Source organism: Rhea pennata, chromosome 7 (genome assembly GCF_028389875.1).
Source record: "Rhea pennata isolate bPtePen1 chromosome 7, bPtePen1.pri, whole genome shotgun sequence".
NCBI lineage: Eukaryota > Metazoa > Chordata > Aves > Rheiformes > Rheidae > Rhea > Rhea pennata.
In genome coordinates this window covers 19316300-19460478 of record NC_084669.1, presented here as the reverse complement: position 1 = coordinate 19460478, position 144179 = coordinate 19316300, and the positions used below count along the sequence as shown (strand labels likewise).

The 144179-nt window shown below is 39.7% G+C and overlaps 4 protein-coding genes across 6 annotated transcripts; 1 reads left to right on the top strand and 3 right to left on the bottom strand.

The window, feature by feature from the left end:
• Nucleotides 1-59454: 59454 nt before the first annotated feature.
• CH25H (cholesterol 25-hydroxylase) lies at nt 59455-63775 on the bottom strand. The gene is made up of 2 exons (XM_062580234.1): nt 63668-63775; nt 59455-61001 (listed from the first exon to the last, which is right to left on the bottom strand). The coding sequence occupies exon 2, from the start codon at nt 60846-60848 to the stop codon at nt 60024-60026; it is 825 nt and encodes a 274-aa protein (XP_062436218.1). The 5' UTR covers nt 60849-61001; nt 63668-63775; the 3' UTR covers nt 59455-60023.
• Nucleotides 63776-66659: 2884 nt separating this feature from the next.
• Nucleotides 66660-86497, bottom strand: LIPA (lipase A, lysosomal acid type). Of its 3 annotated transcripts, none has more exons than XM_062580540.1 (9): nt 86348-86497; nt 79313-79433; nt 75253-75451; nt 74772-74881; nt 73968-74104; nt 72343-72489; nt 70705-70776; nt 69463-69534; nt 66660-68630 (listed from the first exon to the last, which is right to left on the bottom strand). In XM_062580540.1, the coding sequence occupies exons 1-9, from the start codon at nt 86414-86416 to the stop codon at nt 68397-68399; spliced, it is 1161 nt and encodes a 386-aa protein (XP_062436524.1). In that variant the 5' UTR covers nt 86417-86497; the 3' UTR covers nt 66660-68396. The 3 variants fall into 3 exon arrangements, with proteins under 3 accessions (XP_062436524.1, XP_062436523.1, XP_062436525.1); XM_062580539.1 differs by lacking the exon at nt 86348-86497 and adding an exon at nt 81029-81161; XM_062580541.1 differs by lacking the exons at nt 69463-69534; nt 86348-86497 and adding an exon at nt 81029-81161.
• A 3174-nt stretch (nt 86498-89671) lies between these two features.
• Nucleotides 89672-94875, top strand: IFIT5 (interferon induced protein with tetratricopeptide repeats 5). The gene is made up of 2 exons (XM_062579580.1): nt 89672-89742; nt 92876-94875. The coding sequence occupies exons 1-2, from the start codon at nt 89738-89740 to the stop codon at nt 94308-94310; spliced, it is 1440 nt and encodes a 479-aa protein (XP_062435564.1). The 5' UTR covers nt 89672-89737; the 3' UTR covers nt 94311-94875.
• A 2796-nt stretch (nt 94876-97671) lies between these two features.
• Nucleotides 97672-135232, bottom strand: SLC16A12 (solute carrier family 16 member 12). Its single transcript, XM_062579581.1, has 7 exons — nt 135189-135232; nt 109615-109832; nt 107508-107611; nt 106094-106237; nt 103373-103964; nt 102028-102287; nt 97672-100816 (listed from the first exon to the last, which is right to left on the bottom strand). The coding sequence occupies exons 2-7, from the start codon at nt 109722-109724 to the stop codon at nt 100554-100556; spliced, it is 1473 nt and encodes a 490-aa protein (XP_062435565.1). The 5' UTR covers nt 109725-109832; nt 135189-135232; the 3' UTR covers nt 97672-100553.
• Nucleotides 135233-144179: the final 8947 nt, after the last annotated feature.

The window sequence follows — 144179 nt, the reverse complement described above, 5'->3', positions numbered from 1 at the left end:
TTCAGATGCTGGAGTCAGTCAGGTTTTGTGCATCTATTTGAAATATAGAGATTTTACCACATTTCCATTGGGCCTTCTATAGCTAAAATTCTGAAGAAGATTTATTTGTTACCACCTTAGCAAAAGGAAGTAGAATTTATGTAATTAGTTCCTTAGTTCCACAAATAGTTGGCAGAAAAATAATATAATGGATGAAATGAATTTCCTTGGAGCCTAGCCAGGCACTTTTTTTTTTTTTTTTTTTTTTTTTAATAAGTGTGAAGTTATTTTATACATGACCAAGTTCACAACCATAACTAGACCTTAGCTATTCTGGCACACTTTCACATATCTCTAAGCAGTACTGTGCAGAGAGCCCCCCTTGGAGTTGGGCTCTGTACAGAACAGTTGGGTGTTTAAAATGCCTTGGCTTTCATGCTAAGGAAAACTCTGCATTCACCAGGATGGAGTCTTTATTCCGCTAGTTTAGATATATAATCTAAAAGATCTCTGTGCATCCATTTCCTTTATTCTGCTGTCATGCTAAAGATCATCTGAGGAATTCTCTCTTTCCTGTTTTGTCCTCACTGCAACAATGCCACGGACATTCAGTTTATTTCTTTAAATGGAAGTCTTTCCTGTTACTGTATCAAGTCCTGAATGCATTTCTTAACTCTGAATTATTAACTCCCTGGAAATGTTAAGAGTTATGATTTCAACATTACAAGAACAATACATTAACATTTTGTGTTAACTGGAGTACTTTGACCTCAGCCATGACAGCTTTGCTGCTTTACCCATTTTCTTGGTATTTATTTACAAAATACAGCCAGACCATTACCAGAAGAATTATTCTAACTGTGACTTGTCTAAAATTGGTTCTTTCCTGGAATAAGTCTTTAAAAAATAATTTTAACATAAGTCTTGATCTGTGTGACTTCAGCACTTTCTGAATCATTTAAATGAATTTCTTCATCACTGTAATCAACTCCTCCACTGCTGGGACACTGCAGGCAGCAAAAAAGGATGTCCACCTACTCTTCTAAAACATAACACCTGCTGTGCCCTACCTGAGCTTCCATCCCCCTAGGGTAATACCTGAACAGCCCACACACCATATCCTGCTATACATCATTATTCTACTGATAACAGACACAGCTTCAGAAGTTACTGCCTTCTTCCTCTGCTCTCACCTATTCATTCCGTTCCTCTGCCCATTCACTAAGCAAGCCTGGATATGTGGAAGTATTAACAAGGTGATACAATGAGTAAAGGAACAATGCAGTTCAGGTGAGACAAGGTATGAGGAGCTCACACATGGCAGCAACACAAAACTTATGACTATGTGGATAATAAATGAAAAAGAAAATAAATGAAATTTAGAAAATCTTAGATTTAAAATTAAAGTTTTCTACTGAAGATCAGTAACAGATGGCCAACCTCTTAGGAAATAGATTCCTTCCCTAAACATACAAATTCAGGCACTATCTTTCAAAGCATGTTTCAAAATATGCACCTTTTAAAATACCTTACCATTAAAATAAATTCTTAATCTAAATGAGGTAATTGGATATCAATTATACTAAACATCTTAATCTAAACAAGATAAGTACTTCTATCACTAACTCAAGGGCATCATTTTATAAATAAAACAAGCAAAATGATCTGTTGCATGTTTGAGCTTGAGCTGAGGCTCTTATAACTTCCTTTCTTATAACTGTATCTTTTCCCTTTTGAAGTTTTCTACACATCTTCTTCCATATTAGCATGATTAAGCCAAACTTTGACATAAACTGTTAAAGTTTATGTCATAAATTTTTCTCAAGGTTTTCTTACGCTGTGATGTATATTATGTCTTTAACTGTTTTGAATGCAGTCTTATATTATTTAATACACTGAAGCCCATTATGTGAGTTAAAGTTAAGTCTACAACAACAGTCTCCTTAGTCAATATATTCCTTCTGGAATAGCAAAGCCAAGCAGCTTATGTGTAGGGATGACGTAATGTAAATTATATGCATACAAAAATACAGAGATTTTAGTAAAGCATTAATATTTATAGAAATACCATTAAAAAATCCAGGCCACTTTCCAAATGGGTAATCAGAGCTACTTGCCACTGTGCAATAGTATAGATGAACAAAACAGTGAAGAAGGTTGACAAGATGTTCTCTAAATCTCACATGTTCATGCATCCTGCGTGTCCACTTTTACTGGTGGGACTCCTGTCACATCAGGGGTTTGACAAGATTGTTGGCACATTGATCATATCACTAAGACCCTACAGATGTAATTGTTCCTTGATTTCACCATCTCTGCCCTGAAGAAGACTATCACGAGCTATCAGATGACACTGACAGACCAGTTTGTTTCTGGTATATCTTGGGGTTCAAAACAGACCTTGGAGTATGACTCTAGACAGGGATCTAATCTGCTAGAGAGAAGTCACTTATCTGAGTCACTTGGTTTTACATCCCTAGAAACTCTAATAATTGTCTCATCAGCTTGGAGGGGAGCTTTGTGTGATCCAAACTGAGCACTTGCTCTTTTGACATCTCTCCCTACACTGGCGGCCAGCCATACTATATTTGCATGAAGTGAGGAGGGGGAAAAAAAGAAATATGAAAAATATATAACAGAAAGCCCACTTAAATGGAAATGAAGGAAATAAGATGTGTCACAACCACAGAAAAATGTAGGGAAGAAAGTGCTAGAGGATTGCCAGCACATAGCTAAAACACTTCCAGGATCTAGCACATGAGTCTGCATGTCTGTTATTTCTTGTTATGCCAGAACAAAAAGCAAGGGGCACATCCAGAATGAAGTTTACAAACCTGACAGGGCATCATGGATACAAACACTTCCACTAATATAACAATGCCAGTCTAATGCATGTCACCTTACCTTTGGATTAGCAGCACTGGTGACAGCAGCTGAGAGAGACAGCAGGCTTCTTTCTGGGTGTCCAAGGTTACATTATCATAGAGTAGACATAGAACAGATTAGCTTGAGACTAAAATAGCAATTTGATGTTTCATGAGAAAGTCTCCCATATATATACACAGTCACTTTCCCTAAGATAAGTATGAAGATTGCTTTGAGCATCCTGGTGTCTGGTGCCTTTCAGCTTACTGAGAGATTTCAGAACCTTAAACCTGTATTCATCAGTGCACTGGAAGAGTACACAGAGCACTACGTTCACTGTAACTGCAGACATCGTAAGGCTTAGTCTGCAATAAGGCCCAAAGGCCCATTCTATCAGTAGAGATGTTTGCCTTGTGGCAGGTATCTGGCAGCTAAACACAGCTAATGTTGGATATCTAGCTATAGTCAAATGAAGTGCATCTTCCTTGCTTACAACAGGCACTAGATGAAGCCTAAACTTATTAAAGGGACAAGTCCCTTGGAAATTAATAGACTGAATTTTTTTTCATGTTTAGATGGCTGGCATAACTCCTTCATTTCAGCAGAATTACTTTTAATTTCCATCACCACTGTAAGTGAGACTAGAATCTTAATAGGATTATGTCTCCTCACCACAGAGCTCCAAATCAGATCTTCGAGACAGCTGATAGCACCTAATGACTGCCAGCCATATTATGCAATGGTTGCAGGAACTTTCAGTTCCATCTGTGTGCAAGAATAAAAATACAGAACTGAAGAAGAATCTGGTCTTAAGATGTGTAGGAAAAAGTCAAAAAAAGGACTATGGGATGTTACATCACGGTAAATCATAGGAAGAGAACTTCCTGCTGCCTAATATGGAAGGGAAAGGAAGAAGAAATACAATAAGTAAAAGTTTGATATTTAATGAAATGTTGACCCTAAATAATTCCAGGACTTAAATTTAAAAGGAAAGGTATATTTGGCCTTGGACAAATTTCAATATTTAGTTTTTATGAATTTTTTTTAAGTTTTCAAAAAAAATAGTTAAACTCACTCTAAGTTTATGTAATAAGCCGAATAAAGATTTTACTGTCTTTCAGAAGGCTAGACTCTGCTTAAACTGCTGTAGTCACTGCACTTAAAGTGGAAGGTAAAAGTTTTGCATGATAAATAATTTTACAGTAACTCCATATAGGATATGGCTGCAAGAATTTAGTTCTCCTCCTTCACTGCAAAATGATGTTGTCAAAAATAATAGCAAAACTGCGTATGTGGCCACATATCTTTCTCTCTACCCTCCACCTTCCTTTTCTTAAATCTCAGCCTATCAGTTTTCTCGGGATGCATTTAAATTTTGTCATGGCCTTTGGCATGCCCAGTGTTGAGGACAGAAATACAGCAGCACATTTGAGCATTTCTGTCTATGTTACTGAGAGGTCATCAATTCAATTCAACCCTAAAGTCTAGTCATATGCCAGCCTTGGACCTTTTTCCTAAAGTGCAGCTAACTAGTCCTCAGTTTTCTTGCCATTCCCCTCTTGGAGAAAAGGAAGTGATGGTCCCTGAAAGCAGAGACTTTACTGCTCAGGCACAGTGCAGCTACCCAGAGAAGCATAGGCGTGCTCAGGAAGGACAGCAGCAAGGAACAGGCTGCTCTGCCAGAATAATTGGTACCAGCTGATTCTAACCATCTTCTTTTTCAGGAGTAATTTAAGAGCACCCAGTGACTGAGCCAAAGACTAGATGAATTGTTCTAGTAACAGAAATAACTTGAATGTGGCCACCTGGAGCTCCTCAGCCCTTCCTCATCTGATATGTGCACATCCTCTCTTGGAAACCACCATGTGCACTTCAGGGTGACAGGCAAGGAGACAGCTCCTGGTTTTGTTCACACAACCTGCTGAGATTCACCCGGGGTGAACCGCAAGAATGATGTTGCCCAGCCTTGAGGGCTGCTGCTTTCCATCTAGCAGTGGTTCGTCCTTGCCAGGAACCCTGTTCTGCAGAGAAACATTCCACTGATCCTTCAGGACTCTCCCTAGAAAGAAGAATTTTCTCAGCCTTTGATTGAGATTCTTTGCTCTCTCTCTCCCATAAGAAAACACGCTTCTACCAAGCCTGCAGCTCTTCCCTCCTAATTAGCAGTAGGGTTCAGAAGTCCTGCCTTCTAGGATACACTACATGTAGCACTTGCATTCCCTGTGTTGTGTTAAGCCTTACCAAGGAAAATATCCTGAGCTCCAAGGACCTTCATAGAGCATTTCTGGATGTTTGCTTTGTTGCTGGAACAGCCTAATACACCTCTTTGCTCTCTCCCACTGCGGGACAGAGCAGTGACACCCTGTGCCTAGCAAATTCATGAGAGAAGTCACTAATGTGTCTCCCAAAAAACATTCCACAAAAGGAGCTTATTCACAGCACTGCAGGGATTTTTCTGGAGAAGAAACAATTAATAGTTTCCAGTGTCTTAACTATTTTGTCTCCTGCCTTCTCAGTGAGGCAGTCAAGATCTTAAGAGGCGTGCATGCAGTGGTAACAACAAGGCTAACACCAGCGAGGTGAAAAAGTGCATGAGAAGATATGTCTGCGGAGCTGCTGAAGTGATGGAGTCAGCTGAAACATAGTGACAGGAAGCACTCTGGAAAGAGAGATGGGGACAAAATGTGTTGAGTAAACAGCAAAAGTTTGCTAGTGAAGCAACCAGCAAAGAAGTTAGTTAAGTTAGCTAAATGACCAATTACATCATGTTTCTAGGGGGTAGCAAACAGATGTACAAACAGCTAGGTCACCGTAAAAAAGAATAGCTATACCACTTATTTGGGACAATTTTAGAAGAGGCAGACTGCCCAGTTGCCCTGACAAAAATCTCTGGGATGCTGTGAGTTCTGGTTTTGCCATCAAGATGCAAAATTTCCATGCATTAAGCAGCAGCACCAGGCATTTTTACCTTGCTCTTGTCATTATGTCAAGGCAGGAGAAGATAACAGATATCAGCCCCAGCTCCACCACTGTTCATTTGGCCTAATATAGCAGCACATCTTCCTCTTCCTTAAAAAGATGCAAGAATGATGATCTCCCCCTGTCCCCTAGGTGACATCTGGTCACCCTAATCAGAAGTCCTCCTTCCTAAGTCCTCCATCTTCCCACTCTAGCACTTCTCTTTTCCTCTCCTGAAGAACAGCTTTTTTAATCGTCTCCACACTCCACAGTACTAGTAATACTAAGATTTCCGTCCCCTAAATATTCCACTTGATGTGGCTGAAAAGGAAAGAGAAGTAAGATTCTGCTAATGGAATCAGTGTGCTAAAAGTCTCATGTACTATCTCTTTTTCTGAAGTTGGTATGACGTACTGGCCACAGTTCCAGGAGTGTTTACATGGAAGTGGTTAGATTTTGGCTTGTTGACTGATTGTGACATGCTTGCTTTGCCTGCTTTCTGTGCTGTATATTCTAGTTTTAAGCAAAAATTTTACTGCTGTACTATGCAGACCTCTTCCTGACCACTACAAAACCAGGCACAGACTATGTCCCCTTATTTCCCTAGTATGAGCTGCCTTAAAGTCAGATGCAAATATGAATATTAAAGCACAGCTCCATAGTGCCATCTCAGCTTTACAGGAAGCTTTTTTTTTTTTAAAAAAAAAAAAAAAAAAAAAAAAAAGACCTTGCATAAGGCTGTTCAAAATGAGGGAACAGCGGCTTTACTTCCTCCCACCGCACATCAAGCAACACTTCTCCTTTCACTAGCTCGCAGCATGTGCCAGCTGCCTGCCTCAGAGCGCCACACACCTGCAGACAAGCCACTGGCAGGGCAGCTCCCGGTAAGCTCTGCATGGGGCTGCTCTCCATGAAAACACTTGCTGTTAGCCTGGAACTAACTGTAGCCTGGCACATGACTACCGTCTGGTGCCTTTGCAGAGTGGCTACCAACAATAAATAAATAAATAAATAAATAATATATTAAAAAAAAAAAAAAATCACACAACACAGACATCACCTCTCCTAAGTCCTTCTAGATTTTCCTGCACTTTGAGCTGCAACTGTCTTCCCACAAGAAACTGGAATACCAGTACCTGTCTGAGAAATTTACAGTTTCAGCTCACAGTAAAATCGCTAAGATTTTCCCAGCAACTGAGAGCAGAAGTAAGCCCAAAACCAATTAAAATTTTTCAAAATTCAGAAGAATCTAAATTCCCAGTTCTTTACATAGGAGATGCTCTATTAAACTCAATACATTCACACTGACACATAAGAAAACTTGCTGCCCATATTGTTTAAATCTATAGCCCGACACATAATTAAATCATAATAATACAAACGTAATCTTTTTGTCCAGCCACTGCTGAGAATATTCTAGTTCCTGATTCCATGTGGAATGGACCAAAGCCAGTGAACTTTAGAGAAGCTGCAATGAGCAATCATTGGGCCTTCACATTTTAGAAATATTTTCGTATCTCGCTCTCTTCAGAAAAATTTTTGGTTTACTTTGTATTTTGCTTTGTTGATCAATGCAGTAATTCATCTTATACATTATTTTTGTCTCATATAAAACTCATATGGACTAAAAAAAGTCCCTGAGTGAAAACAAAAAAGCAAACAGTCCTTACAAAGTTAGTATCATCTGAAATTTTTCCTCTGCTTACTGTTAATAGGGAAATTATTAGAACATTCAGCCAAAGGTCAGGAAACAGCAGGGGCTACTTAGGGAACTTTGCCATACTGAATTAATAGATTCAAATGGAAATATAATTGGAAAATATTTTCTCTATCTCAAATAAAATCACCTTATCAGGAAGTCTCAGCAGAAACAAAAGGATTCTAAACCCTGAAACAGCCAGGCAAGTCTGATCTTGTATACTTGTATACACTGAATTCAATGGGAGTTATTCCAGTAGGTTCCCTGGAAATAGAACAGAACTTATCTATCCTGATAAATTATTAGCAAAAAAAAAAAAAAAAAAAAAAAAAAAAAAAAAAAAAAAAAAAAAAAAGGTAAAAAAACCTGCTTTAGAGAAGAATCATTGTTTTAATAAAATAGCATAAATTTTACTAATTTTCACAAAATAAAAGCCCGTAGAAGAGAATTTTTTGTCTTCCTTCCCTTGTCAAAAGGCTAAAAAAAATCCAGTTTTGCGTAGGTGAGGGTTGCCTCAGCACTGGCACCTTGGAACATAGCCATAGGTTAGGGAAGTCCATGTGCACAGCAGACAATACAGCGAAATGCCTGGGTTTTATTCTGAAGCATAAATCAGAATCACAGCTTACATAAATTCCTAATTCTATTGACTCATATCCAAGTTTTCTCTAGCTCCCAGAAGAACATGAACAGGACCTTAACACAGCCTAAAGTTCACTGAGCCTGAAGTTTTTTATTGCATACCTGAGAGAAGCCACCCCGAATTTTACCTTTAGACCTGAAACTATTGTGCAGCTAGGATCCTTAAAGGGTCTGCAAAAACTAACACAGGTAACAGTGTCAGGATTTGGCATTGGTTGCATTCTTTGATCAAAGTTTGTCTCAGCAAGTTGATTTGGACATAATATTCAATTCTGAACCAGGATTTTTTGTTTGCTTGCTTGCTTGCAAAGATCCCCTTAATGCTGCCTAACTTAGCTGGTAATAACATTCATAGTGTTAAGTACAGGGAGATACAGCTGCCTATTTGCCAAATGAAAATTCATTGGGCATTAGCTATCATTCTGATCCCAAACAGTGAAACTTTTCCTCAATTTCTATTCAGCCTTTCCATAGGCAATGCCCCTGTGGTCTTGACAGGTGCTCTGCATGCTATTCCTTGTCCATGGAGATCTCCATGGATTAGTTGTACATAGAAATGCACATTTATAAGGCAGGCAACTACTGAGCTTATGGCAGAGAAGCAGACACTAAGACAGACTGCTTCCAAAAACTCTATAGAATAGGAAATAATTTATACATACTGCATTGCCTCATCAGTTAACCACCATCAGGGAATGTTCAATCAGTGTTTCACTTTACTAATCTCACACACACAATAAGGAACACATAGGATAGGAATTGTTTACAAAGAAGAGCCAGCAGAGCCCATTCTGATCCAGCATCATCCCCAGGGCTAGGCTAGAGTTATATAAAAGCACTAAGACTGAATTTTTCCACTGTGCCCAAATTAAGTCCAGCCAAATACCAGCAATCAGTTCTTTAATCTCAAAGAAAAACATCAACAGATTAAAGAGAAAACAGACATTTAGAGTGACCAGGCTTACATTGCTCGAAAAAGGGATCAATCCTGTGGCTGCATTCCCAAGCCAAGGCTTGCGGTGATAGAGAACGTGTGCGGAGTGACCTTTAGCTTCTTCATTCCCTGGGAAGAGATTCAGGGAAAAGCCAGCAGATTCTTCTTCAGGACATGCCAACATTCCCTCCTCTTCATAACACCAGAGATTTGAGGCATAGAGAGTGCCTGCTCTCCTGCACAAGCAAACTCCTCAGTATTTAGAAGCCTCTCAAGAAGCAGAGAGATGGAAGACACTGTACCGCTTGTATGGCTGGAGCAACCACTCCTGCAATCCATAGCTGCAAACTACACTTTTCCTGGGCATTTACAACGTGGGACTTCTTAGCTCTTGCCACAGTTAATCAGCCCACGAACACTGCTTCTGCACTTCAGTGGAGAGAGCTATCCAAAGCAGGCTTTACAAGGTCTAGAGAATTCCCCCCGCATCACTTCCTCCTCTCCCCTCTACCCCTCTTTCCTCCCATTGTAAGGCAATAAAACTACAGTTCTGTCACTCTTAACACAAATGTTTATGGAATCACTCTGTGTGTGTGTTTTCTGTCATTTGGTTGCCTCCTTTTCCCAATAGCTTTACACCCTCTGACCAATTTCAAACAAATCTGACAATTGGATAGCAGTCTTAAAGACAGCAGATTCTCCAGGTTGCACAAAAACAGACGAGGAGAGGGGAGATTTTATAGTAAAGAAAGAGCTAGAGAGTGTGAGCTCCACAATATTAGATATCGGAAAATCCAGGCACAAGTCATGGCTCTACAGGAGCCCAAGGTGCTATTAATTCTGCTGCTGGCAGAACACTTGGAATCATGCCTTCGGGAGCATTCGGTCCTTTGGTTATTCATCTGGGGAGAGTGGGTATGTCATCAGAACAGAAAGCCAAAACAAACTACTAATTGCACTGTATCCTCACAGCTGGGGAAACTTACTATCTTTCAGATTGCTATCCCATCATCAGATTTACTTGAAATTGGCCAAAATGTGAAAAGGCAAAAGGTGGTGACTGGGTAACACACAACAGTATTACTCACTAACATAATTCTTTTTAGACATGGATTACCATAATGTAACAAAAGTAATTGGTAAAGGAGGAAGCTAGTCCTGGAACTGTTTACACACGAAACAGCTTCCATAAACATAGACCTTTCTCAGAATCTAAATGTACTTAAGATCATAAAGTTGTCAGAGCTGCACAACTTTCTCATGCCTTTGAAAGTTATTCAAGATTTCAGTGTTTTAAATATTACAGCATTAGAGAAAAGTCACACATTATACAAGAAATGTTTGATTGCACTCTTAAAAATATCTTTCCATTTCTCAAGAAGTAGAGAAAAAATGTAACCAGAAAAAAGTAGAGAAGCATTGCTAATTCACCACACCACTGCCTCATGGCTATATCAACATCTGTGGAAAGATTCATATTACAGTTTTGCAACACAAGTCTCTGGTAGCAATAGCACCATAAAGTAGTCCTGCTCGGGCCTGTCAGTCACTTACTCCTGCTCCTGGCACACTGTCCCCTAACACCGTGACAGATCATATCAAGGAACTGATTTGACTTAAAAAACAGAAACTAAAGTACCCTTTTTCCTTTTTTCCCCCCTGAGTTGGTTTTCACAGAAAATCAATTTCCTGACCTCACTCACAGGATAGCTGGGCAGACGCTTGTACCTGTGCTCCTGGAAGAGCAGGAACAAGCCGCAGGCGCCTGGGAGCAGCACGTGTGGAGTCTGGAGTTGGAGCAGGAATGTCATAGCTGATACTACCTTCTAAGACTTTCTCATTAATATGTACAATCACAGCCTCAGAAGCTGGTTTAAATATATGCAAAAGCCAGCTGCAGGCCTTCTATTCGCTTTGATTGGGAATGTTATGGGCTGATCAAATAAACTGTTGATCCTTTCTAGAAACATTCTGACTGTTCCAAAAAAATGTTGCTGGTTTACAGATGTGTACCCAGAATGTATGTGAGAGGATGCTCTTAAGTCTCCTAGAGGTTCCCATACACGTATTTTTATCAACCTATTCTTTCCCTCTCCTGCTGTCTTATGTCTCTGCTCGTTAACATAGCCCTGTACTGACGCCCTGTATTTTCCATTTCTCTTTTTCCCATTTCATTTACACCCAGATTTTGATCTTATATTTCTTCTTAGGTGTGACCTTATGACATCTTTACCTCAGGCCCTTTCCAGCCCTTGCTTTTGCATCCAACAGATAGTGTGATGATATAATATTGAGGCCAAACCAGAACCTCTTCCTCTGCACTCTGGAGGCTTACCCTTCTCGTGGGTTCATATTGGAACCAAGCACAGCCAACAGAGTGGTTAGCCCTGGAGGAAAGGGATTTTGTGTAGCCATGTGGCCTTTGCTATGGATGCAGCATCATGCTGGTGGCTTGGTGTGTGTGCCAAAGGGTGCTGGAGGAGAACAGAGCCCAAGCCAGGGCTCAGGGTACAAGACAACAGGGGATGCCAGGGACCATCACATATGGGAGAAGACACCTTGCTCATATTTCAGGGCACTTACCACATCCCCAGTAGTGCCACAGGTCCTGATGAGGTGCCACAGAGTTCACAGGAGACCTCCAAGGACTTTCCTGCTCTCTGTGATAGTTTGACTTCCTTGCAGGAGGAGGAAGGATTTACATGGGAAAATTGTGAGGGAGGGAGACCTTCAGCAAGAAAGACTAGGCTACTGGTAATCACAGTCTTTTCAGTTCCCCAATAAATCCAAGAGGTAGCAAGAACTCCAGGAGGTAGCTGCTACCTGGTCAGATAAGGAGCTTGTCCTTTTCACCTCTTTTATTTCCACTTACTTATTCTTATTTCTTTTCTGGGCTCACAGCTGGAAAAAGCTCACACTGATAGTGATACTGGTCCCCTCCCTCAGCCTGGCCTGAACTTCTTTGCCTTGATGCCTGCTCAGCCTCTGGAGCAGTGCCACATCCTTCGTGGTAACTCCTAGCCTGACCTTACAACACTTCCTCATCCCAGATTTCATTTCTGCCCCACTTTCTAGAGCAGGTCCCAGAGCCATTCCTCTCACCACACCTTCCCAGCAGCTTTCTTCCTTCCCCCACATAGAGCTTCGACTGCATGCCACTAGCTTCCATTGCCAGTTGGATTATCTTTTTCAGAAACACATGCAGAGACAAAACAAGCACAGCTCAGCGATAGCTTACTGAGCAGTACATTATGACAAGTATATACCAGGATAGCAGGCTTCCTCTTTAACTGTTTCTCTGTCCAAATGGCCTGGACCCATCTGCCCTTGGCTTGGGTAAGTCCTGCCATGGATGGGTGTAATATTATGTAGCCTGCAAAAAGATACTTCTGGAACCTTCTTTCTCTATAGCATCTCCTCCTGTGGTCCTTGGATTCCATCATCAGCCCATTCTGCTCTCACTAGATGTCCAGATCAAGGACCACTGTTCCACTAAAGCTACAGTGAAAACATGCCCTAGATACTTTCCCCAGACATACTCTGCACAGGATCAGGCCTGATCAGGATCATTCAGTAAGTATCCACCATCTCAGAACCCAGTCCAAGCAAAGAACTGCAGCTCTTATGGTGAATTATTAGAGGGAACAACTGACAAGGGAAAAAAAATGATAGGTTTTATTTTCTCAGGAGTACTGATATCCTCAGTCAAAGCTGGACAGTCACTGGTAGCTAGTCTATAGCCATAGAACATAAACGCAGAGAAGAGACTGGAAGCCAACCTCTTCTGTGATGATGAGTGTGAATCTTTCTGCAGTTGCCATGAATCAGAACCATATGACAAGTGCAATGAGGTCTTCCACACAAGCAAGAAACAGGAGCAAGATGGGGCAAGATGATGTTAAAGGCTGTGTGAGATGTAGTGTAATGGTAATAAGACCCCTGGAGTAGTCACCTCTTCAAGACCTCTACTTAACTCTGCCCTATGGACCCAAACCTTCCAGCACAAGCTCTGCCACAATAGGATCCTGCTCTCTGGTGGACCAATGCCAGGCTGAAAGACACAACTTGCACCCAAGCATCAGCAAGACTTCATTTAGTTTAATCTAGCAGTGTGGTTCTGTACTATGTCTACATTTCATGCAGCCTAATGTTGAAGGAAACCAATGGCGAGCAACATATTTCACTCTGCTGGCAGAAGCTTGACCAGACCAAGACCCATGCCACAGCTGCCGTTGTTGCATTCCTTGGCAGTTCTTGGGTAGGAGGCTGAAGTGGAACATTCCTTGCACAATGCCCAGATGCAAATAATGACTAGTTCTGACACCTCTTAGAAAAGCTACTTCCTGAGACAGTAACTGATCTGAGAAACAACAGGCTGAACCACCAAGGAAACTGCCCCAAAATCCCCACAAGGGAACAGACGGTACACCAGGAAACCTGTGATACAATATATTCATAATTCTTGCCAGCACAAAACCATCACTGCTGTAAATCTTGCTTACTGTACGAAGGAAAATCAGATTCAACCATAACCACACCTTAAAATGTCTCAAAGTTTTTTAAGTAGGAGATCTCTCAGTGCACAGATGTGTTATAATTGCTTGTCAGAGTGTGCCCTCACTGATCTCTGGACATGATATGCAGATCCCGCCACATCCTTTTCCAGCCAAGCAGCCTCAGCAAGCCAATCAACCATTCAGCAAGTCCTCTATCTCCTTCAGGATGTAAGCAGCAGATTAGGTCTTACGTATTTTATGCTGATTCAGCCTGCATTAACAGGCAAAAATTTCAGAAGGAATTCTGTAAGTTCACCAGCTATGTTACTATACATCAGATCGATCACTATCCTTCAGCTGTGACACCTCTATCCTCCACATATACCTCTCAAAGCCATGGAGCCTCATAAATAGGACCTTGCCCCCAAATCTTCCTTTAAAACACACTGTAACACATTCTGAAGGTATTTCTTTACATAACTTCACACCATATTTTACATCAGTAGAAAACACCCTGGCTCTCTCAGGATGCACTGAGATACTCTTCAGAGATATTAGAGTTAAAATAATAAAAAAGAAGGGCACATTTTCTCTTTTTCCCATCAATCACAAAATTAAAGTCTTTTCACCTCACTCCTGTGTCAGACACACTCTACCCCCTCCCAGTCTGGTCTGACTCTTGACTCCTCAGCATTCAAGTCACGTGGCTTCTTCCTCCTTGCCCTTGAGAGATGAGATAAGAGCTCGGGCACAGGGGACCCAGCTCTCAGTTCCTTTGCCTTTGATGAGTCAGAAAGGACCGAGCATGCTCAGAGAGGAGTGACCTTCATAAATTTTTGCTCTTCTATTTTAAGAACCTAGTGCTGAGTAAACTGTAAAGTTTCAAAGTGGCCAAATTTGGGAAATTTTTTGTTAGGAAAGTAACATGCTCTTTACAGACTGAAAGGCTAGCCTCTGGCAATTTTTAAAGCCATGGTTTGATGCAAAGGCATAACAGACCATCTGAAAGAAGAGATCATCAAAATATTTTTTAGCATTACAAACAACCTCATTCTCATCTCCTAATGTAAACCTACTCCTATTATTTGTCTATTGGGGACTATATCCATTGTTTTTATTTAATTCTTAGTTTTATCTTCTTAATCTTATGGCATATTTCATGATTGAGATTAAAATATTTGGAGCAGACTCTGCAGAATGCCTTTCAGGAATAACTGGCTAAGGATTTTTCACTTTTAAAAGTTTACACTAAAAGCAAATCTGTCCATTTTGCAGTGTTGCATAGTTTGGCTTGAGATCATGTTTTCCATGTAAAACTGTATGTGAAGTGCATATGATCTTAGATGTCTTTTCTGAGCAGGCTCCTAAAGGCTTGTCATGTGTTTGCATGAAATGTGTATGTTCTATGTTCCTGACAATATACAGTTGCTTTTGGTGTGGTCTGCAGAGGAGAACTGCGGAAGTTTGGTCTTAGTATAATCTGTGAAAGTTTCATGTCATGCAGCAACCATGACAGTAAATAGTCAACTACACAGTCATTTTTGACACCAAAATATAGATGCTCTAATATCATTTCTTAAATGAAATCTGAAGAAACTTCCAGCTTTCTGCAGAGACAGTTTACAGTACTTAAATAAGGTCAGACAGACTACACTTGACACTAGTGGGAACAGAAAGATGTCTTTGAGAAAAAACAAAAAGGCCACTTAAAAAAAAAGCAGCTAAAAAAGATTCCCATTTGTCTTCTATCTTGTTAATAAAATAAGTGTTCAGAAACATTCACAAAGGGTAACAAGGAATTTCCCTACATTTTAGGAAACGTTATCCATCTATCTTTCCCTTCATATTTAGAATCAAATAAACATTTTGTAAGAGAAGGAAGAATATATATATATATACACACATACATACACACACATTTATATTTATATATAAATTATAAATATATATAAATTTATATATAAATTTATATATAAATATAAATGTGTGTGTGTGTGTATATATATACATATACATATATATATATATATATATATATATATATAAAACCATCCTGCACTGCAGTTACAGTAATGGAGTAAGAGACCATAAATGAAAAGAAACAGCACAGGAGATCTGGAAAACCCAGCCAGGTCTTAGCCAGAGAAAATAACCTAAATTCACAACAAAACAGTGTTTTAACTTCTCCTTGTTTTATTAAATTATTTTCCTAGAACACTTCACCACTCACATAATATAGCTGCGCTCTATTCCAAGTAGGTTGTGCTTTCCTTATCTGAAATAAAACTAATTTTTTCCTAGTTTACTAGGAGTTCTGTTTATACCATATTGAACGTGTGTTTCCTTTTAATAAAGGGGCAAAACTATAGAATGAGCAGTATACAAGGAATAAAAGTGAAAGTGTCCAGACAGTAAACGGGAAGGGGGAAGGAACTGTGAGTTCACGCAGGGGGTTAACAGTGAGCTGACTGTTGACAGAGCAGAAAGACACTCCACACAATGTACAATAGATCTTGCCTTTGCACCCCAAACAGCCATGATATTTCCCAGAATTATGCAGAATTGAGCTAGAGGAGAACCTGAGCGGTTATCTGTTAACACTGTCTGTTTTTAGGCAGAATCACTAGTGCCTATGGAGCCTAACGGATGTCTCTTTAAACTGCTCTTTCTGATAGTGATGACTGAAAAACATCCTGAGATTTCTCTTCCAACTTTTCATGATCCTTATCCTCATAAAGTGTTTTCCTAATGTCTAGCAAAGTCTTCATTATTGCAGCTGAAACTCATTATTTCTTACCCTATCTACTGGAGATATGGAGGAGACCAAAAAAAAAAAAAAAAAAAAAAAAAAAGTTGATTTCCCTCATCTTTGGAGCAGCCTTTTATATATTTGAAGAGCAGCATGTCTCTCCTTGTTTTTTCCATCCTTCCTCATAGGTCTTGTATTCCAGAACCCCGATCACTGTTACTGCTCTCCTCTGTTTTATCTCCTATTAGGCCACATCCTTCTTTAAAGCATACCACTCAAAACCAGACAGCATTGCAGCTGAAGTTTTGCCAGTGTCTTGTGGGAGGTTACTTCATACATCTTGCAAGCTAAACTCCTCGTTTATATAACCCAGGATTTGTCATTTCACAGCAGCACTGTTGACTCACTTTCATGTTTTTACCCACTCAGTCCTTTTTTTTAATCACTTAACCACTTGCTCTCCATCAAAACCTATGACTGACTGTTCCTTATATATGATTTGATTTAAATCACATCACATTTTTACCATTATCAGAAAATTTTATCCATTTCTTCCATTTGTCATGATCATTTTGAGTTCTACTGTCCTTCAACTTACTGGAAATATTACTGGACACAAGACATTCTCTTCAAGCACTAGATTCTTCCACTTTACCCATCCTACAATACTTTAATTTGCATCATGTTTCCCTAATTTGCCTATGTGAACAGCATCAAAAGCCTCACTAAAAATCAAAACATCTGAAACCTACTCCTTCCTCCATACTCAACAGAGTCAGTTACACAAAGTCTTAGAAGCGAAACAGACTAACCTGCTTAGAAAGAGTTTCATATTTTATTGTAACTCAAAGCAAAGCTGATGAGTCTTCAGCTCTTTTTTCTACTTTCCTTCTCACTAACACGGATAAAATAAAAAAGAGGGTCTGAGCATTGCATACAAAGGTAAAAAACCAATACTTAGATCAGAAGAATTTTGCAGATCAAGCCTCTGAAGTAAGCAGTGGAGAAGGAGATATAAGGAAAAAAATTATAGAACTAAACATAATATTATGATCAGCTGTTTGCAGCAATGCAGTAGCTATAGGAAGCTTGTAGATTTCAAAGATAAGAAGTAAATAGCAAATGCTCAGAAGAAAATAGTAGAAAGCCACATCAAAAGTATATAGAAAGTAATAGTGCAATGCTGAAAAAATGCTTCTAAAAATGTAACCTAGAAGAGAGTTTAATAATTGGAAGAAAAGAAAAATTCTATTTTACTTTGTTTACTTATCTCTGTGAAGAAAAAATAAAATGATACTTCCAAATCTGGTTTGAATTCAAATGCCCTGAGGATTTGTGGATACTCAGAAAAAGGGGACCAAATGTGTTTTTCTAAAGAGAGAAAATTATTGTGTAATTAAGTCTTTACTCTGTTCTGAAACCAGTAAGCAATTTGTAATAGGCTGAAAACGATCTGTCTCAACAATTACATGTAGCAGGGCTTCAGTCCTCACAATTAAGTGTGCTAAAGCCAGTCCTCTTCATTCAGACAACTCTCCTGTAGCTTCCTACTATTATGACAATGTTCCATCCATCAGATATCATGAAATTATTTAAAGAAGTTAACCAGTTAAAAGATGGTAGTATGGCTGCATTAGAATTGCAGAATCACTAGGGGACCTCTTGAGGTCACCCACTCCAATTCTCTGCTCAAAGTAGGGCCAGCTTCAAAGCTAGATCACGTTGCCAGGGCTTTGACCAGTCAAATTCTGAAAATCTCCAATTCATATTATTATTCTAATAGTCATCCACTATGGAAAGCCCTTTTTGAGGAGAACCGTTGCAGTTTGTCAGGTCAGTTGGCTTTACCATGTATATTGAAAGTGGTGTAAGTCTTGCTCCTCTTGCATAGGAGGTAGCCAAACTGAATTACGGCAGCATCAGCACTCTATTTATTACATATTTTGTTGTTTATTCCAACAAATCCTCCTAAAAGAAGTGCTGCCACCATGTATCAAGGAGGGTCTGGTAAATATTAGATCAGGAATGGACATAACTGAAATGCTTAAATAGCAATCAGTTAATTCAAGGAGTTGCTTCTCCACACTTGCTCTTGGTGCTTATAGAATCACCTATAAAAACCTTCCAAACAGTATTAGAACTACAGATTCCACATATTTTTTATGTTATTATTTACTTAAGAAATATATCATTTTAGGACAAGTACAGAACAAGGAAGGCAGGATTTTGCATCAGCAAGCCCTTCAAAAAAATCTCAGTTTTAAATAAAAAGCAAGGAGAATTTACCTGCCAAATATTTGTACCGCACAGAGCTATGCAAAGCGTACCCCGGAGGCAAGAATAAATTCTGGAGCACCTTAGTGTTGTAATGGAAAGTATGAATGTTTCCGAATGCTGACAAAAGCTTACGTAGGAGTGTAAAACAATTACATATCACCTAGTGAAAGTCCAAAAGCCTACTTCAGTTTCAATGACCTGATGTCAGCCAGTAAAAACAAGTTTAATATAGGCAGGTCTTCTGGTAACATTCATCCGCAGCTGGAAGCAAGTGTGGGTAGACAACTAATCTCATTATCAAAATCTCCATTCTCCCGTTCGTCTTCAAGAAACGGGAATCCCATGTAAACTGAAAGCAATTGTCCCACATTCTTGCCTGTGCGCTAGGGTATGGAGGGAACCAGTACACTCAGAGCTCTTGGATTTCATTTATTTAAATTCTCTCTTCTCTCGATTCCTATGCAGGAGAGAGAACCTGACATGGCATGAAATTTAGAATCTTGATATATACGTTTCTTGAAAAATATTATGAATTGAAATACCCTTCAACTAATCCTATCACCATTTTCAGCTGACCTATTTTATCTACTTCAGATTTATAGCAAACAGAAACACTTCAAAACCATGAAACAAAGAAAATTACAGAACTAGCTTATACATTCAAAAAAAATCATGATTTTAGTTTAGGCTTCTTTGAAAAACAATCCTAGTCTTAATACTTATTATCTCTGTTTCATTATGATGCTATTTAGCATATTTAAAAACAAATATCCTGAAAATAAAACAAATGGTCTGACACAAAGTAAATAATCTGACTGATGTATTTCCTGGGGAAAAAAAAGAAGAGCTACAGTATGATTCACTCAATCCAATCCCCTTTTGAAGCCAAACTACTTTTTCCCTTTATGTTCTAAATCAATTTGTTCTCAGCACTGAATCTCTCTGCCATTACTGAAGCCAAAAGACTCCCTTCCTGAAATAGCAATGCTGACATTTTCTTTAATACTGAAGCTTTATTTCAAAATGATAGGTGAATTCTCCATCCGCACTCCAAGAAAAGCCAGACTGCAGGTCACAGCTTTTCTGTGAACATGGTGCACATTTCTGTACAGAACCACAAGAACTACCAAGGCCTAGCTCACGGTCACAATCATGCTTATGTTGAGGGCTAACTCTATGGCAATTCAATTTTCCTCAAAAGAATTATTATAATTCTCTGTATCAAGTGATACAGAGAAGGCAGAATTACTGAATGCCTTCTTTGCTTCAGTCTTCACTGCTAAGGGCAGCCCCCAGGAATCCTGTAGCCTGGACGTGAGGGAGAAAGTCTGGAGAAAGAAAGACTTTCCTTTGGTTGACGAGGATGGGGTTAGAGACCTTCTGGGCAGGCTAGACATCTACAAATCCATGGGCCTGGGTGGGATGCACTCACGGGTACTGAGGGAGCTGGCGGATGTTGTTGCCAAGCCGCTCTCCATCGTCTTTGAAAGCTTCTGGAGAACTGGAGAGGTGCCTGAGGACTGGAAGACAGCCAATGTCACTCCAGTCTTCAAGAAGGGCAAGAAGGAGGACCCAGGCAACTACAGGCCAGTCAGCCTCACCTCCATCCCTGGAAAGGTGATGGAACAGCTCATTCTGGATGTCATCTCCAGGCATATGGAGGAAAAGAAGGTGATCAGGAGTAGTCAGCATGGATTCACCAAGGGGAAATCCTGCTTAATCAATCTGATCGCCTTCTACGATGGAATGACTGGCTGGGTAGATGAGGGGAGAGCAGTGGACGTTGTGTACCTTGACTTCAGCAAGGCTTTTGACACTGTCTCCCATAACATCCTCCTAGAGAAGGTCTGGAAGTGTGGGTTAGACAAGTGGACGGTGAGGTGGATTGAGAAGTGGCCAAAAGGCAGAGCTCAGAGGGTCGTCATCAGTGGCACGGAGTCCAGTTGGAGGCCTGTGGCTAGTGGCGTCCCTCAGGGCTCAGGAGTGGGTCCCATCCTGTTCAACTGCTTCATCAACAACCTGGATGAGGGGGCAGAATGCCTCCTCAGCAAGTTTGCTGATGATACCAAGCTGGGAGGAGAGGCCGACACACCCGAGGGCTGGGCTGCCATTCAGAGAGACCTGGACAGGCTGGAGAGCTGGGCAGAGAGGAACCTCGTGAGGTTCAACAAGGGCAAGTGCAGGGTCCTGCACCTAGGGAAAAATAACCCTAGGCACCAGTACAAGCCGGGGGCTGACCTGCTGGAGAGCAGCTCTGCAGAGAAGGACCCGGGAGTGCTGGTGGATGACAGATTGACCATGAGCCATCAATGTGCCCTTGTGGCCAAGAAGGCCAATGGTCTCCTGGGGTGCATTGGGAAGAGTGTTGCCAGCAGGTCAAGGGAGGTGATCCTGCCCCTCTACTCAGCCCTGCTGAGGCCTCATCTCGAGTCCTGTGTCCTGTTCTGGGCTCCCCAGTACAAGAGAGACATGGAGCTTCTGGAGAGAGTCCACTGTAGGGCTACAAAGATGGTCAGAGGGCTGGATCATCTGCCCTACGAGGAACAGCTGTGAGAGCTGGGCCTCTTCAGCCTGGGGAAGAGAAGACTGAGGGGGGATCTTATCAATGTGTCTAAGTACCTAAAGGGAGGGTGTCAAGGGGATGGGGACAAACTCTTTTCAGTTGTCCCATGTGACAGGACAAGAAGCAATGGGCACAAAGTGAACCACAGAAAGTTCTGCCTGAACGTGAGGGGGAATTTCTTCCCTGTGAGAGTGACGGAGCCCTGGCACAGGCTGCCCAGAGAGGTTGTGGAGTCTCCTTCTCAGGAGATCTTCAAGGCCTGCCTGGACGCAACCCTGTCTACCATGCTCGAGGTGACCCTGCTTGAGCAGGGAGGTTGGACTAGACAATCTCCAGAGATCCCTTCCAACTGTACTGATTCTATGAACTACCAAGGCCTAGCTCAAGGTCACAATCATGCTTATGTTGGGGGCTAACTCTATGGCAATTCAAATTTCCCCCAAAGAATTATTATAATTACACTGAGTGCTCTTTTTCCACCCCCATTTATCCTATCTACTCTTAGAAGTGATGTTATGTGATTGATAATAGACAAACAAGAGGGTCTAGAGTCATTTCTAAAAATGCCCAACAATGCCTGCCATAGAGATGTATGATTTGCAACATGGACATGAGTTTACAGTAAACTGCCTGAAGGAACCATGTGGGTATGAAGCAACAGCCTCAAGATTACCCAGAATTTCTGGCTGCTCTGGCCATGGCCAGTTCTAGCAAAATGCAGACACAGGCAGGGCACTAAATCTTTGACCACCAAGTTGAAGGGAGATGCTCACAGGGACAACTTCAGCTACAGAGAAATCCTGTTTGGCTGAATCAAACCACTCTGAAGGGAAGGGTAGAATAGGATTTAAAGTAAATTAAGGAAAAATTCATACAGTGTTAGTGTCTTGGATAAAAATTTAAGGATTATATGCATTTCAGCTGCAGGAGGCGGGAGGAAGGGAATAAAGAGACACCTAGGGATTAATCCTAGATACAGAAGATGACACCTGAGAAGTAGTTTCGGCTCCTGAAAGTAGCATGGACACCGAACACTCCAACTGAGGAAATGGCAGATTGCTAACGCTTCGAGTAAAGAAACGTTTCATTAATAACCTTATTAGAATAAATATTTATGCCAACTACAAAAGATAACTCTCCTGTGTATCTTCCAGTGTCCCTTAGCTCTCACCAAAACAGAAACCTTAAATAGTTCCAAGGCATGAACACTGAAAGAGACAACTTGATGACTCACCATACATCTTGAGATTTCAAACAGAAGGGCATGTTCCCAGAGGAAACATCTGGAAAGATCAAGGACTTTTTACCTTGTTTGGTTCTGGAAAACATAGTCTTTCAAGTCTAGCTTCTTCCCGTAAGCAGACAAAAGTCTTCTCAGTGGAAGACTAATTTTCCCTCAAAATATTGGCTTAATAATATTTGGTGAAGGAAATGGGTATGCATATTATAATGTGTGAGCAACATGGAGAATCTATCAGAGGTAAACATATGCCAGGAAAACTTCTTTATTACTTCCTCCATTATCAGAATTTCTTAATCTTAAAAACAAAGGATATTATTTTTCGTACAGTGAAAAATGAAACCAAATTAATTTCATCTTCTGATAATGAGAACTTACTTGCCAAATTATTCTGGCTCAGGTCAGACTTGATAACATTTAGTTAGTGGTGGAATAAACAACTGAGAGCATTGAAGTCTGCAAAAAAGCAAATGTTCTAGACAAATTTCTCTAATTGTTCACTGTTCAAGTGAAATTTAACTCAGCACGAACTTACTGCTGTTCCCAAATGCTGCTTATATTAGGCTGACCACTCTGCAAGTATTTTCTCTGTGATTATACCCCACATATTTTGCTAATGTTTTTCACAAAAAAGAACCCTAACAATTCGGTTGCCTCTGCTGACCTGGAGCATCAGGAGATATCTACCATTGTCAGAGGGGAACTGGCAGGCACAACAGGCAGGCACACTCACTGCTTCTCTGGTCATATTATTGAGTATCACTGTAAAAAAAGCCTTATTCTTGCATTTAACATGCTCCATAATGGCACTATGGATTTGCAGTACAAGGTAGGGAACACCTGGCAATTCTGAATTGGATTCAAGAGCCCCCTTTTGACAACTCCCTGCATACTGCTCCTCTGGAATCAAATAGGACAGTAGACTGACTTCAGCCTTAAACATCTCTTTTCATCTTTTACACACCATAACATATAAAAATTCCAATTGCTGGACTCAGTTGCTGGACCAAAATCAGGGAACACTCTGCCCAGCTCTCAAATCACTCTTGGTAAAGATTTTTGAAAGGGTCTCTCTGATGGGCCCTTTTGCAGCTTCAGGTGTAAGGAAGGAGGATAAGAAGAAAGCAAGGTAAGATGAGCAACTGCAGAAGTAAAAAATTTGCTCTATGCCATTCTGTGATTCTTGAGCATCCAAGAAAACTCAGATCCACTGCAAACTGATCCTGATGTGAACCAGTTACTCTTAAAATACTTTCCTGGCTCCTCCTCCTCACTTCTGAGTTTACCCAGTTACTTGCTCTGAAAGAAAGAGTGTAATTGCTCCAAAGAGCTCTTTAAAAATGAAACTGGTCATTTCTATTGCACATAGTGGAAAAACAAACATCCAAGTAAGTAGGAGAAAGTTGGAATGAAGCAATGGTTCTAATGAATTGGAGACTTGGATTATTAAACTGTACAATGAAAGAACAACATTTCTGAAAAAACAGCTTTGAAATACACAGTTGAAGTTTGTATGTGGAATTAGCTACAATTCCATGCACTTGCTGTGCTCTGGCAAAAACTTCATCACATAAGTATGAACTTATATGGTAATTCAATAAAATTAAAAGTTTAGTCACAACACAGGTCATTGTTTCATGCAGCATTTACTCAAAAATATTAAGTTCATTTATAATTAAAACACTTTATAATTAAATAAAGACATCCAATCTGTCAGTAAACATCGCCTTTCTAGCCAAATTCAGTAAAGGTTAGCCTTTCCTATATTTACATAATGGTCTGTTCACTTAGCATTATTGTTACAGGCTTGCCTGAAACTATTAACACTATAAATCACTCTCTACTTAAAAATAATGCTATTGGTCTTGAATACACTCAGGGTTCTTGCCACGACACTATCACCAAGGAGCGACTCTCTACCCACAGAAAACAAACTTCCAAAGCGGATCTGCAAGGACTACAAGAAAATTAATACAAAGCTTTGCATCACCAAATATAATTAAATAACATTGTACACAGCTTTGTAATCAAATAACACAACAGGTTGCCTTACATATGTCAGAAAAAGTGGTGTGCTGCATCTATGTTTTATCAAGAACACAACAGATAGGAGTAAGCATGCTAATAATTCAAGCTGCATGCCAGAAGCTGAAACAGTAAGCCTTAAACATAATGTTCTACATGTCAGTGGCCCTGGAATTTCCTTAAGAAACCGAATAAGGAAATAAAACTCTGACAAAATATGCTTTTGTAATTATATTTAGATTAGACATATAGAGGAAGACATATAAAGGCATCAGCTGTATCATCTGCAGCTGTAAGAATCTTAAATGGAATTCTGTTAAGGCCAAAAGCTTTTGACATTACTGAATAGGACAAAATGGGACAGGCTAATAATTTTATTCTTAAATGTGTGATATTGGTACTTACGGTGTTTTAGTTTGCCTCAAGACTTACCCTTGCCCATTCTGAGGGCTGCTGATGCCATCTGCAGAGTCCTTATGTCCATCAGGTAACTTTCTTCAAGGGTAGAGGATATTCTACAGGAAGCAAAAACACACAAGCAATATTTAACTAAGATTAAGCATAGGAAAGAAAGGTTTTCAGAAAGTTAGTGCTAATAAAAGTAAGTACTTATAGAAGGGAGACATCACTAGGACATCCGCCATGGCATAACTAAGGAACAGTTTACAGTCCAGGATGATTTTCTGGTAAGCTATTCTCTGCATAGACAATTATTTTGAATTAAATTGTTCCTCCACAAGCAAGAAAAAAAAACTCACTACACCTTTTCCTTTCAAATGAACATATTAACAAAGCATTGTTTGCACTTCATTTCATAAAAACACTCGAATAGCCTTTTGAATAGCTCCAAAAGCAGAAAAGATAATTTTATGGAGGTAGGGTACTTAGAACATCTGTTATATTTCTCTCAAAGCAAAGAATAACATTCCAAAAAAGTAAAGACAAGAACCAATCTGTATGACACAGGGTCAATGCAATCATAATATAAACCAATACTATTGTCCCATCTTTTATCTCCAGCTTAACATATCTCTAAACCTGCCTCATGTGAATTACTTCAACATGTTCATGAAAAAGAGAAAGATTACTACATCATTGTACTGCATGTTTTTTCCCACCAGATGCAGATGTAACTCCAATACTCCAACCCACCCAGCTTCCATTGCACGTTTGGCCCAAACCTAAGGCCAGGGTCTAGGTCCTCAATGTTATTTGGTTCATTACTGTTATGTCCAACTGATGAAAGAGTCAGCCTCTGAATCCTAGCTGAAAGGCAACAGACATCACATCCACTAAGAAGCCACAGCAGAACCGGCTCCTAGTTGCAGAAATGCTTCTCCATTATCTTAAGGGGAAGCGAAGAGGGGAGCTTAAAGCACGCTTGGCTTAAACAAATGTGCTTGCTCCCACGTGGGAAAAGAGAAGAGCTCTTAAATAGTAGAACAACAGTGTTGGATATTAATTGCCATAGTTTCCATTGTTCACTAGCCACACTATACTGGAGGGAGCTTAAAATACACTGAAACCACTGTCACATTGCTCTCACACATTGCTCATAGTTGTTTTCGAGCATGGAATGAGGAGGCCAAAGGAGGTACCAGAAGAAGGATCATAAAGATTAATTATTTGAATGATCCGCATTGCAGTCCACAAGCTCTGACCAGACAGAAAGTCTCATTAGTGGTAAAAACATGTCCAATGCTTGACTTAAAGCAATTATTTCACAGAAAAAACTTGTGTATGTTTTACGAGAAGTGGAGCTAAAAGACAAGCTCCCATTAAAGTCGATGAGAATTTTAACATGATTCCAATCGAAACAGAAAGTGGCCTTCTCAAGACCATTTTAAGGCAGCTCATGTGGCATATCTAACAAATAACTAAATTTCAGAAGTCTCAAGAAATGCTTCAAATTGTGTGCTAGGGCTAACTGAGGCCCTTCTACAAGGGCAGACAGCTTAATTTCCCTCAGGAAGAACTTTACAAGCCTGAGCACTTAGCTGTCTTCCAGAGAACATCTTTGCTTCTCCTTGCAGGAAACTGAAACATTTCCAATCTACTCACATCCCTCGCTGTTTGTGGATTCCCTGGAATTAGAGCTCTTCACAAATACCTGCTTCACTCAAAAATACTTTCTTCCATGAAGGAAATGCTAATATATTACTAATGGCACAAGTTTTGACATAGTAAATGCAACATTTTCCAACTAACTCTTGAAAGCAAGTCAGAAAGATGCAGAGTTAAAAGGGCACATTCCTAGAGAGGACATGCTTGGCCACAAATTGTACAGATGTCAGCTGAAGAAATGAATAGGCCAGGTTTCACAATAAAGTCTGCACTCTACTCTTCCTCCTGAAAGCACATAGTCAATCTCAGATCAAAAGGAGCAGTTCCTCTTCAGCTTATTACTGGCATTCTAAACATCAGAGAATGACTTGGCAGAGTGATTCTGATATTTAACAAGAGATAAATCAAGTGTTTACATGTACTGCATATTAAGCAGTCTAGTTGACATTACATATAATGGGACACTCATCATTTGGCTGAACACAGCTCTGAAGATATGTTCTCAAAACACACTTGCTTCACCTTTTGTAGAGTTTCTTCCTGCTTCGCTGTCTCTGCACCTCCTTGAACACACTTCTGCGCTAACTCTGTCTCTGCTGGTGGAAGAGGCCCATGTGTCAGACACTTAAGGGACTGAAAGTGTCAAGGTTAAAAAGCATATAGATACAGAGGTCTGTTCTGGGTTTCTCTGCCCAAGTTAGAGCTGGTTTCGATGAGGCCAGGAATCCATGAAGCCTTGAAGACAAGTTTGTTTGAAACTTGTCAGCAGTCCAGATCTGAAGCATGAATCAAAGCTAGAGCTAACTCTCTCCTTTCCTCTGAAGCTAGAGCGTCTCCTGTCCTTCATCGCTTTCTTTTAGCCTAAGCAAATACCCTGAAAGGTGATAAAATTTTCCTTATGAATCACAAGAAAAGAAGAAGATTCATATTCACATCATCCCATGCCCTTCTTTGAAATATTGCAGTGTTTGGTAAAGTGGCTAGATTCAAGAAAAGGTGTCCTCACAGATCCAGGACTTGAAGCCAAGATTCAGTCACTTTGGTAATTGGCCACTTGAGGTGTTTGTTCTTACAAGGGCTATTGAGAACATTAAACAACATAATCTGACCTCCTATGTACTACAGACCATTACATTGAACCCAGATTGGTGCTGAACAAGAATTAAAAAAGCCCTCAGTAACAGAAGAGAACCACTGAGATATGTACCATGTGATCCTAAGAACTAACTATACTGCTCTTCAACCTCTTTTTCAATTCTGTTCCCAGACCTGCCCTTTCTCCCTTGCCTCCCCTCACACTATGGTCACTGCTTATTGGGATGGTGCTAGTAGTAGACAGTGATGTAGGCAAGGCAGGTTTGTGGGTTTTGGTAGGTAGCTACAGGGGAATCCCAAGGCACAATGAGGCTGATGGAGAGCAAAGAGGGGGAAAAAAAGACAAAATAAAACAAACAAAAAAAACCCAAGATAACATTGTCTTCACTCAAAATTGATGCTACTATTAGCTCTGTGTCTCCTTCTCCTCAGAGCCCCCCTAAAAAGCCACTAACCTCTCTCAGCTACCTTTTTATTTCACCTAAGAACCCACTTCCCTACTCCCAGCTTTCTTTCTTCCTTTCCTCTTCTTCTGACTCTTTATTGCTACTGTTAAAAAAAAATGAATTTGGAAGCCTCAAGCATTCTCTGTGTAGAAAAATTCAGTTTGTTCTATCTTGCTAAAATAATCTTTGGCTGGCTCTGTCAACCAGGAGTTTCCCAACATATGAAGACCTAATTAATGTGAGATTTGAAAGTCAAGTATTGTCTATACTGACATTTTGCAAAACAGATCTAAAAATACTAACATAAGTTGTTATTATATTTCCCCAGCTGAGATATTCCCTGATTTCCCATAATTATAGATAAGGTTCATGCAAAGAAGATATAATTAGAACAATTAAAGTGTTTGTTGGACTATTCACTTGGTTGGACTAAAATTGCTGTAAGTAAGAGGTGTGCGTTTTCTGAAAATTACAAGCATCAATTCTTCTACCAGGAATGACATCAACATTATACTTTTATGTACTAATATCAGGTCAGCTTTATATTGGAAAATAGCTTCTGCAATGCAGAAGGAAAAGACACTGTTGGACAGTCTATTTCCTAGTAAAGTCACCAAAGATCGATACTTACTTCAATCATAGCTGATCCTCCTGTAGAAATAAATCTACTGACAGAAGTAGGGTTCTATTTAATCTGCACAGAAATGAATTTGTGCTTCGTTGTACAAACTAGTAAAAAACATTTTGCAGGTAGGTTTGTTAGTATACTTGTGCTCTCCCTTATATAATTAATAACCTCCTTTATTTTTCATCAAAGGATCAAATTATTCATGGACAGAATGAATTTGAAATTAGAGACAGCCTGTACCATATTACATCTAGCCACACTGATTCTCAATTTTTGTTCAAATTATTCTTGAAAATCCTCAACCTGACTGAAAATTCCTGGGATTCCCACTTCAATATCAGAAATGCTATTTGACCAATGTGGAAGTAGAAATCTCTCTTAGATGTTCATCCCAGAGTCTTAACTATGGAGTACAGATCACAAGGTAAATCTCAGTACCAATGATGGTTTACACAGATTAGGAAAATACTCTCATAATGAAGGAATGATATCAGCTCCAACACACTGACAATCTTTTCCTTCCCTCCCATACAGGTATATAGCTAGTGAATTAGTCTGCCACCTTCAGCTGAAAAAATACTCCTGCTACCCATATCCTATAAATATCTATGGCCTTCATTTATGAAGCAGATTGAAGTTCATTTCAATCTGCATTTTAAAGGCTAATCATAGTTATCTTGCATGTTATCTGGACACGCCGAAAATCTTGCAGAGCCAAGGACAACAAATCAACAAAAACAGAGTCATGTTAGGTGTAAGCAATTAAAAAAAGGAGTAATCAGCCATCATCCCCCTCCAAAACCCTATCCTTACACCTAAGTACAGCTGTCTCCACAATGCTTGAAACATTGCAGAGAGCAATGACTCTCATTCCTGTATCTGCAGGCACCATGGTTTTCAACATTTAATGCAGTTCTCCAGGCCCTGTTTGTCTGAAGTCTAATTCTAAGCCAAAACCACACCCTGATTTCAAGCACATGATTAGCTCCTCAGCACCACCTCAAATTAAACATAGTCTTTAACAATCTTAGGAGCTCTCTCTTGCTGTAACTCTGTAAACATTTCATGATGAAATAGCAAACTCCTTTCTAGACTCTGCTTTCTCAAATTAGTCTAATTCTAGCCCCAAAAACTCGAGGTAGCCTTAAGCACTGTACTGGTACCTCAGTCAACTGCACAAACGCTATGAACCATTTTGTTTCAGAGAACCATTTTCCTTTTTTCTTCACAGATGCTACGGAAACCAATAATAAACTTTGCTCTCCCAGCCCTATTTTCTCAAACATTGGCCCTTAACTCAGCTTTATTTATATTGCAAACACTTCAACAGGGCCCAGAAATAAGGATTAGGCATTTGATCCCAGCCTTTTCTCTGTTCTGACAGCATATAGCAGTAAGACATCCTCTCCAGGTTTCTTGAATTTTCTCTCTAATCCCAATCCTAATTTACCTATCTCTATAACCAGAGAGATAGGTAAATTATGTACCTCAATCATTACCAGACCTAAATATATTTTAAAGGAGACAATCAGCCCTTAGTTTCTGCAGTTACCACAAGTAAATCTTCCTCACCATTTTAGGTTGCCTCAAACACTATGACTAGTCTCAAGCATCACACTGTCCTTAGGTCTAATACAGGTATCCCAACTGGCCACTGAACTCAGTGAAAACCATGGTACAAGTTCTTATTCTCTTTACAGGCTGTAGATGATTCCTCACCAGCTTTCTTTAACACTTGCTCCTCGTAATAGCAGACGAGACTGGAGGAAGAGAAGTTATACCAGTATCAACTGGACAGGGTCATCTAGTGACACATAAGTAATGACAGAAGACCCAACTTTGAAGGATGCATTTAGAGAGATAAGAGATGGTACAGGAATGGGGCTAGCCCATATGAAATGTCAATGTTAATTTTAGTCAAATGATATCAATATAGTGAGTGCCCTGTTCATGGAAAGATGGAGAAATACTATTCTTAACTTGTATGACAGTAATTTCACTTCCTCATCAAGGTCCACATTGCTGATTACATTTTCCCATTACATTCTCTGAGCCAAGTTTTTGTACTGCACTTTAAAGAAAATGACTGAATGCAAGAAAAGACATTAAGAAACTTCCTGTCATATCATTAATGAAAAAATGCTCATTTCTGAGAGATTTTTCTAAAGGAAGTTTGCACTACTTTTTATTCCTTCACCCATCACATCCAGGGCAGCAAAACTTATTTGCTAAATCTCTCCTAAAAGGGCTGATGTTTTTCATCACCAGCAAGTTAGTTCTCAATAATTTAGTAATCTTGTAATCAGACTGTGGAATCCTTCCTATATATGATCTAGAAATGTCTCAGAGATATCATTGGTTGTTATATTTCTGTACACTAATACTTTGACTTATCTATAATTCCAGACCTAAAAACAAAGCCTCCAAGTAGCCTTTCTGGGACAATTGAAACCAATAAATAATTTAATAAAAACATAAAGAGTTTCAACCAAAGATGACAATCAGCAAGAATATTCTGAAGAAGATTAAAAAAAAAAAAAACAGTTAAAAGAGTCCCAAAATTAAACAAAAAGGTAAGCAAATGGTTGATTTCCAGGATTTTATATTATTTTATGTTGGTATCCAAGTGAACAGTTACTCTGAAGCAATGTTTATTTCTATGCCTGTAGGAAAATGTTGCAGATTGACCCCAAATTAAATATTTTGGGCTATTAGATTAAAATATAGTACCTCACACAATGGATTTTTCATTAGGCAATTTGTTATGGATGAAAAAGCAAATTTAAGATATGTTGTTTTCCAACAACACTGGCCAGTCCAGCAAAAGACAGTAATTCCCACTACAAACTCTGTTGTGCATATACTTACGACAGTTAAAATAACTTTGAAGTCTACTTGACTTCCTTCCTTTCTTCCTTGCTAAAATCAGTGGTTCATGTCTGAATCCGTCACCTTCATCCTTTCCTGTGACCAATAGTGAAAGCAAATTTTTTTTTCCAAATCTCATACATTAATTCTTCTCTTTCATTTTTGTTTTGAGACCAAAGTTTGCATTCTGTTGTTAGGATTTGGGATTAAATCAGTTAGTCTAGGCCAAACTGTTCAAGAAGCTTCAAAGGTAATGTGAACATCTTTCAGCACTTTATTCTGGTACTTCTATATCCAGTCACAGTTTAAATCACGTGAGCAATTTTTTCATGAGAATATAAGAGAGAATTTGGGGAGTATTTGCAAAGCCTGATGAGGCCAGCCTTACAAGGTTGCCACCATAGGCTGATTCAAAGCAGGAGCTTGTAGGTGTCCTGAAGTATCCCCAGTAGAAACCTTCTCCCCACTGGTTATGAAAGGAATAATAGGGGTTGGTCTCCCAGGTGGAAAAATCAGTGAGTTGCCTCTTAAAGCTGAATTTCTATGAAAGCAACAGACAAAAAAGCTTTTTTTCATATCCTGAAGGCTGTGACTGAACCTGGCAGAAGCATATAAGGCTATGAAGATGATCAGAGGACTGGAGCATCTCCCTCATGAGGAAATCCTGCGAGAGCCAGGCCTCTTTAGCCTGGAGAAGAGAAGACTGGGAGTGGATCTTACAAATACCTACAAATACCTTTAGGAAGAGTGTCAAGGGATGGGGCTGAACTCTTTTCAGTGGTACCATGCGACAGGACATGAGGCAACGGGTACAAAGTGAACCACAGGAAGTTCCATCTGAACATGGGGAAAAACTTCTTCACTGTGAGAGTGACGGAGCACTGGCACAGGTTGCCCACAGAGGTTGTGGAGTCTCCTTCTCTGGAGATATTCAAAACCCATCTGGATGAAACCTTGTCTAACATGCTTTCGGTGACCCTGCTTCAGCAGGGGCGTTGGACTAGATGATCTCCAGAGGTCCCTTCCAACCTCAGCCATTCTGTGATTCTGTGATATCTGAGGAGAAGTCCATCTTGTATATGGAACAGTTGAAAACAGAAAGTTTTATCTGTTGCTCCCAAACAAATTGACAAATGCTACTCATATGTACTTACATTCACAAATACAAAGTTTGATTAATGACCTAAGGAATAAATCCCACTAATTTGCATGCAAAAGAATTATTCAGCACTGCACAAACAAATGATTGCAAAAATACAACTTGAAGTCATACTTTGGTTTTACGGGCTAGGACTCCAAGAAATGTAGTTTGATGAAAAGCTTTCCTAAGGGAATATTTCTTGTTACTTAAGGAATTGTTTATCTACTGTGTGAACTGTTTTCAAAAGTATCAAATGAAATTTGCTCAAAGTAGAATAGTATCACATAAAGGCAATTATATGGAAGTCTACAACATGGAAAAATACACTGCCACTGAGAGAAATACTCAAGCTAGTTTTCAAGCTCCCAGCTGCAGAACTAGGAGCAGGAGAAGCTTTTTAGGTATGAATGTCATAAAAGCTCAATGTTACCAGGTATTTCTAAGGCTATTAAAGCCAGATGGCCACACAATAGAACTTTTCTTTCCCTCTTCTTTGTTAGAGCCACAGAACTTTCATTTGATCTCTCCCTTTTTACCTATTCCATTTGCTCCAGTCATTTCCTCTGAATATGTCCCCTAACTTGTTTCACGCATAGTCACATCACTTTCAGTTTCCTCTTAGATCTATTCTGGACTTTCCCACTCTGACTCCAACATGTCTTTATACTCCTGCATGAGCAAAGTCCTTTCCTGAGCTTCCTTCTGCCTTTCACCTCTAAATTCATTGAGCATACTCTGCGTAGTCACTGACAGAAGCAGTTTCTTCTCTTACCATTCTACCTCTTTTGGTAGAGGCGCTCAAATTAAGCAGCTCCCAGACTATATGCAACCCAATAGCAAATACATAATTCTTATTCTTCTTGAATATTAGCTCTTTTCCAAGCTCTGTCCATGATCCCTCTCACTTCTTCCTTTATACCTATCCCTAGTAAATGGTAAGATATACAAACTCGATTACCATCTCTAGTCTGACAGCTTAGATCTATCACTCAACATCAGATCCTTTTGCCCAAACCAGAACCTTCTCCTGTATCTTAAGCATCTTCTAGATGTCAAGATGTCATCTTAAGCCCAGAAAAATCTAAATAGGGCTCATAACTCCCTTCCAAACATCTGCCATCCTTTTCCCCCCTCACTATGGATAAGCTGCATCACTATCAGTAAAACTTCAGGACATCGTTTCTGGCACTAGCTTGTCTGGGTCCTCATGTTGAGACTGTGCTTGAATTTTGCCAATTCTTTTTGTATAGCACCACTAAGTTTTCTTCTTCCTTAAACATTTATACTTCTAAGACGCACTCCTTCAGGCAGTTACTGCAACATCTTTCTCCTTAGCAAGAACTCTCTTGACCATACACAGCTAATATGCTGTTTCAAAGTTCATTTCTTTCCTCTGTTTGACTTTGTCAACGCTCTTTGCATCCTTCCTTTTTTTGTAGCACCTCAAACAGAATACTGACTTTCACCTTTAAAACCTTTCATAATACATTCGGTTTGTATTTGCTGTCTCTCATATAATACCAAGAGGTTGTATTTCAACTCTGAGTGGCTACTGCTGCTTGCTTACTGTATTTTTAAACATCTGCCTTTGTTTCCATACTCATTTTGTACTTGAAACTTGGAGGAGCTCCTATTAATATTTAAAAAATTAAAACTACTAATGTCTTCTGAATATCTGCTTTAAAATCTTCTTTTGTTATGATATTTAAGAATCTTGAAAATAATTTGGCATAAAGAGATCACAGTCCCTCTTGGTAATTGTTCCTATCCTATTGTCTCTGTGAGCACAGAGGTCTTCCAGACACTTCTGGGTTTTTTATACTTAAACTGTAACCTTCATGAGACAGGGATTATCTTTTTGTCTGTACTAATACACCACAGTCGAAACATCCACTTCCCCTGTAACTACAAACATTTTTTTTTTCTTCAGTTTAAGTTAAGAAACTTGTTAGCCTTCCATGGCTAACAAGTTGGATGCAATGCAGAAGTAAGACTCAGAATGAGAGCATATGCAAACGAGTTAGTTACTCCTCCGGGACAGTAAAATTCCTGTAGGAGTCATTCTGCCGGGGTATGATGAATCTGTTTTGTAATTCTTCATTTTTCGAGAAAGGAATTACTGATTACAGAATTGAAGGAGAAGCAGATTTGTATGGAAAATAAGTAACTTTGGCACTGGAAAGGATGATATTCTCCAAAATAAAGAGCATTCAGGAGCTTTATATTAATTGCAGACTCTGATATCTGTTATTTTATATGCATCTGAAATCTGGTATCAGGGTGAGGAGAACCATATCTTAAATGAAAACAGTATTTGGTCTGCATTTTTTTTAGCCATGACTTTACTTTTGAGAGACTGGTTTCAGCAACTACATCACTGCAAATCTGTTCTGAAAATTAATGCATAAATAATTTTAAAATTTCATTTTTCAAAACCTCAAAGACAAATGAAATAATGAAGAGTTAAGTTCATCCACTAAGGGGAAATTTTCTAAAAAGATAATTTCAAGATAGGAAATTAATGTGTATGACAGACTTGTTATAACAATTTTAGTATCATGAAGCTGCTATGGTTTGTCTTCAGTACTAACACAATACTGTAGGAAAAGAATATAGCACAGAACTCCTAGAACTATTTGTACTCTTGAAAAAACAAAAACACAAAAAATTGCTTCCTTAAATAAATATGTTTTCAAAAGGTAAAATCATCTGATATGCATCTAGTCAAAAATGCTAAAAATGGGGGAAAAAAACAGTATCTTTTACATTTTTGTATTTATATGTAACAGAGGATGAAAAAGAAAACAAGGAAAGCCTCTGGAAATGCTGGGGCCCCTTGAAGGCTGAGAAGCAGCACAATTATACCAGTCACTTTTGCTCAAGGCTGCCTCTTTGGACAACACATTGCTTGTGTAGAAGGCAGATTAAGGTTTCTATCACGAGATGCATGAAGTACAGTTTCCCTCAGGTATTCTTCCAAATTCTCTCTCTTCAAGCTTCTCTTCCATCCCCCAAGCTGCTCTTTTCAGGCCTAATCAACCAACAGTGTCTTCTCTCAGTTTTTCCTCAGGCTTCCCTCTCTGCTTACACTAATTCAAAACCCAGTACTCTGCTCTCCTCTGACAGTACTTGACTTTCTGTTTCCATCCTCTGTTGGCCTGCAAGGGTCTGACTCGAGTTTGGGCATCTGGTTATAAATGGGTAACTGAAGTTTCCCCTTTTCTTTCATATCAAATATAAACACAAGCATCCTCCACTTATCCCAACCATCCCTGCAGGATGAGAAGGTGAAAATACTAGCATGAAGTTTAATCTAATGAAGTGAAAAGTTTGAAAAAACTTGTTACCATGTGATACTTTGTTTCATCAAGGCAATCTGTAGTCATGCTAGGCAGACATATATGATCTTGGGTTATTTCAGAGGAGTCTCCAACTTTCAACGACCTATGAGCAATGGTATCAAATAAATAGCAAGTGCAGATCACTTCATACTTCCCTTTTCCTGACAATCTGGCATATTTTTGTGGCTGTGAATGTTTGAGAAAATACAGATTGTGGACCAATCATTTTTATTAAGTTCTTCATTGACACTGGATTTTCATATAGCACATAACAGGATACAAAACATATTCATCTAGCTAAAAGTCCATGTACTGAGCTTTCAAACAGCAGTTGTAAATGCCTTTGTTAAGTTCAAAGCTGACTCTTGCCATGTTAATTCACACTGCTTTGAAAGAAAAAGCATCTCATATGGAAAGTAGTGACTGCCATTTTCAGCCTTTCAGCTAAGCACATCCCATTCACAGATCTCATCACTCTGCTGGCTTTAACAAGTGGAAGCATGGCTTGGAAGGGCCTGTCTCCACCATAAGGCATGATCATTTTAGACAACTTACAAGAAAACCCTGAGAGCCTATGGCTAATCTTCCCCACAAAATGGATGAGAATGTTGCCTTGAAGAAGCAGGCATAAAATGACCTGAAGTGAACCAGGACAGAGTAGCAACAGAGAATAGTTTTGTCTTTTCCATCGAAGTTAAGACCCTGTACTGCATCATCATGCTTTAATCATTAGGGATAACTGCTTGTTTGCATTCCTTTACTTGTCTTATTAATGGTCTACTCTATGCCATAAACAACTGACTAGGACCACAAAGACATTGAGATACACCAAATACTACTGACTACTCTGAGGTGAACTCTTCTCCTGTCTCTCCCATCTGCATGGCAATTCAGGACAATACAAGTTAAGATTAAAATATACACAGGTCAAAAATAAAGCCCAATTTATTGCATGTGATTCACTCAAACCTGGATACTAAAGAACTGCATTGATCTTGAGATTACAAGCTTACTGAGCTACTGTGCTTTCCAAGAGCTGTTTAACTTACTACACACATAGCAATGAAGGCCTTTTGGCTGCTTGTGTGAGACTATAGAGTTCACTCCTACACATTAGAAAAGGTCACAGATCTTAAGAGCACTGTCCTCAGAGCAGATTCAGTTCTGACTCTGCTCTCCCATAAACCAAGAACCTACTAAAAGTAAAATAAAGAGAAAAGATTTAGCTCAGTTACAAAACTTACTGTCCTCAATGCAGGATAAGGAAACAGAACGTTTTAATTACCAAGACAGCTCATTTCCTATGTTATTCTTTGCAGGCTGCTCTGATGCCAAAGTGCAAACACAAATAGAACAGAATTCTGCTTAAGAAAATCAGAGAGCAGGTCACGAAATTCCACTCATGAAATAACCATTTCTTGCTGTTTCATATTGCATACTCTATCTGCAAGGTAGATCAGAGGAATTTTAGAAGTGAATTTACTTCTACTGGGAAATTCTTGTTAAAAAACTCCTACCGCTTGTGCATCAAAAACCATAGCAGGAAATGTAACATAAAAGAAGCACAGTCAGTAAGTTCTAGTCACTGCAAAACCAAAAACAAAGAAACAGGTTAAATGTAGTTTTATGTACTATACCTCCCAAAGTTTCCCACATCAGGTTTCATCAGCTTATGGTCATATTTTCCTTTAAAATAAATTTTCTTCTTTCACTGTAAAACAAGCTACATTGTCATCAGAGGAAACTAGCTAGACAGAGGAAATAATTCTCTATAGCCAAGCTCATACCAAAAATCAAACTAAAAAAAAAAATACAGTGATAGTTTGGCTCTGTAAATGCTCCCATTTAGTTTATAATAAAAATAGGTAAAGTTTCATTGTTCTTTGTGATTGCTAAGTTGATAAAGATTAGATTCTTTACTTGGGAATTTCCCAATTTCTATGGCAAATAGCCTTAACTACCACCAGTTGTGTGTGAATTGTTTGGATCTGAGTATTATATGTGCCTAAACATATACTTAACCTCTATCATTGTGAGTTGCTTCTCATTTATATTTTTAATTTTGTACCTTTGTATTTCTGTGAATTGTTCTGCATGGAGCGTGAACTCTCACAAAAAATCTGATCTGTAGTGTAATAACCATTGTTTTGTGCTTTGCACTTACTGGGGCTACTTCATCATCATCAAGTGGCTGGCAAAAATTATACACAGAGTCTAATTCTGATCAGTAGAAAAACTTCTGACTGTGAAATCAGATTCAGACTCAAAATGTTAAATTAACATGGATATGAACATTCACTTCAGAGTGGGCTTTGAAGAGATCCAGCAGCAACTAGAGAGGACCTGTGTATCTCTTCCTACTGTCTACCACAAAATGGCAGGCGAGAGGAACCTCCAGTGCGACTGGCTAAGGAGTGCTCTTATCATTGTCCTGATGAACAGGGTCTACAGCACATGGTTTTTTGAAAAAATTTGTCATCTTTCCTTGTATTGTGTGGACTAATCCATGTGTCAACCAGCGATGGAAGCTACCTCCTACAGCTGCTGAATGGAGGACTGTGAGGAATGGATCGTTAGGCACCTGTGTGCCAGACTGGGGGAAAAAATGTTTCAGTTCACCTATTGGTGAGCTGACATTTTTGGCTGTATTGCTTTAGCATTCATGTGTACTGCTAGCATGTCAGTTGATTTTCTGATAATGCCAGCATATATATTGATGGCCAAATTCTCTCACGGGGCATAGGACAGATTTTCTCATATAGCGAAGCTTGTGAACTTCAGTGTAATTTTCCCAGGAGTTCAGGCCTCTGCTTGAATTTCCTTCTGTCAGAACTTCAGGAGGTTTTAATGCATCTGACAAAAATAAACAAATAAATAAATAAAATAAAGGGGAGTAGGAATCAATTATAAAGTGAAAAAAATCTGCCAAGACTACCAGACCTGCAGGGAGCTGAGGTCTGTACAGACATCCTCAGGTCAGCAAAGACCATAATGCTCCATTAACTCTCCATCGAAACAGCACTGCCTGGTGCCCTGGGGAAATGTTTGTTAATAGTTTTAATAAAGCTGCAGCCTCTGCTTTTAGCTACAACAAGAAATATGTGTCATTACTTCTCCAATTTTACCAAACCAAAGCTTATTAAAATAAAGCACTGGTGCTCTAAAACATTGAAGTATTAATTTAAAAATATTTAATAGAATAAAAAAAAACTTTCAAATGAAAATTGAGGAGTCCGATATTTCTTTCTAAGATATGTGATAGAAATGATGCTGGTATTCTAATACATGAGGCACAGACAACCTGTTAAATGCAAGAGAACTCTGTTAAAGTTTGCTACAGAACAGACATATTTTATGGTTAAAGTATTTTGATCTGTGGGAAGCTATAATCTTTTGAATAATGCATCTAATAAAGACACACTCTTGCTAAGGAGAAGCTAAGCGCTGGTAGAAGAACAGAGAAAGCATTACCGTATCATTCAGCGCTGATTCCTCTTCATGTTAATTGGTATCTGAAGAACTACAAATAATCACCCAAGCTACATTTTAGCATTCTAACCATTTTCACTGTTTATGTTTGTCCAGATCAAACATAAGGAAATAAAACTTGATAAAAATCAACACTTTAAAATCTATCTCCTTTTTCTTTAGTCTTGTAAGTGGTATGTCAGAGGTATAAACAAACATCACATCTCCTTTTTTAGAATTTTGACATTATAGTAAAGTACATTTAATTCTGCTTTTGTTTAGTTTTGGGGATCAGATGTTCTACTGTATTTCAGAACTCTATCTTATGACTTCCACTGCTTTCTTCATACTCAGACTCCATGATCTCTCTGTTTATTTCTTCTCCATCCTTTTTTTACTTTCCTCGGGGAATTTCTTTAATCCTCAGGGATTAAAAAAAAAAAAAAACAAAAACAAACAAACAAACAAAAAAAATTGTAATTCACCCATCAGCCCAATCTGCTAACTCCATGTTGTCATTTTCTACATACCTATGACTTGGTATTTTTACTACATCTTTTTTTCAACAGATCTGACCCTTCATGTCTTCCCTCCATCCTTTTCTCCTTTCCCTTTATGTGCACCTCCATAGCTGGCTTCTATCCGTTACTTCTAAGTGTTATCTGCCTTCATAATTTTACCAGACAATTCAGAAAGATGAGAAGTTTGTCTACAAGCTGTAATCTGCATAAAACTGAATATAAAACTGAAACAAAAAACTGTACATAAAACTGAAAAGGGAGTTACTGTATACGTAAAAGTGAAATGAATTAAAAGGCAAACTCATAATAAAAATTTCTAAGAACGTGCCATGTTAGAATGCCAGTGACAATGGTAGTGGTAATGCAGACCATGGACAAGACTTTTCAATGAGCCAAACAAAATTCTTGTACAATTTGTAAGAGCTGCAAAATGATCATTTACTTTCACCTAGTCATGTCAACCTTTTAATTTAAATCAATCCCTTATTTTCTTCCTACCTACTTCTCAGGTACTTCCTACCTACCCACTTCCCCAACTGAACCTATGTGAACACTACAACTCATCAGACACATTAGATACCATAGAAAGATTTTTGCATCTGCACTATAAACTGACAGCCTCAGTAAACTAATTAATGTATTTCTACTTTTGACTAAAGGGGGAAGAAACCCTCACTAAAGAGCTCACCAAATGGCTGTTTTAGGCTCAAAAAACAATGAAAGGGCTATTGCGAAAGGAATAATGAAGTTCAGATGTCTGTCATGAGTTCCCAAAAGGCCAAAATCAGTATTACTGTATTTACATCCTCAAGACAACTTTTAATTCATCTACCCTCTTGTCTCTTCACTTGACTTTATGCCATCTGCCTGCCCAAAACCAGAGGAAAAGACTTGAGAACTGCCTTCTCTGTAAGTTTTCAGACCTAAGCCATAGCTAAATCTCAACAGTTCTTTCTGCCTAAAATATTTCCTATCCAGCCAGTGAGCCAAAAACCTTAACCACATTCTCACCATGTCAAGTATTGCAACATCATTTCCTCCGGAGTTATAAAGCACAATTTTGTCCTGCTTCAATCTGTCCATAGAGACCAGCTGCAAAGATCAGCTCTTAGCTTTTTTCCTGTGCATCCTTTCCTCTGCATCTCTTCACTGTTGACTCCTATGTATACCACATGAAATTGAAGCCCTTTTTCTTCCCTTTTAAAGCCTCTCCCATCCTACCTATCTATTCATCCGTAAGGAAAGATTAGGTTCCATTTGCAGTCAGACAGTTCACCATCATTGCTCTCCTCAAAACAGCATCTTGCTGCAGAAACTCATGCTTGCGAGCAGCTCACATTAAACAGGGGCAAAAGCACTCTGCTAACCTTTTTCAGACCTTTCCTGTCAGACTTTTGTTGTAATAGACTGACTAGCATGCTGATCAAGACTGCTTCACTGTCTCTTCCCATCTCCTCCTTCTCCTCTTCCAGTCCACTGCTTGGACCAACCTTATCTCATGCTTTACACTTTGAGCGGAAGTTGCACTTGAGGGGAGAGGAAAGGAGGGAAAGGAAGGATGTTGCAGGTATCATATGTTTATACAGTTCTAGGCACAATCTTAGAATCATAGAATAGAGGTCTTCATCCAAAAGGACAATTCCTAGACACTATGACAATAAACAAACAAACCCAGCATGCCCAGCAGAGACAGACTGCTCCGTCCAGGCTGAGAGAGTAAACCCATCTCCAGACTAGTGCAGGTTTCATATGTAATTGTCAGCTACTGTCACTTCAGCATGGTTCCCCTTAAAGAGGCCATCCTTGGTCATGGAGTGAGCAGTCCTGCACAGCTTTCAGAGCCCTGTTCCCACAGCCACAGAGAAGGAGCTAAAGCTGTGACAAATCTCCTAGAGTAGCTTTACGTTGCGCCTGTGACTTGGAACAGACTCCAGCACACTGACTCACTTTGCCTACTGGCAGGGCTGCTTCCTGTCTGAAATGGTATGAAGAGCTCCAGGCTTCTGCAGTTAAGAGAAGCCCACTGTGTGCAGGCCCATGAAGTGATTTTGTTTTCCGATAAACACTCTCCCAGTTCTGATGACTATACTCCCAGCCTCACACACTTTCTGCTGACAGACTGCACACCTGGTTCAAAAGATCAGTGGATGTGCAGCAGCCACTGGGGGAAGGTTGACAGACACAGCAGACTTCAACTCCGTCACAGAAAAGGAGGAAGGATTGTACCACTGCATCACATGGCAACGGGAGCAGAGAGAAGGGGGATAGGATTCCTGTCAATTCCTTGTGAGGTATTGCCAGACATTTCTGTAACTCAGTGAACTGTGAAAAACATTACTGAGGATGAAAAAATGTTCATCTACCTGCTAGCAAAAAGTAATGCAAAAGTCTCTGCACTTGGAAGTGGGCAAAGGGTTCTTGGGGTGCTTGGATTCATTGCTCCTTTTCCAACTGTGAAGGCAAATACTGGTAAGGATGAGAAATACTGTGAGGGCAGCAGAGAACTGGAGAAAATTCAGAAGCAGTCCATCACCCCCAGGGAACAACAGTGCCTGGAACAGACCAGCATTAAACTGGCCAGTTTAGGAACATCTAGAGATACAGAAACAACATAATGCTGGAGGTTGGCAGACACCTCTGGAGATTACCTAGTCCAACCTCCTGCTCACAGGCTAGCTTCATACAGCACCCATATACCTCAGGGAAGATTTGTTTCTCTGCTGACCTCAGATGGCTGGTAGGTTTCAAGGCATGAGTTGAAGTCTAATGTTTGTAGCAATGGAAACAGGAGGTGGCTTAAACCAGACTCAACCTATCACATGAATGTCATTCTTAGACTCTAGACTTTGTAACACATGATGTTTATACTGCCTTAATCAAAGAGATTCAGGACATCTCCACCACATACACCCATTTGTTCCTCCACCCTTCTGCTTTCCCTGCTTCTTCTGCCACATCAGTGTTATCCACTAGCCTCTTCATCTGCATGCAAGAATGAAAGGACACACAGCTAAGTGTCATACACACAATGAAGACATTGTGTCCCAGACTTCTTCAGTATCTGTGTCTCCCAGAAGGAGTGGGGCAGGAGGAGGAGGAGGGGGAAGGCATCAAAAACCTTTAGTATGAGAAGCATTTGAATTGACATTCAAGTACAAACAGCTTTGCTCTATTAGACTTTCTGCCACCAGAACTGATTACATCAGTCAGGAATTGAATACGCCTGACCTAGATTTTCAGAAGCCTATAAAGACAACAGTTGTCACAATCCACTTTCACAGATATTTAGAATTTGCTGTTATATTTGTTGGGGGGGGAAGTATGGCTTGAGAGATAGATTTTGGGTAAGTACACAGTGATCTGCTTAGGGAGTAGGAACAGTCAGATTTTACTTCACCAAAAGCCTGGGGAATTTATATCTTGTATCACTGTTTGAGAATCGGCAGGAATGATGCAAGCAGATTGGTCAAAAATAGTTAATTTCCTGGTCTGCCACTATGCTAGGTTCTTAGCCAATGTAAACTGATGCTTGGACAATAATTCATCTTGCATTCATTATCAGAAATTACCTTTTCATTGTGGGTATTTCTAAGCTAAACTCAAAAGCAGAGTGTGCTGGGAGTCTTACTGGAATCTTTTTTAATATCATTTCCTTTGGGAATTTAATTGGCAGATTTGGGCTTTATGCTAGATACTATTAAAGATCTGCTGTTCTTTTACAGCAATTTATGTAGGAATACATTGGCAAAGAGCCAAAAAAGTCAATTTTTTTCATAATGTCCAGACTCAAATGTATCAAAAGTTTTCTCAAAGAGCAATTAGTCAGAGTTCTATGGTGTCAAGGAAATTATCATCATCAGTTGACAGCATAAGAGAGATTACGATGCCGATCTATTTTCTTTGACAATTTTTAGCATCCCTTTTTAAACTGTTAATATACAAGAGGAATGTTTTTAATTAAACTGAGTTGATAGGGAACACATCCAATCTCTACTAAAAGAGGAAATGTTGTCATGAGCACTCAAAAATTATTTACTGTCACAGCCTCCTTTCTTGAGGGTGGCCATGTCATAAGGGACACATTAGCCTAAGCAATTTAGCAGTAAGTGACTGTAACTGTCGATTACAAGCCCCCTTCCCAACCTCACCTGTTATCCAGCCACATATGTCAAGCCAGCCTCCTCCTCCAAAAATCACATTTTACAACTTTATTATTCAAACCTCCTTTCCTTCTGCATGCTGCTCAGTTCCACACGTAGTTCATTTCCCTAAGCTCCACATGTCCCACGCATCAGCTCTCTTCTAATCATATTAGGCTGTCAGGATTTTGTTTCCCCCCCATCCTCAAGGAAAACAGCAGCATCTTCTACAAAGTTACTAAATCTTCATTCACAGGAACAAGTTGTGTTAGAAAGTAAAAGGCACTGGCACCAGGTTATGCTCTCTTGCTTTAGTCTTATATTCAAAACTTCTTTAAAAGTTGAGGAGTATCATCAGAAATCTCAGCTCTGATTCAGACGACACTTTCAGCAAAATACTGCTGTGAACACTAACTTTAAGTTCTTTGCAATACAAGCCATCCTCCCCGCTTCACCCCATTTGCAACATATTGATGCTCTACCTCTTTGTTAATCCCATTCTGCCTATCACAACACTGGGAGTTTTTTGCTCAGTTACAACTTGTATGACTCGTTGTGTATAACTTGCACATTATACAGTTAGAGATTACACTGGCCTTCGAAAAAGTACAGATTTCAGCAGAAGACTAAACTCAGATAAACCTTAGTGACCTCTTGAATAAAGAAATAAAGATTAGTTTCAGTTCTGTATCATATGTGATATTTTCTATGGGTTCTAACACCTATAGTTATGACTTCTGTCAAGTTAGAAGACGTGATCAGAACAGACTAAGCAAGTAGGAATTACATTGCTTTACATACTGTAAAATAACTTTCGGGTTTAAAAAGCCACAGAGATCAGAGTAAGAAATCACAATTTCTGTTAAAAAAAATGCATTAGGGATGATTTGGCTGTAAAATGCATCCAAATCAGATGCTTTTAGGAATGGCCTGGACATCATAGATTTTTGCTCTGGTCATTAAAAAGAAAAACCAGCAGCCACTTGCTCCCCATAATTTAAGTAGTTGAAAAAAGCCAAAGTCAGGACATGCATGAAGTTTAGGAAGCCTCTCCCCTAATCCCCCATCCCTAAAAGGGAAATATGTTCAATGCAAATAAAAACCCTGAAGATTCCTACTCCTAAACAAAGGAATTTAAATAACATAGAATCCTTTTGGAGAAAAATGAACTTCAGAAAACACAAAGACCTTTCTCTGGATCTTGCAATCATAGAATCATAGAATCAGTAAGGTTGGAAGGGATCTATGGAGATCATCTAGTCCAACCTCCCTGCTCAAGCAGGGTCACCTCGAGCATGGTAGACAGGGTTGCGTCCAGGCGGGCCTTGATGATCTCCTGAGAAGGAGACTCCACAACCTCTCTGGGCAGCCTGTGCCAGGGCTCCGTCACTCTCACAGGGAAGAAATTCCCCCTCACGTTCAGGCAGAACTTTCTGTGGTTCACTTTGTGCCCATTGCTTCTTGTCCTGTCACATGGGACAACTGAAAAGAGTTTGTCCCCATCCCCTTGACACCCTCCCTTTAGGTACTTAGACACATTGATAAGATCCCCCCTCAGTCTTCTCTTCCTTTTTGTCTTGTCATGTCTTTCTCTGCAGAGCTGCTCTCCAGCAGGTCAGCCCCCGGCTTGTACTGGTGCCTAGGGTTATTTTTCCCTAGGTGCAGGACTCTGCACTTGCCCTTGTTGAACCTCACGAGGTTCCTCTCTGCCCAGCTCTCCAGCCTGTCCAGGTCTCTCTGAATGGCAGCCCAGCCCTCGGGTGTGTCGGCCTCTCCTCCCAGCTGGTTATCATCAGCAAACTTGCTGAGGAGGCATTCTGCCCCCTCATCCAGGTTGTTGATGAAGAATTTGAACAGGATGGGACCCACTCCTGAGCCCTGAGGGACGCCACTAGCCACAGGCCTCCAACTGGACTCCGTGCCACTGATGACGACCCTCTGAGCTCTGCCTTTTGGCCACTTCTCAATCCACCTCACCGTCCACTTGTCTAACCCACACTTCCAGACCTTCTCTAGGAGGATGTTATGGGAGACAGTGTCAAAAGCCTTGCTGAAGTCAAGGTACACAACGTCCACTGCTCTCCCCTCATTTACCCAGCCAGTCATTCCATCGTAGAAGGCGATCAGATTGATTAAGCAGGATTTCCCCTTGGTGAATCCATGCTGACTACTCCTGATCACCTTCTTTTCCTCCATATGCCTGGAGATGACATCCAGAATGAGCTGTTCCATCACCTTTCCAGGGATGGAGGTGAGGCTGACTGGCCTGTAGTTGCCTGGGTCCTCCTTCTTGCCCTTCTTGAAGACTGGAGTGACATTGGCTGTCTTCCAGTCCTCAGGCACCTCTCCAGTTCTCCAGAAGCTTTCAAAGATGATGGAGAGCGGCTTGGCAACAACATCCGCCAGCTCCCTCAGTACCCGTGAGTGCATCCCACCCAGGCCCATGGATTTGTGGATGTCAACCACAAATGTCAACTATATGCATGAAATAAGCAAATTGCATGTGTGGGACATTACTATACAAAACCTAGAAGTAAGCCTGATTAAGTAATGCAGAGAAAGAAAAGGAATACACACTGTGTTTTGATGTCAGAGATAAAATAGGAGAATGTATACTCCAGAGACAGTGTTGTACATATCATATTCCCACATAACAGCTAGGTGATTTTTTCTAGAATAAAACTAAACTTTTATTAGCTGAAAAGAAGCATATTTGGATTACTAAAATTAAAAAAATCCTATTACTTTGGTGGCTAAGAAAAATATCCCACTTGGGTAGATTCCAAACAAGTGTTTTTCCAAGTGAGACAATGAAAGCCATAGAAAAACTCTGAGTTTTTTTTCTTGTTTGCTTTTATACAGCTGTTTCCAGAGACCAGAGCAGGGACTCTGCAAATCAGGGTACCAATTCTCATGTGCCCGCTGGAAGAGGGAATTAAGGCTCTGCCCTTCTGAGGCATCAGAGCAATGGACCCTGCTTGCATCTGTCCCAGCTTATCAGCATCTCTTCAGCACAGGCACAGCTTCCACCAAGCTCTCTCCTACAGAGCCACTAAAAGTTACTCCAGTACTCCTACACTGTGGGCTCCAAGAGGACATGGGAGCTTGCAATTGGAATCCCAGATGTTAATCAAAATTTAGGTACAAGCGTTTGGCACAGAGGAGTCTGTGAAATTGGCAGTTAGGAGCAACAGCTAGGGAGATGCTAGGGGAAAACAGTATAGAATGGGATAAGATGAAGGGGAGGGGGGAAAGACTGCTGCTAGAAAACACATTTTGGCAAGTACTTCTGAAGTGAAGAGCCAAATCACTGCATCCCAATAAAGTCAGTGCTATGTTTCTGTTTACACTTCAGATTTAATTTTAAATAAATATAAAAGGTTCTTGCAAAATAATTTCATGTCATCAAGGTGACAAGTCCCAGTAAGAAAGTATTCATACTGGCCAGTTTTAGTCTCTTGATCTTCAGCTGACCTATCAGTTCCTTCCCTTGCCAGCTAGGAAAGATGACCATCTTTCAATTTGCATTGCTTTAAATGGAGGTCCAGTAATGAAGTGGACTAAGAACCAGAAAGCTTTTGGAGGCAAAACTAGCACTGCAGAGTGGTACGATCAAAGAAAATGAACGGGGGGGGGGGGGAGGGGGGGAGAGGAGGGGGTTGTGTGTGCAAGTGGGTGGGGAAAGCCAAGAGAAAGACAGAATGAATGAGAACTATAAGGACAAAAAAGTTTATATTTGAAACAGAGCAATTGCTTTTCCACCTACTATAAAGACAGAGGATGATGGGCAAGACAGAGAGAGTTAGCTTTGGCCAATGTTTAGGTTAGTCATTTCCCCAGTTTTGGTTTTACTGCCTTCATAATCCCACTCAAGCTCTAGCTAAGGATTTTGCATGGATGGGAAACTCCCCCTTTACCACAAGAAAAATTCCACTCCTTCCCTCTTTAAAAACTGTTATTCCCCTTTCATATTACAAAATTGAGAAAACCCCAGAATACGTTTCAGATCCTTGTGCTTTTGAACAAGCTTCTTTTTTCCTTCCAGATCCAAATGTAAGTTTCAGCTCATAGGAAGTATTGCTGAAGTCTTCATCAGCACTTCCTTTTTTTCAGAGGGGAGGCTTAAATACATAATCTCCTATCTGAGAGAAAGGGCCCACTGAAGTTTTTCATTCATTCTTTCTATTCTAAATGCAAGACAATCTACATCAAGTGGGATGGCACAACTCAGATCAGTGAAACACCAGCATGCAAGAAGGACCACATTCAGACTATTGCTCAAAAGTAGTAAGTATAGTTCACTGCAACTGATCAGCGAAAGAGGAAGTATTTCTGGAGCTAGTAACGAGGTTTTAACTAGCAGTTGCCTACTCAGACTAACAGTGAAATTCTATCCAGAAACAAAACACAAGGGGTGGGGGGGAAATCTCTCCACATCAGTGTTTTCATTTTCAGACATGCTCCAGGACTTTTTCTTCCTCCTCCCACTCCTTCCGGTCTACCTCTTTTTCTCCACACTCAAAGTATTCCCTTTTCTGCCACTGACATGAGGTGTATTACATTTACTTTGGGTCAAAGGAGATGGAGTTTTAGGGGGTGTGCGTGTGTGTGTGGAGGGAAGGCAAGAGGCAGTTAGGAGCAACGGCTAGGGAGATGGTAGGGGAGAACAGTATGGAATGGGTAAGATGAAGTCACCTGCAGGCAGGGACATACTGAACCATGCAGGCATGGGAGAAGGGAAGAGGGAAGCATGGTGAAGCAGCTAGAACCCCAAGGCGTAAGGAGGCATTGTGGAAGCTGGGATGCTGACTTGGGCTTGGGATTCAAAGGAGTCTGAAGGCAAAGTATAGAAAATTATGGACAATATGTATTGCTACACCCAATGAGCCTGGAGGGCAGGGTGCATAGTGTGGGGCAGACCAGAGACTGGTACCACATGAACACATGTATGAATGTGATCAGATGAAGTGCTCAGGAAAATTATTGCAGAAAAGAGGGAGGCTCAAAATGAAAAAGCTTGAGTAGAGCTGTTACTGAGACAAATGGAATTTGGTAGGAAGAAAGAAGAATTTTGCTGCTTTGACAGTATCTGTTGAGGTAAAACACAAGCAAGAGGAAGAAGTGGAAAAAAAAAAAAAAGTCTTGCATTTCAAAGATCTAGTTAGTTCTGCTATAGTGTCATGGTTTGGATCTATGAGAGAATCATACAGAACAAGAAGAAGCCAGATGAACTGAATCTACTAGGTAACTTCCCAACAAGCCTACTCCATTTTCAAAGATCTTACAATTTACAGCCAAATAAAAGCAATTTGTAATTTTGGAACAATCTGTCACATTGCTCTCTCTGCCACTTAACCTAGAATGCCGTTGGTCTCAGAAAAGCTGTTTTGTACGTTAACTAATGTCTCTACCCCAGGACCTGTAAAAGTTTACATTCCTATCATCCAACCTTGGGTCATAAACTAATCTAAATTATGTAAATTGTAAGAGAAATGATTAAATTAGAAAAATTTTGATGGCAATGATATTGCAAACATTTTTCAAAGGTCAGTGGTGATTTAAAAATACAGATGTAATTGAATTACAGCATTTCTGTGACTTCACTAAAAATTGCTATCATTCTATACCAAAACCACATTGTTTCCAAGTGTCAGTCCTGAAAGACGGTCTCTGAGGTCCACAGAAGTCCTTCCTCCATTGACTTTCTAGACTTTGGAACTCAGTTTTAGGACAAAGATTATTTAGTCAATGTTAAAGCTACCTTTTTCAGAGAATGTCAGGAAGACTGCTACTCTCCTAGTATTTTCTGCCACTCAAACTACCACTGACCGTCAGATGAAAGAAGTGTCTTCATTACAGATCTCTTTAGTCATGTTCCTGTCTTATTCCACTCTTGGGGTGGTTTCAGAAGCTGACCTTCTCCATGTATATTTTTATTGTTGTTATTTTGTTTGCTTTTTTATTAGCCTCATATTTGTTTTTAAGACTCTTTTCCTCTTGTGTGTATGCACTATTGAACTTCTATTTTAGACAATATATTGTGATTGTAAATGCATCAGATGTTCCACAGACCAAGCATGTATGTGAGATCATTCAAAGGCACCATTTCTATAATGCATTACATTGAGTTTGCTAGCTGATTAGCATGCAATGAGAGACAAAATAAAAACACAGCAGCACAGTTTCACTGACTGCTAGTCCTCTTGTTGCAATGAAAGCTAAAGATAAGAAGGTTCTTGTCATAAAAGACTTCTGGTACTATTACACATCAACCAGATTTCAGGAAATGATACAAATTAATGTTTAATATGCACAGGATTGCTGTCATATAAGTTATCTCCCCAAATTTACTCCACATTTCCTTTACTCATTTTTCTACATGCTGAGTTTGCCTCAGTTTCCTCTTCAGCATTCACTAACATTGTTATTCTGGCCCTCCCTTTTACAAGGGTTGCTCTCCCTTTCACAAAGCAGTAGCCACAATTCTTGAGCACCTTCTTCTGAAGAAATGTGATATTGCTGACTCTAGCATTAGGTCTTTTCCTCGTAACTGTTTAGTCTGGATAATGATTTGGCTTTCTGATTACATCATATTTGTTTTCACCCCTTTCACTCCCACCACAAAACCCACAGACCCTCTGCCCAGTACTCTCCAGTACAATATAATCTCCATCTTTCTCCAGGTTTCCTATACATCCCAAAAAATTCTCAATTCTTTTCCATGTCCCCAAAGCCCCTCTAGCCTCTCCCCACCTCCATGCATGACAATGTCAATCCTATCTCATTTGGTATCTTAGCTAAAAAAGAGACAGTACAGGCTGCAATTAACGTAGAGCTACACATATCCAGAAGGGCCAGCTGGGTAGTTTCACATCAGTTGAAGAGGGATTGGTTCCTCCCTGCCTCTTCATAAATGAAGCTATAAATATCTTTGTCTTCCACCCAGTTAATGATTTTCATATCAAAGCTTAGTATCTCTGACACCTCTCCTGCTCTGTTCAATTCTGCTTAACAAGTCCAAAAATTACTGAAAGACCCTGACAGGCGTTGCAATTGTGTAAGCGTTGTTTCCTTCTGAAAATGAGTTTAAAATGACACTATCGCCACACAAAAGTTTCAGCTGTCTTGTTCTGTCAGCATGTCTTGACTTAGGGAAAAAGCCCTTTGAATTCTTCTGAGATCAAGCATAACTATCCACCTCCCTGGATCAGTGCTCCCTCCTAGTCCTTTGAGGAGTTGTGGGGAATTTTGCCTCTTTCACACTACCAGCCACCACTCTGGTTTGTCATCATCTCCAGCTTCTTCTTCTTTTTTTTCCCCACCATACAATATATAATCACACTTTTATATAAATAATAGATACATATATACTATCACGAACTATCCACACATACTACCTGACAATCACCTAAACTGCTACACATCCATTTTTAATAATCTTATATTGGAATACCTGCACAAGCAGAATGAAAATTTGTCTCTTCTCTAGAAGCCACTGACAAAGGTAGTTTAGACTAAACACCAGTTACCTTCATGTGATTTGAGTCCAAACCTTGCTTTGGTTCCTATGTTGATTTTTTCCCCGTACTGCCATCAACATTTTTCTACATTAGAAGACAGAGGTACTAGGGTTATGACTTGGCTATGATAGAATAATCATCACATAAACCTTATACAACACTGGATTTTACACTTTTGATCACGTGTACTGTAACAAGCAAAACTAGTTTCTAAAACTCTCTCTCTGCCATGAACAGCTGGAAATTTAGTACATTATTCTTCTACATTAAATATCAAGGTTTGTAATAACAGCACAGGGAAATAAATAATGCCCCATTATTACTTGCTTTGTTTTGGTATCAATGCTTTGTAAATGAGACACATCAGCTTTACAGGTATTTGAAAGGACCAGTTCCGGAAAAATTAAATTTGGCTATCTGCTGGAGAAAGTTTAGATTAAATTGTGCTTCTGAACAAGTGAATACAGCTTTCACAAAACACCCGTTAAAGGCTTCTTTGTTCTTAGTTCAAAACTCTACTGGAAAGAGCAGGCAGATTTAAGTACCAGAAAAACTGTTTGAAAAAGTAGAGCAAGTATACTATTGAAGCAAGTATAATTTTATGCTAAAATGGTTGGTAGGGAAAGAGTGAATACTTACTTTATAACCTTATTTTTAGTTAAAAATTCTCCTACAATTATAAGGTTAGTTCTTTTTTCTTACTCTCAGACCTAGTTGGAAAAAAAATGGATCACAATGGATGAAGAACAGGACTGATTTGTTTGATTTGTTTTTCTCTAACTATAACAATTAGAAACATAATTCATTCTCAGTGAATCCTCAGTTCTCAGAACACAGATGGGCAACAGGAAGCAGATGCCATCAATAAGCCATTTTTGAATGCAGAAGGTTCTTACTATATCTATTATTCCTTGGGAGTGGGAGTTGTCTATTACTCTGTGTTTATAGAGCACTTAGCACCTTCAGTCTGGCCTGTGATCAGGGTTTCAAAATTATATTATAAATAATATTATTTGCAGTAGTGCTAACTGCAAGCTATTTGGATCTATCAGGAAGGTTAACTCCTAGAAATTATACTTATGCTAGTACATAAGCACTAATATATCACTTAACTCTAGCACCGAAATGTTTGAAAGAACAGCATTGAAGTGATAAGCTGAAGCTCAAGAGACAAAATAGAAAATCGTCTTGTTACACTGATATAACTTTTAGAGAAAATTTGCTAGCTGTGCGACACGTGGAGGAAAATGAAATTTCTCCCTCTAAGAAATGGTTCAATTACTCAAGAAAGGAATCTGATTTGCAGGAAAAAAAAAAAAAAAAAAAAAAAAAAAAGAACACAAATCTAGAGGTTGTATGTGCAGTATTCTCTAAATTATGCAAATAAGTTATCCAAATTTCAGAAAGTAAAGGAAGCAGAACAATAGTTTTGGAGGCCCAGATTGGACAATGGTGGAAGGGAGATTTCAGTTGTAAACAAACCAACAGGATTTGCTGGAAAGAAAAAAAAAAAAAAAAAAGGAACAGGAAAGCAGACCGTCAGTCACAGTACCACCAAAGCAGGGTTACTCATGCTTTAATTGCCAGCCAGTTGCAGGCTGGTGATTTTGCTTCAGCTTTCTGACATAGAAAGCATGCATGCTACTTAATACAAGAGTGGAAATGTCACAAATGGAAAAAGCAATTCCCATGGGTATGTCACAAGAAGAAAAAGATACTTTGCTGAAACTAGGATGAGCCATGGCTGCTGCCCAGGCTTGTTTCCTTTCTGCTTACAAGTGTAGCAATACTGCCAGTTTTCACTGTCTCCCACGTTTCAAGTGGGCACAGGGAAAAGATACTACCTGGAACCAATCAACTCCATATTAAGTGTAATTAAATGTTCTTTTGTTTTCCTCACCACCTTAGCAGCACAGCTAATAAGCCATTACTCACTTTCCGGTGTACATGCTACAGGTACTTTGGGCTGGGCCTGATCATACTACAACAATTGCTGACAAGATAGGATCAACACTGTGCTGTAAGCCCACATCAGTATTGCCCTGCAGATCCAATAGACATGGCCCCACTAAAGCCTTCCTCTTCCTCTTACACATCAAGGTACACAACTTCCTCGCCAGGTGCCCTGGCACTCACTGCACATCCAGAACAAAAACCTGGGACTGACAAGAAACTGGAGCATTCAAGATACCCTACCACCCATAAATGTACTTACTGCTTAGTAGAGAAGTCCAGCAAGAGTTAAGGTCACTTCAACAAGTGTAGGGAGCCACATGAAGACCTCCTAGGATTGAGATTCAGAAAGGAAAAGCTTTCTCTTCTGATTTTTTGAGCTTAGCTCTTCAATGGCCCAAGGATGAACCAGGCTCCAAGAGACAGGCAGTGGGATGGACAACAGGTTTTCCCACTGGGGTAAAGCATTTGAAATGCAGCCTACATTATATTTAGCTGAATAGGACAGGAAAAGGGGAAGAGCCAAGTGTTTACCTTCCTAAACTTCATTTTAAGGACAGAATATGAGGTATAAACCCCTGTCTGAAGAAGAACACGTGCATGCAAAGCATTGAGTTCTCAACAGCACCGTTATTCAGACACAAGAGAACAATCATCTGACTGCCTAAGTGAAAAAAACACCATAAACCTGGCAAATCAGCTGACAGCATGCAGCAAATTTTCTCAGGGAGGAGGGGAAGCTGTCAGCAGCTGCTCAAGGTAAGTATTTTGGAGCACCAGGAAAAGAGAACTGTTGGTGAAGACAGAGTTATGATAAAAGAGAGGGAAGGCAGCTGGCTGGCATTTGCTCCATCTGTAAATTACACTGACTAGGTCATTTCTAAGCTTGCAGTTTTTGCAAGCTACAAGCATCAGATGAGCACACTCACCCAGTATTTAACCATTTCAGCCCTTAGCACCTGTGTAATTCCCACATCCTTTTCCCTGGCTTTTTAAATTACCCACATATGTTGTCTCTCAGAGGTGAAATCTGCTACAGCACCTCTGGCTGTTTTAGAGGGCATATATACAGATCTATGTCAACACAGTTGCTACTAGTACTTGTTTCATATCCTTTTGATATAAAGTGTAAATCATGTTCACTCTAAAAACAGATTTTTGATAGCTCATCCTAGACTTTGGGCTACTTAACCCCCTAAATTGCCCACTGCTTAGTTCTGAGGGCAAATAAAAGTAACTGGTCTCTCAACTCTATGTGGAAGTATATATATCCTTCCACGTCCCTCCCTAATCATATATCTGCAGAACTGAAGTTTCTCTCAATATACTGAAACCAAAATAGTCATGTTTCTGCCTGCTATTCAGCTTAGTTTGTTAGCTTTTTGCTTTTCCATGTGCAAAACCTGTTATCTTAAACCTAAGCATGGAAGATGCACTCCAGCCCATGTGTCCTTAAGACTTTTTAATATAATTTTATAGCCAACAACATAAAACTATTTTTGCATTTACGCTGACCAAAGGCAGAGCAACCTGTACTACACAGCAGGTTGCTGTGTTCCACTGCTGTGGGAACTTCCAGAAAGAATTAAGAAGCAGAATGGGAAAGATGCAAACGGATGTGGAACTTGCACAGCTCTAGCAATGCAGGATATGAGTAAGAACTTGAGGGTTGAAGGCATTTGTGCTGTGGTGAGGACTGTATCAATGCACCCCTCCTTCGCTACCTGAGCACAGCATGCACAGCACCAAATGATGGTGACAGACTTGACTACAGACACAATGGTTTCTTTTCTCCTCTCTTTCCCTTCTCCTGCCCAGTCCACTTCTGTAGCCTCGATCATGTCAATCACTGCAACGTAGGGGACAAGGTGATCAGAAAGCTTTTTGAACCATCTTTTAAAAAAGAAGAATCTCTGAAAAGTGAGATTAAAAAACTTCTTAGCATTATTTTCCACAGCTAATGTCTCCTTTATATTATTTCTGTTCCCTTTAAGAGTTTGGAATATTTGTTTTGCTTGTTTGTTTTCTTTTGGGGGGGTAGATTGGAGGCTTTTTAGCATCCTAAGTAACTTCAAATTTCCATAAATTAAGAACACACTTGAGTTCTGGAAAACATTTGTTTGGCAGTTGTTTTTGTAAGAAAAGCATATTGAAAACACTTTCAAGTCTGATTATACCGAACAACACGGGACCAGCCTAAGTATTCCTGAGCACGCTGGCACATCCAGCAGGGCCAGCACACCAAGCAAGGGTCTAAGATGCAGTTTATACTCAAGTGTGTCAGTAGGCTCACATTAATTAGTGTCTCAGCCAAAGTAATCTGGGAACAAATCCACATTTTTTTTTTTTTAATTTTGAGGGAGCTTTTTCTTAGCCCAAATCACTGTTTTTCAGAAGCTGTACTGTCACTGGTCCAATAAGGATTGTATGGATGAATGCAGGTAATAGTGAAAGCTGAATGACCCAAAATGAAAGTAAAAATAAGTAAAACTGCTGAACTTACTTCTGATTCCACTAAAATAAAGCCTCTTCAGAGTTCTTCACTGTTTCCAATAACTTTGAGGGGCAACACATGATAATTAAGTATTCTGTCATCACGAATTGTTTCAGAACTGCTTTAGAGATGGAATAGCCAGATAATCTCAATGGGATATTAGTTTTCATCTAATTTAGATGAGTCACAAGATTCACTGAGTCACTACATCCATTAATATCATAACAATTTTTCAAATTTAAAAAATCGTAATTGTTGACTGTACCATGCGGGGGAGTTGTGTATGATACTGGCACACGATCAACGTGAACAAGAACAAAGCCTGTTCCAAAAGTGAACAGTGACTCAGCATGGCCCTAAAATTCACCTACTCTCACTGAAACAGCTGAAGAACATATTTTCCAGCAGCACAGAGAACCTACCTACTAAACAAAAACCAGTCAATTTGCAAGGTTGTAAATTGCTACCTCAAAGTTACAGAATCTGGCATTGTTTCAAAGACTCAGCCTAAATTTCAACAGAAGTATAATGCTAAATTGCCAATGAGAACTTGGGAACTCTAGCAATTTATAAGATCAAACAAGCAGTTCAAATATTTAGCTGCGTGATACTTTTCAGAACTAAAATACAGTAACAAAGAGAAAGGCATGTAACATCTTACTACTTCAACTTTCATTAAAATTGGATTCTTAAAGATATAAATTTGACAATAATCAGCATCAGATGTCTCATTATAAGGCTTTAAAGATCTGTGCAAACATCCACCATTTACTCACAAATCACTACAGATTAGCTTTCAGCAGATTAGATAGGAAGTCTTCATGGCACACTGTAATTCATGTCACATTATAATGAGGAAGCTAGGAGAATTTTGCAATAGAAGAGAGAAAATTGGTTTTGGTTTTCTGACATAAACCATTACCATACAGTATCACGATGTTCCATTTGTCTGGTAAAGACCTGTGGTAAGGACTATGGGGAAATACAAACATAAGTAACATCTGTAAAACCCAGTTTTAAAATCTCAGCACCACCAACACACAACTCACTAAGCTCTCATGCTCAGTGGGAGAGAATATGCTGAACTTTCAATGAAAACAGGAAAAAAAACAGCTTCTATTTGCTTTATCATCAGTGTATCTTTTTTTTCTATATTTTACTTGTCCTTCAATTACAAAGATCTGACGTTACAATCTTATCCAGGTCTCCTGTGTACAAATTTCTCTCATACACGTATCTAAAGCTATACTACAATGCCCTGTTACAGAAAGTGCTTCAAGGTACCTGCAAAATCCAAATCATTTCAGTCCCTCATGGTTTACAGCCTAATTAAAAAGGGAAATTAGAATCATATCACGGTGACAAAATACAGAAATTTATAATTCAGAATTCAAATAAGCCATTCCAGGCACATACTGGTCAAATTTTCATAGTTTTTTCTTTTTCTGGCTTCCAACGTCATACAATAACGAGCCTTTAGGCTGAGATTCCAGGTGTAATTGGCAAGAGGTTCAGCCAATATAATGGGGGAAAATTCTGTATTTGAGGAAACGCATTCTTGATGACTGTCTGAAGTCACACCAAAGTTTAGGACATTAGCGAGAGAGCAGTAGGCAGAATTATCATGAAGCACATTCTCTCCTTCCAACATCATTTTGATCATCCCCACTGCTATTATGCTATACTGTAAATGCTGATCGGAACTATCTCACTTGACTTGATAAAACTAATCATAGTTTTGCCCGCAGGTGCCTAAGACACTTTCTCCAGTAGTAAAACATTTGTTATATAAAGTCCTAAGCATTACACAAAAAAAGAGAAATAATCCCCATAGGTTCAGCTGCATCTCTGCTTGTGGGATTTGCTCACAGACTTCCTACAGAGACACTATCCAAATACTGGCTAGCCTTAACCTTGCTTACTTAGCCAACAGTACATAACATAGATTATTATATTTTATAGTTACAATATATAGTTATAGTATACAGTATAACCCACTGAAACCACAGAACATCCTCATCAGACGTCAGTATTTGCCAAGCTGCAATCACAGGGAGTTCTAGAACTAAGAGTGCAACTTTAGGATACCTCAAAAATGGCGTAACAGCTCAAAGAAATCACAGATTGTATTTTGTTTTCTGAATTTGGCAGGGAAAAGAATATTAACATTTCTTTGTAGCACACCCTAAATACTAAAATTATAATAATCACTAAGATTGAGAATTCTTCCTTTCAATTGAATAAATGCATCACAAAAATTCCAGTTTTAAGCTTCAGGTTTTGCTCTCAGGATGCAATTGTGTCATGTTCTCATGAAAAAGAAGTGCTGCACTTTTAAAGTCTAGAACATGATGTGCAGAGAGCAAAGGGAGAGGTTAAGTATAATGAGATTTCAGCATTTCATACTATTTATGAAGATGCTTATCAAAATTATTTTGTATTATCAAAAAGACACAGGGAGTACAAATTACTGCTCCTTTTATAATTTCACATTATTGACAATATTAAGAGCTATTTTTTCTCTGGGACAAACAGCCTCTCTAAGGTCACACAACCCTCTAGACGTAACACGACAAATGCATTCTTGGGTGATGACGTGTAAGTGGCTGTTAGGCACTCTCTCTCAAGTTTGCACTTTCCCTGTTCCCATCGTATTCCTGAGCAGTTTATTAGTAACAGAGGACAGAAGGTTATAAGCATTAAAATGGTATGTAGTGGAGAAGCCATCCTAAGAAATCTGTATGGATTTCTGCTAAATAAGACACACAAAATCTGCTTATCTCTCCACATTCTTTTTGCAGTGTGACTTTTGTGAGATTGCCTGACAAATGTTTTATATATAACTATTCTTCTAGAAACATGTAGCCTGGTTTGTTCTGTGGTTTCAGGTCTTCAAAGGTTTGATTCTACTCTGAAGTCTGCTCCATTTTGTAAAAACTGTTTATATTCCTTGCCAGTGTTTTGCACACTAATAACAAGTTAAATGATGTGGTTGTAAAGGACAGATGCAGGAACTGCTCCCTTTTATTAAGAGGTGCTTACTGTTCTGCTGTCACATCATAATTTAGCACGAAAATAATTCAAGCTTCTCACATATGTAACTCAATAATTAATTTCACTCTGCTTTTTTAAACTGCCTTCCTTACTGTTCTGTTTCTAAAAGATTGAGAACTATTAAAAGCATCGCCTTATTCTGGAGAAAAAGCAAATTGTTCACTTCTGAAACAATATGACAACATTTTAATGAGGGAATCCCTACCTCTGAAACTGAAATAAACTACAAGCTATGCAAAAAGAATCCTACCTGTTCCTAAAATGAATGGAGGAATGAATATAATGAAACAGAACATAAGTTTAAAGCAGTGACCACATTTATTTCCTATTAAAATAATACATCAAGATTTAAAATATAAATATCAAAATTATTGCACTGTCAACTAACTAGCTTTGGAGCATTTTTTTAACATCAGTGTGCAATAATACGCTCTGGCAGATTAAACTGCACAAAATCCATGACGTGTACCTGTTCTGGTTACATCACAAATCATCCTACAACAATAAGATAATTTTTCCTGTAAAATAATTTTTCCTGTGCACGTATAGAACATCATACAGTAATACAATATATGCTTTATGAAAGCTGAAAAGAAGGAAAGAAGAGAGAATATCTCTTAATGCTTCCCTTATACCTTTGACTCAAACAAATTTAAGCAACAGGTATTTACTGTCCCATTTGCAGTCATGCAACATATGCAGATCCAAGTATACATATAGACACACATACATTAACAGGTTTTGTTATAAATAGCCATGGCTTTCATAGGTAGCTTCAAATACACAATCTTACGTATGTCTCTGAAAAAGTAACATCCTAGTTTAGTTTATCAAAAAAATGAGTTCATCCACAGGCAAATATCCTTAATGAGAATGTGACTCTGTGAATGTCCCAAAGAGTCTGTCCCAGTGGGTGAAGTAAGGAGCATAGTTTGATTTGAATTTCAGATGATGGAGATCATGATGTGGAGCTCCTCCATACAAACCAAAAGGCACAAGTCGGTGAGTTGACCATGGAAGGTCATATCCTGAATGGTCCTCCACTGACAACCAAATGTTTACAAGGAAGAAAATCATTTCTGTCAAAGGATGACATCTGAGGAGCACTGGATTGATGGCAGCAAAAAATCCCAGTGAAAGCAATTCCCATACACTGGAGTACTGTGTAGTAAGAGCAAATGTTGATACATGCTTGTGATGCACCTTGTGAAAGGTCTTATAGAGCCAAGGCACCCTGTGATGAAGCAAATGCCAAAGGAAATACTCAAAATCAAACAGAAGCAGGCAAACTACCACTTCCAGCAGGACCTCAGGCAGCTCTGGAGCCATCACAGGCAGGTTCACTGGTCTCCAGTACCAGTGGAAAAATGTCACTGGAAAAATGAAAACAACATGATGATAGACACTTTGAATAACGCAAGGCACCATCATTCCGAGAGTTGGATAGCTCTGTGGCTGGATTTTGTATTTTCTCAAGTTTGGTAGTCTGGTGCTTAAAAAGTCCAGTGCAACGTAAGGAAGACAGAAAGCCATGTATGCTATAAAAGAAAACAGCACTGGAAAATAAGGTGACTTAATCAATGGCTCCTTTGCTGTAACAAAGTCCCAAAGGAACTGAAGGCACAACCTGTCCTGCTGTCCATCCATTCGGTAGCTGAGCAGGACTCTGCTGGGTACGCTGCAGTTCATGCTGCTTGAAGTCTCGTTGATGCTGCTTGCGGTCTGAGACCTCTGCAAGTCCTGCAAGCCTTTATCTAGCTTGCTCAAACGCAAACTCCGCCCAGTTAGAAATCCTCATTACTGAGCTTCGAATACGTAGCTTTAAAGAGGAAGTTCCCTTTCCTGTTATACAGAAGCAGTATAATGGATTACAATCTCACAGAAGAATTATCTCACTGGTGGAGTGCAAGAATTGCAGCCAGCTCAGGTAATCACCTGAACTCTAGAGAAGACTTGGGTGATAGGAAATGTAAGTAGAAATGCAGAAAACTCTAACACTGGAATTCAGAGAAAGAAGATAGGTACATTTTCCATTCCACTTATTGTATACACTTGAAAAACTGACACCTTTCACTGATTTTAAATTGTATCATCCTCTGTTACCTTTTTGCTTTAATAAAACTTAGCATTGATTTTTCCTATGATCCCTACCAAAGATGTATGTGTAACTCAACTCCAGATCTGACGTTTGGATATTTAGTAGGTAATGCATATGTGTAAACACACATTTTCCTAACAGTTCCTCAGGTATACAACAGGTTAAGCTGAAATCTTAATGACATCTACACTATGCTTCCAATCTGAATGTGGTGACTACCATTTATTCACTTCTGTGCTCATTTTCTCCTTTATTTTCCTGCATCTATTTGGCATGGCAAAACCAACCTGACTTTGGCTAGATACAAAACTGAGCCAACAATTATGGAAAAATAAAATATCCTCCAGTGCTGGGAGAGATACGAGGTCAAATTTCATTTCCTTTCCAAACAGATACTTAATGACAAGTACTATTGCATTATTATTCTATTCAGTCCACAACTTAACAGCTCTTTGAGTGACAGGATAAGGGAATCATCCTTTCTCCCACTCATGCAATTAGAGGGTCCATTGGTTAGAACTTCGTTCTTTAAAGGATCATCCTTTGACCAATAGTAAGTGCAGAGCAGACAGAGGCTAGCAGGCTCAAGTTTCAGGATCTAAAATTTGCTGAAAGTATTTTAGGGGTAAAAGATGGAAGTTTGGGTTTAAATACTGTGAGATTGCTTCTTTTGTGCTTTTTGAAGAAGACAGACAAAGCTTAGAAGACTTGGGGAAACAGAGTTTGCCATCAACTTCCTATGAACTCACTTCTTTTGTAGGTATAGCATTTAAAATTGGAAATGAGCTCAGCTTCCTGGATGACTTTATTAGCTTGTTCAGATAATTTTAGTTCTTTGCTATTCAGAAAAAAAATCTGATGGAGGAAATGGGAGTCAGAATTTCATTGCTGCTTAATAATTAAGAATGATGAATTAGCAGTGACCTTTTTTGATCTATGCACAGACTTCTCCTAATCCTGAAGTCTGTGTTCTCTCTCAACTATTTTCTTCTCAAGAGATTCTGCTCTTAAAAATATAGATTGTATTCCCGCCTTAGATTCTCAGGGGTTTACTGAAAAGTAACATTAATATGATCAGTACTATTACTCAGACAATCAGAAGTTATTTTTTAGAGATAACTATGATATGGTTTTCAGAGGCTCTACCTGTTGCATCTGTGTTTTAGAAACAGATTCACATTTTCTGCTGATGTGAGACTGTTCTGCCCTAAAGACACTCCTCCAACTAATACCTAATAGTTATGTGAATTCTCAAGAAGTTTCAGCATCAATGCTGCCTACAAACTAGAATATAAAGAATGGGCATTTTGCCTGCAGTTTATGTCATAGAAAAGTATTCTGAAGTCCATTAACGAAAAATCAGAGGATTTTGCAGCCTTACTGCAACTATATCCTGAAACACTAAGTTCAAGCAAGTGAAGCACCGCAAACAGAGCCCACCTCAGTGACTGTCTGCAGCTCCAATCCAGACTCTGCACACAAGCAGAGCAGGCAGAGGGAGCCATCGTCATGATGCACCCCATCTGCTGGCGCTCAGGAGGATGAACTCTGCTGGCAAGTCTTCCCCTCCTGGGTCTTGACTCAGGCTCAGCAATGAGTATGCTCAAAAAACTCAATCCTCATGCATCAGAGATGGCAAATCCTCTTTAGGTCTCCATTCTCCAGTAACTGATTTCAAGCTGTTTGGCTTAGCCACTAAAAAGCACGAATCTCACATATTCATACTGCTTCTCTAACTTGAGTTTCTTTGTCAGTGCAAGATACAATGCAAAGAAAAGACAACGTACGCACAAATCCTATCTGTATTTAATTCAGCAATATAACCCCAGCTTTTTTCGCTTAACTTACGGTGCTGCCAAACTTCCCCATGTGTTACAAGATTCTAAACGTGTCTCTAAAAATCAAGACTCTTGCTACAGCGTTTAGGTTGAAGGGCACATAGTTTGGAATGAGGCCCCGCAAAGGGTCTTAAATAGATTCCACATGAGCACAAGATGTAAGCACCGACCACAAGCTACACTGTTAGGTACAAGCTGTAAGGTGAAAAGCAGAATGTTAACAAGTGGGTAGGAAAATGAGTAAAAATTAGCATGAGGGGGAACCAGAATCAATATGCTGAAAATAGTATCATAACAGCAGAGACAAAATCTCTCTCTCCTCCTCTCTCTCTCTCTAAGGTAGGATTACTGTCCTAACAGGGACAGAGCAGAAGACAGGTCTTAGCACATGCTGAACCTTCTACCAAAAAAAGCGTGCTGGAGAACAGGGTTGATTTAGGTAGAACAGTAACAGGAAAGCAGGAAAGCTACTAGAGCAAAGGAAGAGAGAGGTAGTCTCTTACCTAATTTTAAAGCAAACTGTTAACTCTGCTGGAAAAAAAGCAATCTGAGGTCTTTAAATACTAACTCACCTTACTCCAAGACACGGAGCGCAAGGAGGCTATTCAGCAATAGTTCATGGCAGCTTTGCGAGGGTGAGGGTTTAAAAAAACTCTTTATGCTCTGTGCGTTTCCCGGCTGTGGCCTTTCAGTGTGCAATAGCACCACCCAATGCAGAAATACATTGTCAACAGCCCTGCTCAGGACAATCAGACTTCAAAACAGCTTTCCTGAGATCTCATTTTAAGAACTCCTTTCAAAGTAAATGTTTCTTTTCTGCTAATATTACAGTTATTAGGAAACGCTTGCATCTTGTCAAAATTTCATGGGATAGCAAAATAAACAGTACTTTGCAGTGGGACAGCTTTCAAAAGTTGGTAGGCACAGGCCTGTGTCACAGGCCTCACAGATAAACAGGCTGGAAGGGGAAGAGGGAGCTTTGCCTATTTACATCTTTGCAATCTCAACTCTCCTTATGTTTAGGTATACTGAAATTCAAGTCTTAGATCTGAATCTAGAGAAGGGCATGAGCCTTTATTTCTCATATCCTAGCCAAGCAGCTTTAACCTAGAGCCCTTAATTATGCTGGGTACTTGAGGATAAAGAACACAGATTCCTCTTCAGTTTTTGATGGAAAACTTTAGTCTAATCTCAAAATGCTCTTCTTATCAGACCTAATACGTTTTCTTAATAAAATTATTTTCATATCAACACTCTACCTCCCCAATATAATTTCACTGAAAACCTTTCCAGACAGCAGGGAAAGAAAGCTTAAAGGTTTTCAAATGAATTCTTAACAGCTGGGGATGGAAAGCTGCCAGCAAAGCAAATCGTTAATTTTCAAGTTGTATTTTAACACCAGGATCAGTTTTTAAAATAGTATCAAGGTAGGATCTTAAAATTTGTTCATTGTCCTTTATAATTCACTAGTGTGATACTGATTTGAAACCTCTACTACTACACACATTCATAATTTCAGGAGGCATCAGAATGGGTACTTTTCAGCTCAGTTTTCTCAGAAAACAAGACTTAGGCAAACATGCTACAGGTATGGCTCCTGTTCATGCAATCTTCTTATTCTTTCATTTCATTGATGTTTTCAATCTGACTGCAGGGTCGCAATCTCAGAAATATTATGTTCAAGACAGTTATCTGAAAATAAGCTGCTAGAGAAGAGAAGCCATATGAGCTATGAGCAATGCTGCAGCTTGAGTTTGCATCACACAAGACATAAAAGAAGGGGAGAAGATATGAATCCTTCAGTTACAGGAGGATCTTTCATTTGGACCATGTTTTACTATATACCAGAAATCTGTCCCTCCATCAAGGAGGAGGAATGCCATTTATAGTTTCTCCTGTGATTAACATAATAATGTTTCTTTTTTTGTATGGTACATTCACAATAATCCAAAGAGTGATTTACAGCAAATTCGTCTATCTGTTTCCAAGCGGACAGAACAATTTCTCCCACATGGCCCCATGGAGTAGATGCTGTTTTACCATTTCATATGCTGAGGCACTTCCATGTTGTCTGAGTTGGTGTGTAACTCTCTGCTAGTGTGCTAGTAGATATAGAATTACTAAATACTGTGAAAGTGGTATGCACTGGGCAAGTACATCATTCAGTACAGTATACGCCACTAACGTATTCTCACCTAACCATTCTCTGGGCCTGTATGTGGTAGGCCTTCTGCATGAGAGGAACAGTCTGAATTTTTTTTGCAGATGATTTTATAAAAAAAAAAAATGTTCAGGTTCCAATCTCAACATGGACATAAACACATGTCCATTTGCATGCATAGACCCTTGTATGTCCATCTGTGTTGTAGACCTGTGAGCGTCCAGGACTGTGCAAACACTTCAGATGCAGCCAGGTCTGTGAGCCTAATAACCCATCAGCTGTACAAGAACTTCTTTATCTTGTTTTCTAGCATAGCTTGATCACATCACAGTGACTCTAGGTCAGAAAAATGATGAGCCTGTCAGAAAAAGAAGTCCCATACCCTCTCTTTCTGTTATGCTAATAGGTCTTGATGTTATCCCAAGTTGATGCGTCAGCCAATCCTCAACATCACTATAACACAAAGGTGGTGCTACAGCAGGCACTGAATAATTAAGAACTGCTTTGAAAAGTGTATCATTCATCACTATTCACTTGTATTTAGAACAAGCTTCTTGCTCTTTCCCTCCAGGTTCACATGTCTCATTTCACACACTTCCACCCACTGATGCCTCTGCAACTTTGTCACACATTGCTTGCAACTCCAGCAGGCTAGGAACAGCAGAGTAGTTCATAAATCCCATATCCATCTCTCTTCTGGCAAAGCAGAGAAGCTCCGTAATGGCTTTCATGAAAATTCTTCCTGTTCTGACACTATTTCCAGTCATGCAAGGGGGGGGGTGTCATCAGCTGATAAAGCTGACAACAAATATGATTTTATACATCTTACTATCTTGACTACATATATACTAGTGTATTCACAATGTATGGAAAGGTACAGACTGAGTGTATTTATTATCAAAGATGACAAAGGTGAAAAGCTGAGTTACTGAAGTACCTGTCTGATCACGTCAAGTATGCCAACACAAAGATTAGTTCCCTGCCCTACAATGTGGTTAAATGCTATTTATGAGATTACTGGAGAGTCAGTTAAGCAATCCAATTACATAAGGTTTAAGAATGTGATACAAGAAGCTTTCCACCATCCAAGTGATTTGAAAGGAACTCTTTACCTGGAGGCTTAGAAAACACCTCAGTCCTGTAAGCAGTTATTCAAAATTAATACCTTACTTTGTCTCAGAGAAGTCTCAGAAAGTCACCTGAAACAACATGAATGGCCTTTTATGTTTAGGTAAAGATTCTTTAACAATAGAAGTAAAATTGAACTTTACTTGGCTACTTTATTTGGTATTGTACTTGTATAGATGAACAGCTGTGAAAAACAGATTCAATTCTCCGCATTCTCTGTCCTCAAAATTCACATGCATTCATGAAAAAACATGAAGTGAAACAGAACACACCACTCCAAGCAGGACTTCCAGATTTATTGAAAATATCTCAAGCGTAATAAACATTACGCACGTAGCTCTTGCTATATCACATACTGTTACAACTGCTGTTTTAGCCACTTTGGATTCCTACAGAGACTTCTTTTCAGCACAGCAATATGAAGCAAGTACGGCTGCTACAAATAAAAAGCGAACTTAAAGGTCCTAGTAGGAATCACAACTTAAATGAAACCTGAGGACTCCCTGAGTGTGGATTAGAAGCAAAAAAAAAAAAAAAAAAAAAAAAAAAAAAACCCACAAACTTAATTTATGGCTTATGCACTTTTTTGCAATTTGTTTACCAAAAAAAAAATCTGTCTCAGTCAAAAATGCACTATTTGCCATGCCATGCAGAAAAGACTGTTCTTCCTGTTAGGATTATGGACAGAGATCTGGGTTGAACTCCAGCTATGGCACAGAAATTATGATTTGGACTAAGACAACTCACTCAGGAGATTCCTCATACCTTTTACACTTGGCTCTTTTGAATTGCATGCAAGTTACAAGCCTAAGCGCTCCACAAGGTCACTGGAAAGAGCAAGGCACCTATGCCAGAGACAGTGAGAGCTTCCAAAGTCAGAATCCTGAAGCAGAGATGAATCCTTTCCTCCCTTTAAGTGGGGGGCTTAGCCATATTCCATTTAAGGTGGAAACTGAGACAAATGGAAAATGAGACTAATACTGTCAGGTTTTACCAAGGTGTTCTGAGGTATCTGAATACAAATGGTGACAAGCACCACATAAGCAGCTAAAAGGTAAACAGATCTTCAAAACAGCAGCTGATTAAGAGGGAAGTCCTTACAAACGAAGCCACCTGAGTCACAAAATAACTGCTTTGGACCCTCCCTGGCCAGCAGGATACTGGGGGGAATCTTGTTTTCTAGTGATCGTTTTACCAGTGCAAACAAAACACCAGTATGTTACATTATTCTCCTTGAAACTCATAATCTATTGACAGAGCTAACAAAAAGTGGTATTTCTCTCAACTATTTGGCTTGTTCCAGGAATATGCAAGGGCAAACAACAATCCTTATCCATAGCTGGTATGTGAAACATGAACGGCTTCAGGGACGCCATCAAAAGCAAGAAAAATACAGTAATTAATCAGTCCCAAAATAGATTTCAATTAGCAGTAGTGACATTGTCTGGCTTCACGACAGTTCTTCTGGGCTACATTCAAAAAGAAAGTAATTTGATTTAGCTAGCTTGTAAGAGATGGCTAAAATAATAACAGAAAAAAGTTGCTAAGTGCTTTTTAAAGTACCAGCACCAAATGGGATCACTGCAGTACAAGGAAAACCTCTAACAGGTACTTGGAAATGACAATATACTGAGAAATGACAGTGCTTTACGCATAGCAAAATACTAATTGTTTGAATTTTCAAGCACCTGAGGTGCTGAGTGGACTAACTTGTCTTTTAGACATGTCACTCAATCTATATGCATATGAAATACTCCTTTTGTGCAAAGTTAAACGGGTGTTTTCTAAGCATTATGCCACTGTGTGCAAAATCAGCAGGAAACAATGAGGACTTCTGCAGGAGAGAGCAGTAATACTGAGAAAACTAAACCAAATATGAATGCGATTCAGTAGTCATTGCTGGCATTTTAAAAATGCATCATAAATAAACAATGTAGCATCACTGCCAAAAAAGCACAAGCTACAGAAAGATGAATTTCTGATGAACTAACCCTTGTGAAATACCAGCAGGTTTAGAGATATTTCCTCATCAAGTTCATTATTTCGTTATACATGCGGTAAGGTGCATCAAGACCCCAGATGAAATCCAAATGTTCCCATTCTGGAATGTTTTTGTGGTAAACCAAGTTTGTGATCTGAGTAAGCAGCATGGCAACATCCTTTGGGTCTGCCAGCCAGTCCTGTCCACCAGTCCACACAGCAGTTGGCACAGTCATCTCTTTTATTTTGTAGAAAGGGGGGGTCGACTGGGGGGGAGGAATGGAAAAAAAATATGCAAATATTAGAAAGAACAAGTCTTCATAGTAGTATTAAACTGTAAGCTAATATACTAGCAACCATGAGAGGAATGTGTCAGATTATCATTTTCTTTCTTTTGCTCTTGGGCAGACAGAGATGGAGCTAGAGTACTGAATTTCAAAAGAAGATGCAGCTCCTCGAGTTCTGTGGCGTTATAGCATGCCTAACAGGAAATACATGGTTTGGGGAAGTTACAAGATAGCTGGGTAAGGCTAGTGTGTAGTGGGAAGTCTGAGAGAGTGTATCTCATTAAAATATTTCAAAGCCCTAATCAAATATTAAAAGTGATTATTACTCTGAGAGTAAGATAGTGCAATCTTTCCCCGTCACTAAGCTGACAAGGGACAAAATATTTTGAATATTGTGCACAGCAATTTAGAAACAAACATGGGTGGAGATTAAACAGGCTGAAGATAAGCACTATACATGAACTGACAGTCAGTTCCTTCTTGTGAGAAGTACAGTGGGATCTAAAGATCTAAGTACATAGAACACTAATTACGTTTTATCAAAAGGATCACCCCTAAGAAACACTGTGTAGGCATAACTGCGTGTCCAAGTATGGACTACCTACTGACTTAGGTATCATCTCACAACTCTCTATCCCTGTCTTTTTTCCATAGAACACACTAGCTCCTCAGTCTGGATACTGGACCACACAGGTGGTTCTTTAGCTTACAGCATAATCACATCACAGTCTAATGCAGCAACAAGAGAACTGCCCACATCACTTTTTTTGAGCCTCCCTGGAACTGTAACACATCTGTAAAAGATCTCTACCTGGTTGTAGTGAGCCATATTTGCAGCCTTGCTTCCCCAGTCATAAGCTTTGAGTTCCCCAGATCTTACAGCCTAGAAATGAACAAATACTCACACATACAAAGAAGAATCACAACACTCCTATCAAACATTTTCAATAGAGAAAGTAGGATCAGTATTTACCTACACAGTGAAACAAAGGCAACTGACACAGGAAACTGTGAGACACTAGTATTAACTAGGACAAGTGTCATTGCCTTGCTCAGTGTCACAGGCGGGGGAAATATTAATGCTCAGTAGGACTGCGCTTTGTCCCTAAAGATTCCAAACACTTTCATAGCAAAATAGGAAAGATTAAGGAAAACAGTTTAACATATCCAAGGCCAGGATGTGGCAACTCCATGCTTACTTCAGAAATATTTATGTAGCTGCCTAAATACATATATAAACATAGCAATGAAGCTTTCTTATAAAGTCTACTCTGTAGACATTTGCCACCAAAAATAAAGATTTTTTTTTAAAGAAACAGCAGTCTATGTAACAGGGATCTGAAAAAATAAAATAAAATAAAATAAAATAAAATAAGGTCTTCACAAATTTCCTTATAGACAACACTTAAGCAGCTATGTACCACAAAACACTTCAGGCCCATATTCCTTCTGAATGGACTATCAAGCCCAGCTACAAGATCACAAGTAGTATTGACCACTGCTTCCATGACAAATGTCTTCTCTCATTTGTTTGTGTATAGCTGTGCCTGCCGAGCAAGCATCAGGTACAAATGCATCACAGGCATGAAACTGTACAATGATGATTGTAATAAATACACTAATAAAATATATAATGAAATCAAACAGAATGATACAGAACAGAAAACCCGCTGCTTTTCACTGGATAAAATACGTCTTGTAATTAAAACAAGGTTTGCTGAAGGGGGAACAAACACTCATCACAGCATCTCTCCGAGTTACTTTTCCTGCCTGTACTGTTTGTTGGCCTGAAATACTTAAAATTAGCATGGCTTTGAAAGAAATATACCACAGTAGGGATGGAGGGGAGGGAGGCGAGAAGGTGCTGGCATCAGTGTCATTATCATAAAAGTAGCTGCAGTGAACAGCTGCTGTTCTGACAAATTCATCTGTGCTATATTATATATATATATATATATTCTGATACTTTATTCTCATCCCACTTCTATTAGAAGACACCAGCATTCTATAAACAAGCTAAAGCCATGAACATTTGTGATTCTGAAAATTCTACCTGGCTCCAGTGGATCATGTTTTGTACAGATGTGCCTGCAGGACAGTGCGTTGAATACACATCCACTCGGCTCTGCAACAAGATAATTATCATAGTTTATTCCTCACAGTGCAACAGTTAGACCCACTATTGCTTTTTGAACAACTAACAGAAAATTTTCCATTCCTCTTAAAACTGTTCTAAAAAAAAGTTAACTGAAGCTATATATTGAAGAGGTAAGATGTTCAGATGCTTTGAGGATTACTTACCATTAACTGCAGAACATTTGGCCAACTTTATTTAAACTAGAATATGAGGTTATTTTTTGAGCCAAATCTTTAAAGCACAAGTATAACCACAAACTCATTCTATGAGATGTAAATGTAAGCCCTCCCTAGGGTACTGCGAGTCCAAAGACAAAAGGACTGCTAATATGAATTTAACTCTCCGTAGTAAGAGTTACTAGAAGTAGAAATGGAACCCATTTAATTCTTTTCCCCAGATAAGCAGAATGCAAAAATGTAAAGCACAGAAAATGAAAACTAAAACCACATGGAGAAATAAAGTATATACATGTGTGCACATACATATATATATATGCACACACAAAAACAAAAAATAATTTAACACAAAATTTTTTACAGCTGAACTTTGAACATGATAAGAATATCCTTTAAGCACTATATACTTAAAACCACTTTTCAAAAGTGCTAATATTGTAAGAATTGGGAGTATATTAACTAATATTTAGATGCACCTCCTCAGAAACCTAGACTTTTTCTACATCTACACTAGTAGCTGCCAGTCTAAGGTGATTCAAAATTTCATAGGCCAGTACATAACATGCACGGGAAATACAATTTAAATTCTAGCAGACAAAAAAAATTATTATCCACCACTAAAACCATGAAAACTGTATGCACTGGGCAAGAAATAAGGCAATAACCCATGCCTTCACCTTGTTGTAAAATACACAAAATGTGGTCTTTGGCAGACAGAATAATGAAGAAAATAATGCTGATTCCATCTTACTCCACTAAAATAAAGCCTCCTAAGAGTTCATCCATCTGTGGGGTATACTAACAGTAACTTCCACTAATTTCTGGGAGGTAAGAAACACTTCAAGAAGCATTATAAAAAACGGTGTTCTCATGTCAATTGCTATTAATGAGCTTTTAAAAAACAAAAATCCTACAAACTGCCCCTCTGGAACTAGGACAACAGTTGAAGGTATCAGCAGAGACTGGCCTCAAAAAATAACTGCACATATCCACCAAAAAAAATTTTAGAAGTATCAATAGTTCTCTTAATAGTAGTGGAAATCAGTATCTTTATTCCTCTCTTCTTTGCAAAAGGACTGAAACACTTGCTCAATCATCCACGAAATTAATGCACTTTTCTTACCTGTTTCACCAACAGTTCTAAAAGAATTTATTTTAATTTTCTAGTAGCTTTTCAAAAGGTTAATTCTATCCATTTCAATCGGACAACTTTGAAGTCAAATTCCCATCAACACTAAGAAAGATATACATCCTAATTCTGTACAGTGAAGAATCTTTTTTTTTAAATGCATGTAAAGAGCAAGCAGTTCAGTGATAGACAGTCAATAGTGTGTCAGAGTTCACAGTAAGTTAACTGTTCAAAGTCATCAAAACATACCATATTCAAGTTTCTCTCATTAAAACCACACAGAAGAAAGAATATGTTGCCACAAAGGTCATCAAGAAGTCTGTGAGTGCAAACATGGGTAGCAAGCCACTTCAGCAAGGAATTCTGAGGAAGGAATTGTTTCTTTCCAAGCATATCCTACAAAACAACAAACACAAGGAACAAACATGTAATTGTATAAGATGATTTTGTGTTAGTTTTCATACAGTATTCTTGAGGTAACTATTCCCATTTGCACTGATGAAAGGTAAGTCGTATGAAAATGATCTATCCTCTTATTGATCTTGTTTACAGTCCAATGGAAATGTCAAAATAAGTACTTCTTCTACAAATGATGCAATTACCCCCACAAAAATTATATAAAAACAGAGACATTCAATAATTTCAAACCTAACCTCAAATTCCAACCGATTTTAAACTCAGTCTTTCACAGGACTACTGCACAGACTCTTGTCATTAGAATTAAGGCTAAAATATTTCAAGCTGCATGTGCTAGTAAGTGGCCTTTGTACTTGCAACTTCCTCTCTTCTAACCAAGCAAGAAATCAAGTTGCATGAGCTGCAGTGGCCACTTCCTCTTGCTGTTTCTAAAATCTCCAAGGATTTCAAAATGGCCCACTGAGCCCTTAAGCAACAGCCCTTTAAGGATATGCCTGACCAACGGGTTCATGGCTGTCATGTACTCCTACACTCAGTTTTTTTTGTAAGTCATCATGACAATCAAGTTCCCTAGAACAACAAGAACATCTGTACTGCTGTAAAACTGAATGCCTTACATAAGGGCATCAGCCAACAACTATCCTGTTTAGACAAATTCACTACATGAGGAACAGCAGATGACAATTGTTAGCATGATTTTTATGCTAATTGCCTCTGGAGAAGGAAACTAGTAATGCACACACGCACACACACACATGCATTAAATTTGTACAAGGTACAAATCTGAAAAGGGTTCATCTCATAGAATGAATAGCTCTGTGTGGGAATTTCCATGGGTGGTGCAAAGGAACAGGATGGTTAGAATTGACACATTAGCTGTTCACAATGTCTGACTTTGGGCACCTACTGCAGCCTGCCAGTCTGCCTACATTCTTTTTCTTCTTAGTAGAAAATGGTAAGCTCTTCTAGAGGATGATTCACAGCACCTAAATAAAGCTGCTGCTCTTAATCATCCTATGAAGAATACTCTTCCAATACTAAATGGTTAATTGAGAAACAACTACGTTAAAGTTCATGGAAATTCAGACACATTCTATATAAAGTTATCATATGACTCTCCTAAAACAGACCAGCTATTTAATTAATCCTGGGATTTTTGTAGCTACATTCTAGACATATGTAAGTCTTACTTAGGTAAGTCAGTAATGATAATTTTGTTCTGCTATACTGTACTTGCAAATACTATTTTAAACATACAAATTGTCATGTTAGGCAGTAGTAAAGCCGGAGGAGCCACTGCTGACTTCCATAGTGTTATTACAGAAAAAATTGTCCTAGTACTCTTGTGGAATATGTTAATCTCTAATCCACAACTATTAACGTTCTTTACTGTCCTGCTTTCAACCAGAAAGAGACATTCTTCATTTGGCTTAGAACATTTATACTGAAATACAAACCTTGAGCAGCAGGTCAGGAAACACTCCCAATTTTACCAGAGGACTAGTGGCAAACTTGATCGTAGCTACTGGTGCCAAGGCAAAGAACATTTTGATTTTCTTAGCTAGGTTTGGTAGAGTTGAAAAAGCAATGAAAGCTGTAAATAATACAAAAATTATTAGCAAGTCTCACTGATACAAGTTAGATCAGAATTTCAGCCGGCTGTGAATCTGTAAAATCTAAAATCTCAAGTGTGCAAAGATATTTTTAGATTATTACCACTCTAGAAATAGTACTGTACTGTTTTAGTTTGATTGTTGTCTTTAGCATCAGTTTAGGTATTTTAAATTAATCTAGCTACTAGAGAACACAAATTAAATTCAGCATATCATAAGGATTTGTTTTCTTCTGAAAATCAGGCATCAATAACATACTAATTAACCTTACACTTATAGTTCTTTGTATCTACAAGTCTAAAAATCAGGCCATGCATTTAGCAAAATATTCTGGAAAGGGAAATTTTTATTCCACATACTCCTGATGATTCTAGATCTCATTAAGTATAACTCAAAATATTTCTTTGAACAGGAACTGTACTTGTGGCTACCTTGAATTCAATTTATTATTTTCACAGGTTCTTAGTTTAAATAAGCACATATAGGTTAATTCTTTTCTATTTAATGTTAATGAATATTCCCAGAAAGAGCTAAAAAGCAGAAGCAGTATATTACTGGAGCCTTATTTTTCATCATTAAACTAGATACATGAAATTGATATCAAGTCATACACAGCATGTTCTAATGAATGCTAATCTCTTCACATACCCATTGTGGTGCCTTGTGAATGGCCAACATAAAATACTTGTTCCTGGCCAGTTTTCTTCAAAATAAAGTCCACAAAGGCTGGAATGTCATACTTAGCCATTTCATCAAAGCTACAAGCAAAGATAAGAATTTGGCTGTATAAGTAAAATTATCAGTGTGGAACAGCTACATAGAGCTTTATCGCATAGTACATACGTTGTCTAGGCATAAAGAAAAGCTTCCTTTAGACGAAGCAGAACACTCTGGTGATTGAATCTTCACATAAAGAACTGCCAAAAGCAATGAGAGTTCTGCTGATCATCTGTGAGGGCCACTATATTGACCATAAAACTCCCCTTACTGCTACGTATGTGGCAGCATATATCCCAGAAAAAATGTTACACATTCACAATATGATTGAACTGAGATGACAGGCAAAAGAAGAGCCTGCTCACAAACATTAAGTATGCTTTTCTTTAGCTCCACTACCAGATGAGGCTACCTGAAAATCCAGAATTCTTCTTGCTTCACTGTGAAGTGTGTATGTTTCCTTGACCAGGTGTTCCCTCTGCTGTTCCCTAGCCACACATCATAACCAGCATCTGCCAGCATAAAGCCAAGGCTGTTGTAATCCAAGTTTGTGATCCAGTTACTGCCATCTGCAAGCAAACCATGCTGCAGAAATACAGCAGGCTTTGGATCTGAAAAATAAGGACAAAAACAAATTAGGATGCTGAACTGTGGAAATGCAGTATCTCTGCAACAGGTACTGATATTATCACTATCCAACTCCCTTCTATGACTAAAACTCCAAAGAGCAGTATGAGTAGCCAAAAAGGAAATCAATGTTTCAAAGGCCTTTCTCCCCTTAAGTAGTTGAAAAGAGCCAAGGTCAGGACATGCATGAAGTTTAGGAAGTCTCTCCCCTGATCCCCCATCCCTAAAAGGGAAAATATGGATTTGTGTTCAATGCAGATAAAAACCCTGAAGGTTCCTGCTTATAAGCGAAGACACTTAAACAACATATAATCCTTTTGGAGAAAAATGAACTTCAGGAAACACAAAGACCTTTCTCTGGATCTTGCAATCATAGAACCATAGAATCAGTAAGGTTGAAAGGGATCTATGGAGATCATCTAGTCCAACCTCCCTGCTCAAGCAGGGTCACCTAGGGCATGTTAGACAGGGTTGCATCCAGGCGGGCCTTGAAGATCTCCAGAGAAGGAGACTGCACAACCTCTCTGGGCAACCTGTTCCAGGGCTCCGTCACTCGCACAGTGAAGAAATTCCCCCTCACATTCAGGCGGAACTGCCTGTGGTTCAATTTCTGCCCACTGCCTCTTGTCCTGTCACATGGGGCAACTGAAAAGAGTTAATATTTTCTCTACTTTAATAACACATCATTCTATAACACTAAACTGTCCCAATACTTTCTCCATTGATAATACGAATTTAGATCTTTCAGCAGAAACAGCCAAATCACAAATACCTCTGTTGCCAAACTTTACATTCCAGGTCATGTCCATAGACATTTGCTGTGGATTCCAAAACCCAAATTATAAATATTCCACCCTCCCAGCAACCTCTGTATCTGTGATGAGGAACCTTCTTAGTGCCTGCCTTCCCCATTTTGTTAAAACAAACAAACAAACAAAACCACCAACAACACCACAAAACCAACTGTTGTGCACAGTTCCTGCAATCAGAAAATTCCTGGTAAAGTCAAGCCAGCACTAGACCTAGTAGAATTCACCTCCACTTTTTACTCCACTGTTCTTACCATACTTCGTTGTTTTATTAACAGCACACAGGATTTTCAGAACTAACACTAAACTTGTTTTCAACAATGTTCATTTTTAGTTTTGACGTCTTTTCACCCTCCCTTTTATTTAACTCAGATCCACCAACTTCTGTTTTTTGAAAAACTCCCCCCTCAGGCTGCTACTCCCATGTTTCATAAAACAGGAAGGATAAAAAGTGTTTATCTATTCTAATGCTTTAATTTTGTCCACCAATTAGCCACCAATTTCTGCCAGCTCCTTTTTCACTTATAAAGCAATCAGCAGATCTACACATGAAATGCTCAATCATACAATAAACTGACATGGACAATGATAACTTTGTAAAACCTTTGTTCCTAAAATCCCCAAAGGTGGTATGAGGGAGGGAGAATCATAAACTATTCTCTCCTGTATAGAGTATTTTTTTCTAATCATTTCCCCTCCCCTGAAATTCTAAATGCAAAACACACTTCAAAATTTAAATAACTCCATTCCTACCATCATGGCCCCTTTCAGTATTACAGCTGCAATTCCTTTCACTAATACAGGCTTCTTAAAGTTATAACTGTAAGGGGCAAAAATAAGCTTACCGAAAATAATTAAGCAACAGAACCAAATTTTAAGACTGCAAGTACTTACAGCTGACAAACAAAGAAGTTGAAGAAGAAATTATTTCCACATCCTATTTACTCATGCCATGCAGGTGTTTTTTCATTATTATTATTATTTTTTTTTTTTTACATTTTTACCTAACACTGAAACTGAAATCACTGATGTTTTGGTTTGAAGCTGTCCAGACATTTTCCCACTTTTTTTTTTTTAGCTGTGAAACCACAGGTATAGTTTGTTTGTTTGTTTTTTTCCAAAACATCATGTGATAAAAAACTCCAGTGGATTCTATTCACATTAAGTAAGTATTTCACAAGAAGAATTATGGCATACGTATACTAGGTCAGCAGTAACACATCAATGGTATCTTCTGAGAAAAGATACCAGGTCTATAAAAACTTTAGATCAACATGAACTTTGAAATGTTCATTCTTCTTCTAGGAGATCATACTTCCTTCAATGTGCTTAGTAATCCTTGTTTTTAAAATTAGGGTACTTTGCAAAACATGAACTTGGGGTCGAGGGTGTGTCAAGGGGAATGTGGAGAATTCCCACAGGTCAGGAGACTTCTGTTTGCTTATGTCATAGATGAAAGAGCCAACAAAATCAACACCTACAAAGGCAATCTTTTCCCTGGGGACTTTCCTGATTTTTTTTTTTAGGTACGGAGACTATGGTTTGACTGGCATCATCCATAGACAGATGTTCACACACTTCTAAGTGATAATAGTTAGGGCAAACATCCTAGTCCATATCAAACCAACAGTTAAGGTCAAGAAGACTCCTGTTTGGCCTTTGGTAGCTAGGTCTTTTCTCATAGGTCTTTTTCATACCCGAGGCTGAAGGACAATCACTCTTTCGTTATGTGAGCTGCATGCTTATACTCCTCACTGCAGGTTTTTAAGCTCAAAAGGTAATCCATAAGATACCTACAGTCTCCATGCAAATGGGCAGCTGTTGCATGTGTGTGTTTGTATGTAGAATTATTTGTAGAGTGGTGACATAATTGATGTCTGTCAATTTCAGTGATTGCTGTTCGGTACATGAATGCCATTTCTGTATCTAGAGTATAGCAAGTTAAAGGTTTGTCTCTTCTTCCACATACACTTTTTGTCTTGTTTTCAAAGCATCCCCTTGAGTCCTTGCAAAAACCTTCGTCCATATCTCTCCCTACCACTTAGTCTCAGCTTACACTACCCTCTTCCTTCTTTTCCCCATGACTTACCACCCAAACACCCTCTGCATCCCTTCCCACAGTTTTATGTCAGCTTTCATAGTAATTCTTACAGCTTGAAATAGCTCTGATGGCATATACCACTTCTCTTCTTCAATTTCCTCTATCAAATCACATGTAGTTTTATCAAAATAATGTAGTCTGGGCTGACTGTTATCAACAACCTGTTAGGTATCCTAATTTGCAATGTATTTGAAAAACGTGTTGTACTCAGCATGTCCTGAAGGGATTTTATTATTATTATAATGTTTACCTATTATACCTGTTATACCTGTGTATAATATGACACCACAGTAGCACGCAATATTGTTCTAGCTTGTTATTTTCTGCAAAGGCAGCTTCAAAAAGGTTAAAATTAACAAATTAATTCTTATTTCATACAGGAATGAGACTGTAATTATTTGGTGAATGTTCTGCCGAGACTTTTTGTTGTTTAGTTATATTTCATCAGAAGAAAAATATGAACTGCCTCTACTTCTGAAAATGGTCAGGTAATTTTTAACAAAATTCGTTTGTATAAAAAAGTATCTTCAAAAATGTGGTTTGAAACAACACAGCAGCATTACAATCAATCTCGCATCAAAATATTTTATTACTTGGGGGAAAAAACAAAACAAATCTCACCCAGTGTTTTTTATTTATTAGCAAATTCAGGCAGATGGTCCCTCAGAAGTCAAACAACACCAACATAGAATTTGCATTGATGTCAAAAGATAGAAATGTCAAGAAAATACAGCTTTCTAAATCCTTTCCCTTCCTTTACTCAAGCCACTCTACATATATCTATTTTAGCTATAATACTCACCGTTAAAACATTCTCATTGCCCAGGTCATTCAGACTTTAATCTTTGTTTGGGTTATTATAGGCACAAAAATTTTGTAAAGCAAACCAATCTTTCTCATGACTTTCCTTTTCTCCTAGCAGAAATACATCTTACCTTTGTTCCTCCCGTAACCTTTTCTTCCGTATGGAATTCTGTTAATGGAAAGGATATATCCATCTTCTGTTGTCACTTCATATTCCTCACTAGGGTATCCCCTGAAGGTAATAATTTGACTCTAAAGAAAGAAAAGAAACCAGCTTGGAGACAGACTGTCATGCTCCTTAATTCATTAACATTTGTAAGGTACTCTGAGACCCTTGGACAGAAGGTGATGTAAAACTAAAGTATGCGGTACGAATATGCCCTAACATTCACCTCTTCTGTGTGGACAGATTTTCTTCTAAGACTCATCCTGACAGAGTCTGGACATACCCAGAGGACAACCCTAATTCAGCAGTTTGGGAGGACTCCATTGTCTCAGTAGTGAGACACTTAGAGTGAGAAGGGAGATCAGAGCACTGAAAAGCAGTCTGGGAAAAGGAGATCACGCTAACAGGGCAAAGGACTGAGACTCCGAAGTGGCAGATAAAAATAGAAAACAATGCCTTCTTTCAAGAAAAACAGTATTTTCCAGAAATAAACAAGTGATCATACCAAAAGCCACGAGTGCCACAGTGGTGTACAGAGGGAGGAGTTCATCTCCCTTCTGAAGGGAAAGATTTTAAGAGTATTTCAGATTTGGATATGAACTTTATGCCTAATTCTGCTACACAGGGAACACGCCCACATTTAGACACATGCAGAAGTGAACTACAGACACAACAACTTCGAAACACTGTTCTCATGCTCTTTGCATGTGCAAGCTGCTGACGGTACCACCTCAGCTCGTAGCTTCAAGTGCCATTTCTTACTTCTCTCTCTCCTAAAATCTTCTTGTTGTATAGCCTTTAAATAAGCATGCTGACAAACCACACAAGAAAATGATCGTAACAACAAAAAACACACTTTCTTAATACTATGATTTCATCAATAGTTTTCTCTCTCATCACTTGCATCTCAGCCTTTTTATCATTGTCATTTGTTGCATCAGGCCCAAACTCCTTAAAGATACGTAACTTGCTATTTAATTGTTTTTAATGACGCCAACTCTGCTTTGAGAAAAGGTAAAAAAAAATGCAGCAGATATACTCTTAGGCTGTAGGACAAGGAAGAGAAATGCTTTGTCTGGGTAGAAAATTTAAGCAGAGCATGTTATTTATTTTAAACATATCTTTAGTCATCTATGCGGACATTAATCCCAGAATGATTTTAAGACTGAATTTCACTAGTTTTAGACCAAGTGACTTATTTTCAATGCCGGGATGAGATTTGGATGACACGAAGGACTTGACCGCTGCTTTTCAGGCGGACCATAAACACTTCTGGGGTGCGGCATCTCCGCACACACGAGCGGCGGCGGCACAGTTAAGATAGCGGAGAGAGAAGAGCGACTGACAGTAAATACTTACTGGAGCTGGCTACTGTGGCAGGAGGAGGGGGAAGGACGGAGGGTGACAGCCTTAGGCGGCTGCGGGGGAGAGCGGACTGGGCTGCCGCGGCGGCGCCTCCGGGCACGCACAGAGGAGCGAGGGAAAAGAGGAGGAGGAGGACAGGGGCAGGAGGCGGCACGGGCACCTGGGGCTGGCCGAGCTGGGCCGGGGCAGCGCGGGGCAGGCGGCCGGGCCGGGCCGGGCGGCGGTTTAACGGTCGGGCGCGAGGCGCGCGCGCGCTGCGCACCGCCGCCCCCTGCGCGGGGCCACCTGCTGCCCCCCCCCCGCCCGCGCCACTCACGATGTTCATGTTCGTCTCGGGATCCACGTTCCGCCGCCCTCTGCCCGCGGCGCCCGAGCTGGCGGCGCTCTGCAGCAGCAGCAGCGCGGCCGCGGCCGCCGCCAGGCCCCGCATCCTCGCCCTGCAGACCGAGGCTCGCCGGCGCGGCGCGGCCCAGCCCGGCGCGGCCGCTTTTGTGCCGCCGCCTCCGGCACCGCGTGACCTACGCGCGGGGCCCGCCGCGGGCCGCCGGCGGCGCGGAGGAGGGCGCTGGGCCGGCGGCGCCGCTCGGGCCACGCGGCGCGGCCTATCGGCGGGCGGGCGGCGGCGGGGGCGGCCCCGGGCCGCGGGGCGGGAGCCCGCGCGCGGCGGCGGCGGCGGGGGCGGCGGCGGCGCCTCCCGCCGCGGCGTGACGGGCCCGCGCCGCGCTGCCGCCCGCCGTGGGGCCGCCCGCCGCCGGGAGGCCGCAAGGGCGACGAGGCACCGGCAGCCTGAAGACACCGAGGGCGATAGGCGCAGGCCGGAGTTAGAGGCGGGCGTGCAGCGCCAGCAGACCCGTGTGACCTCCGTGCGCTGGCTGATGGAGGCCCTCGGCACTGCCTGCCTCTGCAGAGCAGAGCGCCTGCGGCCATCCCTGCAGAAACTTGGACTGCGTTCAGTCCCGCAGTGTAACATACGTACTCATGTTACCAGGCCCATAGGAGTAATCCCCAGGGCAATACAGAAACCTGAAATAAAATACACAGTGTTAGAGCAGAAGCGTGTCAAAGAAGAACTGAAACGTTCCTGATTAGAGAACGTTAAGATTTTCAATTAAAATCGTAACGCTTTTCAGAAACCACACCCATGAGAGGGCTCTCAATTTTCTGCTCTCCAGTACGAGAACACAAGCCTTGGCTCTTGATACGCAGCAGAGGGGTTGGGAAGCAGAAAGGAGTGTGTGATGGAGCAGGTGGATTGCAGCACGCAGGCACAACTGAAAAACTCGCAAGTACACCTTTCAACAAGGCTGTTAACAAGGTAGCCAGGCTCCCCGCAGCCCACTGCCTTGGACCCTTGCTCTGTGGGCCAACGAGTTGTGCCTGGCACATGGGGCCACAGAGCACCACGTACAAAAGCGGCCACGTTCCCATGCTGCGAGTGCGTGCAATAGGTAGCAGAAAATAGATCCCCCAATAAGTGATTATGTCTCGCCCTCAGCATCTCAGATTTGAGAGAAGCAGTTCCATAACTTTGCATGAGAAATGGGATAATTCCTCCACCCAGCAAACGGCAAAACACTGCTTGTTTTCCTTAGACTGGCTATCCTGGATAGGTCTTTTGGATATAAACTGCAACACTGACTCCCCTTTCTGCATATCCCATTCAGCATTAAGACAGTCTCAGTCTGCCCTGAGACATAGGGAAGGAGTTGCCGCTTGCTCTCCTCTTGTATACCAGAATATGAGAGAGCAAGAAATGATTTGCCTTGATGTTTGTTGCAAGTTTATAAACAAATATTTTTAAAATAATGATTTTAAAATATTTTGAAGTATCCTTAAAGCATTCTGCCAGTCTGGCAACAGTTCCAGGACCAGAGCTTTGTGATTTGCTATTTGCTCTAGTCCTTAGTTAAGGACCCTGAACTCCTGCTGCAATAGGGGGATGAATAATTATTTGGAAATTACTTAGAAATGTACTAATTCATAGCAGAAATGCTAAATATCAGCATCAGTTACTCAGAGGGTGGTACTCTGGCATCTTTCTTAATACCCTGGCAGCGCTCCTAAGATAGTCTTGGGCATGTTGATCCTAGTGCCTACACAAATTCATTCTCTGATAATGACATTCTGCTTGGCTGAAATCATCCTGCACTTTCTTTTTATCCCCAAACTCAAACTGTTTTATGTTGGTGATTACTGTGTTTTATTAAGCATTCACTTTAGGACACTGCATAGTTTCCACTGCCCTCACGTGTGAAGCGAAGTTAGACCTCTCACACTGTGTCCGAGACTGCTGACACTGCAGTCACCTTCAGGTCCCAGGAGAGCACAGCCTGCTCCAGAAGTGGAGAACTATCCCACACGGAGCTCCAGCCTACCGTGGTCACCTTGCAAGAAACAAATCTGAAGTTAATGAGGTTAAAGGTTGGATACACCTCTGTGAGCTGCAGTACCAGCAATGACTGCAGAGTACATACAGCCATAGGATTTAAGTCTGTGGAAATTACCTCCTGTGCAACATGACACGTTACCCTCTCTCTCTCCTATGGTGGGTATTTCATTAGATCACTACGCTATTACCATTAATAGCATGCTTCTCTAGCTTTGTCAGTGGAGACCTGTGCTTTTGGGGCCAATTTTATGCAATAAGGTATACATCTGTTTTACTTCCACCATACCTGTTAAAGTAATTCTTCTTTGTGATTTTCCTGCTTCCTACAAAATTTGGTGGATTCAGTTAGTTTACAGAGTAAACCATCAGATGAAAAGCACTATAAAAACTGCAAAGATAAAAGGCCTGACATTTAGAAACAGAATATTATAAAATAATACTAATGTGAAGTCTCAAGAGCACTTTTAATAAATTTATAAGCTTTTATTTGATCTTTCTCAATCACAAAGATGCTATGGCCACAGACAAGCTGCCTTTGGGGAAATATGATAGAAGAAATGAGCCTTCTAAGGCATTTCAATATCATAGCATCCACTTGTTCTGATATGTAGGTGGCGGCTTGTGTGCTGGATAAAAGTAACAATGCAACCTTTATATCCTGGATCCTGCTTCTTAGGGTCATATTTTATTTGGAAGAATTTGAGTAGCAAAGATATCGCTCAATGTTTCACTTCGACTTTCTGTAAAATTAATTACAGGGTACTCTTCCCTGCAGAGAAAAACCCAGACAATGAAATGGCACAACTGCTGCTGTCAAACATAGTAATTACATGCTAAACTAGGCTAATTGTAACCAGCATAAAGTACGGTATTTAAAGTGATTCTGTCACTTACTATGGTATAATAAGTACATTTGCATTATTAATAATGTAAGCTACATTTTAGACAATTATTTGGCTAAGCTAATGACCTGGAGAATTCTTTGTCAGCAGGTATCCGTTTCAGCTCCAAAGAAAAGTACACATACAGATTTTATCTCTAAAATGTGTAAATATTTTTGAAGCCATTCATATTCTTGTGTGTGCTCTGAACACTCAAGTAAATTAAGCTTTTGTGTTAAATACAACTGCAGTTGTTGCTTTTTCTAGCCCTTTTCTGCTCATGTGTTTTCCAAGAAGCTCGTATGTTTGCTGCTCTGCAGTGCAGCTCTCAGATACCAACCAACCCAGCTGCAGCTTTCCCTAAAACTGAAGCAGCAGGATTCTAGAAATGTCAGAATTTTCCTATGTTCTGTCAGGCAATTTACAAAGATAGCTACAGAAAGGCCTTCAATATATTCTTCTCTTACCTTCACTTACTCTGTTTTAAGCACTCCCCCACACTTACTTTATTCAATGATCATTTCTGCCTAATTGAAGCATATAGATGCAATTAAATTTTAAAAATAAAAAAAATGTTTTCCTTACTAGAAAACAAAGGACCAGCCTATAAATCAGTACTCCAATTCCTTAGTTACCATATTGCAGCTTCAATCCAACCTTTTTCTTTCTTGCCAAGAGAAAGTCTGTGAATACAACACAGACTAAATGCCAAGTGTGTAATACAAGGAAAACAGACAGCCAGGACAGAAACAGAAACAAGAAACACATTGATACTTAGTAGTACAGTAAATCACTAATGACTGAAGTTGATTTTGGCCTTGCATAAACCTTTAGACATATTTTTCAGAACTACCTGTAGCACAGATTTTCCATAAAATACATGGATCCATGTAGATCCCCTAACTCTTTTGCCTGACTAGTTCACTGTCTCTTTTCACTGCTCAAACACCTGATTGCTGCAGGGTTGCATGCTCTGCAAAGTAATAGCTGTGCTCACCTTTATCTGGAACTCTGAAACCTCAGCTCCAACCAAAAAATTATTCACCTAAATGAGACAAGAAGCCCATATCTGAGCTGTGATCCATAAAAGCCTTACTCAGTTGTTACCTGTACACAGACACGGCTGACGTTTTTACTTTAAGTTTTCCAGAACTGCCCCAGTCACCATAATGCCAAGCAGCCTGTGTTTCACTTGGATTTTCTTTGGTCCAGCTGGAACCTTTCTTCTGTCCCCATCTCCAGAGGGCCTAACCCAGAACATACCAAACAGACTGGTCATATGAAGTCTTTACAATATGTGGTGGCATCTATCATTTTCTTTCAGATGAGGTAGTAATGATGGTTGTTCCCCTTTCCATAATAGCTTACTGGCTGGAGTGTTCATTAAGAAATGGGAGAACCAGACTCAGCTCTCAGCTCAGCCTAAGCTGTCGAAATCCACATTTTTTCACGTATCAAGACAGTGCCCCAAACACCCAGCTATCCACTAATACAAATATGGGGCATTCCCTCTCCCATTAATGATGGCCAAGAGTCACTGGCTCTAAAGTCAGAGCACTAGGAAAATAAAGTATGATGTGGTCTTCTGGCTCAAGCGCTTACCTGAGGAGTTTTGGATTCCAGTCCCTGTTGCTTCTAAGTTTCCCCAAAGTTGCATTACTGTCTATGAATCAACAAGTGGCTAATCTCAAACACACAGACAGCCTTCAGATCAGTACCTGGTACTAACTTAGGCTCTCCTACCTCTTGTAGGAACCAGAAATTCTTATATGTAAGGTAGGCATTTTTTTTTTTTATCTTTTTCCCTTGAAGAGAAAGGAATGCACTGTATTTATTTGGGGAAAAGGGTGAGACATTGCTTTCAGGCTGTGGATACCAAGTAGAGAGAGGTGACTTCCTGCAGCTCTGAGTGTGGCATCTAAGACCAAGCAAAGGACAGATCTTAGTCCGTGCTTCACATGTGGTGTTAGCTTGCAGCAACTCCCAGAGGATGCGCTGATTTTAGCTCCCTGCCGACTGATTTCTCATAGTTGGTAATTTATCTTACAGCAATGGCATGCTCACATTTAGAAAAGTTTTGTTCTGCGTAAATATTCAAGCAGGGATCAGTGTTTTTCACACATTAACATTTCAAATGTGGAAGCCATTGGGCATTTTTTATTTACATAACACCACTCATACATGGACCAGGTTTACCAAAGGTACTCTCAAAATTCAACATGAAAGCTTCAGAAAGTGAAGACAGTTTCCAAAATTAACAAGGAGATTATATAATTACCAATTAGATTCAGTCTTCCTTTCTAATCAAAGGGTCAATACTTGTTTTATCTGTGTTCTTTCTCTTTCCTCAGGATCTTATTCACACCTTTTCAAACTCCAGATAACACGAGGGCTCAGGCTCTTTCCCCACTTTTCTGCTACATGCCAAAGGCATTAGGACTGCTGGTTGATACAGAAAGACGCAAGTAGACTAATACTCCTGTTTATGGATTGCCGCTGCTGTGGGAAGGGAATCACTGTGTTCCTCTAGCCATCCTGAAGTTGCTTCTAATTCTAAGGGAAAGGGAGAAAAAAATCCGATGTTTATAAAAATGCAACATTAGTAAAGCCTTCTTTGTTTATAGAGACAGGTATTCAGAAACAAAAGAAAAATCTCTATATATAGTGTATATACTTCTAATTATCACCTTGTTTTTTAATCATTGATTTGCCTCATTCAAATAAAAAGCTATCATATTACCACCACACCAGCATAATCCAACCCATATGCAAAAGCTACATCCAAGATAGGATGTCAGCAAACGGACAAACTTGTCCTAAATACTCACTTCTCTCCTGGGATTTCATTCAGATTTAAAACTCTCCTCAGCTTCCTGTAAGACTTACTAAAGAGATCACTTTGTAAAAAGCTTGTTTATTCTCCTTATTTAGCTTCAGACAACTTCATGCTCATTAAAGCTGGCTAGGTTGCCATCTCCTGGCCAAACCATGAGGATGAACGCAGTTTATCAACAAATCAAGACTTGAACGCTGCTATGAATAAACGCTTCGTACACACTTTTGAGGGTGGGGATATGGACTTTTCAAACTGCAGAAGGTAACCTTTTAAAAATTAAAACCTAGAATTCTTACAGGTGTACAATTTGGAAGTCACAGAGTATATACGGCTTATAAATAACTATGAATATTGTTAATTTTTGTCTCTTTACAGAGATTAAACATGGTGGCGGCAGCAGCAGTTGTGAGGCATCAGAGAGGTTGGAATAAAATGACTTCTTGGCGTGCTTCAACAGCAGAACAACTTTGTGTATCTTCTACCAACAAAACCCCTCACAAAATGGAGGGACCTGACACTGTCATGTACCAGGAACAATGAAAAGTCTCGTGTGGCATCCTTGTATGTATTTTTATGAGCTTTTTATTACAAAATATTCCTCACGTTAATTATGAAGAGACATTAAAAAGTCTATATTAAAAATATTTGTTAGCAATCATCAAGACAACCTCCCATTTTAAAATGGAAAGGATTCCAGAATGGAAAGAAAGGTTCTATAGTGTTACTTAAAAAAAACTTGTTTATGGGCAAAAAGAAAGCACACCATATATATGTAAGTAAAGCCAACAATTTGTTGTTAGTGTAATAAAAATCTTAGTCTAACTCAACAATCATCATTCATCTAGATATAATTATTGCATACAAAAGAAGAATGATAATGCAGTTAGAATACAGAAAGTCACAGTAAGAGTAATAATACAATTAAAATTGTAATATACACACATTTCTTGGTTTCTGTCTCTTTTCCAGATGTTATACTCACCCTTCCATTGCTCCTCTTGGTCTAATTCAGCAGTTTTTGACTGCTGGGGAGAGTAACTCCATAAGTTGTCAGCCTCTGAAGTCCTTTCATTGGGAGGAATACGATGTTGATGTTGCTGGTTTCTTCTTGCCCTCCCCAGGATCCACTTGGGGTCATTTTTACATGTTTGCTAACATGCTTTTACACTTTTCTCTTTCTTCATTGATCTGCAGCTCCAGGTTACATCTGAACTCACTATATATGGTGCAGTCTATGTATGTTAGATATTACTACTTTGTTACCTTCTAAAATCAGCTTTGTCCCTCCAGCTTTGCTTTTTTCTTTTCTCTTTTTTCTTTTTAACTGACCATTACTGAGTTGTTCATAGCCAAAAGTAAAACTATTTAGCCTCAGGCACTTGGTCAATTAGAGAAACTGCTGTCACAGTTAAACTGAGCAGAACAAAGCTGCAGGCAGGTTGAGAGGAGCTCAGACAAAGCCAGCCCGACAAGCCTTATGCTTGAGGCCTTGCAAACTCAGCACACAGCTTATGGCCTCATACTAGCAACAGCAATAATGTATTACAAGACTATAAGGATTACAATGGTGCACATGAAAACCAAATCAAACCTTCTGAAATGCCTCATGGCCTCCTCACACCCACGACCCTCTTTAGCATTGCATTGGGGCTCCTTGCACGCAGCTACAGATCTAGGCCTGCGTGGCTTCTCCACCCTTCTTCACAAACACACTGCAAATATATTGCTGTCTCTTATATCGTGTGCCATTGGTTTATCTTCATTTCAGCACTGGCTGTAGCAATAAGCAAGTCCCTTTCATGATGCTTTGGGCATTAACAAAAAAATGTTCAAAATTACTTACATAGGCTTAGTTATTTCTACATATACTATAAATCTGTTTGCCAACATGTCTGTAAGCCCATCTTCCCATAGTGTGCTTCCAGGTTGCAGAACAGTCCTGGATAGATTTAAATGCATCCTCTGCTTTGCTATTTCCTCCTTACTTTCCTGAAAGGATGAAGATAACTGATGCAAGTATTCTGGTTCTGATAATAAAGTTCATTAAAGAGAAAAATCCTACTGCCTAGACAAAAACTATTCAGAATTAGCCTCACCTCTTCTGGAAATCTATTCTATAGCTTGGTCCCTATGACCAACACACTCTTGTCCTTAAGGGTTTGTGTTTTGGACAGTTTTAGAGGAACCCTGGCAATATTTACACCTATAGCAAAGGCAATGGATGTTCAGAGGGTCAGCAGGTCTAGGAGATAACTGACTTACACTTGGGAATACTCCTGCACCTTTAAAAAATGGTACTAGCCTAAGGGCAAATGAAACAATCTGCTAACACATATTAAATGAAGCTGCTTGGAGTACCTGAGGATCTCTGAGGTACAAATCTGAATTCTTTTTATCCTAAACGCAATGCTGAGTGACACAATACCTTTAAACTAGGGGCCTAAAGTGCAGCACAAATTTTTGCAAAGATTCATAAGCAGAGGCAGAAGGGAGAGGAGACCCCATTCCCTAGCCTACACAATGGTATCAAGTTCAAACTACATTAGTCTGAAACATTTTCCTTACTGTAGATATCTTTGGATTTTAAGCAAAGTAAATGCTCGGAGCTACTGAAAGCTGTTGCCATTTTTTCTGCAGCACAATTCAGAAGTTGGCATAAAGCCAGGATGGAAAAAAAAACCCAAACCAAAACAAACCCCACAGCACAGTGACTCATAACTTTCCATTTCCCTACTCCCAGCTATTTCAGCTTCTTTAGGCAGTTCAGAGAACACTCGAAGTTTCACTTTCAGCTTCCCAGCAATTTCCACACAGATCACGTGGGCACGAGAGCATATAAAAAGGAACAACCGTGCACAGCTCTCTGCTGCATGTTGATGTGCAACTCCACTCCAGAGCAGCCACCAGAGAAGGAAAACCATGAGGTAAGTCAGCAGCCCAGCCTTTGCAGCTTGCCTTTTCGTTGTGTTCTCATGCCATGTGAAAAATTATAAGTTATTATTATGAGTAAAAATTGAAGCAGTCAAGGACTTGGAGGACCAAACATTAGGAAAAAAAAAAGGAGAATCAATTACTGAGAGAATCAAAATAAACTAAGGATTCTGTTGAATGCTGTTGTGTTATTGCTTCTAGGACAAGGGCCAGTCTCTATTTTGTAAACAAAACTGAGAGAAAATCTCTGCATGCAGTTCATGGATGAGGTAATATAGCTCGTATTAGTAGTTGGTGAACAGCTAGATGAGTGTTTGGCACTGGTGTTTCTGAGAATTTACTTTCTGATTTCTAATACTGTGAGGAATAGTAAACAAGATAGTGCAAATTATGTACTGCATTTTTTAGCATAAGAGGAAGGATAACATTTTCTGAAGACAGCCACCCCCCCCCCACACACACACACTCAAATTCAACAAAGCCAAGATGTTTATGACAATTTTGAAAATGGCAGCACTTAGAAATTATATGCTAAACTACGCTAAATTGTATTTAATTCGCATCATAAATCTGTTTTCATGATTTATTCGTGAATATTCATTTTCCAAGAATATCTGTTCATTAATTAATCTCCACTGCTGTTTTCACTGCTCAGTTTTATGGTTCTCAGCTGAGGCAACAGAAAGCAGCAGAAAGTGCAAAATCAGATATTTAATTTTATTATAAGAATTGAATGGGACCATATACATGCTCCAAGCTATTCTTGGAATATTTTACTGAATTGGGACACAATATCTCCATGACATTCACTTGTAGCCAAAGTTTCTTACTGGAACAAGGCAGTACTAGTAGCAAGAACCTACCCTACTTCCCTTTCATCCTGGTGGAAATGTAATTTCCTCACATATGGTTTTCTAATTAAGCACTGTTGCTAATACCAATGAAAAACATCGGTTAGATAGAGGAGATTACTTTTATAGAAGATATATTTTTCAAAGTTTTTTTCAAGATATTTTCTTTTCTTTGTTAAAGATTATTTATGCTTCTCAATTCCACCTTGATTTGCCTCCTCCTCATTTTCCAGTCTTTCCACTCTTTTCTCTCCTCTTTGAAGTCTAAGCTTTCTTTCAGGTTTTCACTTGCATGATTTTCCAATTGTGCAACATCACACATTTTATTCTACAGACTCTTAGATCCTCTAGGTATTACAAAAGGGAAAGCAAAGAAATCTTTTTAACAAGAATTTAATTTAGAAGTCTTACTTGTAAAACTGTGTGTACGTCCTCCTTTGAGGGAGGCAGCAGATTCAAAGACATTCTACAGCTTTTGTCCATAGACAAGACAGTATGGACTTTAACACATGCAAAACTGGTCAAATAGGAGCTACGTACCCCTAACTTCCGCATGTCCAGTTCAGCGCATGTTAAAGCCTAAGCTGCTGCTTTTAGAACACATTACTTAAAATGTAGTGGTTAATCCACCTAAGACAATATTTAAATCCTAGTTCTTTACATGAAACCCAAATAGAATCAGGATTCTCAAGTTTTGTTTCATCTCCCATCATGCAAAAGTTCCATAAAAGCCTAAGGGATAAAGCAGTGAAGATAAAGAAAATACTGGTAAACAGAAGTAAGACAGCATGTACCAGAAGTGGTCAGGCAAAAGAAGGGATTCTTTATTTAATTCTTTTTTTGCCATTATGGCCATGCAGTTGCATGCCATAGTTCATATCCTTTTCAAACTGTTTTCCAATACCCACTACCTACGAAAATAACAATAGAAACAAAGGAAGAAAAGGTGTTTTATAGAAATACATCCTGTTTTATCATTGTTCTACATTGTTAATGTAAGCTTTTGAAAATTCTGATGTGTAAATATGGCTTTAGAAGCCTACAATTAGGCAATTACTTCTTCAAAATCTCAGCCACAGCTTACAGCTCTTCTGCATCATAGGCTGCCCCACTCTTTAGCCTGGTGCTGTTCTGATCTGGAAGACTGGAAGAGCAAGAGAGTTGCCACACAGCATCATGCAGAGGAAGCTAAAACTTAAACAAACCTGTGCTTGCTTACAAAAGCATTTTACATTACAAAAACAAAGTTGACAGAGAGCTTTGGTGCTGACACCTTAACTTTTCCACAACTACAGTGGTCATATTGTCTTCCCGTGTTCTATGTGGACATACTCTTATAGAATATGTCTTTCCATATTCTGAGGTTATAGTTCATGAAGCCAGCAGAGACGTGACATGTTCCAAACACCAGAGCAGCTCCTAAATATGGATGTCACTGGTGCAGGAGATGACTGTTTTCAAATCAAAGGCACACAAGAAACACAACTCTGAATAAAAAGCAAGTAGGCAGAAGCAAGCAAGGTTTGCTGGACATGGCACGATTCTAGGGCAGACCTGTTTTGGCCTCTAACACCCACATATGTGCTTAAAATAAACAGAAAGCAAGAGTAAAATGCAAGCAAATCTTTGTAGTCTATAATCATAAAATATAAAAAATACAAAAAATAATATAATGATAAAATCAGTAGAAACAAGAATATTATTAAAAAGCTATTACAGGAAGTAATAATATTCATCGAAGCTACAGAAAACAAATTAAATATCAATTCATCAGTACTGTCAGAACATAAAAATGCTGCTATGATCCAACAAACAAGCATTTACAAATTCAGGAAATTCAAAATACATTTTATAATACAAACTTTAAAATGTACAGAGATATGGAAAATTCCAATACTGGAATTCCAAATTCCAGTTCTTGGGGGAAGCTTTTATTTGATTAGCTCTTTTGGGTAGGCTTCAGTGAATATTTTAAGGGCAGAAATAGACTCCTAAGGTGTTCCAGCTTTACAGTAGAAACAGACCCTCTTCTAAGACATCTAGAATCTTTCGCTGTGTAACATGTGACCTCAATTACACAGGCAAGAATTACTAGAACAATTAATCAGCTCTTTAGAATCGTGGCTTCCCACAACTTTGGCTTACTTGAAGTATTGTTGTCTAGGGCTATCAACTGAATTATTGCCTGCTTTTAAAGTATGTCATGCCTGATTTAAAAAGAACAGTAGCCAAAAGCAGATCAGATATAAGTAAGTTCTTCTGTGATTTCTTCTAGTATCATTTCCAAGTATGGCTTGAAGAACATCCTGCTGCAGCTAGAATGTCATTTTACATGGATTTTGCTGAAGGAGGATGTGGATGTAGATAGTCTAGAGGACAAAACAGGCCACCAGATTGAATTTCCACTCACAAAATCCAATGTTACAAATTACAATATGCTATCGTATGTTTGTCACCTAAAGCACTTAAATGAGGATGCCCTGAAAAATCTACAAAAAGCGGAAGAAGAAATTGAAAAAAAACATCCAAATGAAATTGGCAGGAGAAGTCTTGTTACCTGGGGGAATTATGCCTGGATTTACTACCACATGGACAGATACAAAGAAGTTCAAACCTATTTAAGCAAAGTGGAAGACACCTGCAAAAAGCTTTCAAGTACTGCTCGCTATAAGATTCACCTTCCAGAGATTTATGCTGAGAAAGGATGGGCATTACTAAAGTTTGGGAGAACACACTATGAGAGAGCAAAGGAGTGTTTTGCAAATGCTCTGAAGAAAGAACCCGACAACCCAGAATTTAATGCCGGCCATGCAATAGCAATCTATCGTTTGGAAAATATGTATCAGGGAAATGATGAGTATGAAAACTCATCCCTGGAGCACCTGCGGCGTGCAGTGGAACTGAATCCAAATGATACTTCTGTTGTGGCATTACTTGCATTAAAACTTCAGGATTTAAATCTAGTTGATGAAGGGGAGAGATACATAAAAGAAGCAATGGAAAACACTCCTGATTCCCCGTTTTTTCTGCGATATGCTGCTAAATTTTATAGAAGAAAAGGAGAATTGGCTAAATCACTGGAGTTGTTGAGAAAAGGCCTAGCTGTGACACCAACATGTAGCTTTTTGCACCATCAGATGGGGATCTGCTACAGAAAAAAACTGTTTGAATTGAAAAAGGCTACAAAATATCCCCCCAGAGGGCAAGTGGAAGAACTCATTCGACTTTGCATTTTTCATTTTAAAAGAGCGACTGAGCAAAAGTCAACATTTTTTTCTGCCTACAATGACCTAGCAAATATGTATGCAGAAGCAAGTAAGTATCAAGAAGCAGAAGAGACATTTCAGAAAGTGTTTCAAATGACAAATCTACACTGTGCAGATAAACAAGAACTCTACTACCATTATGGACGCTTTCAGCATCTTCATAGGAAATCAGAATCTGAAGCTATTAAATATTACACAGATGTGCTGAAAATTGAGTTTTCTTCCTTTGCAAGAAATAAGTGCAAAATTGCTCTGCAGAAATTGTTGGAACAGAAAATTCTGAAAGGTTCAGGAGATGCAGCAGCTTTTAGCACACTTGGATTCATTCATGAACTAAACAATGAGAAACTGCAGGCAATTGAGTGCTATGAGAAATCCTTGGAATTGGATCCTGAAAATGAAGAATATCAGAATGCATTACTCAAGCTCCGACTTTCCATCTGAATCTAAAGCTCACAAAAATTCTCTCTCACAACACCCCCCCTCAAAAAAAAAAGTTTCAACAAACTTTCAGAACAAATTTTTTTGAGGTTGAAATTACAACTAGATGAAGGACTTAGTAGCATCACCTTCTAGTGATAATACAGAAATTGAAAGTGTTGATTCTTCATTTGCCAGCTAAGGGTATGCTTGCTAACATTCAAGAGCTTTGAATGCTCTTCAATACTAACATTTCTATAAAGGCTACATTCAAGTTGTGACCTCAAGGACACAGAACTTCTAAGTTAGAAACCATATCTTCTACTGAGAAAAAGGGAATGGTAGTACTGTAACATTTAATCTATTTGCATGAAAGGCATGATGATACTAAAGTGCACTGAATATTTCTGATACTATTCCAAATGTCAATAAAAATTCCCTTTAAAATGTTATTTAGAAATAGCTTGTGTTGAAATCTGTTTTGTTTAGTACTTCATATGTTGTTCGATGCTTATTTGGCTAATACATTGGAAAGCTTATAAAATGTGTATTACTGCTGTGAATTATTAAAGAGCATGGCATCAATGAACTGTTGCTTTTGGTGTCTTTCTGCATGCCAATCCTCATGTTAGTAGAGGAAAGAAATAGAAACAGCCATTTAAAAAGCAACAGGGATAAAGTTTTGACGAGATATGAAAGGGTCAGCAGATAGCCCCATTTATTTCCCTGGACTCTCAGCAAAGGTGGCTTCAGAGGTGTTCCACTGGAGAATTAAACTCTGCATTGAATAATATCTGTCCAGTTCAGCCCAACCCATGCTCTTGGGAACCACTACAGCAAGCATTCAAAGAGGAAGGAAGATGCAGAAGAGGCGGCTCTCTGCGGCCATAGTTGCCAGGGTCAGATCCAAGACTCATGCTGCACCAGGCACAGGGAGCAAGTGTAGCTATAGCAAAGAACTGCATGAGCAATGGCAAAAGAAAAAACAGAATACAAGATGTATGTGTAAAAGGGGGTGGATGAACAGAACATGTGGAAAATAAGTGCTATTTCTGTGGAGAACATGATTGTCTTCAGACTACCAGTTAAAAGCAGTATTTTTACAACCTGTTGTTCTGTTTCAGTTGTACTCCACCTTGGTACAACATATAATAATGCTTGTGCAAAATTAATGCTGCACTTCCAAAACATTTCTGAGCCCTTGCTGGTAGCGTAGAACAAAGCAAATTGGTGTCAGAGCCCAGGAGCCAGGTTAACGTGCACGTTTTGGGGACAACAAGCACCAGGAGGCATAACTGCGAGTCACATGCTTGGCAACAGCCCAGTTAAACTTCCCGATTAACCTGCAAGCAGCCTGCTCTCACGATGGATGGATGTACACTTCTGCCTTTGGCACCCTGAAATGCTGCTGCCCCTTAAAACGGCAGCCCTGTGCACAGACCGGACGATCGATGGGCCTAACAGTGCATGTAACACACTTAGCCACAACTCCTTCCTTAAAAAAAAAAAAGAAAGAAAGAAAGAAAAAAAGAAAGAAAGAAAGAAAAAAAGCTGGGTCCTCGTTTTCTATGCACCTGCCAGGTTTCCTCTTACAGAGGAAGGTGGCCCTGCCTAGGGAAAGAGAAGGGAGGGAGGAGAACAGGACGGACTGGGAGCAGGACTGACACGCCAGTCCTGAAAGTTGGAAGGAACAAAATTAGGGTTGAAGTCAAGAACTGGCGATTTTCTGTCACTCTGCACTGGCTATGCGGGCAAAACAGTACATTAGATGACGTCACTGCCCTTATCAATCTTGAGGTACCTAATATCCACACCTTTTCCCTCTAAACCCTCCTGGGGGCAGCAGGGAGGAATTCAAGAAGCTCCTGACACTGCATTCGCACACTTCCCTGCTCCCCTCCACACCCTGCTACCAGAGCCTATCCTGCCCCTTTCCTGGAAGTAAGCCTTACAGAAATAAAAAGAAGTAATAAAATATTCCAAGGAGAAAAATGCAAGCCTAAAATTTACATGACGAGTCAAGAGAGGTTCAGTCTCCACCACAGTGAAGCAAATCACAGTGAGACCCCACAATTCAGGATCTCTTACGTATCGTGCCTTGCCTTGCTTAGGCTCTGGAGAGTTACGATGGACCCTGATATACCACCCTGCGATGCTCTGGGCAAACACTGTTTTCCAGCCCTTGTTTAATATCTCGAAAACGCGAAGAACTTCTTTCCCGCAGGGTGGTGCTGCTGCACTGCCTGGCATGGTCACCCAGGAAAAAGAGGCTGAGCTTTGGGTAGCAGACAAAATGAAACGCAGCACACAGTGACGAACCCCACAGCCACGCAGGGACTGAACACATCTCATTCACATTAAGTGTTAACACCTCAACGGAGTCTACGTTTTCAGTGCAGGAAAGAAAAAAAGGAGTGAAGACAACCCCGCAATGGAGTACTCATTTATGAGCCAAAACACAAAATTAGAACAGCAGAGCTGTCCAAAGACTTACAAATATATCAATTAAAAACAACAACAAAAACAATTAAGGATCATATTATGCACTTACTTACATTGAATTCACTTTCACTGTGTGGAGTAGAGTATTATTCCAAGCAGGATCCGTCTGAGGTAGGATCCACGTGTTTGTCTCGGACAGATGTTGCTCACGCCGGGTTAGACCAGGCTGTCCCTGGAAGCTATACGGGCTCGGCGGGGCAGCGCTCCAGCCAAGGTGAAGTTCACCAGTGCTGAGCAGGGCTAGCAGGAACGGGCAGTGTTATCCCGGCTAATTACTCACGGGTAGCTCGGGTAGCTCTGCCTACCACTGCACTGCGCCACGCCAGCGTATCCTGTACGGAGAACAGCTTGAATGTGGTTGCTATATAGTTCTGTTTCCAAGCAAACGTTTTCTGCTGAATTAGTTCTTTTAAACAAAAATTAATGGTAAGTGTTAATCCTAAGTGAAACATACAAATGGAAATGCCTACAAAAAAAATCTTGAAATAAAAAAAAAAAATCTGAAAACACTAATCATTTGTTACACAGTAGTATTTAATAGGGTATAAACGTATATATTACTATTCCAAAATTCTTTCATAATACGTAATTCTGGCATGAGTAACTGCTGACATGTCATGAGGTTTAAAAAAAGTAATTAAAATTTCATTAACAACAGCAGTGACTTGTAACTTACTGAAATCATATATCTTCTTTACCGACCAAACTCCTCCTTATTTCTTGGTATGAAACTTTTGCATTTGGTTCTAAAATGACATTTTCATCACTAATAAGCACTAATGGAACTGACTTTTTTTTAATGTATACAGTGTTCCTAACTCATTATAGAATACTTATGGAAAATTATTTTTCTTTTTTTAATGAATGTATCTCACTACAAAACTTAAGGTCTCTTGATATTTTTTATTACTGTCACGAGAGTCACAATCAGATTACACCCCAAGATCATACAAACAAATCAACACCAACTGAAATTGCCTTTTACTTTTCCTTAGGATACAATAGTCTCACCAGTCCTGACTCAGGCTAATGGTCCTTCCTCACAGGCACAGACTGAAAAAGACAGCACCTCCCCTCTGCTCCTGTTCTCACAAAAAGATGGCTGCACAAACCTGGAAGAATGACTACAGATTACTTCAGCCAGAAAAACAGTCATAAACCAAAAGGAAAATGTGGTCCAGACACAAGTCAAACTTGCAGCAATGACATGTTATGAGTTCTGTTTTCTTTTGGGGGTAGTTTATGGGAAATATTCATTAGCAAACGGAAGTTGGTGGAAAGACGAAAGGCAGTTCAGTCTGGATGATGAAAACTTTTCCCGGATTCTTTGGCATGCAGGTGTTTTGAACTTCAGCTTTCAAAAACAGCTCTTTTAGGCTAAGTTAACCAGCTCTGTTATATTTACAATCAGAATCTTGCCTGAAGAATGATGTTAGCAACATTCCAAATTCAGATTGGAATATTTCTAGTGGCTTTGAATATTAGTTCAGATTCAAGATAAGATTTTTCTGGTGCAAATACTCATTTCCGTTTGTTACCTGCATGTCCATATCAAACTTAGAGGCCCCTCTCACCTTCACTGTGAACAAATTAAAAGCATATTAGGAAGAAATGAAGGAGTCCCAAAGCTGTGCTTCTGAAAAATACACAAACCAGGTGTAAATAAGTTAAAGCCATGGGCCAAAGTCATTAGAATGATGGGCCAACTTTGCCTGGCACTGAAGACAGAGCTCCCCCACAGAGGAACTCCTTGGTCAAGAGTGCTTCTCCCACCAAACACCTCCAGCGTGTACCACTCTGGCTGCCTTTTAGAAGTTCAGCAAAGAGAAGCAGGCACATTTGGGGAAATCTTTGGCCTATGCAGATACCTGGGGTGCCCTGGGCCATCGGCCCTGTGACATCTGGTAGAAATCCAGTCCAGCTTGGTTGCTCTAACCTGATGCTACACAGAGCTGAAATAAAGCCATGCTACTAGTTTTAAGCAGGTTTTACACTCGCTCTCTTAATCTGTGTTCTGTGTGCACATAAATCATGCCACTTGCTTGGAACAGATTTCTGGACTGGACTATAAACGCTTTGAACACTGCCAACTGAAGTCAAACAGTGTCAATGTTACATTGGAAATACGCATGAAAAATAGAACTACTTAACACACATACTATTCTTATATATGAAAAATACATCATGCCCTTACAGTTGTGCTCTTTTTACACTTGATCTAAATCAACTTCACAGTCTATGTTGCTTTCCCTTCTGAGGCACTGAGTGGAATAATACATTGTAGATGATTATCAAGCTACTAGTTCAGCATTGATGAAAATATTTGGACTCTGATCAACTTACTAACGAACAGAACAATGCTTTATACAGTATCAAAATAGAGAAATGATTTGCATTTCAGATTGTGAAGTTCCTCTGACAACAACTTCATTTTGGAAATGCAGAAGTATCCCACTATTCAATAAATCATCACATCAATAATTTATCCCACGAGGTACATTCAGGCTATATCATTTACCAAGCAGCCAGCTGTAGAATTTTGCTAGCACAAGTAGCAGGAAATCATCAACAAATCACAGCTGTTGTTTTCTGGCCACCCATGACAAATGACCTGATCAGCTCTTCAGCTGGTACAAATGAGTAATTTGGACCACCTGAAGATAGAGCTCCTGGATCCTAAGAAGGAGACAGCCCTGACACTACAACATAGAGGAACAACCTGTCTGCCAACATCCTCTTTCCTAACGGCCTGCGGAGCAAGCAGTTTCTCAGTTACCTGCTTGCACACTCTCCTTCAACAACCGCTGATTTCACCGAAGGAAGAGACGGTGTATCTGGAGAAACACGAGCCTCTCCGCCTGGCCTCCCGGGCTGCCTTGGCACCACCACCAGCTCATGCCACCAAAGCAGGCTCCGTCGCCAGCACACCTCATCTCCTGGCACAGACGTACCCCCATCGCGGGCAGCACCGCAGCCGCAGCCCCTCTGCCACCTTCCCAGAAAGTGGCTTGCTTGAGGATAATAATTGGAATGGCAAGGCTTAGAAATTCAGGCTTTAATGATCTCCAGGAAAAAAAAAAAAAAAAAAAAAAAAGTGATGGCTGCCTTAAAATCCTGGTGCAGCAGAGGTTTGGGAAAGTAGCTCAAAAACGTATTTCAAATGAAGTTGTAATTCGCATACAAAATTTAGACATACTGTAAAAATAAAGCTGCCTCAGAGATGCTTTCAACACAAGCTATGGCTTCTTGACAGATTTTCTATAAAATAACTTTGGCATGTGAAACAGTTATTTGCAGAGTTTTACACAAATGAATAAATTGTGAAGGTTTTTGGTGGGTTCTATAAATAGTCCCCTGAAACATAAGCGACTAAGATACCAAAAAGCTTATTTCATCAACATTGTTTAAATATTTTTAAAAATAATTTAAACTTAAATTTTGTTGTTCATTTGTTGACTGATTACATCATAATTTACTTTTGATTATAGCCAATTATCATCTTTGATATTACCTGTAGAGCCAACATATTGCAGTAGAAACAAATCTGAACACTTGCACCTATAAACTCTCTTCACTTTAAATCTAGCTCTGCGCTATTAATATATTAACTTTGTATTACTGTTGCTGTATGTCGATTTTAGCCTACTCAAACATGACAGAAAAATCTAACTGGGAGATGCTTTGTTTCACAGGTGGAATATCTTCAGCAGCTTAACACCACACAGCCACCTCTGGCTGTGCTGTGCTGAATCTTGATGGCACTTGTCATCTGTTGCTGTAGCTGTTTGTATCAGCAGCCAAAAATTCAACATCCTTTTGGTCTAATTCTCCTGTGACGGAATAAGCTATTGCTCCATTTGTCCAGATGTGCTGTTTGGTGTTAGTATCATTGGTAAGTGACTGCAAATGTGTTCTTTTGATTTTCTTTGCTAGTCTTGCAAAGCACAACAGTGTTGAACTAAATATCATAGAAAATCCACACAGGAGAAATGATGCAGTATAGCTGCCAGTTGTATCCACAAGCCAACCTGCAGGGAAAAAAAAAAAAAAAAAAAAAAAAAAAAAAATTGGTAAGTTTCCAGGCTTCTGATAGTTTACAAATTCTGTGATCAGCAGCACTGATGCAGTTTTACCACATATCAGTACAAACAAACAACACATATAAAACATAGCTGTCACTATACCTCAGGGGTGAGAGAAGAAGGAATTTGACTTTAATATTCACAAGTAAATAAGGTTTTTATGGGCTCCTTTTCAGAGGTCAAACCAATAAGGAAAGGCACAGCAGTCATTACTATAGTACTAAATAAATAACTTTCATACACACTGATTTAAGTGTCTGTCTTGAGATACACTTAGGGAATCATGGGATTAAATATTGTGTACATGAGATCCTCATACAGAAACATTCTGTATCATTCTGACTAGTTCAAAGGAAAAATATCCTAACTGTAATTTATCCAAAATGTTGAAAAATACATAGCTTGAAAATCAAGCAGCAATGTAGTATTTACTCTTAGCCACCAATCTCTCTTTCAGCATCAATACAGAGAGAGACGGTAAGTCCTATTTTTTATTTTATTTATTTATTTATTTAAGGGGGGGGCAGATAGCCTCTTTTTCTTGTAAGATTTTGTAAATTTTTGCTAATCCTACTAAGATGGGGCAAGGAAGCACATAACAACATGTAGTGCTACCTTTATACAATGTCATCGTCCTACTCAGGTAGCTCCAGACAGCCTCTCAGCTGTCAGATATTTTGCTAAGCAGAGTATTTAGCTTGATGCAGTGCTTGGTGCTGCTCCTGATGGCTCTGTCCTCTCCTTCTCTGGGGACACAGAAACAAGATGCAGGAGAGCAGCCCTGAGCTGAATAGCCAAACCTCTTTCACAGCAGTGATGAGATTGTGTAGGGAAGCCCTAACTCCACCAGGTGCACACCTGGGTTTAGCTTGCCCTGCACTTTCATCTTTCACTACACACACTTCCACAGAAAGAGGATAGTCCATCAAAAGGTAAATATGAGACATTCAAAGTTTCCATGATTTTAATTTTCCCAAAGGCTATAATCAAAACGTCATTAAACATGACAACAGTCATTAAAATTTGATAATATATTTACTGTGACACTGATATCCTTTTTTGACCAGTTCTAGACTAAATGCTGGACACTTCTGCTCTGATCCACAGGTAAATCTGGAGTAGCAATGAGATTATAGGAGAGTCATTTGTGAACTGACCTGCAACAGGCGGGCTCACTAGATATGGTATGGCATGCAGAAAATACACGACACCCAATGCTGATGATAAGGAAGAGGTTCCCACTACATCTGCTGTCACAACAGGGATCAGTGTTACATAGGCTCCATCAAAGTAGCCAAAGGTAAATGAAAAGGGCACAAGCAAGGGGAAATTTTGGAGAACTGGCAGGAAAAGACAACAGAGACCATCCATTCCCACTGCAAAGAGGTAGCAGAAGTGTCGATACTTCTTCAGACACCTGCAAATTTCAAAACGGGAAGGAATAAAAATATCATTGGACACAGTATCTCAGTTTCTGCACCCTGACATGTAGCATTTCAGCCTCTCTCTCTTTTATATTGCTCAAGTTTACGTCCAATTGCATACACAAACTCTTCAAAATGAAAAGCTCAATCATCAGTGAGTTTGGCTTGGGAAAGAAAACTGGCCATCTACAACTGAAGAAACGTTCTGGAAAGCAGCACCAGGAACTGCACGTGCTGCTGCTGTGGCTTTTACAGCTGCCCCTGTTGAGGGAAGCAGCTTAGCTTCCAGGATTTTGCAGCCTTTGAATCAGTGGTCTCAAGCTCCAGTGTTCAAAGCAATGCTCCCTTGGACGTATTTCAAGTCAGTACCTCTCTTAGCTGTCGTGCTTCACATCAGCCCTTAGTTCAAACTAACTCCAGTGTTTAAGTGAGATGGCAATTCCCCTTCTCCTTGCCCCACAAAACAAGTGATTAATTTTTCCTACAAACTGAATAAGCAGAAAGAATAATGTGTCCTTTACAACCAAGGTACTTCTTAGTTCACGTAGTCTTTACTGATGTTACAGCTACTGCCCACCTATGCATATCAATGTTTGGAATGAGCTGGCTTAGCAAAGCAGTGAGTCCTCATGTATTGGAAAGTGTATAATAATATTAGGTCAGCCCTTTTGAGCAGATGTTTGACATTTGTGGGACCCTTGTTCCTTTTCCATCACTTCTGTGCTTGTCTAGCAGTACAAAAGAGAGAGAAGGGCAGGAGAAGTAGTGCGATATCCTTTACAGAATAGGTACAGAGGCTCACGCTCAGTATACCTTTTGTGGTGGGTTTCACTTCCATCATTGCACAAGCATTTCATTTCTTAGGGAAAAAAATAAACCAGCAGAATTCAAGAAACTCCAAAAAGATAAAACCATTAAAAAGTAATCACTTCTAAAAGTTAGACCATGTGTTGGTTTGTTGGAAAAGTTATGCATGCTACAGACAACCTGTCTATTATGTTAACTTTTTATATGTGTTACACTTGTACCCAGCCTCCCCCCAGCTAAAGCTTACATTTGTTTAGCAATAAGCCATTACCTTCTGTCTGTTAGCCATCCAAAGGTGATATTACCAACAATATCAATGACACCAAGTATGGACATGAGGAAGGCAGCCTGGTGATTACTCACTCCAACGCTCAAAGCATAAGGCACTAAGTAGACAAAGAGAGGGCTACAGCCATAGGCCATAAATAAAACAGACACTGCCAGCACCATGAAGCCTGGCATCAGTAAAAAGTCATATTCCTTCCATGAGCAGTAGCATAAACATTCATGGGACCACGCTTTGATTAAAGGTGAACAGATGGACATCTGCTTTAAGTCTTGCTTCTGTGCCTCAGGGACATAATCCTGTTCAAGAAACTCAGGAGCAGTCTTACGGTCCTCCTTAAGAGCAATAGGCCGCATCAAGGCACCACAGACACAGAGGTTTAAAACAAAACCTCCCAGGATGAGTAATGCTCCACGCCAGGAAAACTGCTCAATTAAGAGCTGGACCACTGGGGCCAAGATGAAGGTACCAATTCCGCTTCCTGACATGGCTATTCCATAAGCCAGCGCTTTTCTTCTGTTGAAATACTTGCCCACCATTGCAATGGCTGGAGAATAACAGAGTGCAAACCCAAGTCCTAGAAAAGAAAGTATAATGCAGATGGCTTAACATGAGCATGATACATGGAACACATTAAATTAAATGACATACCCTACTTTCATTAGCACAGCTGAATAGTCCAGTCACACTGTGAAAATAAACCAGGATGACTCCTTGCTTCCACTGTCAACGTCACTGACTTAACAAATCTAACAGATCATTAATTTATAGTAACAAGTCTTAATAAGGAGTGATGGGGTTCATTTGATAACAAGCACAAGGACTATTACGAAACATCACTAAAACTATATGCCAGCCTCTACTGGATGAGGTCTTTAAGCAAGGGCCTGTGCAGCAAATGGCAATGCGCACACTGGCCTGCTGAGACACTGCTTTGTGTTCAGACTGTTGCAAAACTGACCATTATTATTATTATTTATTTACAGTACGTTCTACAGTAAATCATTCTTAGTCAGCTAAGCAAAGTCCACGCAGCAGCTGGTCAGAATCCTCAACATTTTAAAATTCCTGTGTATAAGTAAAGGGGAAGAAAAGCCGCAGAAGATATAATCACCTGGAGCCAAAACAGGCTTGCAATGTTCTCCTGAAAGGCCTTGCTGTGTCCAGCAGGCACTAAGCCTCCTAGGACAGGATAAGGGGATTTCACTGACTCAGTGCAATGGTCGCCTGCTCTGGCACTCATCAGGATGCGAGAGAAGGAACAGGGCTTTGGGCTGGACTTGTCAGGACAGCAGAGCCTGAGAAGCTCTGCACTACACATCGCCACTTGAGAGCTGTGAAAGCTATACTCTATTTGGAGTATGCAGCATTCCCTCCCCCACTCCCTAAAAAAGCAAGAATGTCCCAAAAAGCCAGTAAACATCCTGTGAAAAGTAAATGAAAAATTTGGGACTCAAAACACATTCATACTTCCAGAAGGAACTCTGCTACTTATTGCCAGTAGTTGCTCTCTGCTTCAGCCTTCACAGTTTTAAGTCTTCCTGCTTTCAGGGATCTAGACCATAGTCAGTTATGTTGCCAGCTTCTCTCTGGGTTGCTTACAGAGTGGCTCGTAGTGAATCAGCACCAACCCTCACCCTGATCTTTTTTTTTTCTACATTAATCAGTCCCTACAGACTAAAAGTTCACTGCTTGCAGAACGGGCTCTTTACAACTCCATGTACAAAGTGCAGCTGCTTTCCTACCTCAATATTCATAGCTGTTCTCATAAAGGAAGCCTCGGTGGCATTCGAATGGTATGTGATACGGTCCTTTGGGTTACAAGGAGCCTTTTTATTTGTTACAAACACATTTGTCAAAGATTAACATTGTAATGCAAGAGCGACCTGCACCATAATGAGGATTTTTTTCTTTTTCTTAACAAATAAGCTGTTGGCAGCATGTGAACAGCAGTAATTCCACCAACTTGTTACTAAACAGCAGGGACCAAGTACAAGGGCTTATATCACCGTGGCTACCAGGTCAGCATTAATGAGTAAGGAATGCCAGTGTAAGCACCAGCCCTTCTTAGGTTCTTCTGTGCACAGCAAATGGAAAGACTGGACAGAGCAAAAAATATTTGTTATCATCATGCCTGAATGCAAAGGGATAATCAACTACAGCAACACAATCAACCAGAAATTTGTTTACTTTTAAAATGGAATGTGATATAGACACATATAAGGTGTGCAACTGAGGTGCTAGGTATTTACTCAGTCATCCTCTGCCCATTTACTCATTTGTTTTTATTTAATATTTTTTAATATGCAAATATTTTGGGGCACTCAAACTCCTACCACACAAACCTCTCCCAAATCACAGACAAAAAAGGAAATCTTTTTGTGCAGCATCTGCTACAGAAGTCCCTCTTGCCATCTCATCATTGCAGAAGATGATACATAGTCCTCTCTCAACAGATATTAAAGAGTTGGTTTGCCACATGCCAATGTTGGGCTGTATCAGACTCATCAAGTGCTGAAGCCCTCACAAGAACAGCCGAAAGCTCTGTTTTATAATGGAGGTAACAAGTCTGAGCATCTCTACAGACCAGTGCTTCAGCACTGTGGAACAGCAAAGGAGATTATCCCTCTTTAATGGGAGGATCATCATTTTCAACAATCCAGCATTGCTTTCCTAACTAGAATAAACTGGATGAATGCCTCCTACCTGTAAGGACTCCTAATGATAAGTAGAGATGTTCCAGACTGGTGGCAAATGAACTCAGAATTAGTCCAGTAGATGCAAGCAGCCCTCCTAGCATGATACCAACTTGGCAGGACACATGATTACTGATCAGACTTCCGAGTGGGGCTTCAAAGAAAAAAGTGTTAGTTAATGGCAGATCCTTATACACAGTTCATTGCTTCAATAGAAAAGGAAATGGAGAAGAAAGCAATGGGCAAACAGAAGAAAATGGAGATGACAGCTACACCAAGTGGTGTCCTAACATCCCATCTGGCATAACACTGTGAACACCGTAAAAAAAAAATCTGAAGATTATTTTCCTGAAAATCAGAGTAAAATTGAAATGTAGCATAGCTTTCTCAGTGTCAACTTTAATAGATCTAAATCATTATGGGACATAGCTATTTTGCAGTTTTGGGGGGTCAAGAGAGGCCTCAGCCACAACCAAACTTGGCCCACACTGTTCATTGTTCCACATTTACAGCTGGAGAGACCTCTCCCCACCTGGAGTTTGCCCTGAGGCTCTCAGTAGCTTCCAGGTGTCCTTCACGCAGCCTCACTCCTCCCCAGCCATGCACGCTTTGCACAAGAGAAGCCTCACCTCTTTTTTAACCATTGTAACCATTCCCAGGAGGCCTCTACCCCTTCCCTGCACTTCTACAAGGTGACTGTTACCAGATCACCCTGCCTCTGTCCCAGGGTGTCACCACCAGCCCTTTTCCTCTCTGCCAACTTGAATGCTGGTTCAAGGTTACCCTTTTATCTCTCTTTTCCAAGATATAACCTGTCTGAGACAGGAGAGTGGCTATGTCTCATTCCAGCTGTGTCTGCCTTCTTTGCAGGCCCTGTGCCTTCATTGAAGTTCTCATGGACTAACCCTCTACCACAAGGTTAAGGCCTGGATTTTCACACAATTGTCTAGCTTTTAAGTAAAACCTTGAGAAACTCAGGGCAACAGCAGTGTTGATGCATGTCATTTTACTAGCACAGACTTTTCTTTTAAGGAAAGTGGATCTTTGTTAACACAAGTTTACTAAAATCAGGATGGTTGTGACTTGAAAAACACTGTGTTAAGTCTGAAATATGCTTCCAATCAATTGGAAAAGAAACAAGTATTTATTTATCTCTCAAAAAGGACCTGTTGCACTAGACTTCATCAAAAGCACATTTCTGAAAACTTACATCACTTGACAAAACAAAGTTCTTTGCAGTGGTACGAAGACCCTTCCTTCCTGCCAGCTATGCTGGAGGAAGCAGCTTGGATATACCATGCTCGAGAGAGCCTACAGCCACAGTCTTCCCTAGCTGACTCCACTGGCTGGTGAACTCACTAAAACTAGACGTTCCACGGAACCAAAGAACAAGCAGGCATATTAGTCTTAAGAGTAATACACACCACAGAGCATTGTGGCGCAGTCTACAATGGAATGGATCCAGGCCGTTCTGGCATAATCCTGACCAAAGTATGCCTGGAACTCCACAAAAAAAATGGAGATGCACCTAGGAAAGAAAACATGAACACCAATCCATTAAACACGGGGCAATTGCCTAGCAAAAAACATTAGTCTCACTATTCAGGGAAAAAAGACAATCTGCCTGAAGATCCTCTCCAGCTCCTGAGAAAATCCAATCTGTGGACTGAGATAGAGACATTTTTAAACAATGGTCAAGAAGAACTGCATATGAAGGACTGCCTTGATGCATATAAAACAAGACATATGATGAAATGGGGTTCTGTGATTCTGTGACACGGTGTGCAAGTTGAATAATTACAACAGTACTTTACATAAAGAGTTTAGGCTAGTGAGATTCAATGGGAGAAGAATTCTTGCTTTGCATGGACAACATCTGAATCATGAAACGGCATCCAAGTAATATCCCAGCAGTGGGATTAGACAGATTAAAATTCATTTCAGACAGATCAAGCTAATACAAAGAGATTATGTACATTAACAGCAAGTTTGTCGCCATTGTATCTGATGCCAGATTTTGACAACTGTGTGGGGTTTTTTTTTGCAATTGAAATAAAATTGAAATGTGCAGTTATCACCATCAGTTTCTATCCTACATCCTGATGTTGCTTCCCTGATACCCAAAGCTCCAGCTCCTGTTCTTGACTCATAAGGCTGCCATGCAATGGCGGCATTCACACTAGTGCAAACCAGAGAGATGGGGCCACCAGAGCACCTATAGAACCAATACCGTCTACAGCTACATACAAATAAGTGCACAAATGCAAAACAGTGAGAACTGAAAAGCCCATGGACATTCTAATAGTTTCATTAAAATGCTTCCAGGAGAAGCTACTTTGCTCTACTAACAAGATTACTGTTCTGCCTGCTTCTGCAGGCGAATGGATTAAAAGGCTGCACAGTTTCACTCTAGTTTCTGAATAAGCAGAAGAGCCCTGTGTTCCACACTCCTCCTCCTGCAAATCAAAGGTCACTTTTTTCAGCTCTACTCTTGCATGTAAGTACTCTGGAAGTGTGCCAGTTGATAGATGAATTTATGGATGTAACATGTTTCACATGTGCAAAAGGAAAGAAATCCACTAAGAAATCTCTGTCATTACTATGGAGTTGGTATGTTTGCAGCAGATAAACCACCACAGTATCAACATTTTCAGGCACATTTATGCTGTTTATTCCAAGATCTTAAGACTTTAGATCCCTAAACCTGGCAATTTAAGTAGGAAAACTGTATTTACATTGTCCATCAAACAAGATACTGTCTCTGCTTCCCACACTTACCAGAGTGCCTATCTCTCTCTTCTTAATACAGCTTAAATAGATATGTTCATACAGACTAGCCTCCTTGGTGTCTGGTTGACAAATAAAGTCACTCAACACCAGCTGTGGAAGTCATATTGCCCCCAATGCATATACTGTGTTTATACAGGACAGAAGTCCTGTTCTTTCTATTTCTGATAAATACAGGGAGTATTTCCTGCACGTTTAGGATACTGGAAGTAAATACAGGGAGGGGCCTCTCTAGGTCACCAGCCTTCTCAGGCTGGACACTACCTGAAACACTTGTAGTAGAAGAGAGGTTTCTCAGATAGACTTGGGAGCCAAGCAAATCCTCTGAAACTGGCAAAACTGATGACCACCGGAGGACATGAGGACCACTGGACCTGAAGAGACCCTCAGTGATTCCTCCCTCCCCTACCAAACCACCACAGCTTTAAATAACACTGCCTGCCTGAGATTTTGATTTTCAAAAAAATAAAAATAAAAATAAAAAATCAGTGAGAGGGTGCTGAGAGATACAACAGCCGTCAGAACAGGCAGGACTAAAATCAGAGGGCTCTTAATCCCATAGCTGTCCCCATACCCTTGTAGATTTTCGGAAGCCTTTAAAAACATAGCAAAACAGAGGTATGTATCTAACCAGAATCAACCCCTTCAGCTGCGGGCCGTTAGAAAAGATTGCAAATATATTCCTTTCCATAAGGACAAAAGAGTAACATCAGAATGGATTAGAAAGACAGGAAGTCACTTTACCTCGTCACAGCCCTGGTACAGATGGTGACAAGGAAGCAACCGGCAACAATCATCCATCCCCAGCCGCCATCGGGAGGGGACGCATGCGGAGCACTCCGGGGCGATGCCATGGCGCCGGGGCCAGTCCTCCCTCTTCCCCCGCTTACTGGAAGGGGCTGATGCCAGCCGACATGCTGAGCGTGCACGTGGGATTACCTGGCACATAGGTTATTTGCCATCTGAAGAAAGAGTGAGAGGAAAAAATAAGGCAGAGGGGGCAGGAGGGTACATTTCACACTGTGTAAAACTGCACCGTCAAGCTAAAAAGCTTGCTTTAGTCTTATCACATAAAAGTGAGGATTTTCTTTTAAACACAGTTCATCAAAATTTCTTAGAGGCAAGACAGTGTCACCAAAACCTACCCAGTATCTGGCGTCATTTATTCCTGAATAATTTTCCCAGCAGTCACACTCTAGCTCATGATAACCTTTTTACCCATAAATGTGATAGAACATACATTTTAGTCACATTCTTTGCTGGTATCAACCACTGCAGCTCCTTTACCTTCAGTGTAGTTTGGCTTGAATTTTATCTTGAGTTGCAAAGAATTTTCCTTAGAAATAACTATACTTCCTTGTACACAGCTCTTAGTGTTGTTTGGGGGAATACAATTTTCCACTTTGTATGAGAGTGAATATTCCTTGCAAAATTAGAGCAGAGCTGCGCATCCACTGTGGAAAAGGAAATCACGTCATTATTCTTACAAGCAAAACGCTGAATGAAGTCCGTAATCTGGAAAGACAAGTTTCTGAGCATGGACGATTCACTGAAGGTTGCAGCTCTCCCTCCTTCCATCCGTTTAAACCAATCAGTGTAGTGTCTGCATCCAGGCCATACCTCAACACGAGCTCTATATACAAGCAGAGTGGTGCAGGACACTCACAGGAGACCAAGTCACACCCACTGGACCCTATATGAGGATCTGTTGCAAATGTTTGAGTAGCTCCACTAACCATGTCATGGTCACCAGCGGGATTTAGACCATGTTTTAGCCATCATCAGACAGAACCCATTCCTTGAATGAAGCAAACATTTATGTGAAATAAACCTATCTGTTATGTCTTTCAATTAGGGGAAAAACCTAAAATAGCCTTGCATGGCTCATAACATGCCTTTGCAGCTGCCAAAGCTGCTCTGTCAGGTGCTGCTCCGTAATTGGCTCTGCAAAGCCCAGAGTCTCCCTGGCCCAATCCAACAAGGCACCACAGCACTGACCCTCAGAGTTACTGCAGGAGTATCTTTGAGAAGTATTCATCAGCTACGTTCCCCAAGAGATCAAAAGTTGCATCACAAAACCATTATAAAATTATTTTAAGAAACCACATACACACTGCCATGCTTAAAAGTGAACAAAGTGGGAGAAAATAGGAAGAACAGCAGCAACAAAATAACCACATTTGAAAGCTTAACTTCATTTTTATTAGGTTGTAAATGATAGCTTGTAACAACACCATGCAAGAGGATCAGTGGACTCTCTTTAAAAGGTTTTGTAGTTTTTTTGATTTAGAAAGGATAAGAAGCATTATCCTAATCTATCTGCTTGGCTTTCAAAGCCTGAGCCTTGCAGTTGATCACACAGGCCACAATGAAGCCCTATATACTAAAGCAAGTCAGTCAATAAATGTTAAAACAGAAAAAAAAGTAAATAAAAAATAAAACAAGTGGTGTTATCTAAGACAGAAATTAAGTTCAAAAGCCAATTATTATGTTGTAGCATGCGGCACCTGAACTGCCAACTGAAAAAAAACAGTGAAGGGAACTATTTATAAATCTTACTACAAAATGTGTGCTTGTCAACATTTTCAAGAAGTGATTTAAGGTAAGGCTGTTTGAAATACTGTCTTTGAAAAATACTCACTGAAGATGCCAAAACTATATGATACTGCCATCCAGTTACACAAATTAATGAAGCTACCACAGAATATCTATTCCAGTTTTCTGTATATACTTCAAGTATCATTTATTATCACCTGCATTCTAGTCAGCTGGTTAGCAGTCACTCATTTTACTTGAGGTCAGAAATACTGTCTACTATATGGAAAGAAAAAGTACTGTCCTATTTTATCTCTTCTGTATAATAGGCTTTGCTGGTATTTATAAGTAAATATTTTTATAAAGATTTTCAATGATTCAGAGCCCTAAGTTACGCCCACTACAAGCATTAGAACATGTACTAATGCAATCTATTATTCTCCTTCTTGAATGTCACAAACATCCTTTTCATCTTAACTTAAACTTTTTAAAAACATTTTCCAAGGTCTGTATTATCCTCTGTGTTTATGGAGCCTAGCACAATAGGGATCTTCCCTGCACCTTGAAATGAATACTAATACAATATATAACACGCTCTAATGAACTACAAGGCAGCTCAGGTATGATAAAGAATACCTCTAATAATCTGTTTCGCTTGTCACTTCCGTGGCTCTTTGGACAGATACACATTGCTCCAGTCTCTCTGATTATATAAATATGTCACAGTTTATAGAAGGAAGAGACTACATCTTAAAAAGGCCATCTGACATGGGTGCGTTTGGATTATATAGTAATGGTCATAGCAGCTCACAAGGATCAAAGAAGAATTCACAGCTGGGATTATTAGAGCTTTTTTGTAAGCAGCCACCAGACCCAGTATCTCAGTTGTAAATGCTTCTAAGCAAGTTTAAAGGGTCAAGTTGGATGCAGTCTTTACAAGTTCATTCCTACAACTGATTAGAAAAAACATGAAGCAACTGAGATACAACTGAGTTTGCAATTTCAAGTCTTCTCCTCTAAGTACTCAGTTACTAGGGCTCAGGTTATCTAAAAGATCAATAAAAACTGTGGAATGAAGACCAGTACTGACAGATTTTGCTCTTCTGACATGACTTTCTAAAATACAGTACAACTTACTAAAATAGGGTAAAACCTATGCAGCTGATAGAGCTTTCTAAGCAGCCTCAGCAAACAGCCACATGAACCAAAGAATACCACTGACCTCCCCAGAAGGAGGGAATGCATTTACATTCTTGCTTGAACTGTACAGTTAATTTTTCACCTTACCTATTTGTTTTAGGACAAAGCAACACACAGACCAGCGTGTGCCCACAGTCTCCTTTCCTACTACATTCTGAAACAGTCTCCAACACACACACGTACACACACACTTCCCTTGTGAGGGTGTAAGGGTAAAAGATCAAAACTGGTTAAAACAGATTGGCTAACCCAATAAGATAAGAAACCATATGTGTAGGCAAGTATAGAATTATTCATGAAATCAACATAAAAAGAGCATTAAGGAGGTTGAAAATGCATGCAGCTAAAAGTTAGAGGATGCCAAGCATACAACAGAGGAGACACATGCATGGACTCGCCACTGAATTACTTACATTCTGTATTTGCCTTCCATTAGGCACTGCAAATTTGTGAGCACACCATACCTCTTGCCATCTGTTGAATCCATATGACAGACAATTTTGCAGGGTTCGTGTTACATTTGGACTAAGCTGACATGAACTAATGAATGATTATTTTTAACAGATAGTGGCAATTATACATCCCTTTCTATATAGTGCCAATCCTATTAAATATGTGCAAATATTAGATTGACCAGTTATTGGATGACTAACGCTATGGTTACGTGATTTTTCATTCCGGATCAGCGAATGACTAGACCTTCAAGCAGTACAATTTGATGTAAATAACCACACCCTTTTCCACTTGGCTAGGAAACAATATTCAACACTTCTGTGGGTGTCTGCTTCTAACCTAGCTGGAGAACACCTGAAAACCATTCTAGCACGAAGCAGCAAAAATAGATTATATCCTGATAAAGCAATGAAGTCTCCTATTACAATATCTTCCAGACAAACTCATTTGAACAAGCAGAGAAAGGAACATTGCTCTGCACAAGGCAGCTACCACACTTTGGACTAACACCAAGAGCCTCAAAGGTAAATTTATTGTATCACTGCAATTTTAATATGCTAAGTTTAAATGCCTGAATAGCTGAATAGCTCATGAAAAATCCATGACAGCTACCTGAATAGAACAGTGAACTGATAAAGTTGCAATCATTTTGTTCTAAGTTTTACTGACAGTTAAAATTAATGCAGTCTAGTGGAGTTTGCCTAAGTGTGAGATACATACAAAGGGTGCTAAGCAATTCAGATAATACCTCTATAGCACTTTTGTAGTACCTTGGCAAGGCATGACTTCTCACTCTGGATCTGAGCAATATATTTCACTAATTCATCTTGAGGCAATGAAAATTGCATTTCAAATTCTGATTATTAAGAGTGGAGAGCATGGTACAGAAATGTCTGAAGGGGATAGCAATAACTCTGTTTTATTAAACATGTAATAGTAAAGTGGAATTATACATAAAAATTTTTCAGAGGAATTAATAGTCTCTAAATATGGAGTCCTGACTAATTTTACATACATAAAGCAATAGGTAGAGTGCCAGGACCTGAGCTGAGGCCTCTGGCCCAGTTCCCCAGGCAAGTTTCAGGCAAGACTCGAGAACCTTAGCTGTATGTTAGCATACTTGGGAAAAATTTGGCCACAGATTAGGTTAAGTAAGCACAGATTCAGCATTTGGTTACATAATCATTTGCTATTATTTTCACAGAACTCTGTCTGCCGATGTACATATGAATGGCAAACATTTAGTGAAGTTGCAAGCAACTGAAAACAATCTTATCCTAGGAAATGCGTGGCAAACACAGCAATAGGCCACCCAGCCCTCCTATCAGAGGTCAGCGCGAGCTCCATCTCCTTGACTTCATGTTCTCTTCAGGGAGCACCGCACCCGCCCTAGTCACTGAACTCAGAGACGGGTAACGACCCTTCTTGTTGCACCTCTCTAGTATACACTTCTGCAGTATGCACTGTACTGCAGATAGCACAGATCGTGGCCTCTCCAAATGAAGCCACCAAATAGCCTGAAAGCACGCCCCTTGTTTGAACAGCAGCCACCACCCCTTCCCAAACCTACCCTGGTCTGCTCTCGTGTTGCATCCTTCCTGATGCTTTCCGGTGCAGGTTAAGACTTCCATTACGAAAAATGCTCAGTCCCTAGTAAGAGGAGACTTCAGACGGAAAAACAGACTCAGGGCCAGACCTGTATCACAGCTGCCCCACAGCAGGAGCGTACTGCCCCTGGACTGACACCAGCTCTTAGCCCGGCTACTTTCCATTTCTTTCCACTACCCTAGGGGGTACACACAAGTAACCTTAAAGCATCTGTGCATTAAGACGCCTTTGCAATTCCTTTTAGAGCTGTGTAAAAAAAAAAAAAAAGACTTTATGTAATATAGTCCAAAGGAGTTATTTCAAATACATACCAATATAAATGAGCAAAGAATTCAACATGTATTGTTACCTGACAAATAATAGAGAAATGTGCACGAGACAAGATTGAGGAGGAAACAGATTTTGAAATTTTTTTTCGGGATCAATGTATGATTTAAATTCATAAATATGAATAAACTGTACATGCCATTTGCTACCTTTGCTGTGAAGAAAGGTTGAGCTAGGCCTGAGAAACTTGTGACAGTCTCTGTATCCAGAATGCCAGAACACGCTCCTGGAACAGGTTAATTCATACAAATGAATTCAAATTGCATTTCTTGTGAACAGGAACGTACACAGCTTTGAAAGTCACTTTGAGAAGACTTGTCTAGACGAATGTTCATGAAGAACAAGCACAGGGCAGCCTAAGCATAGCTGTGAAAAACAAAAACATTAATGTTACAGTGAAAGGCTAATGGAATTGTGCGTATTTACCGTATTCACATAGCTCTAGAACAGTTTTACTTTTCTTGTCCTTAAGATTTTTCTGATCAAGCATTAACTATTTGTAGGCATCTCCTACATTCATTCATATTAATCTAGTTCAAACTTCTCTTGTTTTTTGTTTCCTTTTCTCTAACTGCCGAGTATTTAATAAGATACAGAAGAAAAGACAGATAACCATGGAAAGAACAAAAAGGGCACAGAATGACAGAATGAGTAGCATCATAGGACATGTATGAAATTAAATGTTCAATGTATCTTGAAAGAGTTAATTTCTTTAGGGGGTCTTGAAGGATCAAGGATGGACTTTATCTATATTACATAAACCTGCAGTAGAATGAGCTTAAATCAAGCAGCATGTTAAAAGGAAGACAAAAACTGACAGAACATGAAATAAACCATTATCATCTTACCATAAGTTATCTCTAATTCCATGCCATCAGAGATCTGTTCCTCACTAAACGTGTCTTCTTCAGAGGCTTGCCAGCCCCTTCAGTCATTTTCAGTATGTCATCAAGTACAGTAGCGCACATCTTGAAATGGGATGTTTGGTATCTGATATGAGCATCAAGGATTCTGACAGCTGCAGATGCTTCTAGCAACTGGATTATTAGGAAACATCTCTTTTTCGCACATCCCCACCCCCCTCTTTGCTACATTTCCCTGGCAATTGCATACCATGGTATGCATTATAGTCAGCAGGCTAGCAGCCAGCTAAACTCCAAGTTATTCTTTCACACATGGGAAAGAAATTCTTTAATTCTGTAAAGCTCTTGGGATTCAAATAATATTTCTAATCTATCTTCTCCAGTAAAGAAATGAGCGGTCTCATTCTGCATTCTGGGTGAGTTATTTAACTGAAAAAGAACAGCTTGTTTTGATTTCATCAGAGGCTATTTATCAACAATCCTATGATTATGACTTTTACTTATCCAAAAATGACCTAAGAGATCCTTTCCAACTCTACAGTCCTATATAAAAATAACTCCAGTAAGCATCTCAAAGCTGCTGTCCTGTAATGCCAGCCTTCTTCTCCGTTTAAAAATGTCTCTGACCAATCTCTAATAGATAAAACCAGATTTTATGCTTTTCCGAGACTGGTAAACATCACAGCACATTAGACTAGCCCACTAAAATTCTCTCTTTATTATCCAGTAATTTTGAGGATGATATAATAATAATAATAAAATCAACTCAACTTCTAATTGCTATCTATTCTATTACTGGTAAACCAGAAGCTTATTTAGGCAGGTTCTAATAAGTGCTTCACCCTAGTTTCAGTTTTTCACGTAAACTATACCTGGATAAACTTGAATACACTACTCTGCAAAACTTTAATCTCTTTTGTATCTTTTAAGGAAGGGCTTCCCTATGATATCAAATAATAAGCAACATTAATAACCTATTTGTATTCTAGTAGCAGAGTACTTCCAAGATTTCAAATCAGGAAGCGGGTGTCCTTGCGCTAGGCATCATACAACCATCTAGTAAAACCTGCCCATCACCCAAAACGTATCAAGACAGAGATGATGAATAGTATGAGAGCATAGTTTATTAACAGGTCACTCAGGATGTTGAGTGGGAAATGCTCTTGATTTGCTTAAGTTTGTGTGTAGCGGGGATATGGTTGTTTTAGAGGACAAACTGGTCAGGGCAGATGTGGGAACAGGAAAAGCAATATGGAAAGCGAAGGGATGTTAAAAAGCTAGTAGGAAAGAGAGGTGTCAGATGGGCACGTGGATGAGCGAGCCAGTGCAGAAGAGGGGTGGGAGCTGAAAAAACTCCGTTATCTACAACAGGAAATACTTTGAGTTGAAAGAGGCTGCAGAAGGGCCCAAGGCCCATTAGCCCCCTCCCCACGGAGGGACAGGGGCAGCCGGGCTGGCCACCCGTAGCGCTCCTCTGCTGCACCGTCTCCTCCGCTTGTGAGACTTCCCCGGAATCACCGAACCGAACGGCTCAGAAACACACGGGGCTGCCTGCCGCGTCAGAAGTGCTCCCCTTTTCTCTGGAAACCAGCGTAAGGGGCGAACAGAAAACCAACAGCCTGACTGGAAGGGGTCTACAGCAAAAGGTTAAGCGAATTATAATGAAAGTCTTGCGACCCTTTAAAGTAGTTTCTAAAGCCACCAGAATGGCTAGGTTAGTCCTTAAATAGTGCAGGTTAACTACAGAGGGTAATTAACGTGAAGGAACTTTTTCTGCAGGAAGGTCACAAAGCAACACAAAAAAACTTCTGTGCACACAGTTTTTTCCTACTTCGCCCACTTACACGCTTTTTGGCCCACTCCATATCAAGTCCGCCTGGAAATGTGCATTTTTGATTGACATCCTGAAAGATTTTTAAACTAACAATTGTGGTGCTCGCAGTTTCATTTTTTACTGCAATGAAAATAAGAGGGCTAAACTACTTTGCTTGAGCACATGGTTGGTACTGAACTGAGCCCTGCACCTGCCAGCACGCACCCTCTTAACAAGATCATTCTGTGGTAACGTAACTTCTGTAAAACACATATCCTGACTGAAAGAAGGTCTCTCCCAATTGACTAACTGGAAACCAACAACTAAACTGCTAGAGCAAGCATTAATAATCACTATCTATAGTTTAACATCTTTCTTTCTCTTCTGCAAATTAGAATAGCTGAATAGGTTAGAATCAGGAAATCTTTTTCTGGAGGAAATGATCGCTCCTAACTATCCAATAAATACAATACATAAAACTCTTCTACAACATTTTGGCACTTTTTGTGTTGATGTGTTGCTGGCGAGGTATCTGCTTGTTAGTTGTAAGTTATTAGTTATAGTTAAAAGTTAATGTCAGAATTCTTTCAGATACTAATCATTCTTCTAAATTCTGCAGCTAAGGCATATAGTGGATAGGTAATAGTTGTGGAAGGTTTTTTTCTTTAAACAGAATTACTTATATGTTTATCGATTTACAATTACATTGTTACTTTTGATTTTAAAAGGTATCGTTAATGATAATTACCCATTTTGTCAAGCATTTATCATTTATAGTTGAACTTTTAAGTATGTGATATTCCGATCATTTTCTGAGTCGTCCCTAGTGGTTCAAGGAATCATAAAGGCACTCCTCTAGATCAGGCACTTATTAACATCCCATTTTATCTTTAAACAAATATTAACATATGATCATAATTGTTTGGAAATGCTGAAAAAGCTTTCTATTTAAAGCGGTCTTTGGCTGACAGTTCTCCCACACTTGATGTATTAATTTTTCCATCTTCAGGAAAATGTTGCCATGAGAAAGAACAGTACTACAAAGTTGTTATTGAACATGTGGGAAGAGGGAGTTTTTTCTCAGACCATCTTGTAGTCAGTCAATGAAAACTACTACTCTCCCTTGCTTTTATTGATGTACATCAGATTCTGCTTTGGTGGTGACGATCCAAACATCCATCTCTCTTTAGGTTAGCTGGAGACAATCTAGCAAAGGAGATACAACACAAGTGCTCTCCCGGTCCCTCAAGGGAAAATGAGGATGCTATCGAGCGCTGCATGAGTGCCCAGGCATCAACACTGCAAATCCGCAGGGACAGAGAGAAGTGCCCTGAACGGGACAGACGCACAACTTCCCCTGCTGACCTGAAAGAAAAGTACCAACAGCCACTCAAAAGTTGCAATTGCCATCAGCTCTCTCTGTACCTCAGCTCAGATAAGGAATCTGCGTGGATGGACCCTGGTTCCAGCGCCTGGCCCCAGTGGGGTGGCCCTGCCTTGAGTCTGTGGGGCAGCACAGGAGAGTTGCCATCCCGCTCTGATGTACTCCTAAACACAGGGGCAGCAGAGGAAGCAAGAGAGGACCACAGGAAAGTCATATACCCTCACTTAGAAATCTCAGTGATGTACTTTCAGAAAACATGCTTGTATTTTGAGCTCTTTTGCAGTTGTCATCCTTTCAGCCCTTCCTTTTTATGGAAGGGTCTTATTCTAGTTATGAACAATTCCTTTGGTTTATAATGTCCCTGAGGTTCCCTGCTGGGTTTTAGTAAAATAAGAATCTGCACTTTAAACAAAGACACCTCCCTTTCCTGTTCTTTAAGTGTATAGAGCCTGAGTAGCTTTCTCAGGTTTATAAGAATTTACAGGGAAAAATACTTTTCACTATTAGTTTTCAAGATGAGAATCATACAAAATTGCTTTTCTAAAGGGAAGTAAGATGACTATTTTAGGAAACAAATTCTCTACCTACAGAACAAGTTATCCAGAAGATTATCTTTGTTTATCTGATGTTCTAGGGCTGCTGTTAGCGTCAGTCCATTTTCTTTTCCTTCAATATGCAAGATTTGTTTGCAAAAACTAATCAGGCATGAAAAGGCAAGGCAGGTTATTTCCTTTCATTCACACAAGCTTATGATTCAAAACAAATCTATTAGGCTACTTAATGCTGCATGTGCTACTCTAATGGACAATATTCACCATACCGTACCAAGCTGACACCTTGATCATTATTTTCCTGAGCAGGCTTACAGCTGAAACCACAAAACTTGTGAAATTATGATAACCTCATTATTATTTCAGAGTCTCTATTAATTTTCCCTTTTAAAATGATAACATATAAATATTGTATATACAAAGGTAGATCATTGTAATTCCCAACAATGGAAGGGACTCTTTAAATAGAGGAAAAGAAGAGTTTAAGAACAAAAAAAGTAAGCTCGCTGTTTCTTGAAAGGGGCTTTCAACAGTAAGCACTGATGAATATAGCTTTATGGGGCTAGGTACTTCTGAGAAGTAACTGGACAGATCCCAATTACCCTAAGAAAAGCAAAAATAATAAGGACATAAAGTATACATCAATGAATAGATTTCTGTACAAGATGACACCAGTCAATACAGTAACTAAAATGATTCCTTAAGACATATTACTTCTTATATCACTCATTCACTACGTAATTTGCTGCATAGAAAAATGCATAATTAAAAAAATGTGTAAAATTAAAAATTATGAACAAGTTTTATTGGTCTCCTATAATTAAGGATCTTGAAAAGAAGCCAGAACCATACAGCTGAATTTGTAAAATATAACATCTATAAAATAAAAATGAGATTTCTAGGAATCCATATATATACACATGCGTGTATACACACACACAAAGGTATACTTCGATGTACTTCTACTCTACATAAAGCTACTCAACTATGATTGAGCACAGTCTCATGTACAGCATGAACATGAATAAGCGCTTGAAAGAGTCAAATATATATATTATATAATACATATGCATTCAATACATATAAAGTTTTTCATATCCCACGAAGCTATAATGGACTAAATTCCTTTGTGTTTTCAGAAGCCATTATAGGCCTAAACTGAGCCTCAAAGCCTCCTAGAAATGCTAAAATAAGTCATAGTCTCACCACAGTCTCGTAAATGTTTTCCTATGCTTAGGAAATTATAATAATATTAATTAATATTACATTATAAATGCTTATGGTTTCCTATTTTCCTTCATGCTTAGAGCAATTTATAACCCAAGGTATGAAGACAAAAAATAATCGGTGTACAGGTATCAGGGGACTATAGCTCTTTTATATGAACAGCTTTAACCAACCCTCAGGAAATAGCATCAGCTTCAGTTTCAAAAAAATTCCTCTCTGCCCAGATGAGCACAGGCTTATTTTTTCACTAAATGTTGAAGTGTTGATCTTATTTAAGTGCTATTTACTATACTTCCTTAACATCACTTCCTGTCATATATTGAGTTTATTTCTAACACTACTGAATACAACTTTTGCATATTTGCCTGTACTGTCTGAATGCTTTAGAGAGTGTCCTAGTGACCTCCAATCCACCTTCTGCTCTGCTAGAGTAGCAGAAACATGTCAGTTTAAAAACACATCTCCTGTTTTCTTCTAATGTTGTATATTCTGTGAGTTTTTGTATTAACCTAAAAATCCACCTGAATATGTCTGTAGTGAAGGCAAATGCTTACTTTAGGTGCATTCACCTAACTCCTGTTAAAGTCAGTAAGAATTGCACTGAGGTTTTCTAAGACAGAAGTTTATCTCAACAGTTTTCTTTCCTCCCTCCTTCCACCAGCTTTGACTCCGTAATTATTACCTACCAATAACTCAAACACATTCCTTTAAGGCTCCATGATACGAACTTCAGAGCATCATTCAATTAGCTTCGAAATACATTTCATGCAGACATTCAAAGCTTTGAATCAGTCATTTACACTTGGCAATAGTTATCTTTCCACACAGTTTAAATACTTTTAACTTTACTATGATACTACTTATACTATGGTAAGTCAGCATAAAGCAGCTTTCCATGAAATTAAACAAATGGCTCAACTTCTGTCAAAAAAGAAAAAAAAAAAAAGCTGAAATGCTTAGAATTAAGTTTCTAAAATATTCATCAGAACCAGTGACAATTCATTTATCTCTAAATCACCAGTCTGTAGTTGTGGGCACTTGGTAAGTATTTTAGAACATTAAAAAGTCATCACATGCTTCCAACCACTCTGTCATCTCTTCTTTCAGCATTAACCCTATTTAATGTAGGAATTTAACCAGCTTCTTATGTTTAAATTGCACAGTTAGAGACATTCTGGACAGTGTTAACAAGCTCCTATTTCCCCTTCTGATTATCATTATTGAATTCCTGCTCCTTAAAAATCTCTTTCACTAATAAGTCAAACATGCCCATTTTACAGATTCAGGGCGAGGGGCTCTACTTGCTGAAGAGAAGCCCACGTTAAAATTATCACTCTTTATACAACAGCTCCAGCTATGGAAGGGTTCATCAGCATAAGGCAAGCTTACTCTGCTGTTCTGAATCGTTGTTTTTTCCAGTCCAGCTTTAAAGAATGACACTGATGATGTTTCCAACACTTTCTAATAAAATACGATGACCAAAGAAAGTCACATTTCAGCACGCCTGTCTCAGAGTAGGCTGGTGTGTGGATGTGACACTGAAAAGAACCCGGCTAGATAAGACTGCCTTCCTGAAAGGAAGCCTTATTAACTTCAGTCATTCATATAAGACACAGATCACATGAGACAATACATGCTACATATGCTGGCCTGACATACATCATCTAAAAAACAAGTTCTTCCCTAGAGAATGTTAAAATTCAGAGAATTCGCTTTATTGAGTAGATGAACTGGCTGCAGCACAACTCCATACCACAACTAAAACGGTCATCTCTATTGGCTCTTGCTAGGCCAAAGGAAGAGTTTTTGCCCTGCTGGGAGTTTTGCCACAGATGTCAACAGAGCCAGGGTTTCATGCAACCTCCTGAAGGGTCAAATACAGAAAAAAGGGCTGCACTGACACAGAGCATCTGAGCTTGCTCTCACACCAAACTGCTCGTGGGCTAACGATCTTGTCTCCTTGCAGAGTAAAGCATGGCAGAGACTGTAGGGTATCTCTGCACATGAACCACCACAAGATTTGTACTGACCAGAAAGAGTATGATTATCATTTCTTGTATGTGCATTTAAATGTAATAGCAAGGATATTTCTTAAGAGAAGGAACAGGTTAGAATATATTAATTGAGTTAGCAGGTGTGACCAGCAGGACAGGTGTTCTGAAATGTGGGTCTCTCCAGTCACCAGATTCCTTTAGAAAGTGCTAAAAATATTGTCGCTGCCATTACTCAACGCTACACTGGAGAAAACAGAATACTGAGAGCAGGTACACTGATACAGGGGACAGACAAGTCATCTAACAGTAACTTTTCTATCCTCAACATGGACGATTTTGATTCACACAGCAGCTGCCATACTTGTGGCAACAACATCTCAGGCTGAAAGCTGGTCAGTGCTGAGAAAGAAGGTTTAAATCTCAAACATAAATGTATGGAAAATGGAATAAAATCCTAGATGCTATGTGAAGCAGTAACAGAAACAACAGTCTTCCTTCTAAGTCGGAGATGACAAAATGTGCAGAGAAGTAGGCTGACATGTATGGGTTTACAGAAAACTTATAAAGTGCCACATTTTGAAGGAGAAAATCTAAGATTGCAATTGTTTATTTTATTAAAAACATCACACCATTTTTCATATGAAAGATAATGAAAATAATGGTATGAGCTCTCATGTCTTGGCCAAATCTAACTGGGTAATTTGTATTCTATTTGCCTAAAAAATATCTAATACTTTTCTCCTTCTGTTACATGCACTACCAACACATGACATTATAAAGGTAAACTGTTCACTCTAGATATCTCCGCATTTTAGTAGCAAGTCAAATGATTTATATAAACAGTCCACCGCTGAGCAATTGTTAATTATTTTGGTAAGACTATCAGGAAACTCTAAACTCTCTAACCAGCCTAGGATTGGTTAGAATCATATCTGCCTAAAGAACAAAACTGGAACACATGCCCTCTGTTGTCCTCTACATATATTTTTTAAAAGAGAGAGGAAAGCTTCAGAAACTAACAACAGAGAAATGCTACTACTAGTAAACTGGGAAGGAAACATCAAATGCTAAAATGAAAGACAAGGAAACATGGAGGCCAGAGAAAAACTTTGTTTGCCATTAAAACAAAAACAACCTCTAACCCGGAAGAACCTACTTGACTGCACAGACATGGCAAAAACATGAATCTGTTCACAGTTTGTCTTGCAGAAATTCTGCACAAAGTAAACTACACGCTAAGTTAAAGAACAACTGACATGTCTTGAGCAGATCAGCACATTCTTCATGTTCAGTCTTCCATTCTGCCTCATCAAGCATCTATATTTCAACAAGATCCTTGCTAAACAGCTTATTTAAAAGCTTTAAAGCTTTGAGAAAAGTGCCTCTGAAGTTCCCACTGCAAAGTGAATTTTGGTGCAGCTGCTTGATTACACCAGTTGCAGGAAACATTGCAGGAACTTTCTATGCTACTTACACATCATATTGCTGCTAATGCTTACAGCAGCCCAGAAAGTTTCTCAATTTTAGGTTAAAAGCTATCTGTCTTCATAGATAATGTTTTGTTTTGATAAGTGAAACAAATATATATATATATATATATATATCATTACAAATAGTTATGTATTTGCTTTGCAGATTTTCAACTATTTTCATTCTCTCAAAATTAACTTTCATTTTCATCTTCTTTAGTGTTCCTATAAAGCTTCTCAGCTTGTATCCTCTCATGCACAGAACTATCAAGCAGAATACTAAAATTGTTTGTCTGACAAACATGACACTGTTCACGTTTAAGGAGTTTATGGAGCTACAACTGGAAAGAACACCTGGAAAAATAGCTCACCGCAAAAAAGCAAGGGATTGGCTAAACACATAAAAAGCACAGGATCAGGTAAGTGAGAGCCAGCTCCACAACACAGAACCCATGGGTGCCTCTGGCAGAAAAATTGTAAATAGGAACGGTTGGAATTTAAGAGAAGGTCAAGTTACATCAGGAATAATGAGACAGTAGGTAGGAAGACAGGAATTTAGTTTTCCCAGATTGTATCATGCTTTTCTCTTCAGTGGATGTACTAAAAGGGGCCAGAAAGCTATAAAAGAAAGAGGAAAAGGAGAGCGTGCAGATGAAGCAGCAAGACATTATTGAATCATCTTGCAAAATGTTAGACAGCAACAATAAGAGAACACATAAATGGTGAAATTTTAAAGGACTTGAAAAGCCAAATGAAAGAGAGACTGATGATATCTAAGGAAAAAAAACAGAACATATCTAAGAACCAGTCATAAACGAATTGATCAAAATGTTCCATCTCTTCCCTCTGTTAAACTCAGTCCTTCTAATTAGAGCAGATGGGAGCGGTGGAGCACTTAGAACCAGGGCCAGCTCTGCCTGCCAAACTCTCATAAAACATCCAGGCTCTCCTATCAGCAAACTCTCAACTGGAAACACTTCAGAAGCGAACAATGTCGATTCTACTACTTAACATGTCCTGCAGACCAACTGTAGACCACTTATCATAGCATCTTGAACTACTATTCAGAAATGACTGTATTAGTTTACAAAAACAAGTACTTGACTAAGAAACCGAGGGAAAAATAGCAGAAACAGGTGTCAGCTTTCAGTCTGGTACTGTACTACTACAGAAATTATATCTAAACATTAAAAATACATTAAAAATGTTAAGATGTTAAAAAAAAATCCTAGACACACTATCTCTTCTTCCTTCTTGACACTAATGGTCAAGGAGCAGTTGTGAAGAAAGCAACTCCTAGCTATTCAGATTGGACAGTCACACAAGTATCACTGGTCACAATCTCATCACATGCATCTCAACTCAGGAACGAAGAAACCTCAGTAGGAAGACTCAACAGCTATCCTCTTATCCTGTTATTCCAGCCAACCTTGTAATTTCCTTTAACTAGATCTCATTATCAATAATCCTTTCGGTAGAATCAGTTACACTTTAAACTGCTTATTACATGGATTACATGACAAGAGAAACAAAAGCAACTCAAGAATAATTTTGCCAAAAAATCATTTATCTCTATATACAGAAGATGCTACCCCTTAAAATCTTTCAGATGAAATTAAGGTGTCTCTGAAAGAGTGATTTTTTTCAAGAGCTGCTTCTATTTATAATGGCAATAAATCCCACCTCAGAGAAACTTTTATGAGAACCTTTATGCAATTATTTAAATTGCATCTTCTGAACTACCTGAAAGAATAATCTGGAGTATCTGAAAGAACAGATGTAACAGAGAACAGCTGGTTCAGCCATGAGTTCATAAACAACCGCACTAATGAAAGGATAATATTAATCTCCCTGTCAAAACTGATGAACAAAAATTAAAGGGCAAATTCAATTAATATCTTGTTCTCAGCTAAGAGTTCTCTCAGCTGTGATAAGAGTCCTTCTCAAGTAACACTTATATATGGAAAAATGTTGCTAGTATACTCTGCCTATGAATGTTCTTTCTGACATACTTCAAATCCTGCATCTTTAGATCACTTTTCTTCTGGAGTAGGTATTTCACATTACATCAGTTTGTACTTCATAAACTTTAAAAGATTAGAAATTTCCAAACTCACCTGAAGAAAAAACTTTTTAAAATTAACCCTCAAGTGTTAACAGATTTCCTTTCTCTCCTGCACAACCACCCTCAAACACATTCTACTTGTTTCATACATTACCTTGCTTGTCACTACATTAACATCTCTTTCTCTTCCCTTTCTTTTTTCCATGCATTTTTTTTATGTAGTCCCTCATTACAAACTGTCTAGTCTTTCCCAGTCAGGAGGTTTCAATACATTGTCAACACCCTTTACATGCATGTTACATTCTCTAGAACAACAAAACTACTTTAATTTCCAAGGAGTCTGGCTGAAGAGTAGCTACATGTACCAGATTTTTACAAGTGTCTCCCAAGATTTACTTCCTCATCTAGATACAAGTAAAGCAGTAAAGTTACCCACTAAAAGGGTCCCTTTACAAATGCCTCTGCTGAAATACCTGAGATAGCCATGCAAGAGCTCTCATTCAAAGTATTTAACTATTCTATTCTTTTTAGCACGGTCAGAGCTTGGTAACTGACCAGCTTCATTTTAACATCAGTCATGTGTGGGCCTCTGTATCTACTGTCTGTCTAATGCCTTTCTAATTGACACTATAGCAAGAGACAGCATCATGTGGTGTGGGTTTCACCTCCTGGAAGACCGGTAAGATTATTCTCCACTCCATTAAGTTCATTAAGAATAAACTAGCTGTGTGGAACAATCCTATTTATTCTTTTCAACTTGCTATTCCCTGAGGCTAAATTAAACGGACACTAACAGAATGAACTCTGACCACAAACAGAAAAAAGGTGAAACACTGTCTTCACCCCAAATTTCTGTTTTTCTCTTGCACTGCCATGCTCTACTGCCACATATACTCTGCACCTGGATCCCTACGCACACCGCATGGCAATTGTTCGGCGCTCGAGATCTGCGCTGCACACCGTTGAATTAACGAATGTGCTATGATAACACAGTGTTTGCTCCTACGAGAAGCAGGCTCTTGCTGCTGTGCACAGTGACGTCTCTGTCAGGAAACCTTGTTGTCCTGCCAATTTACATCTCAGCCACATGTCAATTACAAAAATAAAAAAAACAAACTTAACCAATGTAATTGTTCTCCAACCACATTCTGTTTCGACTGCTGAGATTTTCACATTTTTAGGGTGGAAGCCAGGTCCTTCAGTACATAATGACACAAACTGCACATTTTTGCTACGACTCTGAGGGCCTTTAGCATCAGCTGCAACGCTGCATTCAGTACGTTCTTCATCCGATGTCAGTTTCTGCTGTCACCAAACCGTATTTCATTTCGTATTTCTGCATTTCCTAAATTAAATATTTTGTCTTAGAAGTGATTCAACTATTAGACACAGAGAAACAGACTGAACTGTTTTTGATGAGGAAACATAATATTAACTCTCCATTCAACAATGAAAACAACTTATTATACAAAAAAATCTTAGATCTTACTCGAACACAGCACTGATCTCTCTCAAGTGGAGGGTCTTTTACCTGGTCTTTTGTATTAATTCAGTCCCTTCAAGTCCCTGAAGGGCTGCTGTTCTCAGCTGACTGCTCTTTCTGAACTGATTTCCATCTCAATGCTCTCTCTGCCCACAGGAGGACTTTTTTTTAAATGCCTTCCAAAAAAAATAAATATATATATAAAAAAAGAATGCACCTTTGTTGGTCAGATTTGCTATTGCTAACATCATGGATCATGGTATAGCTGTACACTGTGGTAGTTTGCCCCAAGGAGTATTCAGACGTTTTAAATAAAGAAGCACTATGTCAGAATTTCAGCAATGAGAGAAAAAAAAAGGAGTCATCAAACAGAGGACATATTATGGAGAAGCTCTCCAAATGCCTATCACCTTTATCCAAAACAAGTACTGCCTGTTTGTTATGTTAAGCTGATCAGATAGTGTAGCTTTAAAGCCTTCATGGAAGTAATTTAAGGAGGGTTTTGCAGGAAAGCAGGATGGCCAAGAGATGCACTTAATAGTGAGAAAATTCTGCAGGCACATGTTGCAGCATGGAAAAGTCACTGTGAGAAGAGATGCAAGGTGTCTGCTATCCACTCTGATAAGACATCATATGGAAAAGCAAAATTCTTAAAAGCGTGGGCTACCAGAGATGCAACGTTTCTTAAAAAATAAAAAGCTGCTTCTAATGGTGAGAAGTACGAAGAAATCAGCACAGTCAAACTGGAACATCATATCAAATCAATTCCTTGAACATCACTCAAAAGATCAGGCTACAAACTCAAAAGTTAGCCCCTATGATGAAAAAGAGGGCACTTATGTCCCCACCAAATTCAATTATCATACTAAATTTTAAGACCAATTATTTATTGTACATCAACAGTGAGCCAGACCTTTTCTGCCAAGGCTGAGTATGATGTCCTTGGCCCAGGAAATTTCAGTCTAAATAGCTGAGAGACTGGATGCAGCATCTGGAGTGACAGGTGGAAATGACACATGCATTGAAAGGGAGATCATTTTGACTTTGAGAAGTTTTCTTTTTATTTCAACTCTTCTCTTCCCTTTTCTTTTAATAGCTTTTATGGGGAAGTAAAGGTGATGAGCTTGTAAAGCTGATTTTGGAGGCTTCTGAAGGAGAGGAACAAATGCAAAGAGAAGGAATTACTAATCTAAATACCCATGCACCTTGGGAAAAGCATACAAGTAATGCATATGATAATGTGGAATCACATAGTTCATCACAGTATTTTCAAATTAGGTCAGAGCAGAGCTGGGATAGAGACCACAGACAAGCAGCCCACAGTGTACCGTACAAACTTCTAAGTGCTGTGTGCCAAAAGGTTGCCTGAACAAGCATCTCTGTCAACAGACCTCCAATCTTGTCAAACACAGTAACTTGGAGGTAAGTGTTAAAATGGACCAAAGAAAAAGGAAAATATATTTGCCTAAGTCATTTGACTTTATCAAGAGGAGTTGTGTGGTGCTCAAGAAGCTCTCAAAGCCAAACAGATAAGATGTGTATATGATGAGTATTCTAATACATGAGTTATTAAACATGGTGATGGTCCCCAAAATGGTGTGGTCAGCAGAAAAAACATGTGAGTCAGGAGGAACACACTGATTAAGAAACTCAACGGCACCATGGTCTCCAAGAAACCTCTAGGGAGGTAGGAGAAAGATCCCACTTCCCACATTTGCATTTCACATCTGGGAACTGTGAGTCATCACATCCATATTGGTTCAAATCCAGAAACTGCAGGAAGGAAGGAAGCTTGGGGGTGGCAGGGGAGTGAAAGACAGGGGAGTGTTTCCACTGTGAACAAAGAGAGTGAGAGAGAAGGTAGCATGGTCCTGCTGAGCATCAGGAAAGTTAAATTTGCAGCTTCAAAACTACTTTCAGGTCCTATACAGACAAGAGCATGCAGGAGTTAACCGCTTGTTAGCTGAAACATCTTCTCATTTTTTGTCTCCTAAACTTGCCTTTAAGATCCTAGGCAACAGCTAGGAAAGACCTTTTGTTTTTGAAATACAATAAGATAGTGCTTTCTTCTATTCGTTCCCTTTCTGGAACTTTGTTACCAAGAATTGAAATTTCTCTTTTATATTTTCATCTCCTTTTTTATCTAAGGCTTGAAATAAATTCAAGAGAGGCTTAAAAAACATGAGGCACGCTGTTACTTCAGAAGACCAAATGTCAAGACCAGAAGAAACATTTCTTTTGACAAGCACAGGCCAGCTCTCATCTAGTGAAAGAAAATTTGTAATTCCATATTTCTCTTAGACCACACATATAACTTAAGGAGAGCCAGAGAGGGAAGGGTGACAAATTAGGTCTCTGTAAATAATGTAACTGCGAGTTAAAATAATAATATACGTTCTAATTAAATACCCACGAATGGTCTAAGGCCGTTCATTACCATTATTTATGGACACTGTCATGATGATCCTCCAGCAGCAACGATTGTACTTACCATTCAAAAAGCATTCAATAACAATATTTCACAGTAACCTCATAGATTCTTGTGATAAGCAGCACAGTTAATGAAAATAGTTTGATATACAAAAGTTTTCTAAGAGTCCTATCTGATGCATTTTTTTTACATTATTTTTTTCTCTCTTGAATTAAATGGACTTACTTGAGCTTACATTTTGTATCAACTTGTAAATCTGCTTCCTGAAGCATACAAATATGGAGACATGTCCATAACATATCCCAGTCATATAACAGAGACAGCTGCTACATGTAGCTGTTTACTCTTCTGTCATTTACGTAACATCCTAAGACAGCATTCATACCAAAGCCAATAAAATGATCTTACAACAGAATACTGAAAAGGGGGGAAAAAAAGTTAGTCCAAAAATTCTGCAGTAAAAACAGGTGACATTGAATAAAAGCAAACACTAACGACTGCTTCATCTACTGCTGTCTCAGTTCGTTATTCCACCAAACAAAGTAAAACTATTGTTTTATAAAAATATATAAATGTATAAATATAACATATATAATATAAATGTGTATGTGTGTTTATATGCGCATATATAAAATATACATAAAGAAGCAGTGCAAGTCCCAAGGAAGTAAAAGGAAAACTAAACTGCTTTGTAGAAATCCTGAGCCTCTACAACAGGGAAATTACAGCTGAAAAACAACTTTTCAAAGGTTTTTAGATTGTATACAAAGTAACTGATAGACTTTAGTAATGACTATACTCCTTCCAACGCTCTAATAAAATCTATTATCTCATTCCCATAAGGCAACTCCAGAGTCCTGAGCTGCCACAGACACTGAGGAAGAGGTCTGTCTTGCTCATCTTACTACTTAGTAAGTTATCTTGCTGTCAAAGTGATGATCTATTGCCTCTTGGGCCTGCAAAGCTTACAATTTTGCAAGGACAAAGTGATACATTTTGTCTTTACGGTAAAGGGAAAGATACTGTTTGTGCCTCCTGACTACAACTGGATTCTGCAGAATGCCATAAAACACATCCAGATCTGTACTACCACAGTTATCTAGCATCGTGCTAGATAGGTATCAACTTAGCTGAAAATGCAGCACCAACCCCTCCCTCCAGAACTCAAAACTGAGAATGCTTCTTCCCAAAGCAGAAGGATGAAGGACTTTAACTCCAAATATTTTGTACTTGGTGTACCATTCTTGAAAAAAAGTCTGACTCCCAGATGAGCCAAATGAGAACACAAGCAAACAGAGCTGCTATTTCATAAGGTGGTAATTCATGTCTATATTCCAGATGCAAAACTGCATGAGCCTCTTCAGTTCAGCAGGAAATGGCCAATGTCCTTGCTTAATGCTGATCTGTGCATATAGCAAAACAGGAGGAGCACACAGGCTGTGCACAGATTGGAGAATTTTATTCAGCAGCCTAACTAGAGCTCTGTGTCATCAGAGAGACAGAGAAATGTGCCAGATCATGGTTTGCCCCTGCAAGTAGCACTTTACAAGCCCAAAAAAGACCAAAGAGAAAATTTCAGAAAAATTGAGGTCTCCATCTGGACATCTTCATCTAGATCAGCTAAATTGTTTGCCAGTCCTAGGGGCAACAGCTCTTTGACTAACCATGTACTATTAAGTGCAGACAGCTTCTAAGGAAGAAAACAAAACCATCTTTGAAGTTTGGTTAGCCAAATAGGAAGCACCTGCACTTTCAGAGAAGGGGGAAAAAAATGCAGTGATTAGCCTGGATGTCTTGAGTTTCAGTTTTTAAAGGATTACATCTTTCTCAGTTTCACCATATCAGGCATTGGGAGCCTACTGCCTGCAGGCAAGCTGTAGCTTACAGTTTTACAGTCCACAGCCACGTTGATATATGTCAATTAATACAGGCAACAATGTTGTGTATGAAAGATGCATTTAGTTTTCATAAAGTTACTGGTAATAAATTCCTTTTCTCACAGAAAGAATAGTGAAAACAAAGATGTGCACACTGCTTTTTAAAATCTACACAAGGCTATCAGAAGTTGACCTAAACTGCAATTGTAGTGACTCACCACGGCACGAGCAGCAAGGATAACATCTTTCTCAATTCTAACGCAGTTCTTTATTTTATGTTAGAGATTTTTTTCTTTATTTTTGCTCTGTTCAATAAAGCCTGTAATAACAGTTAATTACTTCCTCAAGTTCTATGAGCAATAAAGTGTACCAGCATTCCTTTAATTGCACACATACTACACAAAAGACGTTGATGTGGTGCAAGTGCTTTCCGAGTGGCCACGATAGGATCACGACACAGAAACAAGGTGCATACAAGTAAGAATGAGAACGAGTCCTAAGACAGTATGCAAAAGCAAACATAACAGTGATTTCTACACTCAAAGCAGTTACAGCACATTACAGAAAACTCACGCTCCACTGACTTTTCAGTCTCACTGCACAAATCAAAACTATGCTATTTGCATAATCAGCTCTGCCTTTCAGAATTTAACAGCAGGTCTATGTTACAGTCAAAGTATATTTAACATAATAGGCATGTGTAAAAGAATAAATTGCGTGCAGGTGGCAATTTCACTCTCTAGGTTAAAAGATACCCTCTCAGAGGTGTTTTTGGAAAAGCAATTAATCTCTCTCAGTATTTTAGGCACCCATGTATCCAGCAAAATATAATCTGATTAATAACACACATTTCCTTGTGATGCCTACTTCCACCTTCCAGAAAAAGAAGCTTTAAAAACCCTTATGTTGCAATGGAGAATAGTACAGAAAATATCACCTGAAGTTATACAAACATATAGGTAGACATCACTGACAAATTCATTAGGTGAAAACTCAGAACTGCATCTGTAAAAGTACAGAACCAGTTCTTTGGTATATAATCAGGTAACTGCATGCTAATAACTGCATTAAGATATCTGGGTTTTCAAGAACGTTTTTCAAGCAACAACCATAACCACATCTACTACAAGCCACAGTTTGATACGCAATTCTTTCAGTAGCAGCAACGCTTGCAGAAACAGCTCTTACCTCCTGCTCCCTCCTCCCATGCCACCGGCAGCCGTTTGCAGAACCACCCAACACAACGAATCAGAATTAAAAGTAATCAAGAGCCAAAGAAGAAAAGGCTCTCTTGAACCTGTCAGCTCCCTGATGGAGCTCACCACCAGTCCCACAAATGTATTAGTACAACTCAGAAGGTGGCAGGGGGCTGCTTACGCAAGCACAGTTGTCTAAAGAACCACATGCCAAATTTCTCCCTGAGGAAGCAATTGTGTTTGCACCAAAACATCTGAAAAATCTTCCCCCCTGTGCCTAATCCGTGGGATCCTGGCCCAGGAATACAGATCTGGAATGGATCCCTGGGGGTCTCCTAGTCCTGCCCCTTGCAATAGAAGGCAAGTATCAACTGAGCAAATTCTGTCAGTCAGGAAATCTATTTTGTTAAGTCACTTGCTAGTTAAATGAGTATACAACTTACGGTTGAAGTGAATACACAACCTGGGGAAAAAAGGTTTCTTAGGCACTATGTACAGAGAGGAAACTTAAGTCAGTTTTGATAAAGCTTTGTAAAATATAGCTGCAACATTGCTATTTTTTCCTTCATTACCACTTCCAAACTTGAGTTTAAAGCAAAGTTAATGATTGTTAAATTCATTAAAATGGAAGCACCTAAGAAAAGACCTGAGAAACCTTCAATTAAAGTTCAGTTGTTTTTACAGTGTTGTAAAAACATAAAATATAAAAGGGAAAAAATAGTATATAACATAGTGATAGTAGAAAACCCCCAAACCCCCAAAATGCATAAAATGAGTGATATGTAACTACAAACAATTTGTATTAAAAGCTGGTTGTTACAGTTGAAGTGAGTAATAGTACACGTCTAACCAAGGCATAATAGAATCACTCACTCTGAGCGAACTGTAATCCTGTTGCACTTTATTAAGCTTCATGCTATCCTTGAATTTCCCAGCGCTAACGGAAATGTTGCTTCATTGCCTCTGCAGGAGCAGGCTTACAACAACAAACAGACTCAGCTACCCCAACTAGCTTGTTAACTCAATGAAATCAGCTCCATCACAAGGCTATCTCACAAACCCAAATTCACCACAAATACCTAATTAACAACTCACATTTAGAGACATTAAATAGAATACTTAAAATAAATGAGTGGTAAATTAGTCCAAAAGTTCAAAATAAGGATAATACTTATTTTGTCTTCTGGCATTTTTTTTTCGCTGAACAGTTCCCTGAACTGCGTCAGCCTGTCTGTGAGCACAATGTCCCCTGTAAGGTCCAGTGGTGGTTAGGCATGTGTCTAAGCGTATTATTTCACACCTGGTCAAGCACTGCAAGGAGCTACATATTCTCCTGGATATGAATTACATTCCAGAAGAAGAATCAGTGACATCTGTGATAGGGATCCCTATGATTTGCATAGCTTACTATTTCTGCAGAAGACCGCGGACCTCCCAGCCCTTGGCTGCACAGCTGAGAGTTTCCAGAGCCGGCTGTGCGGGGAGCCAGCTCCGGGCACTCCACCACGGCGGGCGCGCGGCCCGGCAGCGAAGCCGCGCTCTTCCACCTTCGGCCTGCCAGCAGCCACCTCTGGAGGGACCTGGCACTGGGATAGTCTTCCCACTTACGAAACAGAAGAGAGAGGATTAAGTTCTCCGGTGTCATCTAGGAACCTGAAACTGCTCGTTTTTCTTTAGCTGGCTGACTGGCATCTTGTCTAAGCGACAGCTTACATTTATACACACATATTTATAGATATATATGTAAAATACACATATATAAAAATATACGCATATATATAAATATGAATATCTATAATATGTATTTTCTCAACAGTGTAGATTACGTACTTTTTTTCTTACCTTTGCAATCCCCGAGCCCGCGACGCAGGGCGCGCCCGAAGGAGCCGCGGGCTGCAGCGCGGCGCAGCGCAGCCCCCTCCGCCCGCGGAGCCCCGCGCCGCGCACCGCCACCTGCAGGCGTCGGCGCCCGCGGGGCGGCGCGGAGCGCGGCGCGGCGCGGCGGGCGGAGCGCGGCGGCGGCCGGAGGCGGCGGCGGCCGCTCGCCCCCTCCCCGCCCGGCAGCGGAGCCCGCAAACCCCCGATCGCACCTTCCGCGCCCGCCACCGGCTCGGGGGCAGCAGCGGAGCTGCTCGCTCCTCGCCCGCAGGAAGCGGCGCTCCCCGCGCCCCACGGGCATCGCGCCACCCCGGCTGGCCGGGCTTGGAAAGCAAAAACCGGCCAGCTGCAGGAGCCGCTTACCGACCCCGTGCTCGTCCCGGCCTCAGGCTTCGCTGCTGCGGCCGGGACCCTCCCGTGTCCTCCTCTCCGCGCCGGACCGGGACCCCTCCTCGCGCAGTTCCTCCCCGAGCACGCAGAGGGCTCTTCAGCAGCGCCAGGGGCAGTTTCATCACATTAACCCGGTTTTGCTCATCAAGGCAGGACCGCTTTCTGGGTGAGTGATATCGGCATTTTCAAAAGGTATTTTAAGCTCTTCTAAAGACATGCAACATTTAAGACCAGAAGTAACACCACAACTCAGGTATACTGGTAACTCCCTGTCAGTCTTGCATGTCATGCAGTTAGGAATTGTGCTGCCACTGCTCACTACTTTTAAAACATTTAAATTCAACTCAAAGCCCCAGACCAGGGGAAAGACTCGCACGGATTTCAGCAGGCTTTGGACCCTAGACTCTTGGAACAAGTTTCAAATTCCAGCAGCCTTTTGTTTATCCAAGAAAGATAAACTAAGTGGCCTGTTGAATACTGCATGGATTTTCAGGCAAGATCTGGAAAACAACAGGTCTCAGAATGGACATTAAACATCCTGTGACACTTTCTATAAGAACAAAGATAAAAAAAAAATGACCCTTTTTTTCCCTTCCCAAACACACTTGTCTGATAAGGACTGCCTGGTTCCTGTCTTGCACCCAAAACCTTGCTGCCTTTCAGTGCTGCTATAAACAGCAAATGCAATTCTCCCAGGAGAGCACAAACAGAGCCTTAGGAGAGGGTGGCTCTTACGTGTTTGTGACTGGTCTCCTATGGCAAGTTCAAAATCCTTCAGAGTACGTAAGTGCACACAGCTGCAGTAAGCAGAGCTGCTTCTGAACAGTTTCTTGGTAGGAAGAGACTCTTCTTTCTAGGTCTTGGCATAATGGGACTGTGGCATAAACTGGCTAGGACAGACTGGTCTGCAAGCACTTGTCCCTTATTCTGCACACAGTGGGATGAAGCTGTGCACTGGACAGCCTGTGCCAGCCGTGTGCGTGCTCCCTGGTGCATTACAAGTACCCCCTTACTGCTGTACAGTAGCTTGTAACGGTTGTCAAGAAGAAGGCTAGATTTTCCCCGTCAATCGTGTGGGGAACAAAACCTTTTCACTGATCAAGAAAAAACGCAGCTCTCACTTTTGGTGAGATTTGGATTTTGCTCTTTTTACATTTAGATATTTTAGAAAGATTTCTAGGCTTACAGCATGTCTCATCGGCAGCATTTCTATGACAACCCCCCATCAATGATGAGAACAAGGCAAGTTGGCTGCTGGCATTTTGACCTCTGGATCAACCACAGGTAACACTTTCTTCTTTGTGGTGTGAAAAGGATGCGGTCAGAGCACCACAGAAGAACAAACAAAGCACATCATATATTGTAAGTATTGGAAATACTCATGAATGAGCTACTACACTACTCAGTTTTTGCTGACCCTCACTAAAACAATATGCATGATTTCAAATGGCTCTTTGGAGCAACATTCTAACAACAACAGAAATACAAGGTCTTAGTTTATACTGATGTTCTGAGCATTTGTGACTCGTTTCCTCTAGTCACTGCTAGATTTTTCTCATACAAATTTCAACTGCAGACACCTGATAAACCATCTGTTGCAATGCTCCTTCTAACAATTTGACAAACACCATAGAATAATTCACTTGTAGTGACCTTCTCAGTCGCTGGACTGTGCTTGTTGCTCCTCTGGAATTGCTGTCATCAAGACATCAAAGGAATACGTTCCCTCATCTGAGGTGCCTGACCAGGCAAAGACAACAAATGTGGGAGGGGTGTTTGTTTTGGTCGCTATGCAAACATGAGCCAGAATAAAACCTTTACACTTTTTCTACATTTTTCAAACCAAATATAATCAGACACTGTAAAACTGGAATGTAATGGATGAGGTGAGTGCTTTTACAATTTGGAGGATGGTTAGGTGCCATGGTACAATGTATGAATGGCCCTTCTCTGCATGTATGTGCTTTAAGTAAGATGTTAACCTTTATATACAATTATTTGTGATAAACTGAAAACCATACTACCTTCCTTCCTCTTCCTTCTTTCTCCTCCACCTCCCTAATAAAAACAGCCAACATTACAGCAACATTACTGTAACTGCAGGCTCAGAGTAACATTTTCAAATCTATTCACTAACATTCACATCTCCAGCCTTTGATATTACAGTCAATGGGACTCACAGCCTGACATCTCTGAAAATTCAGCCAGACATCACAGGTCGGACAAACTAATCTGTATAGTTCCCTCAGCTTCCCTTCTGCAGCTACAATCCTCATCTTGAATACCCTAAGGCAAATAGGTAAGGTACTCACCTATTAGTGAGCAGAGCCTCCTTTAGATAGGACCAAGCTCTATTGCTTACCTACATACTGGACTTCAGCAGAAGATCAAAAGGCAGTGATGAATTCCTCAAAATACATTGCTCTGTTGGTCACATATGCAATCTGGGTTAGAAGAAAAGGGTATGTAATAGTTATTTCACAGCCTTCACTCTTTTTGCAATAGAAATTCCTGGAAAGTAAGAACCATCACATGGGGTCAGACCAAAAAACTGACTTAAGAACAGTTTTGTTTCTTAGGATGCCCAGGACTACATGCAGCTAAATCTTGCAGTCTATTTTGCCTAAATGTCTGCATCACCTTCCTGAACTTGGAGAAAGGCTGGCAGAAATATTCTCTATTTCTTGATATAAACAAAATACGGATAGATTACTGTTTAACATTATTTGAGCAAGAGAATGACCCATCCGCTTTTAGTGATTATAAGCTCCCACGCTTCAAAGCTAGGAATGGGAAAGCCTAGAAGTTATCCTTTTTTCTTTTGCCGACTTCAATAACAGAAGACTAAAAAGACAAACCTTTAGTCCTGCCTACACATGGAAGACTCACAAGGTATGAAATCAAGTTACGTTATACAATCTCAGACTATTTTGTTATCATGAAACAAGACCATCACTTTTAACAACCTGCTTCCCTGCTGCTGTTTATCTGTAGTCTCTGTTCTGGTCTAGTATTGAAATCCTTTAAATGGAACAGCCTACCTCTAGAATTTAATACCATGGTGTTCCTCTTTATAGTATGCATGTTTAACATCCAGCTACACAAATCATTATCAAAAGCATTTTCTAACAGATCACATTTTCCTAGGGTAAACTGGGCCTTATTCACACAAGTAAGAACCTACAGAAACAAGCACAAATCCCAGAGAGGAAGCAACCCAAATTAACTCTTCCACTCTACTTGCACTTTTAGTTCTGAGTACAGGCAGTAAGCTTTTAGATGCACATTACTGTGTATATTTACCAAAGATCAGCATTCCACCTAGCCAGAATTTTCCAGTGCAGTAATTCTTCACTAGAAAACAGATTCATTAAAACAAATGTTCTATGGAAACATGGTTCTGACAACCACTTAGTATAAAGGTAAGAGATTTAGGAAATCTTGTCTGTCAAATAACTTTCCTTTGGTGGCCTGCTAGGCTTCCTGCTAGCTTGCTTTTTTGGTGGAAAAAGTGCAATTTCAAAGTGTCTGAATTTCATTTCAGATCAGAAGGAAGCCTTAATTACATGTTGGAATTTTTCACAACACAGGAATAATAAATTTGAATTAGTTGTACTTGGAAGCAAGCCTTTGCTGAGCCATTCTAGTCCTGGCTTCCATACCCACTTGACAGTGGACTAGAGGCTTAGGCTATTTCAATCTATACAGAAACCTGACACCAAAAATAGCCATAGTATTAATCAAGTCTGAGGAGAGCTAAGCATTGCCATGTCTCCACAGTTTTTCATGGCATTTTATTCCTGTTCTCCTGCTGGATGACAAACATGCCTTGCTATGTCCTTCAGCAGAGATAGCATTAGCAGCTTACCCTGCACATCACATCAGTACGGATGCAATACCAGAGTCCTCCTTGCTTGCACCAACCCTTAGAGAAAAGCATAGTGAGGTCTGCCTCTTTGAATAGCTTGCACAAATAAGGCTGAACAGCATTTCAAAGCCTGAAAGCAGTGGTTTGATTTATCCCATATCCCCAAACCTGGCTGTAACACCACATGGAGGGAGGTGGTGAGCCACCACCTTTCTCTACATCTCTACATAACAGAAAACCTTTCACCTAGGGGAATGGTCTATATCTCAGACAAAACTACCCTCTGCATTCACTGACAGCTGGGGCTTTCAAGGAGAGCTCTTCACAGGTCACTGGATATGCTGTTGCTCCAGACTTCTGTTGTTCCAGTTCACCTGTAAAATGCACAGCTTAACAGCCAGTAATAATTTCAATTCAGTTTTTACTACTTAATTCCTGTATTTGCTGTGTTTGCAAGCTGGGGAGGAGTTTCTTTGCTTTAAAGTTTAATATATGTCTTTATATAAAATACGCCCATTGATAATATCTAGAGCAAACATTTACAGAGCTACCAAACTCAGAAAATACTGTCATTCCAACTAGAGGGCAAATTACAAGCATCAGAGATTTCTGTTTTATTTGGCGATTTATCAGACTAGTACCAGGGGCACTTACATAACACTAAACCTTACAGAGGGGTGTGTGTGCACGCATGTGTGTAAGTTTTGTTTTTTTTTTTTTTTTTTTTTCTTTCTTCAATTTGATCATGTGTGGACAGAGAGCTGAACAGAGCCAGCTAAAGGTACAAAGACTCCCTGCTAAACACCCTGTAGCAGGATATTTAGGTAAATCTTGTGATGTTGATTCTCCACAGCTTTGCATTTCAGCAGTGGCTGCACGGCTGCCAAGCTGGACACGCTGCCACCATTCTAATGGAACAAGTTTCATTTCCATGCTGCTGCACTAGAGTGGCTAAGCAAGGTGACCCAAGGGTTGCCAGAAAATTCTGCTTAATGTGAAAATTCAGCAGCCACTTGAAATAAAAGTGATTTTCTGTGATTGATTTCCGTAGGAAATAGAAGAAAATGGGAATGTTTTATCCAGAAATGAGCATAGTCACCCAAGTTCAGAGTGGCTTTACAGGATACACTTACCCCAGCTTCTAATAGTGACAGAGTAAAGAAAGGCTCACCAGATTCACTGCCACTCTTTTTTTTTTAAAAAAAGAAAAAAAAAAAAGCCTCCTGGTTTAACTGGAAAGGAACTGGGCAGGAACTGAAATGGTGGGTGGCAATGCCATCTAGTGGAAAGAATGGCATCAGGTAATTGACTCTCTGTGCCACTGACACCTTTTGGCAGGGGAAGGATTGAGGCATCACTTCTATTCATGTAGGCGCAGAGCTAGCAGGTCAGCACCAAAAACATTTCTATCAGACCTTCCTACTGTAAAAATACACAAATATGGTACACGGCTTGCAAATTCTGCAGTGGACCTGTAAGACATAAGAGACTTCAGTCTCATTCACATGCATACAAATGCATGAGTGCTTTCAGGTAGGCTTGGGTAAAAACTTCACTATTCTTGGATAATGAATACTCATCTATGCGCAATCTTGAAGCCTAATCTTCTCTGCTCAAAAACGTGAAATTTAAAACATGAAAGAGATGGTTGTAGGTACTAACGATAGTACCTGTATCACTTAGTTACTGTAAGACTAATGCTGCTAATTATAAGACTAATAACAAATATTTCCTCACTGACAGATTTCTGAATCAAGTTTTACACTTGAATCAGAAGGGGCTTGTTCATTTTAAAAAGCACTTTGATATCTGTGTATTCAGTCTTTTTCTTGTGGCCAGATCTTTCCAACACTAAGTTGCCTATCATACCTGATAATCTTCCTTGCAGGGTAAGTGGAAAGGTCAGGAACCAAAGGGAACAGACTCAAAATTATCTTCTTTCCTCCAATAGGTCAGCAAAGCAATTAGGTTAAGAGAGGAAAAGCTTGTTCTTTTCTTATGTGAATAAAAGACATTTCAGTCTTCAAGACTAAAGAGCTCCACACATAGGAAAGACTTGCATACTATCTTCATGCCAGTGGCCATCAGACTATAGTGATATTGACTCTTTTGCTCCTAAACTGATAAAGGTACTTATAATTCCAGGATTAGTATCTAAAAACTTTACAGTAGTGTACATAGAATGAAGTTGTATATATACATGTGTGTGTATATATATATATATACACATATATATAAAAAAATATATAAAAAAATAAATATAAATATAAACACATTTTGACCATAATGCTGTGAAGCAAATGTCCATGCAACTCTGACAAGGAGGATTTTGTAACTCCTTCCATGTTGTATGGCAAGTTAAAAATTAAGCTCTTAGTGACAGAGAAAAAAAAATCAGAAACTGAAAATAAGTCTTCCTAGCAAAAGCTAAGCTGACCTGAATGCTCATTTCCATGAATGAAAGTTGAATTAATTTCAGAGGTCAGTGCCTCTTCTCTGCGGCTTCACTTTTTTGGATGCAATGTCTAAGCAAGGTGGGAGAGGAAAAAATTTTGTTTGAGAAGGATCAGCTCCTGAATATTTTGGGGCCTACCTGTAAATGAGAAAGAGTGGCTGTAGGGTGGGACAGGTTATAGGTCACAGTCTGTAGCCTTCACAAGGAAGCAGCCTTGGCTTCCCTTGTAGCATTCTTCCCTCTTCAAAGAGGGGGCAAACCAGTCATGTGTACAGCACTGCCGCACTGTGCAGGCGAATCTGCTGGATAGATGATTTCAAACCTCCTATATTGGAAGAGAAAAAGAAATAACTTACTTTCTAAGCTGTAAAAGAAGCGACTCTAAAGCAACAGGAATTTTGGGAAAGGGTTTTTGGTTTATCTCAAATATTTCTGTATTTTTTTTGTGCATAGCCTTTTGTAGCCAAGTACAATATGCTGAATACTAGCTGGGTAACAGCATGATTATGTCCTAAGAACAGTATGTATTTGTTTACTTAATCAAATAACAGTAGGGGCGAGGTTGCTCAAAAAACAAAAACAAAACAGTTCTAAAAGGAATGAGTTTCTTTTAAGTAGATTCAACTACTTTTTGTGATTCATTTAGCCAGACAGCTTTGACAATGAAAAACTCATATTCATTTAGTTGTTTGAATTTAGAAAATATTTTTAAAGACAAAAATAAATTTCAAATACAAAAGAGCATTCTCAATTTTCAAATCAATTCTAGCAATTCTTTACTTTTTATTTCAATCTCTCAAAGCCTAAATAAGCTTCTTGCCTGACGAAGACTTTCTCACAGCTCCAATTGCCCTTCCCACACTATACTCCTGCATTTTGCAAAACAGATGTTCACAGACCACATTTGATTATGTGCCTCAGTGGCACACTGGACTAGAGACATGTGGGCAATCAGGATAGGACGGGGCAATGCTAGTGGGAAGAGGGGACAGATTCCGCCAAATAGACAATACTACTATTGCAATATTACTTTTTTATGATTTAGTGCTTTACACAAGAATACTTCAATTGCAATCTCCCAACTGCTGCAGCTCTTAAAGCTTATAGACAATAGTTTGACCTGCACATTTTTCTTACTGGCTTGAGGCATTAGCTTCCACATGCTTTCTGGCACATGTCTCTATTTCTTCCCCAGCTTAACACAGGACGGAAGGAAGGAAGGACGGAAGGGGAAAGAAAAATAATATGGTTCTCCCTCTCAAGGGAAAGTGCTTACACCACTTTGGAAAAAGGTAGTTCTCACCTGTGAAGAAGTGGTAATGCAGTTAGCTAAGGCTGCATCCTGTAGCCATGGGCATGAATGGAGATTTCAGCTAAACTCATCTTCTCACACACATTGACAAGGCTGCTTTGGGACATGGCAGCATTTGTTACACGGTGACTTCTCTTCTTTGTGCTGAGAAATCCAGATTCACTTCAAACTTTGAAGTTTTGAAGAGAGATAGGTCAAAAAAGCTGAAAAACAACTTGGAAAGACACCTAAGAATCAGGAAGTTCCCTGATCACTCACAACTGTGGAAACAAAGCAAGTAAAAACACTTTAAGAACAGAGAGTGACATTTGCTCTGTCTTCAGTACAGCACAATGCCATTTCAGACTGTGCATCCTCCTTCATTGCTTTGAATCATACCTTTAATTTGGTGCCTCATAGGTACTTCTAGGGTGGGTAGAAACAAAACCCACAGGGCTGAAAGCCCTTGCTCTGGAGCCTGGCCTGGCCGCACCGCTCTGCCCTCTGCTCGCAGCCCGGGGCTTCCCTGGCCCAAGGGAGGCTGCAGGAGGCTGACCCCTTGCTGCAGCCAGCTGCTTCCCACAGCTGCACACAACACAGCAAAGCACTGAAGGCTAGCAGAGAAGAGCTGTGCTTCTCTGGTTTTGATGTTCAGACCATCCAGGGGTCAGTACATCCCCTACCGCGTCTCTCACGTACTGGGAAAGGCTATGTTTGAGAGCACATCATTGCCTGCACTGGAAAGCATATCTGCTTCTAGATAAAGCAGGCACACCTTGCTGGATAATTTACTTAGAGGTGCTCAACCCAAGTAACAGCCATTAACTGCTGTAACTTGCCACCATCCAGCTGCACTCTTCCCTTTCTTCTGACTGGACACTACAGTCCCACCGTACTCTCCCACCCAGCCTGCCCCCAACCTCTCCCACACACCATGCAGCAGCAGCTCTG

Excerpts from the sequence above, each read along its gene's own strand:
- CH25H (XM_062580234.1), bottom strand. The coding sequence starts at position 60,848 with ATGAACTGCAGCGTACCCAGCAGAGTCCTGCTCAGCTACCGAATGGAT.
- SLC16A12 (XM_062579581.1), bottom strand. The coding sequence starts at position 109,724 with ATGGCATCGCCCCGGAGTGCTCCGCATGCGTCCCCTCCCGATGGCGGC. Across the intron at positions 102,288-103,372 it reads GGATGGCTAACAGACAGAAG|GTGTCTGAAGAAGTATCGAC; the intron begins GTAATGGCTTAT and ends TGAAATTTGCAG. Across the intron at positions 100,817-102,027 it reads AGTGAGCCCGCCTGTTGCAG|GTTGGCTTGTGGATACAACT; the intron begins GTCAGTTCACAA and ends TTTTCCCTGCAG.
- LIPA (XM_062580539.1), bottom strand. The coding sequence starts at position 81,142 with ATGCGGGGCCTGGCGGCGGCCGCGGCCGCGCTGCTGCTGCTGCAGAGC. Across the intron at positions 79,434-81,028 it reads CCGAGACGAACATGAACATC|AGTCAAATTATTACCTTCAG; the intron begins GTGAGTGGCGCG and ends TTCTTTCTTTAG. Across the intron at positions 74,882-75,252 it reads GAAGAATTCTGGATTTTCAG|CTTTGATGAAATGGCTAAGT; the intron begins GTAGCCTCATCT and ends CTTTGCTTGTAG.